This window comes from Zootoca vivipara, chromosome Z (genome assembly GCF_963506605.1).
Source record: "Zootoca vivipara chromosome Z, rZooViv1.1, whole genome shotgun sequence".
In the NCBI taxonomy this organism is placed as follows: domain Eukaryota; kingdom Metazoa; phylum Chordata; class Lepidosauria; order Squamata; family Lacertidae; genus Zootoca; species Zootoca vivipara.
Window position 1 is genome coordinate 48192856 of NC_083294.1, and position 144179 is coordinate 48337034.

The window sequence follows — 144179 nt, forward strand, 5'->3', positions numbered from 1 at the left end:
AGTCTTCTATCTATGCATTCTGACACTCCAACAATGTGTTTTGCTTCAACTTGGCTCATTTTACAAAGGTGCTTATTTCTGGAGTGCACATGCATTTCTACTCAAGAGTAAGCAACTAAGCGAAATAAACCCTTGGAACGCTTATTTGTCTTCTATCTATGCCTTCCGACACTCCAACAATGGGTTTTGCTTCAACTTGGCTCATTTTACAAACGTACTTTTTTCTGGAGTGCACATGCATTTCTACTCAAGAGTAAGCAACGAAGCGAAATAAACCTTTGGAACGCTTATTTTTCTTCTATCAAGGCATTCTGACACACCAACGTGTTTTGCTTCAATTTGGCTCATTTTACAAAGGTGCATATTTCTGGTGAACATGCAGTTCTACTCAAGAGTAATCAACTAAGCGAAATAAACCTATAGATCGCTTATTTCTCTTCTATCTATGCATTTTGAAACTCCAACAATGTGTTTTGCTTAAATCTGGCTCATTTTACAAAGGTGCTGAGTTCTGGAGTGAACATGCAGTTCTACTCAAGAGTAAGCAACGAAGCGAAATAAACCTATAGATCGCTTACTTGTCTTCTATCTATGCATTCTGACACTCCAACCCTGTGTTTTGCTTCAATTTGGCTCATTTTACAAAGGTGCTTATTTATGGAGTGCACATGCATTCCTACTCAAGAGTAAGCAGCTAAAAGAAATAAACCGATAGAATGCATATTGTCTTCTTTCTATGCATTCTGACACTCCAACAATGTGTTTTGCTTCAACTTGGCTCATTTCACAAAGGTGCTTATTTCTGAAGTGCACATGCATTTCTACTCGAGTAAGCAACTAAGCGAAATAAACCCTTGGAACGCTTATTTGTCTTCTATCTATGCATTCCGACACTCCAACAATGTGTTTTGCTTCATCTTGGCTCATTTTACAAACGTACTTTTTTCTGGAGTGCACATGCATTTCTACTCAAGAGTAAGCAACTAAGCGAAATAAACCCTTGGAACGCTTATTTTTCTTCTATCAAGGCATTCTGACATACCAACGTGTTTTGCTTCAATTTGGCTCATTTTACAAAGGTGCATATTTCTGGTGAACATGCAGTTCTACTCAAGAGTAAGCAACTAAGCGAAATAAACCTATAGATCGCTTATTTCTCTTCTATCTATGCATTTTGAAACTCCAACAATGTGTTTTGCTTAAATCTGGCTCATTTTACAATGGTGCTTATTTCTGGAGTGCACATGCATTTCTACTCTAGAGTAAGCAACTAAGCGAAATAAACCCTTGGAACGCTTATTTGTCTTCTATCTATGCATTCTGACACTCCAACCCTGTGTTTTGCTTCAATTTGGCTCATTTTACAAAGGTGCTTATTTATGGAGTGCACATGCATTCCTACTCAAGAGTAAGCAGCTAAACGAAATAAACCGATAGAATGCTTATTTGTCTTCTTTCTATGCATTCTGAATTCCAACAATGTGTTTTGCTTCAATTTGGCTCATTTTACAAAGGTGCTTATTTCTGGAGTGCACATGCATTTCTACTCAAGAGTAAGCAACTAAGCGAAATAAACCCTTGGAACGCTTATTTGTCTTCTATCTATGCATTCTGACACTCCAACAATGTGTTTTGCTTCAACTTGGCTCATTTTCCAAAGGTGCTTATTTCTGAAGTGCACTTGCATTTCTACTCAAGAGTAAGCAACTAAGCGAAATAAACCCTTGGAACGCTTATTTGTCTTCTATCTATGCATTTTGACACTCCAAAAATGTGTTTTGCTTCAACTTGGCTCATTTTACAAAGGTGTTTATTTCTGGAGTGCACATGCATTTCTACTCAAGAGTAAGCAACTATGCGAAATAAACCCTTGGAACGCTTATTTGTCTTCTATCTATGCATTTTGACACTCCAACAATGTGTTTTTTTTTAATTTGGCTCATTTCACAAAGTTGCTTATTTCTGGAGTACACATGCATTTCTACTCAAGAGTAAGCAACTAAGCGAAATAAGCCCTTGGAACGCTTATTTGTCTTCTTTCTATGCATTCTGACACTCCAACAATGTGTTTTGCTTCAACTTGGCTCATTTTCCAAAGGTGCTTATTTCTGAAGTGCACATGCATTTCTACTCAAGAGTAAGCAACTAAGCGAAATAAACCCTTGGAACGCTTATTTGTCTTCTATCTATGCATTTTGACATTCCAACAATGTGTTTTGTTTCAATTTGGCTCATTTCACAAAGGTGCTTATTTCTGGAGTGCACATGCATTTCTACTCAAGAGTAAGCAACTAAGCGAAATAAACCCTTGGCACGCTTATTTGTCTTCTATCTATGCATTCTGACACTCCAACAATGTGTTTTGCTTCAACTTGGCACATTTTACAAAGGTGCTTATTTCTGAAGTGCACATGCATTTCTACTCAAGAGTAAGCAACTAAGCGAAATAAACCCTTGGAACGCTTATTTGTCTTCTATCTATGCATTCTGACACTCCAACAATGTGTTTTGCTTCAACTTGGCTCATTTTACAAAGGTGCTTATTTCTGGAGTGCACATGCATTTCTACTCAAGAGTAAGCAACTAAGCGAAATAAACCCTTGGAACGCTTATTTGTCTTCTATCTATGCATTCTGACACTCCAACAATGTGTTTTATTTCAATTTGGCTCATTTCACAAAGTTGCTTATTTCTGGAGGACACATGCATTTCTACTCAAGAGTAAGCAACTAAGCGAAATAAACCCTTGGAACGCTTATCAGTCTTCTATCTATGCATTCTGACACTCCAACAATGTGTTTTGCTTCAACTTGGCTCATTTTACAAAGGTGCTTATTTCTGGAGTGCACATGCATTTCTACTCAAGAGTAAGCAACTAAGCGAAATAAACCCTTGGAACGCTTATTTGTCTTCTATCTATGCCTTCCGACACTCCAACAATGGGTTTTGCTTCAACTTGGCTCATTTTACAAACGTACTTTTTTCTGGAGTGCACATGCATTTCTACTCAAGAGTAAGCAACGAAGCGAAATAAACCTTTGGAACGCTTATTTTTCTTCTATCAAGGCATTCTGACACACCAACGTGTTTTGCTTCAATTTGGCTCATTTTACAAAGGTGCATATTTCTGGTGAACATGCAGTTCTACTCAAGAGTAAGCAACTAAGCGAAATAAACCTATAGATCGCTTATTTCTCTTCTATCTATGCATTTTGAAACTCCAACAATGTGTTTTGCTTAAATCTGGCTCATTTTACAAAGGTGCTGAGTTCTGGAGTGAACATGCAGTTCTACTCAAGAGTAAGCAACGAAGCGAAATAAACCTATAGATCGCTTACTTGTCTTCTATCTATGCATTCTGACACTCCAACCCTGTGTTTTGCTTCAATTTGGCTCATTTTACAAAGGTGCTTATTTATGGAGTGCACATGCATTCCTACTCAAGAGTAAGCAGCTAAAAGAAATAAACCGATAGAATGCATATTGTCTTCTTTCTATGCATTCTGACACTCCAACAATGTGTTTTGCTTCAACTTGGCTCATTTCACAAAGGTGCTTATTTCTGAAGTGCACATGCATTTCTACTCGAGTAAGCAACTAAGCGAAATAAACCCTTGGAACGCTTATTTGTCTTCTATCTATGCATTCCGACACTCCAACAATGTGTTTTGCTTCATCTTGGCTCATTTTACAAACGTACTTTTTTCTGGAGTGCACATGCATTTCTACTCAAGAGTAAGCAACTAAGCGAAATAAACCCTTGGAACGCTTATTTTTCTTCTATCAAGGCATTCTGACATACCAACGTGTTTTGCTTCAATTTGGCTCATTTTACAAAGGTGCATATTTCTGGTGAACATGCAGTTCTACTCAAGAGTAAGCAACTAAGCGAAATAAACCTATAGATCGCTTATTTCTCTTCTATCTATGCATTTTGAAACTCCAACAATGTGTTTTGCTTAAATCTGGCTCATTTTACAATGGTGCTTATTTCTGGAGTGCACATGCATTTCTACTCTAGAGTAAGCAACTAAGCGAAATAAACCCTTGGAACGCTTATTTGTCTTCTATCTATGCATTCTGACACTCCAACCCTGTGTTTTGCTTCAATTTGGCTCATTTTACAAAGGTGCTTATTTATGGAGTGCACATGCATTCCTACTCAAGAGTAAGCAGCTAAACGAAATAAACCGATAGAATGCTTATTTGTCTTCTTTCTATGCATTCTGAATTCCAACAATGTGTTTTGCTTCAATTTGGCTCATTTTACAAAGGTGCTTATTTCTGGAGTGCACATGCATTTCTACTCAAGAGTAAGCAACTAAGCGAAATAAACCCTTGGAACGCTTATTTGTCTTCTATCTATGCATTCTGACACTCCAACAATGTGTTTTGCTTCAACTTGGCTCATTTTCCAAAGGTGCTTATTTCTGAAGTGCACTTGCATTTCTACTCAAGAGTAAGCAACTAAGCGAAATAAACCCTTGGAACGCTTATTTGTCTTCTATCTATGCATTTTGACACTCCAAAAATGTGTTTTGCTTCAACTTGGCTCATTTTACAAAGGTGTTTATTTCTGGAGTGCACATGCATTTCTACTCAAGAGTAAGCAACTATGCGAAATAAACCCTTGGAACGCTTATTTGTCTTCTATCTATGCATTTTGACACTCCAACAATGTGTTTTTTTTTAATTTGGCTCATTTCACAAAGTTGCTTATTTCTGGAGTACACATGCATTTCTACTCAAGAGTAAGCAACTAAGCGAAATAAGCCCTTGGAACGCTTATTTGTCTTCTTTCTATGCATTCTGACACTCCAACAATGTGTTTTGCTTCAACTTGGCTCATTTTCCAAAGGTGCTTATTTCTGAAGTGCACATGCATTTCTACTCAAGAGTAAGCAACTAAGCGAAATAAACCCTTGGAACGCTTATTTGTCTTCTATCTATGCATTTTGACATTCCAACAATGTGTTTTGCTTCAACTTGGCTCATTTTACAAAGGTGCTTATTTCTGGAGTGCACATGCATTTCTACTCAAGAGTAAGCAACTAAGCGAAATAAACCCTTGGAACGCTTATTTGTCTTCTATCTATTTTTTTTTTTTAAAAAAATATTTTTATTAATTTTCCAATTAAAACCAATTATATCACATTTCAATATTTCAAATTATACACATATATATATCAATCAAACCGAATGTTATGCCAAATCATCTAAATAATTTATTTTTGGGTTCCCATGCTTCAAGAAATTGGGAATTCCTCGCAACTGTCCACTGCCGTCTTATATCTAAAGTTCAAATCGTCCTCCAAGCTCATAATATTCCAAATCTTCCCCTTACAGTCACCTAGATGTTTTCCACTTTCATCCGATTGTTCCAGCTGCTGAGATAAATGTCAAACGAAGTTTCACAGATGTTCTTTCTCCTGTGTGAGTTAATCAGTCCAGCCTCCCCATAAATCTTCTTAGTGGAGCTCCCTGTTGCGACGGAGTAGCAGCGCCATCTTAAAAGGCTCAAATCACTTTCATTTTCTCTCATAACCATGAAGATTTACGATTTATTTATCTTTATAGAATTTACAGCTTTTTCAGGCAGGAGACCCAAACATCCAACCATGAACTCTTGGTAAATTAATGGATCTCCTTGCCCTATAGCTGAACTTAGCTTCAGGTCGCTGCTCCAATTTAAAGTGCGTCACAGCTCATAAATCCTCCGAACGCGTCCAGAACTCCTTCCGTCTGACTAGGGGGGGGCTTTTCTCATCGGCAACTTCACATCTTTAAGAAATATGCTCAGTAACAACAGCTATAGAGTTCAACTCACACAGTCTTTTGCTTCTCTTTCACTCCAAACAAGCCAGGACATCGCGTCCGGGAAGATACGAGGCAACAATATGAAGAAAAAATAAAAACTTGCTTCCCTTATCGCTCCGTCCCCATCAATCCTTCTTCCAGATGCCGTACATTCTTTGACTCCTCTCGCTCAGCAGCATAAAATTCTCAGCAGTAAACAGCGCTTCTTCCCCTCCTTCTGAAGTATGTCCATAGATTTAAGCCTAATTATCTTCTTTAACCATGGAAATCCCCGCCATGCAGATTAGCGTCCGGGAGTCCTGGCCGTCGTAAGTGCTCAGCCCAAGCTCCCCCCACTCCAAAAACAGTCGGAGTGGGTCTGGGGGCATCGCGGGCCAGCGGCCCCTCTCCGTAACCCCCGGAGAGGGTAGGGGGTTGCCATTTACTCCCCTAGCAACCGCCAAATTCCTTACGAAGGTCAGAGAGATGGAAAACAGGTCCGCCATTCCTGCAGGCGGAAACCGGAACCTCTATTTGTCTTCTATCTATGCATTCTGACACTCCAACAATGTGTTTTGCTTCAACTTGGCTCATTTTACAAAGGTGCTTATTTCTGGAGTGCACATGCATTTCTACTCAAGAGTAAGCAACTAAGCGAAATAAACCCTTGGAACGCTTATTTGTCTTCTATCTATGCATTCTGACACTCCAACAATGTGTTTTGCTTCAACTTGGCTCATTTTAAAAAGGTGCTTATTTCTGGAGTGCACATGCATTTCTACTCAAGAGTAAGCAACTATGCGAAATAAACCCTTGGAACGCTTATTTGTCTTCTTTCTATGCATTCTGACACTCCAACAATGTGTTTTGCTTCAACTTGGCTCATTTTCCAAAGGTGCTTATTTCTGAAGTGCACATGCATTTCTACTCAAGAGTAAGCAACTAAGCGAAATAAACCCTTGGAACGCTTATTTGTCTTCAATCTATGCATTCTGACACTCCAACCCTGTGTTTTGCTTCAATTTGGCTCATTTTACAAAGGTGCTTATTTATGGAGTGCACATGCATTCCTACTCAAGAGTAAGCAGCTAAAAGAAATAAACCGATAGAATGCTTATTTGTCTTCTTTCTATGCATTCTGACACTCCAACAATGTGTTTTGCTTCAACTTGGCTCATTTTCCAAAGGTGCTTATTTCTGAAGTGCACATGCATTTCTATTCAAGAGTAAGCAACTAAGCGAAATAAACCCTTGGAACGCTTATTTGTCTTCTATCTATGCATTTTGACATTCCAACAATGTGTTTTGTTTCAATTTGGCTCATTTCACAAAGGTGCTTATTTCTGGAGTGCACATGCATTTCTACTCAAGAGTAAGCAACTAAGCGAAAGAAACCCTTGGAACGCTTATTTGTCTTCTATCTATGCATTCTGACACTCCAACAATGTGTTTTGCTTCAACTTGGCTCATTTTACAAAGGTGCTTATTTCTGAAGTGCACATGCATTTCTACTCAAGAGTAAGCAACTAAGCGAAATAAACCCTTGGAACGCTTATTTGTCTTCTATCAATGCATTTTGACACTCCAACAATGTGTTTTGTTTCAATTTGGCTCATTTCACAAAGTTGCTTATTTCTGGAGTACACATGCATTTCTACTCAAGAGTAAGCAACTAAGCGAAATAAACCCTTGGAAAGCTTATTTGTCTTCTATCTATGCATTCTGACACTCCAACAATGTGTTTTGCTTCAACTTGGCTCATTTTCCAAAGGTGCTTATTTCTGAAGTGCACATGCATTTCTACTCAAGAGTAAGCAACTAAGCGAAATAAACCCTTGGAACGCTTATTTGTCTTCTATCTATGCATTTTGACAGTCCAACAATGTGTTTTGTTTCAATTTGGCTCATTTTACAAAGGTGCTTATTTCTGAAGTGCACATGCATTTCTACTCAAGAGTAAGCAACTAAGCGAAATAAACCCTTGGAACGCTTATTTGTCTTCTATCTATGCATTTTGACACTCCAACAATGTGTTTTGTTTCAATTTGGCTCATTTCACAAAGTTGCTTATTTCTGGAGTACACATGCATTTCTACTCAAGAGTAAGCAACTAAGCGAAATAAACCCTTGGAAAGCTTATTTGTCTTCTATCTATGCATTCTGACACTCCAACAATGTGTTTTGCTTCAACTTGGCTCATTTTACAAGGGTGCTTATTTCTGAAGTGCACATGCATTTCTACTCAAGAGTAAGCAACTTAGCGAAATAAACCCTTGGAACGCTTATTTGTCTTCTATCTATGCATTTTGACATTCCAACAATGTGTTTTGTTTCAATTTGGCTCATTTCACAAAGGTGCTTATTTCTGGTGAACATGCAGTTCTACTCAAGAGTAAGCAACTAAGCGAAATAAACCTATAGATCGCTTATTTCTCTTCTATCTATGCATTTTGAAACTCCAACAATGTGTTTTGCTTAAATCTGGCTCATTTTACAAAGGTGCTGATTTCTGGAGTGAACATGCAGTTCTACTCAAGAGTAGGCAACTAAGCGAAATAAAGCCATGGAACGCTTATTTGCCATCTATCTATGCATTTTGACACTCCAACAATGTGTTTTGTTTCAATTTGGCTCATTTCACAACGTTGCTTATTTCTGGAGTACACATGCATTTCTACTCAAGAGTAAGCAACTAAGCGAAATAAACCCTTGGAACGCTTATTTGTCTTCTATCTATGCATTTTGACACTCCAACAATGTGTTTTATTTCAATTTGGCTCATTTCACAAAGTTGCTTATTTCTGGAGTACACATGCATTTCTACTCAAGAGTAAGCAACTAAGCGAAATAAACCCTTGGAACGCTTATTTGTCTTCTATCTATGCATTTTGACACTCCAACAATGTGTTTTATTTCAATTTGGCTCATTTCACAAAGTTGCTTATTTCTGGAGTACACATGCATTTCTACTCAAGAGTAAGCAACTAAGCGAAATAAACCCTTGGAACGCTTATTTGTCTTCTATCTATGCATTTTGACACTCCAACAATGTGTTTTATTTCAATTTGGCTCATTTCACAAAGTTGCTTATTTCTGGAGGACACATGCATTTCTACTCAAGAGTAAGCAACTAAGCGAAATAAACCCTTGGAACGCTTATCAGTCTTCTATCTATGCATTCTGACACTCCAACAATGTGTTTTGCTTCAACTTGGCTCATTTTACAAAGGTGCTTATTTCTGGAGTGCACATGCATTTCTACTCAAGAGTAAGCAACTAAGCGAAATAAACCCTTGGAACGCTTATTTGTCTTCTATCTATGCCTTCCGACACTCCAACAATGGGTTTTGCTTCAACTTGGCTCATTTTACAAACGTACTTTTTTCTGGAGTGCACATGCATTTCTACTCAAGAGTAAGCAACGAAGCGAAATAAACCTTTGGAACGCTTATTTTTCTTCTATCAAGGCATTCTGACACACCAACGTGTTTTGCTTCAATTTGGCTCATTTTACAAAGGTGCATATTTCTGGTGAACATGCAGTTCTACTCAAGAGTAATCAACTAAGCGAAATAAACCTATAGATCGCTTATTTCTCTTCTATCTATGCATTTTGAAACTCCAACAATGTGTTTTGCTTAAATCTGGCTCATTTTACAAAGGTGCTGAGTTCTGGAGTGAACATGCAGTTCTACTCAAGAGTAAGCAACGAAGCGAAATAAACCTATAGATCGCTTACTTGTCTTCTATCTATGCATTCTGACACTCCAACCCTGTGTTTTGCTTCAATTTGGCTCATTTTACAAAGGTGCTTATTTATGGAGTGCACATGCATTCCTACTCAAGAGTAAGCAGCTAAAAGAAATAAACCGATAGAATGCATATTGTCTTCTTTCTATGCATTCTGACACTCCAACAATGTGTTTTGCTTCAACTTGGCTCATTTCACAAAGGTGCTTATTTCTGAAGTGCACATGCATTTCTACTCGAGTAAGCAACTAAGCGAAATAAACCCTTGGAACGCTTATTTGTCTTCTATCTATGCATTCCGACACTCCAACAATGTGTTTTGCTTCATCTTGGCTCATTTTACAAACGTACTTTTTTCTGGAGTGCACATGCATTTCTACTCAAGAGTAAGCAACTAAGCGAAATAAACCCTTGGAACGCTTATTTTTCTTCTATCAAGGCATTCTGACATACCAACGTGTTTTGCTTCAATTTGGCTCATTTTACAAAGGTGCATATTTCTGGTGAACATGCAGTTCTACTCAAGAGTAAGCAACTAAGCGAAATAAACCTATAGATCGCTTATTTCTCTTCTATCTATGCATTTTGAAACTCCAACAATGTGTTTTGCTTAAATCTGGCTCATTTTACAATGGTGCTTATTTCTGGAGTGCACATGCATTTCTACTCTAGAGTAAGCAACTAAGCGAAATAAACCCTTGGAACGCTTATTTGTCTTCTATCTATGCATTCTGACACTCCAACCCTGTGTTTTGCTTCAATTTGGCTCATTTTACAAAGGTGCTTATTTATGGAGTGCACATGCATTCCTACTCAAGAGTAAGCAGCTAAACGAAATAAACCGATAGAATGCTTATTTGTCTTCTTTCTATGCATTCTGAATTCCAACAATGTGTTTTGCTTCAATTTGGCTCATTTTACAAAGGTGCTTATTTCTGGAGTGCACATGCATTTCTACTCAAGAGTAAGCAACTAAGCGAAATAAACCCTTGGAACGCTTATTTGTCTTCTATCTATGCATTCTGACACTCCAACAATGTGTTTTGCTTCAACTTGGCTCATTTTCCAAAGGTGCTTATTTCTGAAGTGCACTTGCATTTCTACTCAAGAGTAAGCAACTAAGCGAAATAAACCCTTGGAACGCTTATTTGTCTTCTATCTATGCATTTTGACACTCCAAAAATGTGTTTTGCTTCAACTTGGCTCATTTTACAAAGGTGTTTATTTCTGGAGTGCACATGCATTTCTACTCAAGAGTAAGCAACTATGCGAAATAAACCCTTGGAACGCTTATTTGTCTTCTATCTATGCATTTTGACACTCCAACAATGTGTTTTTTTTTAATTTGGCTCATTTCACAAAGTTGCTTATTTCTGGAGTACACATGCATTTCTACTCAAGAGTAAGCAACTAAGCGAAATAAGCCCTTGGAACGCTTATTTGTCTTCTTTCTATGCATTCTGACACTCCAACAATGTGTTTTGCTTCAACTTGGCTCATTTTCCAAAGGTGCTTATTTCTGAAGTGCACATGCATTTCTACTCAAGAGTAAGCAACTAAGCGAAATAAACCCTTGGAACGCTTATTTGTCTTCTATCTATGCATTTTGACATTCCAACAATGTGTTTTGTTTCAATTTGGCTCATTTCACAAAGGTGCTTATTTCTGGAGTGCACATGCATTTCTACTCAAGAGTAAGCAACTAAGCGAAATAAACCCTTGGCACGCTTATTTGTCTTCTATCTATGCATTCTGACACTCCAACAATGTGTTTTGCTTCAACTTGGCACATTTTACAAAGGTGCTTATTTCTGAAGTGCACATGCATTTCTACTCAAGAGTAAGCAACTAAGCGAAATAAACCCTTGGAACGCTTATTTGTCTTCTATTTATGCATTCTGACACTCCAACAATGTGTTTTGCTTCAACTTGGCTCATTTTACAAAGGTGCTTATTTCTGGAGTGCACATGCATTTCTACTCAAGAGTAAGCAACTAAGCGAAATAAACCCTTGGCACGCTTATTTGTCTTCTATCTATGCATTCTGACACTCCAACAATGTGTTTTATTTCAATTTGGCTCATTTCACAAAGTTGCTTATTTCTGGAGGACACATGCATTTCTACTCAAGAGTAAGCAACTAAGCGAAATAAACCCTTGGAACGCTTATCAGTCTTCTATCTATGCATTCTGACACTCCAACAATGTGTTTTGCTTCAACTTGGCTCATTTTACAAAGGTGCTTATTTCTGGAGTGCACATGCATTTCTACTCAAGAGTAAGCAACTAAGCGAAATAAACCCTTGGAACGCTTATTTGTCTTCTATCTATGCCTTCCGACACTCCAACAATGGGTTTTGCTTCAACTTGGCTCATTTTACAAACGTACTTTTTTCTGGAGTGCACATGCATTTCTACTCAAGAGTAAGCAACGAAGCGAAATAAACCTTTGGAACGCTTATTTTTCTTCTATCAAGGCATTCTGACACACCAACGTGTTTTGCTTCAATTTGGCTCATTTTACAAAGGTGCATATTTCTGGTGAACATGCAGTTCTACTCAAGAGTAAGCAACTAAGCGAAATAAACCTATAGATCGCTTATTTCTCTTCTATCTATGCATTTTGAAACTCCAACAATGTGTTTTGCTTAAATCTGGCTCATTTTACAAAGGTGCTGAGTTCTGGAGTGAACATGCAGTTCTACTCAAGAGTAAGCAACGAAGCGAAATAAACCTATAGATCGCTTACTTGTCTTCTATCTATGCATTCTGACACTCCAACCCTGTGTTTTGCTTCAATTTGGCTCATTTTACAAAGGTGCTTATTTATGGAGTGCACATGCATTCCTACTCAAGAGTAAGCAGCTAAAAGAAATAAACCGATAGAATGCATATTGTCTTCTTTCTATGCATTCTGACACTCCAACAATGTGTTTTGCTTCAACTTGGCTCATTTCACAAAGGTGCTTATTTCTGAAGTGCACATGCATTTCTACTCGAGTAAGCAACTAAGCGAAATAAACCCTTGGAACGCTTATTTGTCTTCTATCTATGCATTCCGACACTCCAACAATGTGTTTTGCTTCATCTTGGCTCATTTTACAAACGTACTTTTTTCTGGAGTGCACATGCATTTCTACTCAAGAGTAAGCAACTAAGCGAAATAAACCCTTGGAACGCTTATTTTTCTTCTATCAAGGCATTCTGACATACCAACGTGTTTTGCTTCAATTTGGCTCATTTTACAAAGGTGCATATTTCTGGTGAACATGCAGTTCTACTCAAGAGTAAGCAACTAAGCGAAATAAACCTATAGATCGCTTATTTCTCTTCTATCTATGCATTTTGAAACTCCAACAATGTGTTTTGCTTAAATCTGGCTCATTTTACAATGGTGCTTATTTCTGGAGTGCACATGCATTTCTACTCTAGAGTAAGCAACTAAGCGAAATAAACCCTTGGAACGCTTATTTGTCTTCTATCTATGCATTCTGACACTCCAACCCTGTGTTTTGCTTCAATTTGGCTCATTTTACAAAGGTGCTTATTTATGGAGTGCACATGCATTCCTACTCAAGAGTAAGCAGCTAAACGAAATAAACCGATAGAATGCTTATTTGTCTTCTTTCTATGCATTCTGAATTCCAACAATGTGTTTTGCTTCAATTTGGCTCATTTTACAAAGGTGCTTATTTCTGGAGTGCACATGCATTTCTACTCAAGAGTAAGCAACTAAGCGAAATAAACCCTTGGAACGCTTATTTGTCTTCTATCTATGCATTCTGACACTCCAACAATGTGTTTTGCTCCAACTTGGCTCATTTTCCAAAGGTGTTTATTTCTGAAGTGCACTTGCATTTCTACTCAAGAGTAAGCAACTAAGCGAAATAAACCCTTGGAACGCTTATTTGTCTTCTATCTATGCATTTTGACACTCCAAAAATGTGTTTTGCTTCAACTTGGCTCATTTTACAAAGGTGTTTATTTCTGGAGTGCACATGCATTTCTACTCAAGAGTAAGCAACTATGCGAAATAAACCCTTGGAACGCTTATTTGTCTTCTATCTATGCATTTTGACACTCCAACAATGTGTTTTTTTTTAATTTGGCTCATTTCACAAAGTTGCTTATTTCTGGAGTACACATGCATTTCTACTCAAGAGTAAGCAACTAAGCGAAATAAGCCCTTGGAACGCTTATTTGTCTTCTTTCTATGCATTCTGACACTCCAACAATGTGTTTTGCTTCAACTTGGCTCATTTTCCAAAGGTGCTTATTTCTGAAGTGCACATGCATTTCTACTCAAGAGTAAGCAACTAAGCGAAATAAACCCTTGGAACGCTTATTTGTCTTCTATCTATGCATTTTGACATTCCAACAATGTGTTTTGTTTCAATTTGGCTCATTTCACAAAGGTGCTTATTTCTGGAGTGCACATGCATTTCTACTCAAGAGTAAGCAACTAAGCGAAATAAACCCTTGGCACGCTTATTTGTCTTCTATCTATGCATTCTGACACTCCAACAATGTGTTTTGCTTCAACTTGGCACATTTTACAAAGGTGCTTATTTCTGAAGTGCACATGCATTTCTACTCAAGAGTAAGCAACTAAGCGAAATAAACCCTTGGAACGCTTATTTGTCTTCTATCTATGCATTCTGACACTCCAACAATGTGTTTTGCTTCAACTTGGCTCATTTTACAAAGGTGCTTATTTCTGGAGTGCACATGCATTTCTACTCAAGAGTAAGCAACTAAGCGAAATAAACCCTTGGAACGCTTATTTGTCTTCTATCTATTTTTTTTTTAAAAAAAATATTTTTATTAATTTTCCAATTAAAACCAATTATATCACATTTCAATATTTCAAATTATACACATATATATATCAATCAAACCGAATGTTATGCCAAATCATCTAAATAATTTATTTTTGGGTTCCCATGCTTCAAGAAATTGGGAATTCCTCGCAACTGTCCACTGCCGTCTTATATCTAAAGTTCAAATCGTCCTCCAAGCTCATAATATTCCAAATCTTCCCCTTACAGTCACCTAGATGTTTTCCACTTTCATCCGATTGTTCCAGCTGCTGAGATAAATGTCAAACGAAGTTTCACAGATGTTCTTTCTCCTGTGTGAGTTAATCAGTCCAGCCTCCCCATAAATCTTCTTAGTGGAGCTCCCTGTTGCGACGGAGTAGCAGCGCCATCTTAAAAGGCTCAAATCACTTTCATTTTCTCTCATAACCATGAAGATTTACGATTTATTTATCTTTATAGAATTTACAGCTTTTTCAGGCAGGAGACCCAAACATCCAACCATGAACTCTTGGTAAATTAATGGATCTCCTTGCCCTATAGCTGAACTTAGCTTCAGGTCGCTGCTCCAATTTAAAGTGCGTCACAGCTCATAAATCCTCCGAACGCGTCCAGAACTCCTTCCGTCTGACTAGGGGGGGGCTTTTCTCATCGGCAACTTCACATCTTTAAGAAATATGCTCAGTAACAACAGCTATAGAGTTCAACTCACACAGTCTTTTGCTTCTCTTTCACTCCAAACAAGCCAGGACATCGCGTCCGGGAAGATACGAGGCAACAATATGAAGAAAAAATAAAAACTTGCTTCCCTTATCGCTCCGTCCCCATCAATCCTTCTTCCAGATGCCGTACATTCTTTGACTCCTCTCGCTCAGCAGCATAAAATTCTCAGCAGTAAACAGCGCTTCTTCCCCTCCTTCTGAAGTATGTCCATAGATTTAAGCCTAATTATCTTCTTTAACCATGGAAATCCCCGCCATGCAGATTAGCGTCCGGGAGTCCTGGCCGTCGTAAGTGCTCAGCCCAAGCTCCCCCCACTCCAAAAACAGTCGGAGTGGGTCTGGGGGCATCGCGGGCCAGCGGCCCGTCTCCGTAACCCCCGGAGAGGGTAGGGGGTTGCCATTTACTCCCCTAGCAACCGCCAAATTCCTTACGAAGGTCAGAGAGATGGAAAACAGGTCCGCCATTCCTGCAGGCGGAAACCGGAACCTCTATTTGTCTTCTATCTATGCATTCTGACACTCCAACAATGTGTTTTGCTTCAACTTGGCTCATTTTACAAAGGTGCTTATTTCTGGAGTGCACATGCATTTCTACTCAAGAGTAAGCAACTAAGCGAAATAAACCCTTGGAACGCTTATTTGTCTTCTATCTATGCATTCTGACACTCCAACAATGTGTTTTGCTTCAACTTGGCTCATTTTAAAAAGGTGCTTATTTCTGGAGTGCACATGCATTTCTACTCAAGAGTAAGCAACTATGCGAAATAAACCCTTGGAACGCTTATTTGTCTTCTTTCTATGCATTCTGACACTCCAACAATGTGTTTTGCTTCAACTTGGCTCATTTTCCAAAGGTGCTTATTTCTGAAGTGCACATGCATTTCTACTCAAGAGTAAGCAACTAAGCGAAATAAACCCTTGGAACGCTTATTTGTCTTCAATCTATGCATTCTGACACTCCAACCCTGTGTTTTGCTTCAATTTGGCTCATTTTACAAAGGTGCTTATTTATGGAGTGCACATGCATTCCTACTCAAGAGTAAGCAGCTAAAAGAAATAAACCGATAGAATGCTTATTTGTCTTCTTTCTATGCATTCTGACACTCCAACAATGTGTTTTGCTTCAACTTGGCTCATTTTCCAAAGGTGCTTATTTCTGAAGTGCACATGCATTTCTATTCAAGAGTAAGCAACTAAGCGAAATAAACCCTTGGAACGCTTATTTGTCTTCTATCAATGCATTTTGACACTCCAACAATGTGTTTTGTTTCAATTTGGCTCATTTCACAAAGTTGCTTATTTCTGGAGTACACATGCATTTCTACTCAAGAGTAAGCAACTAAGCGAAATAAACCCTTGGAAAGCTTATTTGTCTTCTATCTATGCATTCTGACACTCCAACAATGTGTTTTGCTTCATCTTGGCTCATTTTACAAAGGTGCTTATTTCTGGAGTGCACATGCATTTCTACTCAAGAGTAAGCAACTATGCGAAATAAACCCTTGGAACGCTTATTTGTCTTCTTTCTATGCATTCTGACACTCCAACAATGTGTTTTGCTCATTGCTTGGCTCATTTTCCAAAGGTGCTTATTTCTGAAGTGCACATGCATTTCTACTCAAGAGTAAGCAACTAAGCGAAATAAACCCTTGGAACGCTTATTTGTCTTCTATCTATGCATTCCGACACTCCAACAATGTGTTTTGCTTCAACTTGGCTCATTTTACAAAGGTGCTTATTTCTGGAGTGCACATGCATTTCTACTCAAGAGTAAGCAACTAAGCGAAATAAACCCTTGGAACGCTTATTTGTCTTCTATCTATGCATTCTGAAACTCCAACAATGTGTTTTGTTTCAATTTGGCTCATTTTACAAACGTACTTTTTTCTGGAGTGCACATGCATTTCTACTCAAGAGTAAGCAACGAAGCGAAATAAACCCTTGGAACGCTTATTTGTCTTCTATCTATGCATTCTGACACTCCAACAATGTGTTTTGCTTCAACTTGGCTCATTTTACAAACGTACTTTTTTCTGGAGTGCACATGCATTTCTACTCAAGAGTAAGCAACGAAGCGAAATAAACCCTTGGAACGCTTATTTTTCTTCTATCAAGGCATTCTGACACACCAACGTGTTTTGCTTCAATTTGGCTCATTTTACAAAGGTGCATATTTCTGGTGAACATGCAGTTCTACTCAAGAGTAAGCAACTAAGCGAAATAAACCTATAGATCGCTTATTTCTCTTCTATCTATGCATTTTGAAACTCCAACAATGTGTTTTGCTTAAATCTGGCTCATTTTACAAAGGTGCTGATTTCTGGAGTGAACATGCAGTTCTACTCAAGAGTAAGCAACGAAGCGAAATAAACCTATAGATCGCTTACTTGTCTTCTATCTATGCATTCTGACACTCCAACCCTGTGTTTTGCTTCAATTTGGCTCATTTTACAAAGGTGCTTATTTATGGAGTGCACATGCATTCCTACTCAAGAGTAAGCAGCTAAAAGAAATAAACCGATAGAATGCTTATTTGTCTTCTTTCTATGCATTCTGACACTCCAACAATGTGTTTTGCTTCAACTTGGCTCATTTTCCAAAGGTGCTTATTTCTGAAGTGCACATGCATTTCTACTCAAGAGTAAGCAACTAAGCGAAATAAACCCTTGGAACGCTTATTTGTCTTCTATCTATGCATTTTGACACTCCAACAATGTGTTTTGTTTCAATTTGGCTCATTTCACAAAGGTGCTTATTTCTGGAGTGCACATGCATTTCTACTCAAGAGTAAGCAACTAAGCGAAATAAACCCTTGGAACGCTTATTTCTCTTCTATCTATGCATTTTGAAACTCCAACAATGTGTTTTGCTTAAATCTGGCTCATTTTACAAAGGTGCTGATTTCTGGAGTGAACATGCAGTTCTACTCAAGAGTAAGCAACTAAGCGAAATAAAGCCATGGAACGCTTATTTGCCATCTATCTATGCATTTTGACACTCCAACAATGTGTTTTGTTTCAATTTGGCTCATTTCACAACGTTGCTTATTTCTGGAGTACACATGCATTTCTACTCAAGAGTAAGCAACTAAGCGAAATAAACCCTTGGAACGCTTATTTGTCTTCTATCTATGCATTTTGACACTCCAACAATGTGTTTTATTTCAATTTGGCTCATTTCACAAAGTTGCTTATTTCTGGAGTACACATGCATTTCTACTCAAGAGTAAGCAACTAAGCGAAATAAACCCTTGGAACGCTTATTTGTCTTCTATCTATGCATTTTGACACTCCAACAATGTGTTTTATTTCAATTTGGCTCATTTCACAAAGTTGCTTATTTCTGGAGTACACATGCATTTCTACTCAAGAGTAAGCAACTAAGCGAAATAAACCCTTGGAACGCTTATTTTTCTTCTATCTATGCATTTTGACACTCCAACAATGTGTTTTATTTCAATTTGGCTCATTTCACAAAGTTGCTTATTTCTGGAGTACACATGCATTTCTACTCAAGAGTAAGCAACTAAGCGAAATAAACCCTTGGAACGCTTATTTGTCTTCTATCTATGCATTCTGACACTCCAACAATGTGTTTTGCTTCAACTTGGCTCATTTTACAAAGGTGCTTATTTCTGGAGTGCACATGCATTTCTACTCAAGAGTAAGCAACTAAGCGAAATAAACCCTTGGAACGCTTATTTGTCTTCTATCTATGCCTTCCGACACTCCAACAATGGGTTTTGCTTCAACTTGGCTCATTTTACAAACGTACTTTTTTCTGGAGTGCACATGCATTTCTACTCAAGAGTAAGCAACGAAGCGAAATAAACCCTTGGAACGCTTATTTTTCTTCTATCAAGGCATTCTGACACACCAACGTGTTTTGCTTCAATTTGGCTCATTTTACAAAGGTGCATATTTCTGGTGAACATGCAGTTCTACTCAAGAGTAAGCAACTAAGCGAAATAAACCTATAGATCGCTTATTTCTCTTCTATCTATGCATTTTGAAACTCCAACAATGTGTTTTGCTTAAATCTGGCTCATTTTACAAAGGTGCTGATTTCTGGAGTGAACATGCAGTTCTACTCAAGAGTAAGCAACGAAGCGAAATAAACCTATAGATCGCTTACTTGTCTTCTATCTATGCATTCTGACACTCCAACCCTGTGTTTTGCTTCAATTTGGCTCATTTTACAAAGGTGCTTATTTATGGAGTGCACATGCATTCCTACTCAAGAGTAAGCAGCTAAAAGAAATAAACCGATAGAATGCTTATTTGTCTTCTTTCTATGCATTCTGACACTCCAACAATGTGTTTTGCTTCAACTTGGCTCATTTCACAAAGGTGCTTATTTCTGAAGTGCACATGCATTTCTACTCGAGTAAGCAACTAAGCGAAATAAACCCTTGGAACGCTTATTTGTCTTCTATCTATGCATTCTGACACTCCAACAATGTGTTTTGCTTCATCTTGGCTCATTTTACAAAGGTGCATATTTATGGTGAACATGCAGTTCTACTCAAGAGTAAGCAACTAAGCGAAATAAACCCTTGGAACGCTTATTTTTCTTCTATCAAGGCATTCTGACACACCAAGGTGTTTTGCTTCAATTTGGCTCATTTTACAAAGGTGCATATTTCTGGTGAACATGCAGTTCTACTCAAGAGTAAGCAACTAAGCGAAATAAACCTATAGATCGCTTATTTCTCTTCTATCTATGCATTTTGAAACTCCAACAATGTGTTTTGCTTAAATCTGGCTCATTTTACAATGGTGCTTATTTCTGGAGTGCACATGCATTTCTACTCTAGAGTAAGCAACTAAGCGAAATAAACCCTTGGAACGCTTATTTGTCTTCTATCTATGCATTCTGACACTCCAACCCTGTGTTTTGCTTCAATTTGGCTCATTTTACAAAGGTGCTTATTTATGGAGTGCACATGCATTCCTACTCAAGAGTAAGCAGCTAAACGAAATAAACCGATAGAATGCTTATTTGTCTTCTTTCTATGCATTCTGAATTCCAACAATGTGTTTTGCTTCAATTTGGCTCATTTTACAAAGGTGCTTATTTCTGGAGTGCACATGCATTTCTACTCAAGAGTAAGCAACTAAGCGAAATAAACCCTTGGAACGCTTATTTGTCTTCTATCTATGCATTCTGACACTCCAACAATGTGTTTTGCTTCAATTTGGCTCATTTTACAAAGGTGCTTATTTCTGGAGTGCACATGCATTTCTACTCAAGAGTAAGCAACTATGCGAAATAAACCCTTGGAACGCTTATTTGTCTTCTATCTATGCATTTTGACACTCCAACAATGTGTTTTGCTTCAACTTGGCTCATTTTACAAAGTTGCTTATTTCTGGAGTGCACATGCATTTCTACTCAAGAGTAAGCAACTATGCGAAATAAACCCTTGGAACGCTTATTTGTCTTCTATCTATACATTCCGACACTCCAAAAATGTGTTTTGCTTCAACTTGGCTCATTTTAGAAAGGTGTTTATTTCTGGAGTGCACATGCATTTCTACTCAAGAGTAAGCAACTATGCGAAATAAACCCTTGGAAAGCTTATTTGTCTTCTATCTATGCATTCTGACACTCCAACAATGTGTTTTGCTTCAACTTGGCTCATTTTCCAAAGGTGCTTATTTCTGGAGTGCACATGCATTTCTACTCAAGAGTAAGCAACTAAGCGAAATAAACCCTTGGAACGCTTATTTGTCTTCTATCTATGCATTCTGACACTCCAACAATGTGTTTTGTTTCAATTTGGCTCATTTCACAAAGTTGCTTATTTCTGGAGTACACATGCATTTCTACTCAGGATTAAGCAACTAAGCGAAATAAACCCTTGGAACGCTTATTTGTCTTCTATCTATGCATTCCGACACTCCAACAATGTGTTTTGCTTCAACTTGGCTCATTTTACAAAGGTGTTTATTTCTGGAGTGCACATGCATTTCTACTCAAGAGTAAGCAACTATGCGAAATAAACCCTTGGAACGCTTATTTGTCTTCTATCTATACATTCCGACACTCCAACAATGTGTTTTGCTTCAACTTGGCTCATTTTACAAAGGTGTTTATTTCTGGAGTGCACATGCATTTCTACTCAAGAGTAAGCAACTATGCGAAATAAACCCTTGGAACGCTTATTTGTCTTCTTTCTATGCATTCTGACACTCCAACAATGTGTTTTGCTTCAACTTGGCTCATTTTCCAAAGGTGCTTATTTCTGAAGTGCACATGCATTTCTACTCAAGAGTAAGCAACTAAGCGAAATAAACCCTTGGAACGCTTATTTGTCTTCTATCTATGCATTTTGACATTCCAACAATGTGTTTTGTTTCAATTTGGCTCATTTCACAAAGGTGCTTATTTCTGGAGTGCACATGCATTTCTACTCAAGAGTAAGCAACTAAGCGAAATAAACCCTTGGAAAGCTTATTTGTCTTCTATCTATGCATTCTGACACTCCAACAATGTGTTTTGCTTCAACTTGGCTCATTTTACAAAGGTGCTTATTTCTGGAGTGCACATGCATTTCTACTCAAGAGTAAGCAACTAAGCGAAATAAACCCTTGGAACGCTTATTTGTCTTCTATCTATGCATTCTGACACTCCAACAATGTGTTTTGCTTCAACTTGGCTCATTTTACAAAGGTGCTTATTTCTGAAGTGCACATGCATTTCTACTCAAGAGTAAGCAACTATGCGAAATAAACCCTTGGAACGCTTATTTGTCTTCTATCTATGCATTTTGACACTCCAACAATGTGTTTTGTTTCAATTTGGCTCATTTCACAAAGTTGCTTATTTCTGGAGTACACATGCATTTCTACTCAGGAGTAAGCAACTAAGCGAAATAAACCCTTGGAACGCTTATTTGTCTTCTATCTATGCATTCCGACACTCCAACAATGTGTTTTGCTTCAACTTGGCTCATTTTACAAAGGTGTTTATTTCTGGAGTGCACATGCATTTCTACTCAAGAGTAAGCAACTATGCGAAATAAACCCTTGGAACGCTTATTTGTCTTCTATCTATACATTCCGACACTCCAACAATGTGTTTTGCTTCAACTTGGCTCATTTTACAAAGGTGTTTATTTCTGGAGTGCACATGCATTTCTACTCAAGAGTAAGCAACTATGCGAAATAAACCCTTGGAACGCTTATTTGTCTTCTATCTATACATTCCGACACTCCAACAATGTGTTTTGCTTCAACTTGGCTCATTTTACAAAGGTGTTTATTTCTGGAGTGCACATGCATTTCTACTCAAGAGTAAGCAACTATGCGAAATAAACCCTTGGAACGCTTATTTGTCTTCTTTCTATGCATTCTGACACTCCAACAATGTGTTTTGCTTCAACTTGGCTCATTTTCCAAAGGTGCTTATTTCTGAAGTGCACATGCATTTCTACTCAAGAGTAAGCAACTAAGCGAAATAAACCCTTGGAACGCTTATTTGTCTTCTATCTATGCATTTTGACACTCCAACAATGTGTTTTGTTTAAATTTGGCTCATTTCACAAAGTTGCTTATTTCTGGAGTACACATGCATTTCTACTCAAGAGTAAGCAACTAAGCGAAATAAACCCTTGGAACGCTTATTTGTCTTCTATCTATGCATTCTGACACTCCAACAATGTGTTTTGCTTCAACTTGGCTCATTTTACAAAGGTGCTTATTTATGGAGTGCACATGCATTCCTACTCAAGAGTAAGCAACTAAGCGAAATAAACCCTTGGAACGCTTATTTGTCTTCTATCAATGCATTTTGACACTCCAACAATGTGTTTTGTTTCAATTTGGCTCATTTCACAAAGTTGCTTATTTCTGGAGTACACATGCATTTCTACTCAAGAGTAAGCAACTAAGCGAAATAAACCCTTGGAAAGCTTATTTGTCTTCTATCTATGCATTCTGACACTCCAACAATGTGTTTTGTTTCAATTTGGCTCATTTCACAAAGTTGCTTATTTCTGGAGTACACATGCATTTCTACTCAAGAGTAAGCAACTAAGCGAAATAAACCCTTGGAAAGCTTATTTGTCTTCTATCTATGCATTCTGACACTCCAACAATGTGTTTTGTTTCAATTTGGCTCATTTCACAAAGTTGCTTATTTCTGGAGTACACATGCATTTCTACTCAAAAGTAAGCAACTAAGCGAAATAAACCCTTGGAAAGCTTATTTGTCTTCTATCTGTGCATTCTGACACTCCAACAATGTGTTTTGCTTCAACTTGGCTCATTTTACAAAGGTGCTTATTTCTGGAGTGCACATGCATTTCTACTCAAGAGTAAGCAACTATGCGAAATAAACCCTTGGAACGCTTATTTGTCTTCTTTCTATGCATTCTGACACTCCAACAATGTGTTTTGCTCATTGCTTGGCTCATTTTCCAAAGGTGCTTATTTCTGAAGTGCACATGCATTTCTACTCAAGAGTAAGCAACTAAGCGAAATAAACCCTTGGAACGCTTATTTGTCTTCTATCTATGCATTCCGACACTCCAACAATGTGTTTTGCTTCAACTTGGCTCATTTTACAAAGGTGCTTATTTCTGGAGTGCACATGCATTTCTACTCAAGAGTAAGCAACTAAGCGAAATAAACCCTTGGAACGCTTATTTGTCTTCTATCTATGCATTCTGAAACTCCAACAATGTGTTTTGTTTCAATTTGGCTCATTTTACAAACGTACTTTTTTCTGGAGTGCACATGCATTTCTACTCAAGAGTAAGCAACGAAGCGAAATAAACCCTTGGAACGCTTATTTGTCTTCTATCTATGCATTCTGACACTCCAACAATGTGTTTTGCTTCAACTTGGCTCATTTTACAAACGTACTTTTGTCTGGAGTGCACATGCATTTCTACTCAAGAGTAAGCAACGAAGCGAAATAAACCCTTGGAACGCTTATTTTTCTTCTATCAAGGCATTCTGACACACCAACGTGTTTTGCTTCAATTTGGCTCATTTTACAAAGGTGCATATTTCTGGTGAACATGCAGTTCTACTCAAGAGTAAGCAACTAAGCGAAATAAACCTATAGATCGCTTATTTCTCTTCTATCTATGCATTTTGAAACTCCAACAATGTGTTTTGCTTAAATCTGGCTCATTTTACAAAGGTGCTGATTTCTGGAGTGAACATGCAGTTCTACTCAAGAGTAAGCAACGAAGCGAAATAAACCTATAGATCGCTTACTTGTCTTCTATCTATGCATTCTGACACTCCAACCCTGTGTTTTGCTTCAATTTGGCTCATTTTACAAAGGTGCTTATTTATGGAGTGCACATGCATTCCTACTCAAGAGTAAGCAGCTAAAAGAAATAAACCGATAGAATGCTTATTTGTCTTCTTTCTATGCATTCTGACACTCCAACAATGTGTTTTGCTTCAACTTGGCTCATTTTCCAAAGGTGCTTATTTCTGAAGTGCACATGCATTTCTACTCAAGAGTAAGCAACTAAGCGAAATAAACCCTTGGAACGCTTATTTGTCTTCTATCTATGCATTTTGACACTCCAACAATGTGTTTTGTTTCAATTTGGCTCATTTCACAAAGGTGCTTATTTCTGGAGTGCACATGCATTTCTACTCAAGAGTAAGCAACTAAGCGAAATAAACCCTTGGAACGCTTATTTGTCTTCTATCTATGCATTCTGACACTCCAACAATGTGTTTTGCTTCAACTTGGCTCATTTTACAAGGGTGCTTATTTCTGAAGTGCACATGCATTTCTACTCAAGAGTAAGCAACTTAGCGAAATAAACCCTTGGAACGCTTATTTGTCTTCTATCTATGCATTTTGACATTCCAACAATGTGTTTTGTTTCAATTTGGCTCATTTCACAAAGGTGCTTATTTCTGGTGAACATGCAGTTCTACTCAAGAGTAAGCAACTAAGCGAAATAAACCTATAGATCGCTTATTTCTCTTCTATCTATGCATTTTGAAACTCCAACAATGTGTTTTGCTTAAATCTGGCTCATTTTACAAAGGTGCTGATTTCTGGAGTGAACATGCAGTTCTACTCAAGAGTAAGCAACTAAGCGAAATAAAGCCATGGAACGCTTATTTGCCATCTATCTATGCATTTTGACACTCCAACAATGTGTTTTGTTTCAATTTGGCTCATTTCACAACGTTGCTTATTTCTGGAGTACACATGCATTTCTACTCAAGAGTAAGCAACTAAGCGAAATAAACCCTTGGAACGCTTATTTGTCTTCTATCTATGCATTTTGACACTCCAACAATGTGTTTTATTTCAATTTGGCTCATTTCACAAAGTTGCTTATTTCTGGAGTACACATGCATTTCTACTCAAGAGTAAGCAACTAAGCGAAATAAACCCTTGGAACGCTTATTTGTCTTCTATCTATGCATTTTGACACTCCAACAATGTGTTTTATTTCAATTTGGCTCATTTCACAAAGTTGCTTATTTCTGGAGTACACATGCATTTCTACTCAAGAGTAAGCAACTAAGCGAAATAAACCCTTGGAACGCTTATTTGTCTTCTATCTATGCATTTTGACACTCCAACAATGTGTTTTATTTCAATTTGGCTCATTTCACAAAGTTGCTTATTTCTGGAGTACACATGCATTTCTACTCAAGAGTAAGCAACTAAGCGAAATAAACCCTTGGAACGCTTATTTGTCTTCTATCTATGCATTCTGACACTCCAACAATGTGTTTTGCTTCAACTTGGCTCATTTTACAAAGGTGCTTATTTCTGGAGTGCACATGCATTTCTACTCAAGAGTAAGCAACTAAGCGAAATAAACCCTTGGAACGCTTATTTGTCTTCTATCTATGCCTTCCGACACTCCAACAATGGGTTTTGCTTCAACTTGGCTCATTTTACAAACGTACTTTTTTCTGGAGTGCACATGCATTTCTACTCAAGAGTAAGCAACGAAGCGAAATAAACCCTTGGAACGCTTATTTTTCTTCTATCAAGGCATTCTGACACACCAACGTGTTTTGCTTCAATTTGGCTCATTTTACAAAGGTGCATATTTCTGGTGAACATGCAGTTCTACTCAAGAGTAAGCAACTAAGCGAAATAAACCTATAGATCGCTTATTTCTCTTCTATCTATGCATTTTGAAACTCCAACAATGTGTTTTGCTTAAATCTGGCTCATTTTACAAAGGTGCTGATTTCTGGAGTGAACATGCAGTTCTACTCAAGAGTAAGCAACGAAGCGAAATAAACCTATAGATCGCTTACTTGTCTTCTATCTATGCATTCTGACACTCCAACCCTGTGTTTTGCTTCAATTTGGCTCATTTTACAAAGGTGCTTATTTATGGAGTGCACATGCATTCCTACTCAAGAGTAAGCAGCTAAAAGAAATAATCCGATAGAATGCTTATTTGTCTTCTTTCTATGCATTCTGACACTCCAACAATGTGTTTTGCTTTAACTTGGCTCATTTCACAAAGGTGCTTATTTCTGAAGTGCACATGCATTTCTACTCGAGTAAGCAACTAAGCGAAATAAACCCTTGGAACGCTTATTTGTCTTCTATCTATGCATTCTGACACTCCAACAATGTGTTTTGCTTCATCTTGGCTCATTTTACAAACGTACTTTTTTCTGGAGTGCACATGCATTTCTACTCAAGAGTAAGCAACTAAGCGGAATAAACCCTTGGAACGCTTATTTTTCTTCTATCAAGGCATTCTGACACACCAACGTGTTTTGCTTCAATTTGGCTCATTTTACAAAGGTGCATATTTCTGGTGAACATGCAGTTCTACTCAAGAGTAAGCAACTAAGCGAAATAAACCTATAGATCGCTTATTTCTCTTCTATCTATGCATTTTGAAACTCCAACAATGTGTTTTGCTTAAATCTGGCTCATTTTACAATGGTGCTTATTTCTGGAGTGCACATGCATTTCTACTCTAGAGTAAGCAACTAAGCGAAATAAACCCTTGGAACGCTTATTTGTCTTCTATCTATGCATTCTGACACTCCAACCCTGTGTTTTGCTTCAATTTGGCTCATTTTACAAAGGTGCTTATTTATGGAGTGCACATGCATTCCTACTCAAGAGTAAGCAGCTAAACGAAATAAACCGATAGAATGCTTATTTGTCTTCTTTCTATGCATTCTGAATTCCAACAATGTGTTTTGCTTCAATTTGGCTCATTTTACAAAGGTGCTTATTTCTGGAGTGCACATGCATTTCTACTCAAGAGTAAGCAACTAAGCGAAATAAACCCTTGGAACGCTTATTTGTCTTCTATCTATGCATTTTGACATTCCAACAATGTGTTTTGTTTCAATTTGGCTCACTTCACAAAGGTGCTTATTTCTGGAGTGCACATGCATTTCTACTCAAGAGTAAGCAACTAAGCGAAATAAACCCTTGGAACGCTTATTTGTCTTCTATCTATGCATTCCGACACTCCAAAAATGTGTTTTGCTTCAACTTGGCTCATTTTAGAAAGGTGTTTATTTCTGGAGTGCACATGCATTTCTACTCAAGAGTAAGCAACTATGCGAAATAAACCCTTGGAAAGCTTATTTGTCTTCTTTCTATGCATTCTGACACTCCAACAATGTGTTTTGCTTCAACTTGGCTCATTTTCCAAAGGTGCTTATTTCTGGAGTGCACATGCATTTCTACTCAAGAGTAAGCAACTAAGCGAAATAAACCCTTGGAACGCTTATTTGTCTTCAATCTATGCATTCTGACACTCCAACAATGTGTTTTGTTTCAATTTGGCTCATTTCACAAAGTTGCTTATTTCTGGAGTACACATGCATTTCTACTCAGGAGTAAGCAACTAAGCGAAATAAACCCTTGGAACGCTTATTTGTCTTCTATCTATGCATTCCGACACTCCAACAATGTGTTTTGCTTCAACTTGGCTCATTTTACAAAGGTGTTTATTTCTGGAGTGCACATGCATTTCTACTCAAGAGTAAGCAACTATGCGAAATAAACCCTTGGAACGCTTATTTGTCTTCTTTCTATGCATTCTGACACTCCAACAATGTGTTTTGCTTCAACTTGGCTCATTTTCCAAAGGTGCTTATTTCTGAAGTGCACATGCATTTCTACTCAAGAGTAAGCAACTAAGCGAAATAAACCCTTGGAACGCTTATTTGTCTTCTATCTATGCATTTTGACATTCCAACAATGTGTTTTGTTTCAATTTGGCTCATTTCACAAAGGTGCTTATTTCTGGAGTGCACATGCATTTCTACTCAAGTGTAAGCAACTAAGCGAAATAAACCCTTGGCACGCTTATTTGTCTTCTATCTATGCATTCTGACACTCCAACAATGTGTTTTGCTTCAACTTGGCTCATTTTACAAAGGTGCTTATTTCTGGAGTGCACATGCATTTCTACTCAAGAGTAAGCAACTATGCGAAATAAACCCTTGGAACGCTTATTTGTCTTCTTTCTATGCATTCTGACACTCCAACAATGTGTTTTGCTTCAACTTGGCTCATTTTCCAAAGGTGCTTATTTCTGAAGTGCACATGCATTTCTACTCAAGAGTAAGCAACTAAGCGAAATAAACCCTTGGAACGCTTATTTGTCTTCTATCTATGCATTTTGACACTCCAACAATGTGTTTTGTTTCAATTTGGCTCATTTCACAAAGGTGCTTATTTCTGGAGTGCACATGCATTTCTACTCAAGAGTAAGCAACTAAGCGAAATAAACCTATAGATCGCTTATTTCTCTTCTATCTATGCATTTTGAAACTCCAACAATGTGTTTTGCTTAAATCTGGCTCATTTTACAAAGGTGCTGATTTCTGGAGTGAACATGCAGTTCTACTCAAGAGTAAGCAACGAAGCGAAATAAACCTATAGATCGCTTACTTGTCTTCTATCTATGCATTCTGACACTCCAACCCTGTGTTTTGCTTCAATTTGGCTCATTTTACAAAGGTGCTTATTTATGGAGTGCACATGCATTCCTACTCAAGAGTAAGCAGCTAAAAGAAATAAACCGATAGAATGCTTATTTGTCTTCTTTCTATGCATTCTGACACTCCAACAATGTGTTTTGCTTCAACTTGGCTCATTTTCCAAAGGTGCTTATTTCTGAAGTGCACATGCATTTCTACTCAAGAGTAAGCAACTAAGCGAAATAAACCCTTGGAACGCTTATTTGTCTTCTATCTATGCATTTTGACATTCCAACAATGTGTTTTGTTTCAATTTGGCTCATTTCACAAAGGTGCTTATTTCTGGAGTGCACATGCATTTCTACTCAAGAGTAAGCAACTAAGCGAAATAAACCCTTGGCACACTTATTTGTCTTCTATCTATGCATTCTGACACTCCAACAATGTGTTTTGCTTCAACTTGGCTCATTTTACAAAGGTGCTTATTTCTGAAGTGCACATGCATTTCTACTCAAGAGTAAGCAACTAAGCGAAATAAACCCTTGGAATGCTTATTTGTCTTCTATCTATGCATTTTGACACTCCAACAATGTGTTTTGTTTCAATTTGGCTCATTTCACAAAGTTGCTTATTTCTGGAGTACACATGCATTTCTACTCAAGAGTAAGCAACTAAGCGAAATAAACCCTTGGAAAGCTTATTTGTCTTCTATCTATGCATTCTGACACTCCAACAATGTGTTTTGCTTCAACTTGGCTCATTTTACAAAGGTGCTTATTTCTGGAGTGCACATGCATTTCTACTCAAGAGTAAGCAACTAAGCGAAAAACCACTTCCGTGCCTTTGCCGGAGGTGGAGTTGTGGGCAGCCCGACGAGTCCATTGCGTGGGGGCTGCAGTGTCAGCCCCCACGCAATGGAAGTACCCGCCTGCGTCACCCGCGCCCTTGTCCAATAGGGACGAGGGGGCGGGGCCGCGGGGTTTAAACCCCACTGCGCGGCCGGAGCTCGCTCTCTCCCTCTTATTTCGCCACGTTCAGTAGCCAGGCGTCATTCCCGATCGGAGAAAGGTGAACGCCATCATCGCGATAGAGGGCTGCTTCACTTCGTTTTAAGGTGGGATGCTGTATAACCCGGCCATTCAAGGATAACACTCTGCGGGCCACGACTGAGTTCAAAAGCCTCCTGGATTTGTTCAAGGCTTTGGGGCACCGGCCATCACGCCAACAGCGCCTGTCACAGTGGCCGGAGTGGACTACTTCAGAGTAACGACGCTACGCAGCTCTGCATTTTATTCTTTTATTGGTGCTGCGTATTTACAGTGCTCAAGTCATTGCTATTTACACGGAGCGATGTTGTCAGTCGGTTTCAGAACCTCCTAATGGCTTTTGGCGCGTCTTTCTCCAACACAAAAGCTTTGGCAGACCCATCCTCTTGCCCCTCCTCTTCCTGCGTAATTCTGGAGTTGGAGGGATGGGTCTTCCCCCCTTGCTTGCCCCTTCCTGTCCCACCTGGGACCCTGGCTCCTCTACCTTGCCTGAGCCTCGGACACGACTTCCTGCTTCCCCACTGGAATCGGAACTCTCCCTGCTTTCCCCTTTGCTCGGGGACGGGCTTGAACTCAGGAGGGGAGGGACTTCGCGATATCCCCTGTCCCTCACATCCACCCCCCTCCCAAGCTCTCCTTCACCCCTCCCCAGGCCCCCCCCATGTGTCGGTGACGACTGGAAGCCTAAGAACTCAGTGCTCTCCGAGCCCGTTGGTGTGAATACCTCCCCCCAGTCCTGCGAGCCCCCCCCTTCCGCCTGGGCGGACGGGAATCCCAAAAAGTCCGTGGCGTCAGAGCTGGTGGGGGTAAAAACGTTCTGCCAATCTGCTCCTTCCTCTGACTGGGTGGATCTCGGTGACACCCATACCTCATCCTCTGGTTCCTCAAACTCCGCTTCCCAGCGCCATGGTGAGCTGCTCTCCCGTGCCTCCTCCTCCTCCCCCTCCCTTTCCATGTGCCAGGGCTTGGGTCTGTGGGGAAAGAGGGCGTGAAATTCTTCCACCAAGAATTCCTCCTGTATCTGAGTGGCTGGGACCCATTCATTCTGGGACGGTGGAGCATCCTCCCATGCCATGAGGTACTCCAGTCCCCCCACCCCCCACCTTGAATCCAGGATGGCCGTGGCCTCATTGAGTTGCTCCCTGCCTTCCCTCTCCCCCCCTCCCTCGGGGGTTTGTTCGCTGTCTCGGAGCCTGCTGCTTTCCCTGTACGGCGACAGCAGCGATCTATGAAACACTGGATGCACCCTCATGTCCTCTGGCAGTGCCAGCCTGTATGCCACCGGGTTTACCTGTTGCGTGACCGTGAAGGGGCCCAGCCTTTTGGGTGCCAGCTTTTTGCACCTCCCTCTGGTGGGAAGGCCCTCCGAGGACAACCACACCTTGTCCCCCACCCTGATGACCTCCCCTTGTCGCCTGTGGCGATCTGCCCCCTTTTTGTACGCTTCCTTGGCCCTCTCCAAGTGTTCTCTGAGCTGCTGGTGCACCGTCTCCAGTTCCTCTGCCCAATCCTCAGCCTGTGGGCCCTCCTCCTCCTCCTCCTCCCTCTCCCTCTCTGGGAAAGATCTGAGGTCGCGCCCGTAATTGGCCTTAAAGGGCGACACCCCTGTGGAGACGTGCACTGCATTGTTGTAGGCAAATTCTGCTAGTGGCAAGCGATCCACCCAGTCCGTTTGCCGCTGGCTGACGTAGCATCTCAGGTACTGCTGCAGAATGGCGTTGACCCTCTCCGCTTGTCCGTTGGTCTGCGGGTGTCTAGCCGTCGACAAGCTGACCTCCACCTGCAGGAGGTTCATGAGCCGCCGCCAGAACCTGGAAACAAATTGGCGGCCACGATCCGAAATAACCCTTAAAGGTAATCCATGCAGTCTGAAAATGTGATCAACAAACAGTTTGGCTGTCTCTTCTGCCGAGACTGCCCTGGCACACGGTATAAAGTGACACATTTTGGACATAAGGTCCACCACCACCAACACTGCAGTCTTACCCCTGGACGAAGGCAGATCTGTGATGAAGTCCATGGACACCACTTCCCACGGCCTGTGTGGTGTGGCTAAGGGCTCCAGCAACCCTGGTGGCGCTGCTCTGACCACCTTCGCCCGCTGGCAGGTGGTACAGCCCCTTACATAGTCTCGAACATCTTCCCGCACCCCTGGCCACCAGAAGTGTCTCATGACTAGGTGAGCGGTTTTGTCCCTTCCAAAATGCCCCGCTGTAGGGTTGTCGTGCATCTGCTTGAGGACCGTACGTCGAAGCTGGGTGGTGGGTAGGTACAGCGCACCCTTGTAGAAAAGCAGCCCTCTGCGTTCTGCAAAGTCTTTTGCCTGCTCCCTCCCCCCTCTCAGTTCTCTGAAGATGCGGTTGGCAAATTCATCCGCTGCCGTCAGTGCTGTGAGTTCTGCCTCGCTCACCACAGCTGCTCCGCAGGACCATGCCGACGGGGGGAAAATGTGCCTTGGGGCTGGTGGCGCCTCCTCCTCCATGTACTCTGGCTTGCGGGAGAGGGCATCCGCCCTGACATTCTGCTCCCCCGGGATGTAGTGGATGGAGAAGTTGAAGTTCGAGAAGAACTCTGCCCACCGTATCTGCCGCTGGTTGAGCACCCTGGCAGTTCTCCAGAACTCCAGGTTCTTGTGGTCTGTGCACACCTGGATGGGGTGCTTCGCGCCCACCAGGAAGTGTCGCCAGTGCTGGAACGCAGCGTAGATCGCAAGAAGTTCCCTATCAAACACTGTGTAGTTGCGTTCAGGCTGTGTCAGCTTCCTGGAGAAGAAGGCACAGGGTCTCCACTCCCTGTTGGCGTCCAGTTGCAACAAAATTGCGCCCACAGCTTTTTCAGAAGCATCTGTCTCAATGCGTAGGGGCGCGTCCTGCACCACATGGAACAGGTTTTGGTCTGAGGCGAACACTCTCTTGAGGCTTTCGAACGCTGCTTGCGCCTCTGGTGTCCACTTGAACTTCTGCTTGCCTCTCAGGCAGTCCGTGATGGGAGCCGTAACGCGAGAGAAGTTCTTGATGAACTTCCTGTAGAAGTTAGCGAAGCCTAGTAGGCGTTGGGCATCTTTGCGCGTCCTGGGGCTGTGCCAGTCCAGGATGGCCTGCACCTTGTCCTTGTCCATCGCCAGCCCCTTGTCTGACAGCTTGTAGCCCAGGAAGTCCACCTCTTTGGTGTGAAACTTGCACTTCTCCAGCTTCACATACAGGTGGTGCTCCTTCAGGCGTTGCAACACCTCTCTGACATCTTTCACATGCTGCACTGGGTCATTCGAGTAGATAAGGATGTCATCTAGGAAGACCAAGCATTTCCTGAAGAGGAGGGACCCCAGGACGTGGTGCATGAAGGCCTGGAAGCATGCTGAGCCCCCTTGCAAACCGAAGGGCATCACCAGATATTCAAAAGAGCCCAGAGGCGTGAACATCGTGGTTTTCCATTCATCTCCTTCCCGGATCCTGATCAAGTTGTACGCCCCCCTTAGGTCCAGCTTGGTGAAAATCTTGCCCCTGCGTGCCGCTGTCAGGAGATCATCCACTCTGGGCATGGGGAAAGCCACGGGCTCTGTCACCGAATTCAGCCGTCTAAAGTCCACCACAAGACGGCGCTGTTGCGTGTCTTTCTTGTCCACCCAGAAGACCGGGCTGCCCCCTGCTGCCTTGCTTTCCCTTATGAACCCCCGCTTGAGGTTCTTGTCGATGAAAGCGCGCAGATCCTCCAGCTCCTGGTCTGACATGGCGTACAGCTTGGCTGGGGGTATCGTCGCCCCTGGCACCAGGTTGATCTGGCAGTCAAAAGGCCTGTGCGGGGGTAGGTGGTCGGACTCCGCTTCGCTGAAGACCTCCTGCAGGTCCCAGTACTGCTTGGGTATTGCCTCACCCCCTTTGATATGCATGGTGGCCACCGTGGCTATCGGAGGCCCCTCCCCTGGTTGGTGCTGCATGCAATGTTCCAGACAAAAGTCTGACCCAAACGTGATGCACCTCTGGTGCCAACTGATGGAGGGGTCGTGGCGCGCCAGCCAGCTCATGCCCAAGACGATGGGGGGGTCTGAGATGGTGGTGACGTTGAACGCCAGTGTCTCTGAGTGCCTTCCCACCGTCATTCTCATGGGGGGGGTTTGATGTGTGATGGCCCCTCCCAGCAGCTCCCTGCCGTCAATGGTTGCTACGTGCAGAGGAAAATCCAACTGCAAAAGCTGGATTTGGTGCTCTTCTGCAAAGCTTCTCGAGAAGAAGTTGGCGGACGCCCCACTGTCAATTAAGGCGAGGACCGTCAGGGGATAGCCATTTGGGAGCGTTAGCGTCACTTCTAGAACCACTCCTGCTCTGGGAGGGGTGGGCTGGCTCTGCACCTCTCTGTGCGGGTGGGCGGGCTGGGGCTGTTGTCTGCTGACTGTGCCTGGCTGCTGCCCCTTGTCTCCTGCAGCCAGGCTTTCCCGTTTCCCTGCTGTGGTGCTGCGTCAGTGGGGGAGGGCACCACCGTTCCCGCCTTTCCTTGCCACTCCCTGCGATGTGGGCAGTCTCTGACGAGATGCTGGGGTGAGTTGCAGAGAAAGCAATTCCCGCCCCTTCCCTCCTTGCGTCTTGGCGCCGCTGGGGTTTGAAAAGCCCGCGCGCGCGCGCTATCAATCTGCATGGGCTCCTGGTCCTGGCTGGCTCCAGGCGTGGCCTGAAAGGGTTGTTGAGGGAGTGGCTTCTCCTGCGACCGTGGGAACCAAGCCCGCTTTGCGCGCGTCGCTTGCTTGTCGTTCCACCGGGATTCCTGCCTCACCCCCACCGCCAGAGCTGCTTTGCTCAGCTGATCCATAGTACTGGGCTTTGGACCTCTCGAGAGTTCATCCTTCACCTCCTCGCTCAAACCCAAGTAAAACGCAGCTTGCATGGGAGGCGAATCCAAAACCCACCCCAGTCTGTGCACCAGCATGGTGAATTTCGCCCAATATGCGCGAACTGTCATATTTCCTTGGCGTAAATTATGCAGTTCCTCCTTAGTCTGGTCCAAATGACTATCGGACGAATACATCGTCCTCAAACCTTCTAGAAATTGTTGGACATTTTTCATGCAAGGATTCTTGGTTGCGATTAATGGTCTTAGCCACTCCCTGGCTGCTCCGGTGAGATGTTCCACAATAAACGCTACTCTGTGCTCATCATCGGGGAACTCATTCTGGTGCAGCTCAAGAGCATACACGATCTCAGTCTCAAAGCCCTGAAACTCCTTCGGGTCTCCATTGAACTTGCTTACAAGGGTCCCTGCTCTCCTTCCTGGCAGCACTTGGACTTGGGGAGCCCCTCCCGCCTTGTTTTTCTCTGCATCCAGCTTGTTTTGGAGGTCTACCGCCACCGCCCTTAAATGCTGCTCTTTTTCCTGGAGCTCTCTCACCTGTTCCGCAAGTTGTAGCCGGTCGTCCTGGACCTTCTTAGTCTCCTCTTTAGCTGCCTTCAATTCTCCCTGCGCCTGCAGCGACAGCTGTTGCAGTTCTAGCTGGGCTTGCTCAGCGATCTGCCGCCACTTCTCCGCCTCGGACACGCTCATCCCGGCAACTCCGAAGTAGCCCAAAAATGATTAGGAGGTTGCTGTCACAGTGGCCGGAGTGGACTACTTCAGAGTAACGACGCTACGCAGCTCTGCATTTTATTCTTTTATTGGTGCTGCGTATTTACAGTGCTCAAGTCATTGCTATTTACACGGAGCGATGTTGTCAGTCGGTTTCAGAACCTCCTAATGGCTTTTGGCGCGTCTTTCTCCAACACAAAAGCTTTGGCAGACCCATCCTCTTGCCCCTCCTCTTCCTGCGTAATTCTGGAGTTGGAGGGATGGGTCTTCCCCCCTTGCTTGCCCCTTCCTGTCCCACCTGGGACCCTGGCTCCTCTACCTTGCCTGAGCCTCGGACACGACTTCCTGCTTCCCCACTGGAATCGGAACTCTCCCTGCTTTCCCCTTTGCTCGGGGACGGGCTTGAACTCAGGAGGGGAGGGACTTCGCGATATCCCCTGTCCCTCACAGCGCCTTTCCAGCAAAGAGGACCACAGTAACGTCATCCGCGGGAAGCTCTCCCTCATAACGTCAAGATCTTTGAATATATGTTTCCTCAAATCGACCGCGTTGCGATAAGCCAGGTCGTTTTCACCGAGTTGCACAATCAGGACATCTGGGGGACCAAGTGAAGCAGCCCGAGCCTGGATGATCGGCAGCAACTCGATCCAGCGCATACCCCTTCTGGATATCCAGGAAACCTCCACATTTTCTGGGAGGCCGAGCCCGCATCCCAGACCAACTTCGATTGCTCTTCTCTGGGCCCAGTGCACTATGCTGTGCCCCGCTATCCAAACCCGGATGAAATGGTAACCTGAAACGTAAAGATGAAAAGTCGGATCAGCACTGCCAGCAGAGTCACCAGAGTCAACCTACGTACGAATGTACCTTTTGTAAGCATTCGACTTCCATCTCCCCATCTCCTGGATCCTTTCCGATGACAAGCCTAGGTGCATAGCGGAAGTGGCAGCGCCAATTCTAAAGGAGTGGGCAGAAAATTCGGTGGGGTTGTACCCGCAAGCCGCAATGGCTTTGCGAAGTACCCTGGTAAACTGTTGACGAGTGAGCCGAGCACCCTCATGGTGAATGAGTAACGGGCCAGGACCCGGCGGACGGAGATAAAGATACCGTCTAGTGTCCTTCACTGGACAAGGACCAGAGGCGGCTGTTGCCGGGAGGCGAAGGCTAGCGCCTCTCCCCCTCTGGTCCGTTTTTGAGAACTGTTAATTAGGGTTGTGCTGAAATTAATATCTAGGTGATCATAACATGTGAGCGGATTGGCGGCGAGCCTGGGGGGGCTCGAGTGGCGGTTAGGCGTTGGAAATTTGCATAACAATAAGATGGAGGAGGGGCAGATTGCGTCATCACCTGCCCAAATTTGGAGAAGTAATTCCGTTAAAGGATTCCGGGGGCGAGGCTTGGTCCAGAGCCTGGAGTCGCCAGGGCCGTAAGGCACGCCCCGTACGGTGGCCACAGAAGGAGTTCCGGTTGATCGGCATCGCCGGGTTCCTTACTGGTGGTTAACTTCTCACGGACTTCAACACACGGGTTGGAGTCGGATTTAGTCTGATAGGTTCCAACGCCTAAGCCAATTCCGCTCAACATGCATATTTAATAAAGTTGTGGCCTGAACCACCCAATTAACCTTTAAATTCTGTGTCACGTGTCATTATTACACTGATCGGAGGGCATTGCTACACAAAACCACTTCCGTGCCTTTGCCGGAGGTGGACTTGTGGGCAGCCCGACGAGTCCATTGCGTGGGGGCTGCAGTGTCAGCCCCCATGCAATGGAAGTACCCGCCTGCGTCACCCGCGCCCTTGTCCAATAGGGACGAGGGGGCGGGGCCGCGGGGTTTAAACCCCACTGCGCGGCCGGAGCTCGCTCTCTCCCTCTTATTTCGCCAGCGCGAGCAGAAGCACCCGCCCACCCGCCCCTTAAAAAGAGAATAGGGGGCGCTGCTACGGACCTAGTCGGTTGCCTGGTTAGTCAGTGGACCGGGTAGGACTTTTCCCATACTGGGCTAGCCATGATGGGTTTTTCGCCTACCTCGTAGCATGTCGTCACAACTTAGTTTAGGCGGTTAGGCGTTGGAAATTTGCATAACAATAAGATGGAGGAGGGGCAGATTGCGTCATCACCTGCCCAAATTTGGAGAAGTAATTCCGTTAAAGGATTCCGGGGGCGAGGCTTGGTCCAGAGCCTGGAGTCGCCAGGGCCGTAAGGCACGCCCCGTACGGTGGCCACAGAAGGAGTTCCGGTTGATCGGCATCGCCGGGTTCCTTACTGGTGGTTAACTTCTCACGGACTTCAACACACGGGTTGGAGTCGGATTTAGTCTGATAGGTTCCAACGCCTAAGCCAATTCCGCTCAACATGCATATTTAATAAAGTTGTGGCCTGAACCACCCAATTAACCTTTAAATTCTGTGTCACGTGTCATTATTACACTGATCGGAGGGCATTGCTACACAATAAACCCTTGGAACGCTTATTTGTCTTCTATCTATGCATTCTGACACTCCAACAATGTGTTTTGTTTCAATTTGGCTCATTTCACAAAGGTGCTTATTTCTGGTGAACATGCAGTTCTACTCAAGAGTAAGCAACTTAGCGAAATAAACCCTTGGAACGCTTATTTGTCTTCTATCTATGCATTTTGACATTCCAACAATGTGTTTTGTTTCAATTTGGCTCATTTCACAAAGGTGCTTATTTCTGGTGAACATGCAGTTCTACTCAAGAGTAAGCAACTAAGCGAAATAAACCTATAGATCGCTTATTTCTCTTCTATCTATGCATTTTGAAACTCCAACAATGTGTTTTGCTTAAATCTGGCTCATTTTACAAGGGTGCTTATTTCTGAAGTGCACATGCATTTCTACTCAAGAGTAAGCAACTTAGCGAAATAAACCCTTGGAACGCTTATTTGTCTTCTATCTATGCATTTTGACATTCCAACAATGTGTTTTGTTTCAATTTGGCTCATTTCACAAAGGTGCTTATTTCTGGTGAACATGCAGTTCTACTCAAGAGTAAGCAACTAAGCGAAATAAACCTATAGATCGCTTATTTCTCTTCTATCTATGCATTTTGAAACTCCAACAATGTGTTTTGCTTAAATCTGGCTCATTTTACAAAGGTGCTGATTTCTGGAGTGAACATGCAGTTCTACTCAAGAGTAAGCAACTAAGCGAAATAAAGCCATGGAACGCTTATTTGCCATCTATCTATGCATTTTGACACTCCAACAATGTGTTTTGTTTCAATTTGGCTCATTTCACAACGTTGCTTATTTCTGGAGTACACATGCATTTCTACTCAAGAGTAAGCAACTAAGCGAAATAAACCCTTGGAACGCTTATTTGTCTTCTATCTATGCATTTTGACACTCCAACAATGTGTTTTATTTCAATTTGGCTCATTTCACAAAGTTGCTTATTTCTGGAGTACACATGCATTTCTACTCAAGAGTAAGCAACTAAGCGAAATAAACCCTTGGAACGCTTATTTGTCTTCTATCTATGCATTTTGACACTCCAACAATGTGTTTTATTTCAATTTGGCTCATTTCACAAAGTTGCTTATTTCTGGAGTACACATGCATTTCTACTCAAGAGTAAGCAACTAAGCGAAATAAACCTTTGGAACGCTTATTTGTCTTCTATCTATGCATTTTGACACTCCAACAATGTGTTTTATTTCAATTTGGCTCATTTCACAAAGTTGCTTATTTCTGGAGTGCACATGCATTTCTACTCAAGAGTAAGCAACTATGCGAAATAAACCCTTGGAACGCTTATTTGTCTTCTATCTATGCATTTTGACATTCCAACAATGTGTTTTGTTTCAATTTGGCTCATTTCACAAAGGTGCTTATTTCTGGAGTGCACATGCATTTCTACTCAAGAGTAAGCAACTAAGCGAAATAAACCCTTGGCACGCTTATTTGTCTTCTATCTATGCATTCTGACACTCCAACAATGTGTTTTGCTTCAACTTGGCTCATTTTACAAAGGTGCTTATTTCTGAAGTGCACATGCATTTCTACTCAAGAGTAAGCAACTAAGCGAAATAAACCCTTGGAACGCTTATTTGTCTTCTATCTACGCATTTTGACACTCCAACAATGTGTTTTGTTTAAATTTGGCTCATTTCACAAAGTTGCTTATTTCTGGAGTACACATGCATTTCTACTCAAGAGTAAGCAACTAAGCGAAATAAACCCTTGGAACGCTTATTTGTCTTCTATCTATGCATTCTGACACTCCAACAATGTGTTTTGCTTCAACTTGGCTCATTTTACAAAGGTGCTTATTTCTGGAGTGCACATGCATTTCTACTCAAGAGTAAGCAACTAAGCGAAATAAACCTTTGGAACGCTTATTTGTCTTCTATCTATGCATTCTGACACTCCAACAATGTGTTTTGCTTCAACTTGGCTCATTTTACAAAGGTGCTTATTTCTGGAGTGCACATGCATTTCTACTCAAGAGTAAGCAACTATGCGAAATAAACCCTTGGAACGCTTATTTGTCTTCTTTCTATGCATTCTGACACTCCAACAATGTGTTTTGCTTCAACTTGGCTCATTTTCCAAAGGTGCTTATTTCTGAAGTGCACATGCATTTCTACTCAAGAGTAAGCAACTAAGCGAAATAAACCCTTGGAACGCTTATTTGTCTTCTATCTATGCATTCCGACACTCCAACAATGTGTTTTGCTTCAACTTGGCTCATTTTACAAAGGTGCTTATTTCTGGAGTGCACATGCATTTCTACTCAAGAGTAAGCAACTAAGCGAAATAAACCCTTGGAACGCTTATTTGTCTTCTATCTATGCATTCTGACACTCCAACCCTGTGTTTTGCTTCAATTTGGCTCATTTTACAAAGGTGCTTATTTATGGAGTGCACATGCATTCCTACTCAAGAGTAAGCAGCTAAACGAAATAAACCGATAGAATGCTTATTTGTCTTCTTTCTATGCATTCTGAATTCCAACAATGTGTTTTGCTTCAATTTGGCTCATTTTACAAAGGTGCTTATTTCTGGAGTGCACATGCATTTCTACTCAAGAGTAAGCAACTAAGCGAAATAAACCCTTGGAACGCTTATTTGTCTTCTATCTATGCATTCTGACACTCCAACAATGTGTTTTGCTTCAACTTGGCTCATTTTCCAAAGGTGCTTATTTCTGAAGTGCACATGCATTTCTACTCAAGAGTAAGCAACTAAGCGAAATAAACCCTTGGAACGCTTATTTGTCTTCTATCTATGCATTTTGACATTCCAACAATGTGTTTTGTTTCAATTTGGCTCACTTCACAAAGGTGCTTATTTCTGGAGTGCACATGCATTTCTACTCAAGAGTAAGCAACTAAGCGAAATAAACCCTTGGAACGCTTATTTGTCTTCTATCTATGCATTTTGACACTCCAAAAATGTGTTTTGCTTCAACTTGGCTCATTTTACAAAGGTGTTTATTTCTGGAGTGCACATGCATTTCTACTCAAGAGTAAGCAACTATGCGAAATAAACCCTTGGAACGCTTATTTGTCTTCTATCTATGCATTTTGACACTCCAACAATGTGTTTTGTTTCAATTTGGCTCATTTCACAAAGTTGCTTATTTCTGGAGTACACATGCATTTCTACTCAAGAGTAAGCAACTAAGCGAAATAAGCCCTTGGAACGCTTATTTGTCTACTATCTATGCATTCCGACACTCCAACAATGTGTTTTGCTTCAACTTGGCTCATTTTACAAAGGTGTTTATTTCTGAAGTGCACATGCATTTCTAATCAAGAGTAAGCAACTATGCGAAATAAACCCTTGGAACGCTTATTTGTCTTCTTTCTATGCATTCTGACACTCCAACAATGTGTTTTGCTTCAACTTGGCTCATTTTCCAAAGGTGCTTATTTCTGAAGTGCACATGCATTTCTACTCAAGAGTAAGCAACTAAGCGAAATAAACCCTTGGAACGCTTATTTGTCTTCTATCTATGCATTCTGACACTCCAACAATGTGTTTTGCTTCAACTTGGCTCATTTTACAAAGGTGCTTATTTCTGGAGTGCACATGCATTTCTACTCAAGAGTAAGCAACTATGCGAAATAAACCCTTGGAACGCTTATTTGTCTTCTTTCTATGCATTCTGACACTCCAACAATGTGTTTTGCTTCAACTTGGCTCATTTTCCAAAGGTGCTTATTTCTGAAGTGCACATGCATTTCTACTCAAGAGTAAGCAACTAAGCGAAATAAACCCTTGGAACGCTTATTTGTCTTCTATCTATGCATTCCGACACTCCAACAATGTGTTTTGCTTCAACTTGGCTCATTTTACAAAGGTGCTTATTTCTGGAGTGCACATGCATTTCTACTCAAGAGTAAGCAACTAAGCGAAATAAACCCTTGGAACGCTTATTTGTCTTCTATCTATGCATTCTGACACTCCAACCCTGTGTTTTGCTTCAATTTGGCTCATTTTACAAAGGTGCTTATTTATGGAGTGCACATGCATTCCTACTCAAGAGTAAGCAGCTAAACGAAATAAACCGATAGAATGCTTATTTGTCTTCTTTCTATGCATTCTGAATTCCAACAATGTGTTTTGCTTCAATTTGGCTCATTTTACAAAGGTGCTTATTTCTGGAGTGCACATGCATTTCTACTCAAGAGTAAGCAACTAAGCGAAATAAACCCTTGGAACGCTTATTTGTCTTCTATCTATGCATTCTGACACTCCAACAATGTGTTTTGCTTCAACTTGGCTCATTTTCCAAAGGTGCTTATTTCTGAAGTGCACATGCATTTCTACTCAAGAGTAAGCAACTAAGCGAAATAAACCCTTGGAACGCTTATTTGTCTTCTATCTATGCATTTTGACACTCCAAAAATGTGTTTTGCTTCAACTTGGCTCATTTTACAAAGGTGTTTATTTCTGGAGTGCACATGCATTTCTACTCAAGAGTAAGCAACTATGCGAAATAAACCCTTGGAACGCTTATTTGTCTTCTATCTATGCATTTTGACACTCCAACAATGTGTTTTGTTTCAATTTGGCTCATTTCACAAAGTTGCTTATTTCTGGAGTACACATGCATTTCTACTCAAGAGTAAGCAACTAAGCGAAATAAGCCCTTGGAACGCTTATTTGTCTACTATCTATGCATTCCGACACTCCAACAATGTGTTTTGCTTCAACTTGGCTCATTTTACAAAGGTGTTTATTTCTGAAGTGCACATGCATTTCTAATCAAGAGTAAGCAACTATGCGAAATAAACCCTTGGAACGCTTATTTGTCTTCTTTCTATGCATTCTGACACTCCAACAATGTGTTTTGCTTCAACTTGGCTCATTTTCCAAAGGTGCTTATTTCTGAAGTGCACATGCATTTCTACTCAAGAGTAAGCAACTAAGCGAAATAAACCCTTGGAACGCTTATTTGTCTTCTATCTATGCATTCTGACACTCCAACAATGTGTTTTGCTTCAACTTGGCTCATTTTACAAAGGTGCTTATTTCTGGAGTGCACATGCATTTCTACTCAAGAGTAAGCAACTATGCGAAATAAACCCTTGGAACGCTTATTTGTCTTCTTTCTATGCATTCTGACACTCCAACAATGTGTTTTGCTTCAACTTGGCTCATTTTCCAAAGGTGCTTATTTCTGAAGTGCACATGCATTTCTACTCAAGAGTAAGCAACTAAGCGAAATAAACCCTTGGAACGCTTATTTGTCTTCTATCTATGCATTCCGACACTCCAACAATGTGTTTTGCTTCAACTTGGCTCATTTTACAAAGGTGCTTATTTCTGGAGTGCACATGCATTTCTACTCAAGAGTAAGCAACTAAGCGAAATAAACCCTTGGAACGCTTATTTGTCTTCTATCTATGCATTCTGACACTCCAACCCTGTGTTTTGCTTCAATTTGGCTCATTTTACAAAGGTGCTTATTTATGGAGTGCACATGCATTCCTACTCAAGAGTAAGCAGCTAAACGAAATAAACCGATAGAATGCTTATTTGTCTTCTTTCTATGCATTCTGAATTCCAACAATGTGTTTTGCTTCAATTTGGCTCATTTTACAAAGGTGCTTATTTCTGGAGTGCACATGCATTTCTACTCAAGAGTAAGCAACTAAGCGAAATAAACCCTTGGAACGCTTATTTGTCTTCTATCTATGCATTCTGACACTCCAACAATGTGTTTTGCTTCAACTTGGCTCATTTTCCAAAGGTGCTTATTTCTGAAGTGCACATGCATTTCTACTCAAGAGTAAGCAACTAAGCGAAATAAACCCTTGGAACGCTTATTTGTCTTCTATCTATGCATTTTGACATTCCAACAATGTGTTTTGTTTCAATTTGGCTCACTTCACAAAGGTGCTTATTTCTGGAGTGCACATGCATTTCTACTCAAGAGTAAGCAACTAAGCGAAATAAACCCTTGGAACGCTTATTTGTCTTCTATCTATGCATTTTGACACTCCAAAAATGTGTTTTGCTTCAACTTGGCTCATTTTACAAAGGTGTTTATTTCTGGAGTGCACATGCATTTCTACTCAAGAGTAAGCAACTATGCGAAATAAACCCTTGGAACGCTTATTTGTCTTCTTTCTATGCATTCTGACACTCCAACAATGTGTTTTGCTTCAACTTGGCTCATTTTCCAAAGGTGCTTATTTCTGAAGTGCACATGCATTTCTACTCAAGAGTAAGCAACTAAGCGAAATAAACCCTTGGAACGCTTATTTGTCTTCTATCTATGCATTCCGACACTCCAACAATGTGTTTTGCTTCAACTTGGCTCATTTTACAAAGGTGCTTATTTCTGGAGTGCACATGCATTTCTACTCAAGAGTAAGCAACTAAGCGAAATAAACCCTTGGAACGCTTATTTGTCTTCTATCTATGCATTCTGACACTCCAACCCTGTGTTTTGCTTCAATTTGGCTCATTTTACAAAGGTGCTTATTTATGGAGTGCACATGCATTCCTACTCAAGAGTAAGCAGCTAAACGAAATAAACCGATAGAATGCTTATTTGTCTTCTTTCTATGCATTCTGAATTCCAACAATGTGTTTTGCTTCAATTTGGCTCATTTTACAAAGGTGCTTATTTCTGGAGTGCACATGCATTTCTACTCAAGAGTAAGCAACTAAGCGAAATAAACCCTTGGAACGCTTATTTGTCTTCTATCTATGCATTCTGACACTCCAACAATGTGTTTTGCTTCAACTTGGCTCATTTTCCAAAGGTGCTTATTTCTGAAGTGCACATGCATTTCTACTCAAGAGTAAGCAACTAAGCGAAATAAACCCTTGGAACGCTTATTTGTCTTCTATCTATGCATTTTGACATTCCAACAATGTGTTTTGTTTCAATTTGGCTCACTTCACAAAGGTGCTTATTTCTGGAGTGCACATGCATTTCTACTCAAGAGTAAGCAACTAAGCGAAATAAACCCTTGGAACGCTTATTTGTCTTCTATCTATGCATTTTGACACTCCAAAAATGTGTTTTGCTTCAACTTGGCTCATTTTACAAAGGTGTTTATTTCTGGAGTGCACATGCATTTCTACTCAAGAGTAAGCAACTATGCGAAATAAACCCTTGGAACGCTTATTTGTCTTCTATCTATGCATTTTGACACTCCAACAATGTGTTTTGTTTCAATTTGGCTCATTTCACAAAGTTGCTTATTTCTGGAGTACACATGCATTTCTACTCAAGAGTAAGCAACTAAGCGAAATAAGCCCTTGGAACGCTTATTTGTCTACTATCTATGCATTCCGACACTCCAACAATGTGTTTTGCTTCAACTTGGCTCATTTTACAAAGGTGTTTATTTCTGAAGTGCACATGCATTTCTACTCAAGAGTAAGCAACTATGCGAAATAAACCCTTGGAACGCTTATTTGTCTTCTTTCTATGCATTCTGACACTCCAACAATGTGTTTTGCTTCAACTTGGCTCATTTTCCAAAGGTGCTTATTTCTGAAGTGCACATGCATTTCTACTCAAGAGTAAGCAACTAAGCGAAATAAACCCTTGGAACGCTTATTTGTCTTCTATCTATGCATTTTGACATTCCAACAATGTGTTTTGTTTCAATTTGGCTCATTTCACAAAGGTGCTTATTTCTGGAGTGCACATGCATTTCTACTCAAGAGTAAGCAACTAAGCGAAAAAAACCCTTGGCACGCTTATTTGTCTTCTATCTATGCATTCTGACACTCCAACAATGTGTTTTGCTTCAACTTGGCTCATTTTACAAAGGTGCTTATTTCTGAAGTGCACATGCATTTCTACTCAAGAGTAAGCAACTAAGCGAAATAAACCCTTGGATCGCTTATTTGTCTTCTATCTATGCATTTTGACACTCCAACAATGTGTTTTGTTTCAATTTGGCTCATTTCACAAAGTTGCTTATTTCTGGAGTACACATGAATTTCTACTCAAGAGTAAGCAACTAAGCGAAATAAACCCTTGGAACGCTTATTTGTCTTCTATCTATGCATTCCGACACTCCAACAATGTGTTTTGCTTCAACTTGGCTCATTTTACAAAGGTGCTTATTTCTGGAGTGCACATGCATTTCTACTCAAGAGTAAGCAACTATGCGAAATAAACCCTTGGAACGCTTATTTGTCTTCTATCTATGCATTTTGACACTCCAACAATGTGTTTTGTTTCAACTTGGCTCATTTTACAAAGGTGTTTATTTCTGGAGTGCACATGCATTTCTACTCAAGAGTAAGCAACTATGCGAAATAAACCCTTGGAACGCTTATTTGTCTACTATCTATGCATTCCGACACTCCAACAATGTGTTTTGTTTCAATTTGGCTCATTTCACAAAGGTGTTTATTTCTGGAGTACACATGCATTTCTACTCAAGAGTAAGCAACTATGCGAAATAAACCCTTGGAACGCTTATTTGTCTACTATCTATGCATTCCGACACTCCAACAATGTGTTTTGCTTCAACTTGGCTCATTTTACAAAGGTGTTTATTTCTGAAGTGCACATGCATTTCTACTCAAGAGTAAGCAACTATGCGAAATAAACCCTTGGAACGCTTATTTGTCTTCTTTCTATGCATTCTGACACTCCAACAATGTGTTTTGTTTCAATTTGGCTCACTTCACAAAGGTGCTTATTTCTGGAGTGCACATGCATTTCTACTCAAGAGTAAGCAACTAAGCGAAATAAACCCTTGGAACGCTTATTTGTCTTCTATCTATGCATTTTGACACTCCAAAAATGTGTTTTGCTTCAACTTGGCTCATTTTACAAAGGTGTTTATTTCTGGAGTGCACATGCATTTCTACTCAAGAGTAAGCAACTAAGCGAAATAAACCCTTGGAACGCTTATTTGTCTTCTATCTATGCATTTTGACACTCCAACAATGTGTTTTGTTTCAATTTGGCTCATTTCACAAAGTTGCTTATTTCTGGAGTACACATGCATTTCTACTCAAGAGTAAGCAACTAAGCGAAATAAGCCCTTGGAACGCTTATTTGTCTACTATCTATGCATTCCGACACTCCAACAATGTGTTTTGCTTCAACTTGGCTCATTTTACAAAGGTGTTTATTTCTGAAGTGCACATGCATTTCTACTCAAGAGTAAGCAACTATGCGAAATAAACCCTTGGAACGCTTATTTGTCTTCTTTCTATGCATTCTGACACTCCAACAATGTGTTTTGCTTCAACTTGGCTCATTTTCCAAAGGTGCTTATTTCTGAAGTGCACATGCATTTCTACTCAAGAGTAAGCAACTAAGCGAAATAAACCCTTGGAACGCTTATTTGTCTTCTATCTATGCATTTTGACATTCCAACAATGTGTTTTGTTTCAATTTGGCTCATTTCACAAAGGTGCTTATTTCTGGAGTGCACATGCATTTCTACTCAAGAGTAAGCAACTAAGCGAAATAAACCCTTGGCACGCTTATTTGTCTTCTATCTATGCATTCTGACACTCCAACAATGTGTTTTGCTTCAACTTGGCTCATTTTACAAAGGTGCTTATTTCTGAAGTGCACATGCATTTCTACTCAAGAGTAAGCAACTAAGCGAAATAAACCCTTGGATCGCTTATTTGTCTTCTATCTATGCATTTTGACACTCCAACAATGTGTTTTGTTTCAATTTGGCTCATTTCACAAAGTTGCTTATTTCTGGAGTACACATGAATTTCTACTCAAGAGTAAGCAACTAAGCGAAATAAACCCTTGGAACGCTTATTTGTCTTCTATCTATGCATTCCGACACTCCAACAATGTGTTTTGCTTCAACTTGGCTCATTTTACAAAGGTGCTTATTTCTGGAGTGCACATGCATTTCTACTCAAGAGTAAGCAACTAAGCGAAATAAACCCTTGGCACGCTTATTTGTCTTCTATCTATGCATTCTGACACTCCAACAATGTGTTTTGCTTCAACTTGGCTCATTTTACAAATGCTTATTTCTGAAGTGCACATGCATTTCTACTCAAGAGTAAGCAACTAAGCGAAATAAACCCTTGGAACGCTTATTTGTCTTCTATCTATGCATTTTGACACTCCAACAATGTGTTTTGTTTCAATTTGGCTCATTTCACAAAGTTGCTTATTTCTGGAGTACACATGCATTTCTACTCAAGAGTAAGCAACTAAGCGAAATAAACCCTTGGAACGCTTATTTGTCTTCTATCTATGCATTCCGACACTCCAACAATGTGTTTTGCTTCAACTTGGCTCATTTTACAAAGGTGCTTATTTCTGGAGTGCACATGCATTTCTACTCAAGAGTAAGCAACTATGCGAAATAAACCCTTGGAACGCTTATTTGTCTTCTATCTATGCATTTTGACACTCCAACAATGTGTTTTGTTTCAATTTGGCTCATTTCACAAAGTTGCTTATTTCTGGAGTACACATGCATTTCTACTCAAGAGTAAGCAACTAAGCGAAATAAGCCCTTGGAACGCTTATTTGTCTACTATCTATGCATTCCGACACTCCAACAATGTGTTTTGCTTCAACTTGGCTCATTTTACAAAGGTGTTTATTTCTGAAGTGCACATGCATTTCTACTCAAGAGTAAGCAACTATGCGAAATAAACCCTTGGAACGCTTATTTGTCTTCTTTCTATGCATTCTGACACTCCAACAATGTGTTTTGTTTCAATTTGGCTCACTTCACAAAGGTGCTTATTTCTGGAGTGCACATGCATTTCTACTCAAGAGTAAGCAACTAAGCGAAATAAACCCTTGGAACGCTTATTTGTCTTCTATCTATGCATTTTGACACTCCAAAAATGTGTTTTGCTTCAACTTGGCTCATTTTACAAAGGTGTTTATTTCTGGAGTGCACATGCATTTCTACTCAAGAGTAAGCAACTATGCGAAATAAACCCTTGGAACGCTTATTTGTCTTCTATCTATGCATTTTGACACTCCAACAATGTGTTTTGTTTCAATTTGGCTCATTTCACAAAGTTGCTTATTTCTGGAGTACACATGCATTTCTACTCAAGAGTAAGCAACTAAGCGAAATAAGCCCTTGGAACGCTTATTTGTCTACTATCTATGCATTCCGACACTCCAACAATGTGTTTTGCTTCAACTTGGCTCATTTTACAAAGGTGTTTATTTCTGAAGTGCACATGCATTTCTACTCAAGAGTAAGCAACTATGCGAAATAAACCCTTGGAACGCTTATTTGTCTTCTTTCTATGCATTCTGACACTCCAACAATGTGTTTTGCTTCAACTTGGCTCATTTTCCAAAGGTGCTTATTTCTGAAGTGCACATGCATTTCTACTCAAGAGTAAGCAACTAAGCGAAATAAACCCTTGGAACGCTTATTTGTCTTCTATCTATGCATTTTGACATTCCAACAATGTGTTTTGTTTCAATTTGGCTCATTTCACAAAGGTGCTTATTTCTGGAGTGCACATGCATTTCTACTCAAGAGTAAGCAACTAAGCGAAATAAACCCTTGGCACGCTTATTTGTCTTCTATCTATGCATTCTGACACTCCAACAATGTGTTTTGCTTCAACTTGGCTCATTTTACAAAGGTGCTTATTTCTGAAGTGCACATGCATTTCTACTCAAGAGTAAGCAACTAAGCGAAATAAACCCTTGGAACGCTTATTTGTCTTCTATCTATGCATTTTGACACTCCAAAAATGTGTTTTGCTTCAACTTGGCTCATTTTACAAAGGTGTTTATTTCTGGAGTGCACATGCATTTCTACTCAAGAGTAAGCAACTATGCGAAATAAACCCTTGGAACGCTTATTTGTCTTCTATCTATGCATTTTGACACTCCAACAATGTGTTTTGTTTCAATTTGGCTCATTTCACAAAGTTGCTTATTTCTGGAGTACACATGCATTTCTACTCAAGAGTAAGCAACTAAGCGAAATAAGCCCTTGGAACGCTTATTTGTCTACTATCTATGCATTCCGACACTCCAACAATGTGTTTTGCTTCAACTTGGCTCATTTTACAAAGGTGTTTATTTCTGAAGTGCACATGCATTTCTACTCAAGAGTAAGCAACTATGCGAAATAAACCCTTGGAACGCTTATTTGTCTTCTTTCTATGCATTCTGACACTCCAACAATGTGTTTTGCTTCAACTTGGCTCATTTTCCAAAGGTGCTTATTTCTGAAGTGCACATGCATTTCTACTCAAGAGTAAGCAACTAAGCGAAATAAACCCTTGGAACGCTTATTTGTCTTCTATCTATGCATTTTGACATTCCAACAATGTGTTTTGTTTCAATTTGGCTCATTTCACAAAGGTGCTTATTTCTGGAGTGCACATGCATTTCTACTCAAGAGTAAGCAACTAAGCGAAATAAACCCTTGGCACGCTTATTTGTCTTCTATCTATGCATTCTGACACTCCAACAATGTGTTTTGCTTCAACTTGGCTCATTTTACAAAGGTGCTTATTTCTGAAGTGCACATGCATTTCTACTCAAGAGTAAGCAACTAAGCGAAATAAACCCTTGGATCGCTTATTTGTCTTCTATCTATGCATTTTGACACTCCAACAATGTGTTTTGTTTCAATTTGGCTCATTTCACAAAGTTGCTTATTTCTGGAGTACACATGAATTTCTACTCAAGAGTAAGCAACTAAGCGAAATAAACCCTTGGAACGCTTATTTGTCTTCTATCTATGCATTCCGACACTCCAACAATGTGTTTTGCTTCAACTTGGCTCATTTTACAAAGGTGCTTATTTCTGGAGTGCACATGCATTTCTACTCAAGAGTAAGCAACTAAGCGAAATAAACCCTTGGCACGCTTATTTGTCTTCTATCTATGCATTCTGACACTCCAACAATGTGTTTTGCTTCAACTTGGCTCATTTTACAAATGCTTATTTCTGAAGTGCACATGCATTTCTACTCAAGAGTAAGCAACTAAGCGAAATAAACCCTTGGAACGCTTATTTGTCTTCTATCTATGCATTTTGACACTCCAAAAATGTGTTTTGCTTCAACTTGGCTCATTTTACAAAGGTGTTTATTTCTGGAGTGCACATGCATTTCTACTCAAGAGTAAGCAACTATGCGAAATAAACCCTTGGAACGCTTATTTGTCTTCTATCTATGCATTTTGACACTCCAACAATGTGTTTTGTTTCAATTTGGCTCATTTCACAAAGTTGCTTATTTCTGGAGTACACATGCATTTCTACTCAAGAGTAAGCAACTAAGCGAAATAAGCCCTTGGAACGCTTATTTGTCTACTATCTATGCATTCCGACACTCCAACAATGTGTTTTGCTTCAACTTGGCTCATTTTACAAAGGTGTTTATTTCTGAAGTGCACATGCATTTCTACTCAAGAGTAAGCAACTATGCGAAATAAACCCTTGGAACGCTTATTTGTCTTCTTTCTATGCATTCTGACACTCCAACAATGTGTTTTGTTTCAATTTGGCTCACTTCACAAAGGTGCTTATTTCTGGAGTGCACATGCATTTCTACTCAAGAGTAAGCAACTAAGCGAAATAAACCCTTGGAACGCTTATTTGTCTTCTATCTATGCATTTTGACACTCCAAAAATGTGTTTTGCTTCAACTTGGCTCATTTTACAAAGGTGTTTATTTCTGGAGTGCACATGCATTTCTACTCAAGAGTAAGCAACTATGCGAAATAAACCCTTGGAACGCTTATTTGTCTTCTATCTATGCATTTTGACACTCCAACAATGTGTTTTGTTTCAATTTGGCTCATTTCACAAAGTTGCTTATTTCTGGAGTACACATGCATTTCTACTCAAGAGTAAGCAACTAAGCGAAATAAGCCCTTGGAACGCTTATTTGTCTACTATCTATGCATTCCGACACTCCAACAATGTGTTTTGCTTCAACTTGGCTCATTTTACAAAGGTGTTTATTTCTGAAGTGCACATGCATTTCTACTCAAGAGTAAGCAACTATGCGAAATAAACCCTTGGAACGCTTATTTGTCTTCTTTCTATGCATTCTGACACTCCAACAATGTGTTTTGCTTCAACTTGGCTCATTTTCCAAAGGTGCTTATTTCTGAAGTGCACATGCATTTCTACTCAAGAGTAAGCAACTAAGCGAAATAAACCCTTGGAACGCTTATTTGTCTTCTATCTATGCATTTTGACATTCCAACAATGTGTTTTGTTTCAATTTGGCTCATTTCACAAAGGTGCTTATTTCTGGAGTGCACATGCATTTCTACTCAAGAGTAAGCAACTAAGCGAAATAAACCCTTGGCACGCTTATTTGTCTTCTATCTATGCATTCTGACACTCCAACAATGTGTTTTGCTTCAACTTGGCTCATTTTACAAAGGTGCTTATTTCTGAAGTGCACATGCATTTCTACTCAAGAGTAAGCAACTAAGCGAAATAAACCCTTGGATCGCTTATTTGTCTTCTATCTATGCATTTTGACACTCCAACAATGTGTTTTGTTTCAATTTGGCTCATTTCACAAAGTTGCTTATTTCTGGAGTACACATGAATTTCTACTCAAGAGTAAGCAACTAAGCGAAATAAACCCTTGGAACGCTTATTTGTCTTCTATCTATGCATTCCGACACTCCAACAATGTGTTTTGCTTCAACTTGGCTCATTTTACAAAGGTGCTTATTTCTGGAGTGCACATGCATTTCTACTCAAGAGTAAGCAACTAAGCGAAATAAACCCTTGGCACGCTTATTTGTCTTCTATCTATGCATTCTGACACTCCAACAATGTGTTTTGCTTCAACTTGGCTCATTTTACAAATGCTTATTTCTGAAGTGCACATGCATTTCTACTCAAGAGTAAGCAACTAAGCGAAATAAACCCTTGGAACGCTTATTTGTCTTCTATCTATGCATTTTGACACTCCAAAAATGTGTTTTGCTTCAACTTGGCTCATTTTACAAAGGTGTTTATTTCTGGAGTGCACATGCATTTCTACTCAAGAGTAAGCAACTATGCGAAATAAACCCTTGGAACGCTTATTTGTCTTCTATCTATGCATTCTGACACTCCAACAATGTGTTTTGCTTCATCTTGGCTCATTTTACAAACGTACTTTTTTCTGGAGTGCACATGCATTTCTACTCAAGAGTAAGCAACTAAGCGAAATAAACCCTTGGAACGCTTATTTTTCTTCTATCAAGGCATTCTGACACACCAACGTGTTTTGCTTCAATTTGGCTCATTTTACAAAGGTGCATATTTCTGGTGAACATGCAGTTCTACTCAAGAGTAAGCAACTAAGCGAAATAAACCTATAGATCGCTTATTTCTCTTCTATCTATGCATTTTGAAACTCCAACAATGTGTTTTGCTTAAATCTGGCTCATTTTACAATGGTGCTTATTTCTGGAGTGCACATGCATTTCTACTCTAGAGTAAGCAACTAAGCGAAATAAACCCTTGGAACGCTTATTTGTCTTCTATCTATGCATTCTGACACTCCAACCCTGTGTTTTGCTTCAATTTGGCTCATTTTACAAAGGTGCTTATTAATGGAGTGCACATGCATTCCTACTCAAGAGTAAGCAGCTAAACGAAATAAACCGATAGAATGCTTATTTGTCTTCTTTCTATGCATTCTGAATTCCAACAATGTGTTTTGCTTCAATTTGGCTCATTTTACAAAGGTGCTTATTTCTGGAGTGCACATGCATTTCTACTCAAGAGTAAGCAACTAAGCGAAATAAACCCTTGGAACGCTTATTTGTCTTCTATCTATGCATTTTGACATTCCAACAATGTGTTTTGTTTCAATTTGGCTCACTTCACAAAGGTGCTTATTTCTGGAGTGCACATGCATTTCTACTCAAGAGTAAGCAACTAAGCGAAATAAACCCTTGGAACGCTTATTTGTCTTCTATCTATGCATTCCGACACTCCAAAAATGTGTTTTGCTTCAACTTGGCTCATTTTAGAAAGGTGTTTATTTCTGGAGTGCACATGCATTTCTACTCAAGAGTAAGCAACTATGCGAAATAAACCCTTGGAAAGCTTATTTGTCTTCTTTCTATGCATTCTGACACTCCAACAATGTGTTTTGCTTCAACTTGGCTCATTTTCCAAAGGTGCTTATTTCTGGAGTGCACATGCATTTCTACTCAAGAGTAAGCAACTAAGCGAAATAAACCCTTGGAACGCTTATTTGTCTTCAATCTATGCATTCTGACACTCCAACAATGTGTTTTGTTTCAATTTGGCTCATTTCACAAAGTTGCTTATTTCTGGAGTACACATGCATTTCTACTCAGGAGTAAGCAACTAAGCGAAATAAACCCTTGGAACGCTTATTTGTCTTCTATCTATGCATTCCGACACTCCAACAATGTGTTTTGCTTCAACTTGGCTCATTTTACAAAGGTGTTTATTTCTGGAGTGCACATGCATTTCTACTCAAGAGTAAGCAACTATGCGAAATAAACCCTTGGAACGCTTATTTTTCTTCTTTCTATGCATTCTGACACTCCAACAATGTGTTTTGCTTCAACTTGGCTCATTTTCCAAAGGTGCTTATTTCTGAAGTGCACATGCATTTCTACTCAAGAGTAAGCAACTAAGCGAAATAAACCCTTGGAACGCTTATTTGTCTTCTATCTATGCATTTTGACATTCCAACAATGTGTTTTGTTTCAATTTGGCTCATTTCACAAAGGTGCTTATTTCTGGAGTGCACATGCATTTCTACTCAAGTGTAAGCAACTAAGCGAAATAAACCCTTGGCACGCTTATTTGTCTTCTATCTATGCATTCTGACACTCCAACAATGTGTTTTGCTTCAACTTGGCTCATTTTACAAAGGTGCTTATTTCTGGAGTGCACATGCATTTCTACTCAAGAGTAAGCAACTATGCGAAATAAACCCTTGGAACGCTTATTTGTCTTCTTTCTATGCATTCTGACACTCCAACAATGTGTTTTGCTTCAACTTGGCTCATTTTCCAAAGGTGCTTATTTCTGAAGTGCACATGCATTTCTACTCAAGAGTAAGCAACTAAGCGAAATAAACCCTTGGAACGCTTATTTGTCTTCTATCTATGCATTTTGACACTCCAACAATGTGTTTTGTTTCAATTTGGCTCATTTCACAAAGGTGCTTATTTCTGGAGTGCACATGCATTTCTACTCAAGAGTAAGCAACTAAGCGAAATAAACCTATAGATCGCTTATTTCTCTTCTATCTATGCATTTTGAAACTCCAACAATGTGTTTTGCTTAAATCTGGCTCATTTTACAAAGGTGCTGATTTCTGGAGTGAACATGCAGTTCTACTCAAGAGTAAGCAACGAAGCGAAATAAACCTATAGATCGCTTACTTGTCTTCTATCTATGCATTCTGACACTCCAACCCTGTGTTTTGCTTCAATTTGGCTCATTTTACAAAGGTGCTTATTTATGGAGTGCACATGCATTCCTACTCAAGAGTAAGCAGCTAAAAGAAATAAACCGATAGAATGCTTATTTGTCTTCTTTCTATGCATTCTGACACTCCAACAATGTGTTTTGCTTCAACTTGGCTCATTTTCCAAAGGTGCTTATTTCTGAAGTGCACATGCATTTCTACTCAAGAGTAAGCAACTAAGCGAAATAAACCCTTGGAACGCTTATTTGTCTTCTATCTATGCATTTTGACATTCCAACAATGTGTTTTGTTTCAATTTGGCTCATTTCACAAAGGTGCTTATTTCTGGAGTGCACATGCATTTCTACTCAAGAGTAAGCAACTAAGCGAAATAAACCCTTGGCACACTTATTTGTCTTCTATCTATGCATTCTGACACTCCAACAATGTGTTTTGCTTCAACTTGGCTCATTTTACAAAGGTGCTTATTTCTGAAGTGCACATGCATTTCTACTCAAGAGTAAGCAACTAAGCGAAATAAACCCTTGGAATGCTTATTTGTCTTCTATCTATGCATTTTGACACTCCAACAATGTGTTTTGTTTCAATTTGGCTCATTTCACAAAGTTGCTTATTTCTGGAGTACACATGCATTTCTACTCAAGAGTAAGCAACTAAGCGAAATAAACCCTTGGAAAGCTTATTTGTCTTCTATCTATGCATTCTGACACTCCAACAATGTGTTTTGCTTCAACTTGGCTCATTTTACAAAGGTGCTTATTTCTGGAGTGCACATGCATTTCTACTCAAGAGTAAGCAACTAAGCGAAAAACCACTTCCGTGCCTTTGCCGGAGGTGGAGTTGTGGGCAGCCCGACGAGTCCATTGCGTGGGGGCTGCAGTGTCAGCCCCCACGCAATGGAAGTACCCGCCTGCGTCACCCGCGCCCTTGTCCAATAGGGACGAGGGGGCGGGGCCGCGGGGTTTAAACCCCACTGCGCGGCCGGAGCTCGCTCTCTCCCTCTTATTTCGCCACGTTCAGTAGCCAGGCGTCATTCCCGATCGGAGAAAGGTGAACGCCATCATCGCGATAGAGGGCTGCTTCACTTCGTTTTAAGGTGGGATGCTGTATAACCCGGCCATTCAAGGATAACACTCTGCGGGCCACGACTGAGTTCAAAAGCCTCCTGGATTTGTTCAAGGCTTTGGGGCACCGGCCATCACGCCAACAGCGCCTTTCCAGCAAAGAGGACCACAGTAACGTCATCCGCGGGAAGCTCTCCCTCATAACGTCAAGATCTTTGAATATATGTTTCCTCAAATCGACCGCGTTGCGATAAGCCAGGTCGTTTTCACCGAGTTGCACAATCAGGACATCTGGGGGACCAAGTGAAGCAGCCCGAGCCTGGATGATCGGCAGCAACTCGATCCAGCGCATACCCCTTCTGGATATCCAGGAAACCTCCACATTTTCTGGGAGGCCGAGCCCGCATCCCAGACCAACTTCGATTGCTCTTCTCTGGGCCCAGTGCACTATGCTGTGCCCCGCTATCCAAACCCGGATGAAATGGTAACCTGAAACGTAAAGATGAAAAGTCGGATCAGCACTGCCAGCAGAGTCACCAGAGTCAACCTACGTACGAATGTACCTTTTGTAAGCATTCGACTTCCATCTCCCCATCTCCTGGATCCTTTCCGATGACAAGCCTAGGTGCATAGCGGAAGTGGCAGCGCCAATTCTAAAGGAGTGGGCAGAAAATTCGGTGGGGTTGTACCCGCAAGCCGCAATGGCTTTGCGAAGTACCCTGGTAAACTGTTGACGAGTGAGCCGAGCACCCTCATGGTGAATGAGTAACGGGCCAGGACCCGGCGGACGGAGATAAAGATACCGTCTAGTGTCCTTCACTGGACAAGGACCAGAGGCGGCTGTTGCCGGGAGGCGAAGGCTAGCGCCTCTCCCCCTCTGGTCCGTTTTTGAGAACTGTTAATTAGGGTTGTGCTGAAATTAATATCTAGGTGATCATAACATGTGAGCGGATTGGCGGCGAGCCTGGGGGGGCTCGAGTGGCGGTTAGGCGTTGGAAATTTGCATAACAATAAGATGGAGGAGGGGCAGATTGCGTCATCACCTGCCCAAATTTGGAGAAGTAATTCCGTTAAAGGATTCCGGGGGCGAGGCTTGGTCCAGAGCCTGGAGTCGCCAGGGCCGTAAGGCACGCCCCGTACGGTGGCCACAGAAGGAGTTCCGGTTGATCGGCATCGCCGGGTTCCTTACTGGTGGTTAACTTCTCACGGACTTCAACACACGGGTTGGAGTCGGATTTAGTCTGATAGGTTCCAACGCCTAAGCCAATTCCGCTCAACATGCATATTTAATAAAGTTGTGGCCTGAACCACCCAATTAACCTTTAAATTCTGTGTCACGTGTCATTATTACACTGATCGGAGGGCATTGCTACACAAAACCACTTCCGTGCCTTTGCCGGAGGTGGACTTGTGGGCAGCCCGACGAGTCCATTGCGTGGGGGCTGCAGTGTCAGCCCCCATGCAATGGAAGTACCCGCCTGCGTCACCCGCGCCCTTGTCCAATAGGGACGAGGGGGCGGGGCCGCGGGGTTTAAACCCCACTGCGCGGCCGGAGCTCGCTCTCTCCCTCTTATTTCGCCAGCGCGAGCAGAAGCACCCGCCCACCCGCCCCTTAAAAAGAGAATAGGGGGCGCTGCTACGGACCTAGTCGGTTGCCTGGTTAGTCAGTGGACCGGGTAGGACTTTTCCCATACTGGGCTAGCCATGATGGGTTTTTCGCCTACCTCGTAGCATGTCGTCACAACTTAGTTTAGGCGGTTAGGCGTTGGAAATTTGCATAACAATAAGATGGAGGAGGGGCAGATTGCGTCATCACCTGCCCAAATTTGGAGAAGTAATTCCGTTAAAGGATTCCGGGGGCGAGGCTTGGTCCAGAGCCTGGAGTCGCCAGGGCCGTAAGGCACGCCCCGTACGGTGGCCACAGAAGGAGTTCCGGTTGATCGGCATCGCCGGGTTCCTTACTGGTGGTTAACTTCTCACGGACTTCAACACACGGGTTGGAGTCGGATTTAGTCTGATAGGTTCCAACGCCTAAGCCAATTCCGCTCAACATGCATATTTAATAAAGTTGTGGCCTGAACCACCCAATTAACCTTTAAATTCTGTGTCACGTGTCATTATTACACTGATCGGAGGGCATTGCTACACAATAAACCCTTGGAACGCTTATTTGTCTTCTATCTATGCATTCTGACACTCCAACAATGTGTTTTGTTTCAATTTGGCTCATTTCACAAAGGTGCTTATTTCTGGTGAACATGCAGTTCTACTCAAGAGTAAGCAACTTAGCGAAATAAACCCTTGGAACGCTTATTTGTCTTCTATCTATGCATTTTGACATTCCAACAATGTGTTTTGTTTCAATTTGGCTCATTTCACAAAGGTGCTTATTTCTGGTGAACATGCAGTTCTACTCAAGAGTAAGCAACTAAGCGAAATAAACCTATAGATCGCTTATTTCTCTTCTATCTATGCATTTTGAAACTCCAACAATGTGTTTTGCTTAAATCTGGCTCATTTTACAAGGGTGCTTATTTCTGAAGTGCACATGCATTTCTACTCAAGAGTAAGCAACTTAGCGAAATAAACCCTTGGAACGCTTATTTGTCTTCTATCTATGCATTTTGACATTCCAACAATGTGTTTTGTTTCAATTTGGCTCATTTCACAAAGGTGCTTATTTCTGGTGAACATGCAGTTCTACTCAAGAGTAAGCAACTAAGCGAAATAAACCTATAGATCGCTTATTTCTCTTCTATCTATGCATTTTGAAACTCCAACAATGTGTTTTGCTTAAATCTGGCTCATTTTACAAAGGTGCTGATTTCTGGAGTGAACATGCAGTTCTACTCAAGAGTAAGCAACTAAGCGAAATAAAGCCATGGAACGCTTATTTGCCATCTATCTATGCATTTTGACACTCCAACAATGTGTTTTGTTTCAATTTGGCTCATTTCACAACGTTGCTTATTTCTGGAGTACACATGCATTTCTACTCAAGAGTAAGCAACTAAGCGAAATAAACCCTTGGAACGCTTATTTGTCTTCTATCTATGCATTTTGACACTCCAACAATGTGTTTTATTTCAATTTGGCTCATTTCACAAAGTTGCTTATTTCTGGAGTACACATGCATTTCTACTCAAGAGTAAGCAACTAAGCGAAATAAACCCTTGGAACGCTTATTTGTCTTCTATCTATGCATTTTGACACTCCAACAATGTGTTTTATTTCAATTTGGCTCATTTCACAAAGTTGCTTATTTCTGGAGTACACATGCATTTCTACTCAAGAGTAAGCAACTAAGCGAAATAAACCTTTGGAACGCTTATTTGTCTTCTATCTATGCATTTTGACACTCCAACAATGTGTTTTATTTCAATTTGGCTCATTTCACAAAGTTGCTTATTTCTGGAGTGCACATGCATTTCTACTCAAGAGTAAGCAACTATGCGAAATAAACCCTTGGAACGCTTATTTGTCTTCTATCTATGCATTTTGACATTCCAACAATGTGTTTTGTTTCAATTTGGCTCATTTCACAAAGGTGCTTATTTCTGGAGTGCACATGCATTTCTACTCAAGAGTAAGCAACTAAGCGAAATAAACCCTTGGCACGCTTATTTGTCTTCTATCTATGCATTCTGACACTCCAACAATGTGTTTTGCTTCAACTTGGCTCATTTTACAAAGGTGCTTATTTCTGAAGTGCACATGCATTTCTACTCAAGAGTAAGCAACTAAGCGAAATAAACCCTTGGAACGCTTATTTGTCTTCTATCTACGCATTTTGACACTCCAACAATGTGTTTTGTTTAAATTTGGCTCATTTCACAAAGTTGCTTATTTCTGGAGTACACATGCATTTCTACTCAAGAGTAAGCAACTAAGCGAAATAAACCCTTGGAACGCTTATTTGTCTTCTATCTATGCATTCTGACACTCCAACAATGTGTTTTGCTTCAACTTGGCTCATTTTACAAAGGTGCTTATTTCTGGAGTGCACATGCATTTCTACTCAAGAGTAAGCAACTAAGCGAAATAAACCTTTGGAACGCTTATTTGTCTTCTATCTATGCATTCTGACACTCCAACAATGTGTTTTGCTTCAACTTGGCTCATTTTACAAAGGTGCTTATTTCTGGAGTGCACATGCATTTCTACTCAAGAGTAAGCAACTATGCGAAATAAACCCTTGGAACGCTTATTTGTCTTCTTTCTATGCATTCTGACACTCCAACAATGTGTTTTGCTTCAACTTGGCTCATTTTCCAAAGGTGCTTATTTCTGAAGTGCACATGCATTTCTACTCAAGAGTAAGCAACTAAGCGAAATAAACCCTTGGAACGCTTATTTGTCTTCTATCTATGCATTCCGACACTCCAACAATGTGTTTTGCTTCAACTTGGCTCATTTTACAAAGGTGCTTATTTCTGGAGTGCACATGCATTTCTACTCAAGAGTAAGCAACTAAGCGAAATAAACCCTTGGAACGCTTATTTGTCTTCTATCTATGCATTCTGACACTCCAACCCTGTGTTTTGCTTCAATTTGGCTCATTTTACAAAGGTGCTTATTTATGGAGTGCACATGCATTCCTACTCAAGAGTAAGCAGCTAAACGAAATAAACCGATAGAATGCTTATTTGTCTTCTTTCTATGCATTCTGAATTCCAACAATGTGTTTTGCTTCAATTTGGCTCATTTTACAAAGGTGCTTATTTCTGGAGTGCACATGCATTTCTACTCAAGAGTAAGCAACTAAGCGAAATAAACCCTTGGAACGCTTATTTGTCTTCTATCTATGCATTCTGACACTCCAACAATGTGTTTTGCTTCAACTTGGCTCATTTTCCAAAGGTGCTTATTTCTGAAGTGCACATGCATTTCTACTCAAGAGTAAGCAACTAAGCGAAATAAACCCTTGGAACGCTTATTTGTCTTCTATCTATGCATTTTGACATTCCAACAATGTGTTTTGTTTCAATTTGGCTCACTTCACAAAGGTGCTTATTTCTGGAGTGCACATGCATTTCTACTCAAGAGTAAGCAACTAAGCGAAATAAACCCTTGGAACGCTTATTTGTCTTCTATCTATGCATTTTGACACTCCAAAAATGTGTTTTGCTTCAACTTGGCTCATTTTACAAAGGTGTTTATTTCTGGAGTGCACATGCATTTCTACTCAAGAGTAAGCAACTATGCGAAATAAACCCTTGGAACGCTTATTTGTCTTCTATCTATGCATTTTGACACTCCAACAATGTGTTTTGTTTCAATTTGGCTCATTTCACAAAGTTGCTTATTTCTGGAGTACACATGCATTTCTACTCAAGAGTAAGCAACTAAGCGAAATAAGCCCTTGGAACGCTTATTTGTCTACTATCTATGCATTCCGACACTCCAACAATGTGTTTTGCTTCAACTTGGCTCATTTTACAAAGGTGTTTATTTCTGAAGTGCACATGCATTTCTAATCAAGAGTAAGCAACTATGCGAAATAAACCCTTGGAACGCTTATTTGTCTTCTTTCTATGCATTCTGACACTCCAACAATGTGTTTTGCTTCAACTTGGCTCATTTTCCAAAGGTGCTTATTTCTGAAGTGCACATGCATTTCTACTCAAGAGTAAGCAACTAAGCGAAATAAACCCTTGGAACGCTTATTTGTCTTCTATCTATGCATTCTGACACTCCAACAATGTGTTTTGCTTCAACTTGGCTCATTTTACAAAGGTGCTTATTTCTGGAGTGCACATGCATTTCTACTCAAGAGTAAGCAACTATGCGAAATAAACCCTTGGAACGCTTATTTGTCTTCTTTCTATGCATTCTGACACTCCAACAATGTGTTTTGCTTCAACTTGGCTCATTTTCCAAAGGTGCTTATTTCTGAAGTGCACATGCATTTCTACTCAAGAGTAAGCAACTAAGCGAAATAAACCCTTGGAACGCTTATTTGTCTTCTATCTATGCATTCCGACACTCCAACAATGTGTTTTGCTTCAACTTGGCTCATTTTACAAAGGTGCTTATTTCTGGAGTGCACATGCATTTCTACTCAAGAGTAAGCAACTAAGCGAAATAAACCCTTGGAACGCTTATTTGTCTTCTATCTATGCATTCTGACACTCCAACCCTGTGTTTTGCTTCAATTTGGCTCATTTTACAAAGGTGCTTATTTATGGAGTGCACATGCATTCCTACTCAAGAGTAAGCAGCTAAACGAAATAAACCGATAGAATGCTTATTTGTCTTCTTTCTATGCATTCTGAATTCCAACAATGTGTTTTGCTTCAATTTGGCTCATTTTACAAAGGTGCTTATTTCTGGAGTGCACATGCATTTCTACTCAAGAGTAAGCAACTAAGCGAAATAAACCCTTGGAACGCTTATTTGTCTTCTATCTATGCATTCTGACACTCCAACAATGTGTTTTGCTTCAACTTGGCTCATTTTCCAAAGGTGCTTATTTCTGAAGTGCACATGCATTTCTACTCAAGAGTAAGCAACTAAGCGAAATAAACCCTTGGAACGCTTATTTGTCTTCTATCTATGCATTTTGACACTCCAAAAATGTGTTTTGCTTCAACTTGGCTCATTTTACAAAGGTGTTTATTTCTGGAGTGCACATGCATTTCTACTCAAGAGTAAGCAACTATGCGAAATAAACCCTTGGAACGCTTATTTGTCTTCTATCTATGCATTTTGACACTCCAACAATGTGTTTTGTTTCAATTTGGCTCATTTCACAAAGTTGCTTATTTCTGGAGTACACATGCATTTCTACTCAAGAGTAAGCAACTAAGCGAAATAAGCCCTTGGAACGCTTATTTGTCTACTATCTATGCATTCCGACACTCCAACAATGTGTTTTGCTTCAACTTGGCTCATTTTACAAAGGTGTTTATTTCTGAAGTGCACATGCATTTCTAATCAAGAGTAAGCAACTATGCGAAATAAACCCTTGGAACGCTTATTTGTCTTCTTTCTATGCATTCTGACACTCCAACAATGTGTTTTGCTTCAACTTGGCTCATTTTCCAAAGGTGCTTATTTCTGAAGTGCACATGCATTTCTACTCAAGAGTAAGCAACTAAGCGAAATAAACCCTTGGAACGCTTATTTGTCTTCTATCTATGCATTCTGACACTCCAACAATGTGTTTTGCTTCAACTTGGCTCATTTTACAAAGGTGCTTATTTCTGGAGTGCACATGCATTTCTACTCAAGAGTAAGCAACTATGCGAAATAAACCCTTGGAACGCTTATTTGTCTTCTTTCTATGCATTCTGACACTCCAACAATGTGTTTTGCTTCAACTTGGCTCATTTTCCAAAGGTGCTTATTTCTGAAGTGCACATGCATTTCTACTCAAGAGTAAGCAACTAAGCGAAATAAACCCTTGGAACGCTTATTTGTCTTCTATCTATGCATTCCGACACTCCAACAATGTGTTTTGCTTCAACTTGGCTCATTTTACAAAGGTGCTTATTTCTGGAGTGCACATGCATTTCTACTCAAGAGTAAGCAACTAAGCGAAATAAACCCTTGGAACGCTTATTTGTCTTCTATCTATGCATTCTGACACTCCAACCCTGTGTTTTGCTTCAATTTGGCTCATTTTACAAAGGTGCTTATTTATGGAGTGCACATGCATTCCTACTCAAGAGTAAGCAGCTAAACGAAATAAACCGATAGAATGCTTATTTGTCTTCTTTCTATGCATTCTGAATTCCAACAATGTGTTTTGCTTCAATTTGGCTCATTTTACAAAGGTGCTTATTTCTGGAGTGCACATGCATTTCTACTCAAGAGTAAGCAACTAAGCGAAATAAACCCTTGGAACGCTTATTTGTCTTCTATCTATGCATTCTGACACTCCAACAATGTGTTTTGCTTCAACTTGGCTCATTTTCCAAAGGTGCTTATTTCTGAAGTGCACATGCATTTCTACTCAAGAGTAAGCAACTAAGCGAAATAAACCCTTGGAACGCTTATTTGTCTTCTATCTATGCATTTTGACATTCCAACAATGTGTTTTGTTTCAATTTGGCTCACTTCACAAAGGTGCTTATTTCTGGAGTGCACATGCATTTCTACTCAAGAGTAAGCAACTAAGCGAAATAAACCCTTGGAACGCTTATTTGTCTTCTATCTATGCATTTTGACACTCCAAAAATGTGTTTTGCTTCAACTTGGCTCATTTTACAAAGGTGTTTATTTCTGGAGTGCACATGCATTTCTACTCAAGAGTAAGCAACTATGCGAAATAAACCCTTGGAACGCTTATTTGTCTTCTTTCTATGCATTCTGACACTCCAACAATGTGTTTTGCTTCAACTTGGCTCATTTTCCAAAGGTGCTTATTTCTGAAGTGCACATGCATTTCTACTCAAGAGTAAGCAACTAAGCGAAATAAACCCTTGGAACGCTTATTTGTCTTCTATCTATGCATTCCGACACTCCAACAATGTGTTTTGCTTCAACTTGGCTCATTTTACAAAGGTGCTTATTTCTGGAGTGCACATGCATTTCTACTCAAGAGTAAGCAACTAAGCGAAATAAACCCTTGGAACGCTTATTTGTCTTCTATCTATGCATTCTGACACTCCAACCCTGTGTTTTGCTTCAATTTGGCTCATTTTACAAAGGTGCTTATTTATGGAGTGCACATGCATTCCTACTCAAGAGTAAGCAGCTAAACGAAATAAACCGATAGAATGCTTATTTGTCTTCTTTCTATGCATTCTGAATTCCAACAATGTGTTTTGCTTCAATTTGGCTCATTTTACAAAGGTGCTTATTTCTGGAGTGCACATGCATTTCTACTCAAGAGTAAGCAACTAAGCGAAATAAACCCTTGGAACGCTTATTTGTCTTCTATCTATGCATTCTGACACTCCAACAATGTGTTTTGCTTCAACTTGGCTCATTTTCCAAAGGTGCTTATTTCTGAAGTGCACATGCATTTCTACTCAAGAGTAAGCAACTAAGCGAAATAAACCCTTGGAACGCTTATTTGTCTTCTATCTATGCATTTTGACATTCCAACAATGTGTTTTGTTTCAATTTGGCTCACTTCACAAAGGTGCTTATTTCTGGAGTGCACATGCATTTCTACTCAAGAGTAAGCAACTAAGCGAAATAAACCCTTGGAACGCTTATTTGTCTTCTATCTATGCATTTTGACACTCCAAAAATGTGTTTTGCTTCAACTTGGCTCATTTTACAAAGGTGTTTATTTCTGGAGTGCACATGCATTTCTACTCAAGAGTAAGCAACTATGCGAAATAAACCCTTGGAACGCTTATTTGTCTTCTATCTATGCATTTTGACACTCCAACAATGTGTTTTGTTTCAATTTGGCTCATTTCACAAAGTTGCTTATTTCTGGAGTACACATGCATTTCTACTCAAGAGTAAGCAACTAAGCGAAATAAGCCCTTGGAACGCTTATTTGTCTACTATCTATGCATTCCGACACTCCAACAATGTGTTTTGCTTCAACTTGGCTCATTTTACAAAGGTGTTTATTTCTGAAGTGCACATGCATTTCTACTCAAGAGTAAGCAACTATGCGAAATAAACCCTTGGAACGCTTATTTGTCTTCTTTCTATGCATTCTGACACTCCAACAATGTGTTTTGCTTCAACTTGGCTCATTTTCCAAAGGTGCTTATTTCTGAAGTGCACATGCATTTCTACTCAAGAGTAAGCAACTAAGCGAAATAAACCCTTGGAACGCTTATTTGTCTTCTATCTATGCATTTTGACATTCCAACAATGTGTTTTGTTTCAATTTGGCTCATTTCACAAAGGTGCTTATTTCTGGAGTGCACATGCATTTCTACTCAAGAGTAAGCAACTAAGCGAAAAAAACCCTTGGCACGCTTATTTGTCTTCTATCTATGCATTCTGACACTCCAACAATGTGTTTTGCTTCAACTTGGCTCATTTTACAAAGGTGCTTATTTCTGAAGTGCACATGCATTTCTACTCAAGAGTAAGCAACTAAGCGAAATAAACCCTTGGATCGCTTATTTGTCTTCTATCTATGCATTTTGACACTCCAACAATGTGTTTTGTTTCAATTTGGCTCATTTCACAAAGTTGCTTATTTCTGGAGTACACATGAATTTCTACTCAAGAGTAAGCAACTAAGCGAAATAAACCCTTGGAACGCTTATTTGTCTTCTATCTATGCATTCCGACACTCCAACAATGTGTTTTGCTTCAACTTGGCTCATTTTACAAAGGTGCTTATTTCTGGAGTGCACATGCATTTCTACTCAAGAGTAAGCAACTATGCGAAATAAACCCTTGGAACGCTTATTTGTCTTCTATCTATGCATTTTGACACTCCAACAATGTGTTTTGTTTCAACTTGGCTCATTTTACAAAGGTGTTTATTTCTGGAGTGCACATGCATTTCTACTCAAGAGTAAGCAACTATGCGAAATAAACCCTTGGAACGCTTATTTGTCTACTATCTATGCATTCCGACACTCCAACAATGTGTTTTGTTTCAATTTGGCTCATTTCACAAAGGTGTTTATTTCTGGAGTACACATGCATTTCTACTCAAGAGTAAGCAACTATGCGAAATAAACCCTTGGAACGCTTATTTGTCTACTATCTATGCATTCCGACACTCCAACAATGTGTTTTGCTTCAACTTGGCTCATTTTACAAAGGTGTTTATTTCTGAAGTGCACATGCATTTCTACTCAAGAGTAAGCAACTATGCGAAATAAACCCTTGGAACGCTTATTTGTCTTCTTTCTATGCATTCTGACACTCCAACAATGTGTTTTGTTTCAATTTGGCTCACTTCACAAAGGTGCTTATTTCTGGAGTGCACATGCATTTCTACTCAAGAGTAAGCAACTAAGCGAAATAAACCCTTGGAACGCTTATTTGTCTTCTATCTATGCATTTTGACACTCCAAAAATGTGTTTTGCTTCAACTTGGCTCATTTTACAAAGGTGTTTATTTCTGGAGTGCACATGCATTTCTACTCAAGAGTAAGCAACTAAGCGAAATAAACCCTTGGAACGCTTATTTGTCTTCTATCTATGCATTTTGACACTCCAACAATGTGTTTTGTTTCAATTTGGCTCATTTCACAAAGTTGCTTATTTCTGGAGTACACATGCATTTCTACTCAAGAGTAAGCAACTAAGCGAAATAAGCCCTTGGAACGCTTATTTGTCTACTATCTATGCATTCCGACACTCCAACAATGTGTTTTGCTTCAACTTGGCTCATTTTACAAAGGTGTTTATTTCTGAAGTGCACATGCATTTCTACTCAAGAGTAAGCAACTATGCGAAATAAACCCTTGGAACGCTTATTTGTCTTCTTTCTATGCATTCTGACACTCCAACAATGTGTTTTGCTTCAACTTGGCTCATTTTCCAAAGGTGCTTATTTCTGAAGTGCACATGCATTTCTACTCAAGAGTAAGCAACTAAGCGAAATAAACCCTTGGAACGCTTATTTGTCTTCTATCTATGCATTTTGACATTCCAACAATGTGTTTTGTTTCAATTTGGCTCATTTCACAAAGGTGCTTATTTCTGGAGTGCACATGCATTTCTACTCAAGAGTAAGCAACTAAGCGAAATAAACCCTTGGCACGCTTATTTGTCTTCTATCTATGCATTCTGACACTCCAACAATGTGTTTTGCTTCAACTTGGCTCATTTTACAAAGGTGCTTATTTCTGAAGTGCACATGCATTTCTACTCAAGAGTAAGCAACTAAGCGAAATAAACCCTTGGATCGCTTATTTGTCTTATATCTATGAATTTTGACACTCCAACAATGTGTTTTGTTTCAATTTGGCTCATTTCACAAAGTTGCTTATTTCTGGAGTACACATGAATTTCTACTCAAGAGTAAGCAACTAAGCGAAATAAACCCTTGGAACGCTTATTTGTCTTCTATCTATGCATTCCGACACTCCAACAATGTGTTTTGCTTCAACTTGGCTCATTTTACAAAGGTGCTTATTTCTGGAGTGCACATGCATTTCTACTCAAGAGTAAGCAACTAAGCGAAATAAACCCTTGGCACGCTTATTTGTCTTCTATCTATGCATTCTGACACTCCAACAATGTGTTTTGCTTCAACTTGGCTCATTTTACAAATGCTTATTTCTGAAGTGCACATGCATTTCTACTCAAGAGTAAGCAACTAAGCGAAATAAACCCTTGGAACGCTTATTTGTCTTCTATCTATGCATTTTGACACTCCAACAATGTGTTTTGTTTCAATTTGGCTCATTTCACAAAGTTGCTTATTTCTGGAGTACACATGCATTTCTACTCAAGAGTAAGCAACTAAGCGAAATAAACCCTTGGAACGCTTATTTGTCTTCTATCTATGCATTCCGACACTCCAACAATGTGTTTTGCTTCAACTTGGCTCATTTTACAAAGGTGCTTATTTCTGGAGTGCACATGCATTTCTACTCAAGAGTAAGCAACTATGCGAAATAAACCCTTGGAACGCTTATTTGTCTTCTATCTATGCATTTTGACACTCCAACAATGTGTTTTGTTTCAATTTGGCTCATTTCACAAAGTTGCTTATTTCTGGAGTACACATGCATTTCTACTCAAGAGTAAGCAACTAAGCGAAATAAGCCCTTGGAACGCTTATTTGTCTACTATCTATGCATTCCGACACTCCAACAATGTGTTTTGCTTCAACTTGGCTCATTTTACAAAGGTGTTTATTTCTGAAGTGCACATGCATTTCTACTCAAGAGTAAGCAACTATGCGAAATAAACCCTTGGAACGCTTATTTGTCTTCTTTCTATGCATTCTGACACTCCAACAATGTGTTTTGTTTCAATTTGGCTCACTTCACAAAGGTGCTTATTTCTGGAGTGCACATGCATTTCTACTCAAGAGTAAGCAACTAAGCGAAATAAACCCTTGGAACGCTTATTTGTCTTCTATCTATGCATTTTGACACTCCAAAAATGTGTTTTGCTTCAACTTGGCTCATTTTACAAAGGTGTTTATTTCTGGAGTGCACATGCATTTCTACTCAAGAGTAAGCAACTATGCGAAATAAACCCTTGGAACGCTTATTTGTCTTCTATCTATGCATTTTGACACTCCAACAATGTGTTTTGTTTCAATTTGGCTCATTTCACAAAGTTGCTTATTTCTGGAGTACACATGCATTTCTACTCAAGAGTAAGCAACTAAGCGAAATAAGCCCTTGGAACGCTTATTTGTCTACTATCTATGCATTCCGACACTCCAACAATGTGTTTTGCTTCAACTTGGCTCATTTTACAAAGGTGTTTATTTCTGAAGTGCACATGCATTTCTACTCAAGAGTAAGCAACTATGCGAAATAAACCCTTGGAACGCTTATTTGTCTTCTTTCTATGCATTCTGACACTCCAACAATGTGTTTTGCTTCAACTTGGCTCATTTTCCAAAGGTGCTTATTTCTGAAGTGCACATGCATTTCTACTCAAGAGTAAGCAACTAAGCGAAATAAACCCTTGGAACGCTTATTTGTCTTCTATCTATGCATTTTGACATTCCAACAATGTGTTTTGTTTCAATTTGGCTCATTTCACAAAGGTGCTTATTTCTGGAGTGCACATGCATTTCTACTCAAGAGTAAGCAACTAAGCGAAATAAACCCTTGGCACGCTTATTTGTCTTCTATCTATGCATTCTGACACTCCAACAATGTGTTTTGCTTCAACTTGGCTCATTTTACAAAGGTGCTTATTTCTGAAGTGCACATGCATTTCTACTCAAGAGTAAGCAACTAAGCGAAATAAACCCTTGGAACGCTTATTTGTCTTCTATCTATGCATTTTGACACTCCAAAAATGTGTTTTGCTTCAACTTGGCTCATTTTACAAAGGTGTTTATTTCTGGAGTGCACATGCATTTCTACTCAAGAGTAAGCAACTATGCGAAATAAACCCTTGGAACGCTTATTTGTCTTCTATCTATGCATTTTGACACTCCAACAATGTGTTTTGTTTCAATTTGGCTCATTTCACAAAGTTGCTTATTTCTGGAGTACACATGCATTTCTACTCAAGAGTAAGCAACTAAGCGAAATAAGCCCTTGGAACGCTTATTTGTCTACTATCTATGCATTCCGACACTCCAACAATGTGTTTTGCTTCAACTTGGCTCATTTTACAAAGGTGTTTATTTCTGAAGTGCACATGCATTTCTACTCAAGAGTAAGCAACTATGCGAAATAAACCCTTGGAACGCTTATTTGTCTTCTTTCTATGCATTCTGACACTCCAACAATGTGTTTTGTTTCAATTTGGCTCACTTCACAAAGGTGCTTATTTCTGGAGTGCACATGCATTTCTACTCAAGAGTAAGCAACTAAGCGAAATAAACCCTTGGAACGCTTATTTGTCTTCTATCTATGCATTTTGACACTCCAAAAATGTGTTTTGCTTCAACTTGGCTCATTTTACAAAGGTGTTTATTTCTGGAGTGCACATGCATTTCTACTCAAGAGTAAGCAACTATGCGAAATAAACCCTTGGAACGCTTATTTGTCTTCTATCTATGCATTTTGACACTCCAACAATGTGTTTTGTTTCAATTTGGCTCATTTCACAAAGTTGCTTATTTCTGGAGTACACATGCATTTCTACTCAAGAGTAAGCAACTAAGCGAAATAAGCCCTTGGAACGCTTATTTGTCTACTATCTATGCATTCCGACACTCCAACAATGTGTTTTGCTTCAACTTGGCTCATTTTACAAAGGTGTTTATTTCTGAAGTGCACATGCATTTCTACTCAAGAGTAAGCAACTATGCGAAATAAACCCTTGGAACGCTTATTTGTCTTCTTTCTATGCATTCTGACACTCCAACAATGTGTTTTGCTTCAACTTGGCTCATTTTCCAAAGGTGCTTATTTCTGAAGTGCACATGCATTTCTACTCAAGAGTAAGCAACTAAGCGAAATAAACCCTTGGCACGCTTATTTGTCTTCTATCTATGCATTTTGACACTCCAAAAATGTGTTTTGCTTCAACTTGGCTCATTTTACAAAGGTGTTTATTTCTGGAGTGCACATGCATTTCTACTCAAGAGTAAGCAACTATGCGAAATAAACCCTTGGAACGCTTATTTGTCTTCTATCTATGCATTTTGACACTCCAACAATGTGTTTTGTTTCAATTTGGCTCACTTCACAAAGGTGCTTATTTCTGGAGTGCACATGCATTTCTACTCAAGAGTAAGCAACTAAGCGAAATAAACCCTTGGAACGCTTATTTGTCTTCTATCTATGCATTTTGACACTCCAAAAATGTGTTTTGCTTCAACTTGGCTCATTTTACAAAGGTGTTTATTTCTGGAGTGCACATGCATTTCTACTCAAGAGTAAGCAACTATGCGAAATAAACCCTTGGAACGCTTATTTGTCTTCTATCTATGCATTTTGACACTCCAACAATGTGTTTTGTTTCAATTTGGCTCATTTCACAAAGTTGCTTATTTCTGGAGTACACATGCATTTCTACTCAAGAGTAAGCAACTAAGCGAAATAAGCCCTTGGAACGCTTATTTGTCTACTATCTATGCATTCCGACACTCCAACAATGTGTTTTGCTTCAACTTGGCTCATTTTACAAAGGTGTTTATTTCTGAAGTGCACATGCATTTCTACTCAAGAGTAAGCAACTATGCGAAATAAACCCTTGGAACGCTTATTTGTCTTCTTTCTATGCATTCTGACACTCCAACAATGTGTTTTGCTTCAACTTGGCTCATTTTCCAAAGGTGCTTATTTCTGAAGTGCACATGCATTTCTACTCAAGAGTAAGCAACTAAGCGAAATAAACCCTTGGAACGCTTATTTGTCTTCTATCTATGCATTTTGACATTCCAACAATGTGTTTTGTTTCAATTTGGCTCATTTCACAAAGGTGCTTATTTCTGGAGTGCACATGCATTTCTACTCAAGAGTAAGCAACTAAGCGAAATAAACCCTTGGCACGCTTATTTGTCTTCTATCTATGCATTCTGACACTCCAACAATGTGTTTTGCTTCAACTTGGCTCATTTTACAAAGGTGCTTATTTCTGAAGTGCACATGCATTTCTACTCAAGAGTAAGCAACTAAGCGAAATAAACCCTTGGATCGCTTATTTGTCTTCTATCTATGCATTTTGACACTCCAACAATGTGTTTTGTTTCAATTTGGCTCATTTCACAAAGTTGCTTATTTCTGGAGTACACATGAATTTCTACTCAAGAGTAAGCAACTAAGCGAAATAAACCCTTGGAACGCTTATTTGTCTTCTATCTATGCATTCCGACACTCCAACAATGTGTTTTGCTTCAACTTGGCTCATTTTACAAAGGTGCTTATTTCTGGAGTGCACATGCATTTCTACTCAAGAGTAAGCAACTAAGCGAAATAAACCCTTGGCACGCTTATTTGTCTTCTATCTATGCATTCTGACACTCCAACAATGTGTTTTGCTTCAACTTGGCTCATTTTACAAATGCTTATTTCTGAAGTGCACATGCATTTCTACTCAAGAGTAAGCAACTAAGCGAAATAAACCCTTGGAACGCTTATTTGTCTTCTATCTATGCATTTTGACACTCCAAAAATGTGTTTTGCTTCAACTTGGCTCATTTTACAAAGGTGTTTATTTCTGGAGTGCACATGCATTTCTACTCAAGAGTAAGCAACTATGCGAAATAAACCCTTGGAACGCTTATTTGTCTTCTATCTATGCATTTTGACACTCCAACAATGTGTTTTGTTTCAATTTGGCTCATTTCACAAAGTTGCTTATTTCTGGAGTACACATGCATTTCTACTCAAGAGTAAGCAACTAAGCGAAATAAGCCCTTGGAACGCTTATTTGTCTACTATCTATGCATTCCGACACTCCAACAATGTGTTTTGCTTCAACTTGGCTCATTTTACAAAGGTGTTTATTTCTGAAGTGCACATGCATTTCTACTCAAGAGTAAGCAACTATGCGAAATAAACCCTTGGAACGCTTATTTGTCTTCTTTCTATGCATTCTGACACTCCAACAATGTGTTTTGTTTCAATTTGGCTCACTTCACAAAGGTGCTTATTTCTGGAGTGCACATGCATTTCTACTCAAGAGTAAGCAACTAAGCGAAATAAACCCTTGGAACGCTTATTTGTCTTCTATCTATGCATTTTGACACTCCAAAAATGTGTTTTGCTTCAACTTGGCTCATTTTACAAAGGTGTTTATTTCTGGAGTGCACATGCATTTCTACTCAAGAGTAAGCAACTATGCGAAATAAACCCTTGGAACGCTTATTTGTCTTCTATCTATGCATTTTGACACTCCAACAATGTGTTTTGTTTCAATTTGGCTCATTTCACAAAGTTGCTTATTTCTGGAGTACACATGCATTTCTACTCAAGAGTAAGCAACTAAGCGAAATAAGCCCTTGGAACGCTTATTTGTCTACTATCTATGCATTCCGACACTCCAACAATGTGTTTTGCTTCAACTTGGCTCATTTTACAAAGGTGTTTATTTCTGAAGTGCACATGCATTTCTACTCAAGAGTAAGCAACTATGCGAAATAAACCCTTGGAACGCTTATTTGTCTTCTTTCTATGCATTCTGACACTCCAACAATGTGTTTTGCTTCAACTTGGCTCATTTTCCAAAGGTGCTTATTTCTGAAGTGCACATGCATTTCTACTCAAGAGTAAGCAACTAAGCGAAATAAACCCTTGGAACGCTTATTTGTCTTCTATCTATGCATTTTGACATTCCAACAATGTGTTTTGTTTCAATTTGGCTCATTTCACAAAGGTGCTTATTTCTGGAGTGCACATGCATTTCTACTCAAGAGTAAGCAACTAAGCGAAATAAACCCTTGGCACGCTTATTTGTCTTCTATCTATGCATTCTGACACTCCAACAATGTGTTTTGCTTCAACTTGGCTCATTTTACAAAGGTGCTTATTTCTGAAGTGCACATGCATTTCTACTCAAGAGTAAGCAACTAAGCGAAATAAACCCTTGGATCGCTTATTTGTCTTCTATCTATGCATTTTGACACTCCAACAATGTGTTTTGTTTCAATTTGGCTCATTTCACAAAGTTGCTTATTTCTGGAGTACACATGAATTTCTACTCAAGAGTAAGCAACTAAGCGAAATAAACCCTTGGAACGCTTATTTGTCTTCTATCTATGCATTCCGACACTCCAACAATGTGTTTTGCTTCAACTTGGCTCATTTTACAAAGGTGCTTATTTCTGGAGTGCACATGCATTTCTACTCAAGAGTAAGCAACTAAGCGAAATAAACCCTTGGCACGCTTATTTGTCTTCTATCTATGCATTCTGACACTCCAACAATGTGTTTTGCTTCAACTTGGCTCATTTTACAAATGCTTATTTCTGAAGTGCACATGCATTTCTACTCAAGAGTAAGCAACTAAGCGAAATAAACCCTTGGAACGCTTATTTGTCTTCTATCTATGCATTTTGACACTCCAAAAATGTGTTTTGCTTCAACTTGGCTCATTTTACAAAGGTGTTTATTTCTGGAGTGCACATGCATTTCTACTCAAGAGTAAGCAACTATGCGAAATAAACCCTTGGAACGCTTATTTGTCTTCTATCTATGCATTTTGACACTCCAACAATGTGTTTTGTTTCAATTTGGCTCATTTCACAAAGTTGCTTATTTCTGGAGTACACATGCATTTCTACTCAAGAGTAAGCAACTAAGCGAAATAAGCCCTTGGAACGCTTATTTGTCTACTATCTATGCATTCCGACACTCCAACAATGTGTTTTGCTTCAACTTGGCTCATTTTACAAAGGTGTTTATTTCTGAAGTGCACATGCATTTCTACTCAAGAGTAAGCAACTATGCGAAATAAACCCTTGGAACGCTTATTTGTCTTCTTTCTATGCATTCTGACACTCCAACAATGTGTTTTGTTTCAATTTGGCTCACTTCACAAAGGTGCTTATTTCTGGAGTGCACATGCATTTCTACTCAAGAGTAAGCAACTAAGCGAAATAAACCCTTGGAACGCTTATTTGTCTTCTATCTATGCATTTTGACACTCCAAAAATGTGTTTTGCTTCAACTTGGCTCATTTTACAAAGGTGTTTATTTCTGGAGTGCACATGCATTTCTACTCAAGAGTAAGCAACTATGCGAAATAAACCCTTGGAACGCTTATTTGTCTTCTATCTATGCATTTTGACACTCCAACAATGTGTTTTGTTTCAATTTGGCTCATTTCACAAAGTTGCTTATTTCTGGAGTACACATGCATTTCTACTCAAGAGTAAGCAACTAAGCGAAATAAGCCCTTGGAACGCTTATTTGTCTACTATCTATGCATTCCGACACTCCAACAATGTGTTTTGCTTCAACTTGGCTCATTTTACAAAGGTGTTTATTTCTGAAGTGCACATGCATTTCTACTCAAGAGTAAGCAACTATGCGAAATAAACCCTTGGAACGCTTATTTGTCTTCTTTCTATGCATTCTGACACTCCAACAATGTGTTTTGCTTCAACTTGGCTCATTTTCCAAAGGTGCTTATTTCTGAAGTGCACATGCATTTCTACTCAAGAGTAAGCAACTAAGCGAAATAAACCCTTGGAACGCTTATTTGTCTTCTATCTATGCATTTTGACATTCCAACAATGTGTTTTGTTTCAATTTGGCTCATTTCACAAAGGTGCTTATTTCTGGAGTGCACATGCATTTCTACTCAAGAGTAAGCAACTAAGCGAAATAAACCCTTGGCACGCTTATTTGTCTTCTATCTATGCATTCTGACACTCCAACAATGTGTTTTGCTTCAACTTGGCTCATTTTACAAAGGTGCTTATTTCTGAAGTGCACATGCATTTCTACTCAAGAGTAAGCAACTAAGCGAAATAAACCCTTGGATCGCTTATTTGTCTTCTATCTATGCATTTTGACACTCCAACAATGTGTTTTGTTTCAATTTGGCTCATTTCACAAAGTTGCTTATTTCTGGAGTACACATGAATTTCTACTCAAGAGTAAGCAACTAAGCGAAATAAACCCTTGGAACGCTTATTTGTCTTCTATCTATGCATTCCGACACTCCAACAATGTGTTTTGCTTCAACTTGGCTCATTTTACAAAGGTGCTTATTTCTGGAGTGCACATGCATTTCTACTCAAGAGTAAGCAACTAAGCGAAATAAACCCTTGGCACGCTTATTTGTCTTCTATCTATGCATTCTGACACTCCAACAATGTGTTTTGCTTCAACTTGGCTCATTTTACAAATGCTTATTTCTGAAGTGCACATGCATTTCTACTCAAGAGTAAGCAACTAAGCGAAATAAACCCTTGGAACGCTTATTTGTCTTCTATCTATGCATTTTGACACTCCAACAATGTGTTTTGTTTCAATTTGGCTCATTTCACAAAGTTGCTTATTTCTGGAGTACACATGCATTTCTACTCAAGAGTAAGCAACTAAGCGAAATAAACCCTTGGAACGCTTATTTGTCTTCTATCTATGCATTCCGACACTCCAACAATGTGTTTTGCTTCAACTTGGCTCATTTTACAAAGGTGCTTATTTCTGGAGTGCACATGCATTTCTACTCAAGAGTAAGCAACTATGCGAAATAAACCCTTGGAACGCTTATTTGTCTTCTATCTATGCATTTTGACACTCCAACAATGTGTTTTGTTTCAATTTGGCTCATTTCACAAAGTTGCTTATTTCTGGAGTACACATGCATTTCTACTCAAGAGTAAGCAACTAAGCGAAATAAGCCCTTGGAACGCTTATTTGTCTACTATCTATGCATTCTGACACTCCAACAATGTGTTTTGCTTCAACTTGGCTCATTTTACAAATGCTTATTTCTGAAGTGCACATGCATTTCTACTCAAGAGTAAGCAACTAAGCGAAATAAACCCTTGGAACGCTTATTTGTCTTCTATCTATGCATTTTGACATTCCAACAATGTGTTTTGTTTCAATTTGGCTCACTTCACAAAGGTGCTTATTTCTGGAGTGCACATGCATTTCTACTCAAGAGTAAGCAACTAAGCGAAATAAACCCTTGGAACGCTTATTTGTCTTCTATCTATGCATTTTGACACTCCAAAAATGTGTTTTGCTTCAACTTGGCTCATTTTACAAAGGTGTTTATTTCTGGAGTGCACATGCATTTCTACTCAAGAGTAAGCAACTATGCGAAATAAACCCTTGGAACGCTTATTTGTCTTCTATCTATGCATTTTGACACTCCAACAATGTGTTTTGTTTCAATTTGGCTCATTTCACAAAGTTGCTTATTTCTGGAGTACACATGCATTTCTACTCAAGAGTAAGCAACTAAGCGAAATAAGCCCTTGGAACGCTTATTTGTCTACTATCTATGCATTCCGACACTCCAACAATGTGTTTTGCTTCAACTTGGCTCATTTTACAAAGGTGTTTATTTCTGAAGTGCACATGCATTTCTACTCAAGAGTAAGCAACTATGCGAAATAAACCCTTGGAACGCTTATTTGTCTTCTTTCTATGCATTCTGACACTCCAACAATGTGTTTTGTTTCAATTTGGCTCACTTCACAAAGGTGCTTATTTCTGGAGTGCACATGCATTTCTACTCAAGAGTAAGCAACTAAGCGAAATAAACCCTTGGAACGCTTATTTGTCTTCTATCTATGCATTTTGACACTCCAAAAATGTGTTTTGCTTCAACTTGGCTCATTTTACAAAGGTGTTTATTTCTGGAGTGCACATGCATTTCTACTCAAGAGTAAGCAACTATGCGAAATAAACCCTTGGAACGCTTATTTGTCTTCTATCTATGCATTTTGACACTCCAACAATGTGTTTTGTTTCAATTTGGCTCATTTCACAAAGTTGCTTATTTCTGGAGTACACATGCATTTCTACTCAAGAGTAAGCAACTAAGCGAAATAAGCCCTTGGAACGCTTATTTGTCTACTATCTATGCATTCCGACACTCCAACAATGTGTTTTGCTTCAACTTGGCTCATTTTACAAAGGTGTTTATTTCTGAAGTGCACATGCATTTCTACTCAAGAGTAAGCAACTATGCGAAATAAACCCTTGGAACGCTTATTTGTCTTCTTTCTATGCATTCTGACACTCCAACAATGTGTTTTGCTTCAACTTGGCTCATTTTCCAAAGGTGCTTATTTCTGAAGTGCACATGCATTTCTACTCAAGAGTAAGCAACTAAGCGAAATAAACCCTTGGAACGCTTATTTGTCTTCTATCTATGCATTTTGACATTCCAACAATGTGTTTTGTTTCAATTTGGCTCATTTCACAAAGGTGCTTATTTCTGGAGTGCACATGCATTTCTACTCAAGAGTAAGCAACTAAGCGAAATAAACCCTTGGCACGCTTATTTGTCTTCTATCTATGCATTCTGACACTCCAACAATGTGTTTTGCTTCAACTTGGCTCATTTTACAAAGGTGCTTATTTCTGAAGTGCACATGCATTTCTACTCAAGAGTAAGCAACTAAGCGAAATAAACCCTTGGATCGCTTATTTGTCTTCTATCTATGCATTTTGACACTCCAACAATGTGTTTTGTTTCAATTTGGCTCATTTCACAAAGTTGCTTATTTCTGGAGTACACATGAATTTCTACTCAAGAGTAAGCAACTAAGCGAAATAAACCCTTGGAACGCTTATTTGTCTTCTATCTATGCATTCCGACACTCCAACAATGTGTTTTGCTTCAACTTGGCTCATTTTACAAAGGTGCTTATTTCTGGAGTGCACATGCATTTCTACTCAAGAGTAAGCAACTAAGCGAAATAAACCCTTGGCACGCTTATTTGTCTTCTATCTATGCATTCTGACACTCCAACAATGTGTTTTGCTTCAACTTGGCTCATTTTACAAATGCTTATTTCTGAAGTGCACATGCATTTCTACTCAAGAGTAAGCAACTAAGCGAAATAAACCCTTGGAACGCTTATTTGTCTTCTATCTATGCATTTTGACACTCCAAAAATGTGTTTTGCTTCAACTTGGCTCATTTTACAAAGGTGTTTATTTCTGGAGTGCACATGCATTTCTACTCAAGAGTAAGCAACTATGCGAAATAAACCCTTGGAACGCTTATTTGTCTTCTATCTATGCATTTTGACACTCCAACAATGTGTTTTGTTTCAATTTGGCTCATTTCACAAAGTTGCTTATTTCTGGAGTACACATGCATTTCTACTCAAGAGTAAGCAACTAAGCGAAATAAGCCCTTGGAACGCTTATTTGTCTACTATCTATGCATTCCGACACTCCAACAATGTGTTTTGCTTCAACTTGGCTCATTTTACAAAGGTGTTTATTTCTGAAGTGCACATGCATTTCTACTCAAGAGTAAGCAACTATGCGAAATAAACCCTTGGAACGCTTATTTGTCTTCTTTCTATGCATTCTGACACTCCAACAATGTGTTTTGTTTCAATTTGGCTCACTTCACAAAGGTGCTTATTTCTGGAGTGCACATGCATTTCTACTCAAGAGTAAGCAACTAAGCGAAATAAACCCTTGGAACGCTTATTTGTCTTCTATCTATGCATTTTGACACTCCAAAAATGTGTTTTGCTTCAACTTGGCTCATTTTACAAAGGTGTTTATTTCTGGAGTGCACATGCATTTCTACTCAAGAGTAAGCAACTATGCGAAATAAACCCTTGGAACGCTTATTTGTCTTCTATCTATGCATTTTGACACTCCAACAATGTGTTTTGTTTCAATTTGGCTCATTTCACAAAGTTGCTTATTTCTGGAGTACACATGCATTTCTACTCAAGAGTAAGCAACTAAGCGAAATAAGCCCTTGGAACGCTTATTTGTCTACTATCTATGCATTCCGACACTCCAACAATGTGTTTTGCTTCAACTTGGCTCATTTTACAAAGGTGTTTATTTCTGAAGTGCACATGCATTTCTACTCAAGAGTAAGCAACTATGCGAAATAAACCCTTGGAACGCTTATTTGTCTTCTTTCTATGCATTCTGACACTCCAACAATGTGTTTTGCTTCAACTTGGCTCATTTTCCAAAGGTGCTTATTTCTGAAGTGCACATGCATTTCTACTCAAGAGTAAGCAACTAAGCGAAATAAACCCTTGGAACGCTTATTTGTCTTCTATCTATGCATTTTGACATTCCAACAATGTGTTTTGTTTCAATTTGGCTCATTTCACAAAGGTGCTTATTTCTGGAGTGCACATGCATTTCTACTCAAGAGTAAGCAACTAAGCGAAATAAACCCTTGGCACGCTTATTTGTCTTCTATCTATGCATTCTGACACTCCAACAATGTGTTTTGCTTCAACTTGGCTCATTTTACAAAGGTGCTTATTTCTGAAGTGCACATGCATTTCTACTCAAGAGTAAGCAACTAAGCGAAATAAACCCTTGGATCGCTTATTTGTCTTCTATCTATGCATTTTGACACTCCAACAATGTGTTTTGTTTCAATTTGGCTCATTTCACAAAGTTGCTTATTTCTGGAGTACACATGAATTTCTACTCAAGAGTAAGCAACTAAGCGAAATAAACCCTTGGAACGCTTATTTGTCTTCTATCTATGCATTCCGACACTCCAACAATGTGTTTTGCTTCAACTTGGCTCATTTTACAAAGGTGCTTATTTCTGGAGTGCACATGCATTTCTACTCAAGAGTAAGCAACTAAGCGAAATAAACCCTTGGCACGCTTATTTGTCTTCTATCTATGCATTCTGACACTCCAACAATGTGTTTTGCTTCAACTTGGCTCATTTTACAAATGCTTATTTCTGAAGTGCACATGCATTTCTACTCAAGAGTAAGCAACTAAGCGAAATAAACCCTTGGAACGCTTATTTGTCTTCTATCTATGCATTTTGACACTCCAACAATGTGTTTTGTTTCAATTTGGCTCATTTCACAAAGTTGCTTATTTCTGGAGTACACATGCATTTCTACTCAAGAGTAAGCAACTAAGCGAAATAAACCCTTGGAACGCTTATTTGTCTTCTATCTATGCATTCCGACACTCCAACAATGTGTTTTGCTTCAACTTGGCTCATTTTACAAAGGTGCTTATTTCTGGAGTGCACATGCATTTCTACTCAAGAGTAAGCAACTATGCGAAATAAACCCTTGGAACGCTTATTTGTCTTCTATCTATGCATTTTGACACTCCAACAATGTGTTTTGTTTCAATTTGGCTCATTTCACAAAGTTGCTTATTTCTGGAGTACACATGCATTTCTACTCAAGAGTAAGCAACTAAGCGAAATAAGCCCTTGGAACGCTTATTTGTCTACTATCTATGCATTCCGACACTCCAACAATGTGTTTTGCTTCAACTTGGCTCATTTTACAAAGGTGTTTATTTCTGGAGTGCACATGCATTTCTACTCAAGAGTAAGCAACTATGCGAAATAAACCCTTGGAACGCTTATTTGTCTTCTTTCTATGCATTCTAACACTCCAACAATGTGTTTTGCTTCAACTTGGCTCATTTTCCAAAGGTGCTTATTTCTGAAGTGCACATGCATTTCTACTCAAGAGTAAGCAACTAAGCGAAATAAACCCTTGGAACGCTTATTTGTCTTCTATCTATGCATTTTGACATTCCAACAATGTGTTTTGTTTCAATTTGGCTCATTTCACAAAGGTGCTTATTTCTGGAGTGCACATGCATTTCTACTCAAGAGTAAGCAACTAAGCGAAATAAACCCTTGGCACGCTTATTTGTCTTCTATCTATGCATTCTGACACTCCAACAATGTGTTTTGCTTCAACTTGGCTCATTTTACAAAGGTGCTTATTTCTGAAGTGCACATGCATTTCTACTCAAGAGTAAGCAACTAAGCGAAATAAACCCTTGGAACGCTTATTTGTCTTCTATCTATGCATTTTGACACTCCAACAATGTGTTTTGTTTCAATTTGGCTCATTTCACAAAGTTGCTTATTTCTGGAGTACACATGCATTTCTACTCAAGAGTAAGCAACTAAGCGAAATAAACCCTTGGAACGCTTATTTGTCTTCTATCTATGCATTCTGACACTCCAACAATGTGTTTTGCTTCAACTTGGCTCATTTTACAAAGGTGCTTATTTCTGGAGTGCACATGCATTTCTACTCAAGAGTAAGCAACTAAGCGAAATAAACCCTTGGAACGCTTATTTGTCTTCTATCTATGCATTCTGACACTCCAACAATGTGTTTTGCTTCAACTTGGCTCATTTTACAAAGGTGCTTATTTCTGGAGTGCACATGCATTTCTACTCAAGAGTAAGCAACTATGCGAAATAAACCCTTGGAACGCTTATTTCTCTTCTATCTATGCATTTTGACACTCCAACAATGTGTTTTGTTTCAATTTGGCTCATTTCACAAAGTTGCTTATTTCTGGAGTACACATGCATTTCTACTCAGGAGTAAGCAACTAAGCGAAATAAACCCTTGGAACGCTTATTTGTCTTCTATCTATGCATTCCGACACTCCAACAATGTGTTTTGCTTCAACTTGGCTCATTTTACAAAGGTGTTTATTTCTGGAGTGCACATGCATTTCTACTCAAGAGTAAGCAACTATGCGAAATAAACCCTTGGAACGCTTATTTGTCTTCTATCTATACATTCCGACACTCCAACAATGTGTTTTGCTTCAACTTGGCTCATTTTACAAAGGTGTTTATTTCTGGAGTGCACATGCATTTCTACTCAAGAGTAAGCAACTAAGCGAAATAAACCCTTGGAACGCTTATTTGTCTTCTATCTATGCATTCTGACACTAGAACCCTATGTTTTGCTTCAATTTGGCTCATTTTACAAAGGTGCTTATTTCTGAAGTGCACATGCATTTCTACTCAAGAGTAAGCAACTAAGCGAAATAAACCCTTGGAACGCTTATTTGTCTTCTATCTATGCATTCCGACACTCCAACAATGTGTTTTGCTTCAACTTGGCTCATTTTTACAAAGGTGCTTATTTCTGGAGTGCACATGCATTTCTACTCAAGAGTAAGCAACTATGCGAAATAAACCCTTGGAACGCTTATTTGTCTTCTTTCTATGCATTCTGACACTCCAACAATGTGTTTTGCTTCAACTTGGCTCATTTTCCAAAGGTGCTTATTTCTGAAGTGCACATGCATTTCTACTCAAGAGTAAGCAACTAAGCGAAATAAACCCTTGGAACGCTTATTTGTCTCCTATCTATGCATTCTGACACTCCAACAATGTGTTTTGCTTCAACTTGGCTCATTTTACAAAGGTGCTTATTTCTGGAGTGCACATGCATTTCTACTCAAGAGTAAGCAACTAAGCGAAATAAACCCTTGGAACGCTTATTTGTCTTCTATCTATGCATTCTGACACTCCAACCCTGTGTTTTGCTTCAATTTGGCTCATTTTACAAAGGTGCTTATTTATGGAGTGCACATGCATTCCTACTCAAGAGTAAGCAGCTAAACGAAATAAACCGATAGAATGCTTATTTGTCTTCTTTCTATGCATTCTGAATTCCAACAATGTGTTTTGCTTCAATTTGGCTCATTTTACAAAGGTGCTTATTTCTGGAGTGCACATGCATTTCTACTCAAGAGTAAGCAACTAAGCGAAATAAACCCTTGGCACGCTTATTTGTCTTCTATCTATGCATTCTGACACTCCAACAATGTGTTTTGCTTCAACTTGGCTCATTTTACAAAGGTGCTTATTTCTGAAGTGCACATGCATTTCTACTCAAGAGTAAGCAACTAAGCGAAATAAACCCTTGGAACGCTTATTTGTCTTCTATCTATGCATTTTGACACTCCAACAATGTGTTTTGTTTCAATTTGGCTCATTTCACAAAGTTGCTTATTTCTGGAGTACACATGCATTTCTACTCAAGAGTAAGCAACTAAGCGAAATAAACCCTTGGAACGCTTATTTGTCTTCTATCTATGCATTCCGACACTCCAACAATGTGTTTTGCTTCAACTTGGCTCATTTTACAAAGGTGCTTATTTCTGGAGTGCACATGCATTTCTACTCAAGAGTAAGCAACTAAGCGAAATAAACCCTTGGCACGCTTATTTGTCTTCTATCTATGCATTCTGACACTCCAACAATGTGTTTTGCTTCAACTTGGCTCATTTTACAAAGGTGCTTATTTCTGAAGTGCACATGCATTTCTACTCAAGAGTAAGCAACTAAGCGAAACAAACCCTTGGAACGCTTATTTGTCTTCTATCTATGCATTTTGACACTCCAACAATGTGTTTTGTTTCAATTTGGCTCATTTCACAAAGTTGCTTATTTCTGGAGTACACATGCATTTCTACTCAAGAGTAAGCAACTAAGCGAAATAAACCCTTGGAACGCTTATTTGTCTTCTATCTATGCATTCCGACACTCCAACAATGTGTTTTGCTTCAACTTGGCTCATTTTACAAAGGTGCTTATTTCTGGAGTGCACATGCATTTCTACTCAAGAGTAAGCAACTAAGCGAAATAAACCCTTGGAACGCTTATTTGTCTTCTATCTATGCATTCTGACACTCCAACAATGTGTTTTGCTTCAACTTGGCTCATTTTACAAAGGTGCTTATTTCTGGAGTGCACATGCATTTCTACTCAAGAGTAAGCAACGAAGCGAAATAAACCCTTGGCACGCTTATTTGTCTTCTATCTATGCATTCTGACACTCCAACAATGTGTTTTGCTTCAACTTGGCTCATTTTACAAAGGTGCTTATTTCTGAAGTGCACATGCATTTCTACTCAAGAGTAAGCAACTAAGCGAAATAAACCCTTGGAACGCTTATTTGTCTTCTATCTATGCATTCCGACACTCCAACAATGTGTTTTGCTTCAACTTGGCTCATTTTACAAAGGTGTTTATTTCTGGAGTGCACATGCATTTCTACTCAAGAGTAAGCAACTATGCGAAATAAACCCTTGGAACGCTTATTTGTCTTCTATCTATACATTCCGACACTCCAACAATGTGTTTTGCTTCAACTTGGCTCATTTTACAAAGGTGTTTATTTCTGGAGTGCACATGCATTTCTACTCAAGAGTAAGCAACTATGCGAAATAAACCCTTGGAACGCTTATTTGTCTTCTTTCTATGCATTCTGACACTCCAACAATGTGTTTTGCTTCATCTTGGCTCATTTTACAAAGGTGCTTATTTCTGGAGTGAACATGCACTTCTACTCAAGAGTAAGCAACTAAGCGAAATAAACCCTTGGCACGCTTATTTGTCTTCTATGTATGCATTCTGACACTCCAACAATGTGTTTTGCTTCAACTTGGCTCATTTTACAAAGGTGCTTATTTCTGAAGTGCACATGCATTTCTACTCAAGAGTAAGCAACTAAGCGAAATAAACCCTTGGAACGCTTATTTGTCTTCTATCTATGCATTTTGACACTCCAACAATGTGTTTTGTTTCAATTTGGCTCATTTCACAAAGTTGCTTATTTCTGGAGTACACATGCATTTCTACTCAAGAGTAAGCAACTAAGCGAAATAAACCCTTGGAACGCTTATTTGTCTTCTATCTATGCATTCCGACACTCCAACAATGTGTTTTGCTTCAACTTGGCTCATTTTACAAAGGTGCTTATTTCTGGAGTGCACATGCATTTCTACTCAAGAGTAAGCAACTATGCGAAATAAACCCTTGGAACGCTTATTTGTCTTCTATCTATGCATTTTGACACTCCAACAATGTGTTTTGTTTCAATTTGGCTCATTTCACAAAGTTGCTTATTTCTGGAGTACACATGCATTTCTACTCAAGAGTAAGCAACTAAGCGAAATAAGCCCTTGGAACGCTTATTTGTCTACTATCTATGCATTCCGACACTCCAACAATGTGTTTTGCTTCAACTTGGCTCATTTTACAAAGGTGTTTATTTCTGGAGTGCACATGCATTTCTACTCAAGAGTAAGCAACTATGCGAAATAAACCCTTGGAACGCTTATTTGTCTTCTTTCTATGCATTCTAACACTCCAACAATGTGTTTTGCTTCAACTTGGCTCATTTTCCAAAGGTGCTTATTTCTGAAGTGCACATGCATTTCTACTCAAGAGTAAGCAACTAAGCGAAATAAACCCTTGGAACGCTTATTTGTCTTCTATCTATGCATTTTGACATTCCAACAATGTGTTTTGTTTCAATTTGGCTCATTTCACAAAGGTGCTTATTTCTGGAGTGCACATGCATTTCTACTCAAGAGTAAGCAACTAAGCGAAATAAACCCTTGGCACGCTTATTTGTCTTCTATCTATGCATTCTGACACTCCAACAATGTGTTTTGCTTCAACTTGGCTCATTTTACAAAGGTGCTTATTTCTGAAGTGCACATGCATTTCTACTCAAGAGTAAGCAACTAAGCGAAATAAACCCTTGGAACGCTTATTTGTCTTCTATCTATGCATTTTGACACTCCAACAATGTGTTTTGTTTCAATTTGGCTCATTTCACAAAGTTGCTTATTTCTGGAGTACACATGCATTTCTACTCAAGAGTAAGCAACTAAGCGAAATAAACCCTTGGAACGCTTATTTGTCTTCTATCTATGCATTCTGACACTCCAACAATGTGTTTTGCTTCAACTTGGCTCATTTTACAAAGGTGCTTATTTCTGGAGTGCACATGCATTTCTACTCAAGAGTAAGCAACTAAGCGAAATAAACCCTTGGAACGCTTATTTGTCTTCTATCTATGCATTCTGACACTCCAACAATGTGTTTTGCTTCAACTTGGCTCATTTTACAAAGGTGCTTATTTCTGGAGTGCACATGCATTTCTACTCAAGAGTAAGCAACTATGCGAAATAAACCCTTGGAACGCTTATTTCTCTTCTATCTATGCATTTTGACACTCCAACAATGTGTTTTGTTTCAATTTGGCTCATTTCACAAAGTTGCTTATTTCTGGAGTACACATGCATTTCTACTCAGGAGTAAGCAACTAAGCGAAATAAACCCTTGGAACGCTTATTTGTCTTCTATCTATGCATTCCGACACTCCAACAATGTGTTTTGCTTCAACTTGGCTCATTTTACAAAGGTGTTTATTTCTGGAGTGCACATGCATTTCTACTCAAGAGTAAGCAACTATGCGAAATAAACCCTTGGAACGCTTATTTGTCTTCTATCTATACATTCCGACACTCCAACAATGTGTTTTGCTTCAACTTGGCTCATTTTACAAAGGTGTTTATTTCTGGAGTGCACATGCATTTCTACTCAAGAGTAAGCAACTAAGCGAAATAAACCCTTGGAACGCTTATTTGTCTTCTATCTATGCATTCTGACACTAGAACCCTATGTTTTGCTTCAATTTGGCTCATTTTACAAAGGTGCTTATTTCTGAAGTGCACATGCATTTCTACTCAAGAGTAAGCAACTAAGCGAAATAAACCCTTGGAACGCTTATTTGTCTTCTATCTATGCATTCCGACACTCCAACAATGTGTTTTGCTTCAACTTGGCTCATTTTTACAAAGGTGCTTATTTCTGGAGTGCACATGCATTTCTACTCAAGAGTAAGCAACTATGCGAAATAAACCCTTGGAACGCTTATTTGTCTTCTTTCTATGCATTCTGACACTCCAACAATGTGTTTTGCTTCAACTTGGCTCATTTTCCAAAGGTGCTTATTTCTGAAGTGCACATGCATTTCTACTCAAGAGTAAGCAACTAAGCGAAATAAACCCTTGGAACGCTTATTTGTCTCCTATCTATGCATTCTGACACTCCAACAATGTGTTTTGCTTCAACTTGGCTCATTTTACAAAGGTGCTTATTTCTGGAGTGCACATGCATTTCTACTCAAGAGTAAGCAACTAAGCGAAATAAACCCTTGGAACGCTTATTTGTCTTCTATCTATGCATTCTGACACTCCAACCCTGTGTTTTGCTTCAATTTGGCTCATTTTACAAAGGTGCTTATTTATGGAGTGCACATGCATTCCTACTCAAGAGTAAGCAGCTAAACGAAATAAACCGATAGAATGCTTATTTGTCTTCTTTCTATGCATTCTGAATTCCAACAATGTGTTTTGCTTCAATTTGGCTCATTTTACAAAGGTGCTTATTTCTGGAGTGCACATGCATTTCTACTCAAGAGTAAGCAACTAAGCGAAATAAACCCTTGGCACGCTTATTTGTCTTCTATCTATGCATTCTGACACTCCAACAATGTGTTTTGCTTCAACTTGGCTCATTTTACAAAGGTGCTTATTTCTGAAGTGCACATGCATTTCTACTCAAGAGTAAGCAACTAAGCGAAATAAACCCTTGGAACGCTTATTTGTCTTCTATCTATGCATTTTGACACTCCAACAATGTGTTTTGTTTCAATTTGGCTCATTTCACAAAGTTGCTTATTTCTGGAGTACACATGCATTTCTACTCAAGAGTAAGCAACTAAGCGAAATAAACCCTTGGAACGCTTATTTGTCTTCTATCTATGCATTCCGACACTCCAACAATGTGTTTTGCTTCAACTTGGCTCATTTTACAAAGGTGCTTATTTCTGGAGTGCACATGCATTTCTACTCAAGAGTAAGCAACTAAGCGAAATAAACCCTTGGCACGCTTATTTGTCTTCTATCTATGCATTCTGACACTCCAACAATGTGTTTTGCTTCAACTTGGCTCATTTTACAAAGGTGCTTATTTCTGAAGTGCACATGCATTTCTACTCAAGAGTAAGCAACTAAGCGAAACAAACCCTTGGAACGCTTATTTGTCTTCTATCTATGCATTTTGACACTCCAACAATGTGTTTTGTTTCAATTTGGCTCATTTCACAAAGTTGCTTATTTCTGGAGTACACATGCATTTCTACTCAAGAGTAAGCAACTAAGCGAAATAAACCCTTGGAACGCTTATTTGTCTTCTATCTATGCATTCCGACACTCCAACAATGTGTTTTGCTTCAACTTGGCTCATTTTACAAAGGTGCTTATTTCTGGAGTGCACATGCATTTCTACTCAAGAGTAAGCAACTAAGCGAAATATACCCTTGGAACGCTTATTTGTCTTCTATCTATGCATTCTGACACTCCAACAATGTGTTTTGCTTCAACTTGGCTCATTTTACAAAGGTGCTTATTTCTGGAGTGCACATGCATTTCTACTCAAGAGTAAGCAACGAAGCGAAATAAACCCTTGGCACGCTTATTTGTCTTCTATCTATGCATTCTGACACTCCAACAATGTGTTTTGCTTCAACTTGGCTCATTTTACAAAGGTGCTTATTTCTGAAGTGCACATGCATTTCTACTCAAGAGTAAGCAACTAAGCGAAATAAACCCTTGGAACGCTTATTTGTCTTCTATCTATGCATTCCGACACTCCAACAATGTGTTTTGCTTCAACTTGGCTCATTTTACAAAGGTGTTTATTTCTGGAGTGCACATGCATTTCTACTCAAGAGTAAGCAACTATGCGAAATAAACCCTTGGAACGCTTATTTGTCTTCTATCTATACATTCCGACACTCCAACAATGTGTTTTGCTTCAACTTGGCTCATTTTACAAAGGTGTTTATTTCTGGAGTGCACATGCATTTCTACTCAAGAGTAAGCAACTATGCGAAATAAACCCTTGGAACGCTTATTTGTCTTCTTTCTATGCATTCTGACACTCCAACAATGTGTTTTGCTTCATCTTGGCTCATTTTACAAAGGTGCTTATTTCTGGAGTGAACATGCACTTCTACTCAAGAGTAAGCAACTAAGCGAAATAAACCCTTGGCACGCTTATTTGTCTTCTATGTATGCATTCTGACACTCCAACAATGTGTTTTGCTTCAACTTGGCTCATTTTACAAAGGTGCTTATTTCTGAAGTGCACATGCATTTCTACTCAAGAGTAAGCAACTAAGCGAAATAAACCCTTGGAACGCTTATTTGTCTTCTATCTATGCATTTTGACACTCCAACAATGTTTTTTGTTTCAATTTGGCTCATTTCACAAAGTTGCTTATTTCTGGAGTACACATGCATTTCTACTCAAGAGTAAGCAACTAAGCGAAATAAACCCTTGGAACGCTTATTTGTCTTAGAATCATAGAATCATAGAATCATAGAGTTGGAAGAGACCACAAGGGCCATCCAGTCCAACCCCCTGCCAAGCAGGAAACACCATCAAAGCATTCCTGACAGATGGCTGTCAAGCCTCTGCTTAAAGACCTCCAAAGAAGGAGACTCCACCACACTCCTTGGCAGCAAATTCCACTGCCGAACAGCTCTTACTGTCAGGAAGTTCTTCCTAATGTTTAGGTGGAATTTTCTTTCTTGTAGTTTGAATCCGTTGCTCCGTGTCCGCTTCTCTGGAGCAGCAGAAAACAACCTTTCTCCCTCCTTTATATGACATCCTTTTATATATTTGAACATGGTTATCATATCACCCCTTAACCTTCTCTTCTCCAGGCTAAACATACCCAGCTCCCTAAGCCGTTCCTCATAAGGCATCATTTCCAGGCCTTTGACCATTTTGGTTGCCCTCTTCTGGACACGTTCCAGCTCATCAGTATCCTTCTTGAACTGTGGTGCCCAGAACTGGACACAATACTCCAGGTGAGGTCTGACCAGAGCAGAATACAGTGGTACTATTACTTCCCTTGATCTAGATGCTATACTCCTATTGATGCAGCCCAGAATTGCATTGGCTTTTTTAGCTGCTGCATCACACTGCTGACTCATGTCAAGTTTGTGGTCAACCAAAACTCCTAGATCCTTTTCACATGTACTGCTCTCAAGCCAGGTGTCTCCCATCCTGTATTTGTGCCTTTCATTTTTTTTGCCCAAGTGTAGTACTTTACATTTCTCCTTGTTAAAATTCATCTTGTTTGCTTTGGCCCAGTTGTCTAATCTGTTAAGGTCATTCTGAAGTGTGATCCTGTCCTCTGGGGTGTTAGCCACCCCTCCCAACTTGGTGTCATCTGCAAACTTGCTCAGGATTCCCTCAAGCCCATCATCCAAGTCATTGATAAAGATGTTGAACAAGACTGGGCCCAAGACAGAACCCTGTGGCACCCCACTAGTCACTACTCTCCAGGATGAGGAGGAGCCATTGATGAGCACCCTTTGGGTTCGGTCAGTAAGCCAGCTACAAATCCACTGAATGGTAGCATTGTCTAGCCCACATTTTACCAGCTTCTTTACAAGAATATCATGGGGCACCTTGTCAAAGGCCTTGCTGAAATCAAGATAGGCTACATCCACAGCGTTCCCTTCATCTACCAGGCTTGTAATTCTGTCAAAAAATGAGATCAGATTAGTCTGACATGACTTATTTTTCAGGAACCCATGCTGACTTTTAGTGATCACAGAGTTTCTTTCTAGGTGCTCACAGACTGTTTGCTTAATGATCTGCTCTAGAATCTTTCCTGGTATTGATGTCAGGCTGACTGGGCGGTAATTGTTTGGGTCCTCTCTTTTCCCCTTTTTGAAAATAGGGACAACATTTGCCCTCCTCCAGTCTGCTGGAACTTCGCCTGTTCTCCAGGAATTTTCAAAGATTATTGCCAGTGGTTCTGAAATCACCTCTGCCAGTTCTTTTAATACTCTTGGATGTAGTTCATCTGGCCCTGGAGACTTGAATACATCTAAACTAGCCAAGTATTCTTGTACTACTTCCTTACTTATTCTGGGCTGTGTTTCCCCATCTGTGTGTCTTCTATCTATGCATTCCGACACTCCAACAATGTGTTTTGCTTCAACTTGGCTCATTTTACAAAGGTGCTTATTTCTGGAGTGCACATGCATTTCTACTCAAGAGTAAGCAACTAAGCGAAATAAACCCTTGGAACGCTTATTTGTCTTCTATCTATGCATTTTGACACTCCAACAATGTGTTTTGTTTCAATTTGGCTCATTTCACAAAGTTGCTTATTTCTGGAGTACACATGAATTTCTACTCAAGAGTAAGCAACTAAGCGAAATAAACCCTTGGAACGCTTATTTGTCTTCTATCTATGCATTCCGACACTCCAACAATGTGTTTTGCTTCAACTTGGCTCATTTTACAAAAGTGCCTATTTCTGGAGTGCACATGCATTTCTACTCAAGAGTAAGCAACTAAGCGAAATAAACCCTTGGCACGCTTATTTGTCTTCTATCTATGCATTCTGACACTCCAACAATGTGTTTTGCTTCAACTTGGCTCATTTTACAAATGCTTATTTCTGAAGTGCACATGCATTTCTACTCAAGAGTAAGCAACTAAGCGAAATAAACCCTTGGAACGCTTATTTGTCTTCTATCTATGCATTTTGACACTCCAACAATGTGTTTTGTTTCAATTTGGCTCATTTCACAAAGTTGCTTATTTCTGGAGTACACATGCATTTCTACTCAAGAGTAAGCAACTAAGCGAAATAAACCCTTGGAACGCTTATTTGTCTTCTATCTATGCATTCCGACACTCCAACAATGTGTTTTGCTTCAACTTGGCTCATTTTACAAAGGTGCTTATTTCTGGAGTGCACATGCATTTCTACTCAAGAGTAAGCAACTATGCGAAATAAACCCTTGGAACGCTTATTTGTCTTCTATCTATGCATTTTGACACTCCAACAATGTGTTTTGTTTCAATTTGCCTCATTTCACAAAGTTGCTTATTTCTGGAGTACACATGCATTTCTACTCAGGAGTAAGCAACTAAGCGAAATAAACCCTTGGAACGCTTATTTGTCTTCTATCTATGCATTCCGACACTCCAACAATGTGTTTTGCTTCAACTTGGCTCATTTTACAAAGGTGTTTATTTCTGGAGTGCACATGCATTTCTACTCAAGAGTAAGCAACTATGCGAAATAAACCCTTGGAACGCTTATTTGTCTTCTTTCTATGCATTCTAACACTCCAACAATGTGTTTTGCTTTAACTTGGCTCATTTTCCAAAGGTGCTTATTTCTGAAGTGCACATGCATTTCTACTCAAGAGTAAGCAACTAAGCGAAATAAACCCTTGGAACGCTTATTTGTCTTCTATCTATGCATTTTGACATTCCAACAATGTGTTTTGTTTCAATTTGGCTCATTTCACAAAGGTGCTTATTTCTGGAGTGCACATGCATTTCTACTCAAGAGTAAGCAACTAAGCGAAATAAACCCTTGGCACGCTTATTTGTCTTCTATCTATGCATTCTGACACTCCAACAATGTGTTTTGCTTCAACTTGGCTCATTTTACAAAGGTGCTTATTTCTGAAGTGCACATGCATTTCTACTCAAGAGTAAGCAACTAAGCGAAATAAACCCTTGGAACGCTTATTTGTCTTCTATCTATGCATTTTGACACTCCAACAATGTGTTTTGTTTCAATTTGGCTCATTTCACAAAGTTGCTTATTTCTGAAGTGCACATGCATTTCTACTCAAGAGTAAGCAACTAAGCGAAATAAACCCTTGGAACGCTTCTTTGTCTTCTATCTATGCATTTTGACACTCCAACAATGTGTTTTGTTTCAATTTGGCTCACTTCACAAAGTTGCTTATTTCTGGAGTACACATGCATTTCTACTCAAGAGTAAGCAACTAAGCGAAATAAACCCTTGGAACGCTTATTTGTCTTCTATCTATGCATTCCGACACTCCAACAATGTGTTTTGCTTCAACTTGGCTCATTTTACAAAGGTGCTTATTTCTGGAGTGCACATGCATTTCTACTCAAGAGTAAGCAACTATGCGAAATAAACCCTTGGAACGCTTATTTGTCTTCTATCTATGCATTTTGACACTCCAACAATGTGTTTTGTTTCAATTTGGCTCATTTCACAAAGTTGCTTATTTCTGGAGTACACATGCATTTCTACTCAGGAGTAAGCAACTAAGCGAAATAAACCCTTGGAACGCTTATTTGTCTTCTATCTATGCATTCTGACACTCCAACCCTATGTTTTGCTTCAATTTGGCTCATTTTACAAAGGTGCTTATTTATGGAGTGCACATGCATTTCTACTCAAGAGTAAGCAACTAAGCGAAATAAACCCTTGGAACGCTTATTTGTCTTCTATCTATGCATTCCGACACTCCAACCCTATGTTTTGCTTCAATTTGGCTCATTTTCCAAAGGTGCTTATTTCTGGAGTGCACATGCATTTCTACTCAAGAGTAAGCAACTAAGCGAAATAAACCCTTGGAACGCTTATTTGTCTTCTATCTATGCATTCTGACACTCCAACAATGTGTTTTGCTTCAACTTGGCTCATTTTACAAAGGTGCTTATTTCTGGAGTGCACATGCATTTCTACTCAAGAGTTAGCAACTAAGCGAAATAAACCCTTGGCACGCTTATTTGTCTTCTATCTATGCATTCTGACACTCCAACAATGTGTTTTGTTTCAATTTGGCTCATTTCACAAAGTTGCTTATTTCTGGAGTACACATGCATTTCTACTCAGGAGTAAGCAACTAAGCGAAATAAACCCTTGGAACGCTTATTTGTCTTCTATCTATGCATTCTGACACTCCAACAATGTGTTTTGCTTCAACTTGGCTCATTTTACAAAGGTGTTTATTTCTGGAGTGCACATGCATTTCTACTCAAGAGTAAGCAACTATGCGAAATAAACCCTTGGAACGCTTATTTGTCTTCTATCTATACATTCCGACACTCCAACAATGTGTTTTGCTTCAACTTGGCTCATTTTACAAAGGTGTTTATTTCTGGAGTGCACATGCATTTCTACTCAAGAGTAAGCAACTATGCGAAATAAACCCTTGGAACGCTTATTTGTCTTCTTTCTATGCATTCTGACACTCCAACAATGTGTTTTGCTTCAACTTGGCTCATTTTCCAAAGGTGCTTATTTCTGAAGTGCACATGCATTTCTACTCAGGAGTAAGCAACTAAGCGAAATAAACCCTTGGAACGCTTATTTGTCTTCTATCTATGCATTCTGACACTCCAACAATGTGTTTTGCTTCAACTTGGCTCATTTTACAAAGGTGCTTATTTCTGGAGTGCACATGCATTTCTACTCAAGAGTAAGCAACTAAGCGAAATAAACCCTTTGAACGCTTATTTGTCTTCTATCTATGCATTCTGACACTCCAACCCTGTGTTTTGCTTCAATTTGGCTCATTTTACAAAGGTGCTTATTTATGGAGTGCACATGCATTCCTACTCAAGAGTAAGCAGCTAAACGAAATAAACCGATAGAATGCTTATTTGTCTTCTTTCTATGCATTCTGAATTCCAACAATGTGTTTTGCTTCAATTTGGCTCATTTTACAAAGGTGCTTATTTCTGGAGTGCACATGCATTTCTACTCAAGAGTAAGCAACTAAGCGAAATAAACCCTTGGCACGCTTATTTGTCTTCTATCTATGCATTCTGACACTCCAACAATGTGTTTTGCTTCAACTTGGCTCATTTTACAAAGGTGCTTATTTCTGAAGTGCACATGCATTTCTACTCAAGAGTAAGCAACTAAGCGAAATAAACCCTTGGAACGCTTATTTGTCTTCTATCTATGCATTTTGACACTCCAACAATGTGTTTTGTTTCAATTTGGCTCATTTCACAAAGTTGCTTATTTCTGGAGTACACATGCATTTCTACTCAAGAGTAAGCAACTAAGCGAAATAAACCCTTGGAACGCTTATTTGTCTTCTATCTATGCATTCCGACACTCCAACAATGTGTTTTGCTTCAACTTGGCTCATTTTACAAAGGTGCTTATTTCTGGAGTGCACATGCATTTCTACTCAAGAGTAAGCAACTAAGCGAAATAAACCCTTGGAACGCTTATTTGTCTTCTATCTATGCATTCTGACACTCCAACAATGTGTTTTGCTTCAACTTGGCTCATTTTACAAAGGTGCTTATTTCTGGAGTGCACATGCATTTCTACTCAAGAGTAAGAAACTATGCGAAATAAACCCTTGGAACGCTTATTTGTCTTCTATCTATGCATTTTGACACTCCAACAATGTGTTTTGTTTCAATTTGGCTCATTTCACAAAGTTGCTTATTTCTGGAGTACACATGCATTTCTACTCAGGAGTAAGCAACTAAGCGAAATAAACCCTTGGAACGCTTATTTGTCTTCTATCTATGCATTCCGACACTCCAACAATGTGTTTTGCTTCAACTTGGCTCATTTTACAAAGGTGTTTATTTCTGGAGTGCACATGCATTTCTACTCAAGAGTAAGCAACTATGCGAAATAAACCCTTGGAACGCTTATTTGTCTTCTTTCTATGCATTCTGACACTCCAACAATGTGTTTTGCTTCAACTTGGCTCATTTTCCAAAGGTGCTTATTTCTGAAGTGCACATGCATTTCTACTCAAGAGTAAGCAACTAAGCGAAATAAACCCTTTGAACGCTTACTTGTCTTCTATCTATGCATTTTGACATTCCAACAATGTGTTTTGCTTCAACTTGGCTCATTTTACAAAGGTGCTTATTTCTGGAGTGCACATGCATTTCTACTCAAGAGTAAGCAACTAAGCGAAATAAACCCTTGGAACGCTTATTTGTCTTCTATCTATGCATTCTGACACTCCAACAATGTGTTTTGCTTCATCTTGGCTCATTTTACAAAGGTGCTTATTTCTGGAGTGAACATGCACTTCTACTCAAGAGTAAGCAACTAAGCGAAATAAACCCTTGGCACGCTTATTTGTCTTCTATGTATGCATTCTGACACTCCAACAATGTGTTTTGCTTCAACTTGGCTCATTTTACAAAGGTGCTTATTTCTGAAGTGCACATGCATTTCTACTCAAGAGTAAGCAACTAAGCGAAATAAACCCTTGGCACGCTTATTTATCTTCTATCTATGCATTCTGACACTCCAACAATGTGTTTTGCTTCATCTTGGCTCATTTTACAAAGGTGCTTATTTCTGGAGTGAACATGCACTTCTACTCAAGAGTAAGCAACTAAGCGAAATAAACCCTTGGAACGCTTATTTGTCTTCTATCTATGCATTCCGACACTCCAACAATGTGTTTTGCTTCAACTTGGCTCATTTTACAAAGGTGCTTATTTCTGGAGTGCACATGCATTTCTACTCAAGAGTAAGCAACTAAGCGAAATAAACCCTTGGAACGCTTATTTGTCTTCTATCTATGCATTCTGACACTCCAACAATGTGTTTTGCTTCATCTTGGCTCATTTTACAAAGGTGCTTATTTCTGGAGTGAACATGCACTTCTACTCAAGAGTAAGCAACTAAGCGAAATAAACCCTTGGAACGCTTATTTGTCTTCTATCTATGCATTCCGACACTCCAACAATGTGTTTTGCTTCAACTTGGCTCATTTTACAAAGGTGCTTATTTCTGGAGTGCACATGCATTTCTACTCAAGAGTAAGCAACTAAGCGAAATAAACCCTTGGCACGCTTATTTATCTTCTATCTATGCATTCTGACACTCCAACAATGTGTTTTGCTTCAACTTGGCTCATTTTACAAAGGTGCTTATTTCTGAAGTGCACATGCATTTCTACTCAAGAGTAAGCAACTATGCGAAATAAACCCTTGGAACGCTTATTTGTCTTCTATCTATGCATTTTGACACTCCAACAATGTGTTTTGTTTCAATTTGGCTCATTTCACAAAGTTGCTTATTTCTGGAGTACACATGCATTTCTACTCAGGAGTAAGCAACTAAGCGAAATAAACCCTTGGAACGCTTATTTGTCTTCTATCTATGCATTCTGACACTCCAACCCTATGTTTTGCTTCAATTTGGCTCATTTTACAAAGGTGCTTATTTATGGAGTGCACATGCATTTCTACTCAAGAGTAAGCAACTAAGCGAAATAAACCCTTGGAACGCTTATTTGTCTTCTATCTATGCATTCCGACACTCCAACCCTATGTTTTGCTTCAATTTGGCTCATTTTCCAAAGGTGCTTATTTCTGGAGTGCACATGCATTTCTACTCAAGAGTAAGCAACTAAGCGAAATAAACCCTTGGAACGCTTATTTGTCTTCTATCTATGCATTCTGACACTCCAACAATGTGTTTTGCTTCAACTTGGCTCATTTTACAAAGGTGCTTATTTCTGGAGTGCACATGCATTTCTACTCAAGAGTAAGCAACTAAGCGAAATAAACCCTTGGCACGCTTATTTGTCTTCTATCTATGCATTCTGACACTCCAACAATGTGTTTTGTTTCAATTTGGCTCATTTCACAAAGTTGCTTATTTCTGGAGTACACATGCATTTCTACTCAAGAGTAAGCAACTATGCGAAATAAACCCTTGGAACGCTTATTTGTCTTCTATCTATACATTCCGACACTCCAACAATGTGTTTTGCTTCAACTTGGCTCATTTTACAAAGGTGTTTATTTCTGGAGTGCACATGCATTTCTACTCAAGAGTAAGCAACTATGCGAAATAAACCCTTGGAACGCTTATTTGTCTTCTTTCTATGCATTCTGACACTCCAACAATGTGTTTTGCTTCAACTTGGCTCATTTTCCAAAGGTGCTTATTTCTGAAGTGCACATGCATTTCTACTCAGGAGTAAGCAACTAAGCGAAATAAACCCTTGGAACGCTTATTTGTCTTCTATCTATGCATTCTGACACTCCAACAATGTGTTTTGCTTCAACTTGGCTCATTTTACAAAGGTGTTTATTTCTGGAGTGCACATGCATTTCTACTCAAGAGTAAGCAACTATGCGAAATAAACCCTTGGAACGCTTATTTGTCTTCTATCTATACATTCCGACACTCCAACAATGTGTTTTGCTTCAACTTGGCTCATTTTACAAAGGTGTTTATTTCTGGAGTGCACATGCATTTCTACTCAAGAGTAAGCAACTATGCGAAATAAACCCTTGGAACGCTTATTTGTCTTCTTTCTATGCATTCTGACACTCCAACAATGTGTTTTGCTTCAACTTGGCTCATTTTCCAAAGGTGCTTATTTCTGAAGTGCACATGCATTTCTACTCAGGAGTAAGCAACTAAGCGAAATAAACCCTTGGAACGCTTATTTGTCTTCTATCTATGCATTCTGACACTCCAACAATGTGTTTTGCTTCAACTTGGCTCATTTTACAAAGGTGCTTATTTCTGGAGTGCACATGCATTTCTACTCAAGAGTAAGCAACTAAGCGAAATAAACCCTTTGAACGCTTATTTGTCTTCTATCTATGCATTCTGACACTCCAACCCTGTGTTTTGCTTCAATTTGGCTCATTTTACAAAGGTGCTTATTTATGGAGTGCACATGCATTCCTACTCAAGAGTAAGCAGCTAAACGAAATAAACCGATAGAATGCTTATTTGTCTTCTTTCTATGCATTCTGAATTCCAACAATGTGTTTTGCTTCAATTTGGCTCATTTTACAAAGGTGCTTATTTCTGGAGTGCACATGCATTTCTACTCAAGAGTAAGCAACTAAGCGAAATAAACCCTTGGCACGCTTATTTGTCTTCTATCTATGCATTCTGACACTCCAACAATGTGTTTTGCTTCAACTTGGCTCATTTTACAAAGGTGCTTATTTCTGAAGTGCACATGCATTTCTACTCAAGAGTAAGCAACTAAGCGAAATAAACCCTTGGAACGCTTCTTTGTCTTCTATCTATGCATTTTGACACTCCAACAATGTGTTTTGTTTCAATTTGGCTCATTTCACAAAGTTGCTTATTTCTGGAGTACACATGCATTTCTACTCAAGAGTAAGCAACTAAGCGAAATAAACCCTTGGAACGCTTATTTGTCTTCTATCTATGCATTCCGACACTCCAACAATGTGTTTTGCTTCAACTTGGCTCATTTTACAAAGGTGCTTATTTCTGGAGTGCACATGCATTTCTACTCAAGAGTAAGCAACTAAGCGAAATAAACCCTTGGCACGCTTATTTATCTTCTATCTATGCATTCTGACACTCCAACAATGTGTTTTGCTTCAACTTGGCTCATTTTACAAAGGTGCTTATTTCTGAAGTGCACATGCATTTCTACTCAAGAGTAAGCAACTAAGCGAAATAAACCCTTGGAACGCTTATTTGTCTTCTATCTATGCATTTTGACACTCCAACAATGTGTTTTGCTTCAACTTGGCTCATTTTACAAAGGTGCTTATTTCTGAAGTGCACATGCATTTCTACTCAAGAGTAAGCAACTATGCGAAATAAACCCTTGGAACGCTTATTTGTCTTCTATCTATACATTCCGACACTCCAACAATGTGTTTTGCTTCAACTTGGCTCATTTTACAAAGGTGTTTATTTCTGGAGTGCACATGCATTTCTACTCAAGAGTAAGCAACTATGCGAAATAAACCCTTGGAACGCTTATTTGTCTTCTTTCTATGCATTCTGACACTCCAACAATGTGTTTTGCTTCAACTTGGCTCATTTTCCAAAGGTGCTTATTTCTGAAGTGCACATGCATTTCTACTCAGGAGTAAGCAACTAAGCGAAATAAACCCTTGGAACGCTTATTTGTCTTCTATCTATGCATTCTGACACTCCAACAATGTGTTTTGCTTCAACTTGGCTCATTTTACAAAGGTGTTTATTTCTGGAGTGCACATGCATTTCTACTCAAGAGTAAGCAACTATGCGAAATAAACCCTTGGAACGCTTATTTGTCTTCTATCTATACATTCCGACACTCCAACAATGTGTTTTGCTTCAACTTGGCTCATTTTACAAAGGTGTTTATTTCTGGAGTGCACATGCATTTCTACTCAAGAGTAAGCAACTATGCGAAATAAACCCTTGGAACGCTTATTTGTCTTCTTTCTATGCATTCTGACACTCCAACAATGTGTTTTGCTTCAACTTGGCTCATTTTCCAAAGGTGCTTATTTCTGAAGTGCACATGCATTTCTACTCAGGAGTAAGCAACTAAGCGAAATAAACCCTTGGAACGCTTATTTGTCTTCTATCTATGCATTCTGACACTCCAACAATGTGTTTTGCTTCAACTTGGCTCATTTTACAAAGGTGCTTATTTCTGGAGTGCACATGCATTTCTACTCAAGAGTAAGCAACTAAGCGAAATAAACCCTTTGAACGCTTATTTGTCTTCTATCTATGCATTCTGACACTCCAACCCTGTGTTTTGCTTCAATTTGGCTCATTTTACAAAGGTGCTTATTTATGGAGTGCACATGCATTCCTACTCAAGAGTAAGCAGCTAAACGAAATAAACCGATAGAATGCTTATTTGTCTTCTTTCTATGCATTCTGAATTCCAACAATGTGTTTTGCTTCAATTTGGCTCATTTTACAAAGGTGCTTATTTCTGGAGTGCACATGCATTTCTACTCAAGAGTAAGCAACTAAGCGAAATAAACCCTTGGCACGCTTATTTGTCTTCTATCTATGCATTCTGACACTCCAACAATGTGTTTTGCTTCAACTTGGCTCATTTTACAAAGGTGCTTATTTCTGAAGTGCACATGCATTTCTACTCAAGAGTAAGCAACTAAGCGAAATAAACCCTTGGAACGCTTCTTTGTCTTCTATCTATGCATTTTGACACTCCAACAATGTGTTTTGTTTCAATTTGGCTCATTTCACAAAGTTGCTTATTTCTGGAGTACACATGCATTTCTACTCAAGAGTAAGCAACTAAGCGAAATAAACCCTTGGAACGCTTATTTGTCTTCTATCTATGCATTCCGACACTCCAACAATGTGTTTTGCTTCAACTTGGCTCATTTTACAAAGGTGCTTATTTCTGGAGTGCACATGCATTTCTACTCAAGAGTAAGCAACTAAGCGAAATAAACCCTTGGCACGCTTATTTATCTTCTATCTATGCATTCTGACACTCCAACAATGTGTTTTGCTTCAACTTGGCTCATTTTACAAAGGTGCTTATTTCTGAAGTGCACATGCATTTCTACTCAAGAGTAAGCAACTAAGCGAAATAAACCCTTGGAACGCTTATTTGTCTTCTATCTATGCATTTTGACACTCCAACAATGTGTTTTGCTTCAACTTGGCTCATTTTACAAAGGTGCTTATTTCTGGAGTGCACATGCATTCCTACTCAAGAGTAAGCAACTAAGCGAAATAAACCCTTGGAACGCTTATTTGTCTTCTATCTATGCATTCTGACACTCCAACAATGTGTTTTGCTTCAACTTGGCTCATTTTACAAAGGTGCTTATTTCTGGAGTGCACATGCATTTCTACTCAAGAGTAAGCAACTATGCGAAATAAACCCTTGGCACGCTTATTTGTCTTCTATCTATGCATTCTGACACTCCAACAATGTGTTTTGCTTCAACTTGGCTCATTTTACAAAGGTGCTTATTTCTGAAGTGCACATGCATTTCTACTCAAGAGTAAGCAACTAAGCGAAATAAACCCTTGGAACGCTTATTTGTCTTCTATCTATGCATTCCGACACTCCAACAATGTGTTTTGCTTCAACTTGGCTCATTTTACAAAGGTGCTTATTTCTGGAGTGCACATGCATTTCTACTCAAGAGTAAGCAACTAAGCGAAATAAACCCTTGGAACGCTTATTTGTCTTCTATCTATGCATTTTGACACTCCAACAATGTGTTTTGCTTCAACTTGGCTCATTTTACAAAGGTGCTTATTTCTGGAGTGCACATGCATTTCTACTCAAGAGTAAGCAACTAAGCGAAATAAACCCTTGGAACGCTTATTTGTCTTCTATCTATGCATTCTGACACTCCAACAATGTGTTTTGCTTCAACTTGGCTCATTTTACAAAGGTGCTTATTTCTGGAGTGCACATGCATTTCTACTCAAGAGTAAGCAACTATGCGAAATAAACCCTTGGCACGCTTATTTGTCTTCTATCTATGCATTCTGACACTCCAACAATGTGTTTTGCTTCAACTTGGCTCATTTTACAAAGGTGCTTATTTCTGAAGTGCACATGCATTTCTACTCAAGAGTAAGCAACTAAGCGAAATAAACCCTTGGAACGCTTATTTGTCTTCTATCTATGCATTTTGACACTCCAACAATGTGTTTTGTTTCAATTTGGCTCATTTCACAAAGTTGCTTATTTCTGGAGTACACATGCATTTCTACTCAAGAGTAAGCAACTAAGCGAAATAAACCCTTGGAACGCTTATTTGTCTTCTATCTATGCATTCCGACACTCCAACAATGTGTTTTGCTTCAACTTGGCTCATTTTACAAAGGTGCTTATTTCTGGAGTGCACATGCATTTCTACTCAAGAGTAAGCAACTAAGCGAAATAAACCCTTGGAACGCTTATTTGTCTTCTATCTATGCATTCTGACACTCCAACAATGTGTTTTGCTTCAACTTGGCTCATTTTACAAAGGTGCTTATTTCTGGAGTGCACATGCTTTCTACTCAAGAGTAAGAAACTATGCGAAATAAACCCTTGGAACGCTTATTTGTCTTCTATCTATGCATTTTGACACTCCAACAATGTGTTTTGTTTCAATTTGGCTCATTTCACAAAGTTGCTTATTTCTGGAGTACACATGCATTTCTACTCAGGAGTAAGCAACTAAGCGAAATAAACCCTTGGAACGCTTATTTGTCTTCTATCTATGCATTCCGACACTCCAACAATGTGTTTTGCTTCAACTTGGCTCATTTTACAAAGGTGTTTATTTCTGGAGTGCACATGCATTTCTACTCAAGAGTAAGCAACTATGCGAAATAAACCCTTGGAACGCTTATTTGTCTTCTTTCTATGCATTCTGACACTCCAACAATGTGTTTTGCTTCAACTTGGCTCATTTTCCAAAGGTGCTTATTTCTGAAGTGCACATGCATTTCTACTCAAGAGTAAGCAACTAAGCGAAATAAACCCTTTGAACGCTTACTTGTCTTCTATCTATGCATTTTGACATTCCAACAATGTGTTTTGCTTCAACTTGGCTCATTTTACAAAGGTGCTTATTTCTGGAGTGCACATGCATTTCTACTCAAGAGTAAGCAACTAAGCGAAATAAACCCTTGGAACGCTTATTTGTCTTCTATCTATGCATTCTGACACTCCAACAATGTGTTTTGCTTCATCTTGGCTCATTTTACAAAGGTGCTTATTTCTGGAGTGAACATGCACTTCTACTCAAGAGTAAGCAACTAAGCGAAATAAACCCTTGGCACGCTTATTTGTCTTCTATGTATGCATTCTGACACTCCAACAATGTGTTTTGCTTCAACTTGGCTCATTTTACAAAGGTGCTTATTTCTGAAGTGCACATGCATTTCTACTCAAGAGTAAGCAACTAAGCGAAATAAACCCTTGGAACGCTTCTTTGTCTTCTATCTATGCATTTTGACACTCCAACAATGTGTTTTGTTTCAATTTGGCTCATTTCACAAAGTTGCTTATTTCTGGAGTACACATGCATTTCTACTCAAGAGTAAGCAACTAAGCGAAATAAACCCTTGGAACGCTTATTTGTCTTCTATCTATGCATTCCGACACTCCAACAATGTGTTTTGCTTCAACTTGGCTCATTTTACAAAGGTGCTTATTTCTGGAGTGCACATGCATTTCTACTCAAGAGTAAGCAACTAAGCGAAATAAACCCTTGGAACGCTTATTTGTCTTCTATCTATGCATTCTGACACTCCAACAATGTGTTTTGCTTCAACTTGGCTCATTTTACAAAGGTGCTTATTTCTGGAGTGCACATGCATTTCTACTCAAGAGTAAGCAACTATGCGAAATAAACCCTTGGAACGCTTATTTGTCTTCTATCTATGCATTTTGACACTCCAACAATGTGTTTTGTTTCAATTTGGCTCATTTCACGAAGTTGCTTATTGCTGGAGTACACATGCATTTCTACTCAGGAGTAAGCAACTAAGCGAAATAAACCCTTGGAACGCTTATTTGTCTTCTATCTATGCATTCCGACACTCCAACAATGTGTTTTGCTTCAACTTGGCTCATTTTACAAAGGTGTTTATTTCTGGAGTGCACATGCATTTCTACTCAAGAGTAAGCAACTATGCGAAATAAACCCTTGGAACGCTTATTTGTCTTCTTTCTATGCATTCTGACACTCCAACAATGTGTTTTGCTTCAACTTGGCTCATTTTCCAAAGGTGCTTATTTCTGAAGTGCACATGCATTTCTACTCAAGAGTAAGCAACTAAGCGAAATAAACCCTTGGAACGCTTACTTGTCTTCTATCTATGCATTTTGACATTCCAACAATGTGTTTTGTTTCAATTTGGCTCATTTCACAAAGGTGCTTATTTCTGGAGTGCACATGCATTTCTACTCAAGAGTAAGCAACTAAGCGAAATAAACCCTTGGAACGCTTATTTGTCTTCTATCTATGCATTCCGACACTCCAACAATGTGTTTTGCTTCAACTTGGCTCATTTTCCAAAGGTGCTTATTTCTGAAGTGCACATGCATTTCTACTCAAGAGTAAGCAACTAAGCGAAATAAACCCTTGGAACGCTTATTTGTCTTCTATCTATGCATTCTGACACTCCAACAATGTGTTTTGCTTCATCTTGGCTCATTTTACAAAGGTGCTTATTTCTGGAGTGAACATGCACTTCTACTCAAGAGTAAGCAACTAAGCGAAATAAACCCTTGGCACGCTCATTTGTCTTCTATGTATGCATTCTGACACTCCAACAATGTGTTTTGCTTCAACTTGGCTCATTTTACAAAGGTGCTTATTTCTGAAGTGCACATGCATTTCTACTCAAGAGTAAGCAACTAAGCGAAATAAACCCTTGGCACGCTTATTTGTCTTCTATCTATGCATTTTGACACTCCAACAATGTGTTTTGTTTCAATTTGGCTCATTTCACAAAGTTGCTTATTTCTGGAGTACACATGCATTTCTACTCAAGAGTAAGCAACTAAGCGAAATAAACCCTTGGAACGCTTATTTGTCTTCTATCTATGCATTCCGACACTCCAACAATGTGTTTTGCTTCAACTTGGCTCATTTTACAAAGGTGCTTATTTCTGGAGTGCACATGCATTTCTACTCAAGAGTAAGCAACTAAGCGAAATAAACCCTTGGAACGCTTATTTGTCTTCTATCTATGCATTTTGACACTCCAACAATGTGTTTTGCTTCAACTTGGCTCATTTTACAAAGGTGCTTATTTCTGGAGTGCACATGCATTTCTACTCAGGAGTAAGCAACTAAGCGAAATAAACCCTTGGAACGCTTATTTGTCTTCTATCTATGCATTCCGACACTCCAACAATGTGTTTTGCTTCAACTTGGCTCATTTTACAAAGGTGTTTATTTCTGGAGTGCACATGCATTTCTACTCAAGAGTAAGCAACTATGCGAAATAAACCCTTGGAACGCTTATTTGTCTTCTTTCTATGCATTCTGACACTCCAACAATGTGTTTTGCTTCAACTTGGCTCATTTTCCAAAGGTGCTTATTTCTGAAGTGCACATGCATTTCTACTCAAGAGTAAGCAACTAAGCGAAATAAACCCTTGGAACGCTTACTTGTCTTCTATCTATGCATTTTGACATTCCAACAATGTGTTTTGTTTCAATTTGGCTCATTTCACAAAGGTGCTTATTTCTGGAGTGCACATGCATTTCTACTCAAGAGTAAGCAACTAAGCGAAATAAACCCTTGGAACGCTTATTTGTCTTCTATCTATGCATTCCGACTCTCCAACAATGTGGCTTGCTTCAATTTGGCTCAATTTACAAAGGTGTTTATTTCTGGAGTGCACATGCATTTCTACTCAAGAGTAAGCAACTATGCGAAATAAACCCTTGGAACGCTTATTTGTCTTCTATCTATGCATTCCGACACTCCATCAATGTGTTTTGCTTCAATTTGGCTCATTTTACAAAGGTGCTTATTTCTGGAGTGTACATGCATTTCTACTCAAGAGTAAGCAACTAAGCGAAATAAACCCTTGGAACGCTTATTTGTCTTCTATCTATGCATTCTGACACTCCAACAATGTGTTTTGCTTCAACTTGGCTCATTTTCCAAAGGTGCTTATTTCTTCAGTGCACATGCATTTCTACTCAAGAGTAAGCAACTAAGCGAAATAAACCCTTGGAACGCTTATTTGTCTTCTATCTATGCATTTTGACATTCCAACAATGTGTTTTGTTTCAATTTGGCTCACTTCACAAAGGTGCTTATTTCTGGAGTGCACATGCATTTCTACTCAAGAGTAAGCAACTAAGCGAAATAAACCCTTGGAACGCTTATTTGTCTTCTATCTATGCATTTTGACACTCCAAAAATGTGTTTTGCTTCAACTTGGCTCATTTTCCAAAGGTGTTTATTTCTGGAGTGCACATGCATTTCTACTCAAGAGTAAGCAACTATGCGAAATAAACCCTTGGAACGCTTATTTGTCTTCTATCTATGCATTTTGACACTCCAACAATGTGTTTTGTTTCAATTTGGCTCATTTCACAAAGTTGCTTATTTCTGGAGTACACATGCATTTCTACTCAAGAGTAAGCAACTATGCGAAATAAGCCCTTGTAACGCTTATTTGTCTTCTATCTATGCATTCTGACACTCCAACAATGTGTTTTGCTTCAACTTGGCTCATTTTCCAAAGGTGCTTATTTCTGAAGTGCACATGCATTTCTACTCAAGAGTAAGCAACTAAGCGAAATAAACCCTTGGAACGCTTATTTGTCTTCTATCTATGCATTTTGACATTCCAACAATGTGTTTTGTTTCAATTTGGCTCATTTCACAAAGGTGCTTATTTCTGGAGTGCACATGCATTTCTACTCAAGAGTAAGCAACTAAGCGAAATAAACCCTTGGCACGCTTATTTGTCTTCTATCTATGCATTCTGACACTCCAACAATGTGTTTTGCTTCAACTTGGCTCATTTTACAAAGGTGCTTATTTCTGAAGTGCACATGCATTTCTACTCAAGAGTAAGCAACTAAGCGAAATAAACCCTTGGAACGCTTATTTGTCTTCTATCTATGCATTTTGACACTCCAACAATGTGTTTTGTTTCAATTTGGCTCATTTCACAAAGTTGCTTATTTCTGGAGTACACATGCATTTCTACTCAAGAGTAAGCAACTAAGCGAAATAAACCCTTGGAACGCTTATTTGTCTTCTATCTATGCATTCCGACACTCCAACAATGTGTTTTGCTTCAACTTGGCTCATTTTACAAAGGTGCTTATTTCTGGAGTGCACATGCATTTCTACTCAAGAGTAAGCAACTAAGCGAAATAAACCCTTGGAACGCTTATTTGTCTTCTATCTATGCATTCCGACACTCCAACAATGTGTTTTGCTTCAACTTGGCTCATTTTACAAAGGTGCTTATTTCTGGAGTGCACATGCATTTCTACTCAAGAGTAAGCAACTAAGCGAAATAAACCCTTGGAACGCTTATTTGTCTTCTATCTATGCATTCTGACACTCCAACAATGTGTTTTGCTTCAACTTGGCTCATTTTACAAAGGTGCTTATTTCTGGAGTGCACATGTATTTCTACTCAAGAGTAAGCAACTATGCGAAATAAACCCTTGGAACGCTTATTTGTCTTCTATCTATGCATTTTGACACTCCAACAATGTGTTTTGTTTCAATTTGGCTCAATTTACAAAGGTGTTTATTTCTGGAGTGCACATGCATTTCTACTCAAGAGTAAGCAACTATGCGAAATAAACCCTTGGAACGCTTATTTGTCTTCTTTCTATGCATTCTGACACTCCAACAATGTGTTTTGCTTCAACTTGGCTCATTTTACAAAGGTGCTTATTTCTGGAGTGCACATGCATTTCTACTCAAGAGTAAGCAACTATGCGAAATAAACCCTTGGAAAGCTTATTTGTCTTCTATCTATGCATTTTGACACTCCAACAATGTGTTTTGTTTCAATTTGGCTCATTTCACAAAGTTGCTTATTTCTGGAGTACACATGCATTTCTACTCAGGAGTAAGCAACTAAGCGAAATAAACCCTTGGAACGCTTATTTGTCTTCTATCTATGCATTTTGACACTCCAACAATGTGTTTTGTTTCAATTTGGCTCATTTCACAAAGTTGCTTATTTCTGGAGTGCACATGCATTTCTACTCAAGAGTAAGCAACTAAGCGAAATAAACCCTTGGAACGCTTATTTGTCTTCTATCTATGCATTTTGACATTCCAACAATGTGTTTTGTTTCAATTTGGCTCATTTCACAAAGGTGCTTATTTCTGGAGTGCACATGCATTTCTACTCAAGAGTAAGCAACTAAGCGAAATAAACCCTTGGAACGCTTATTTGTCTTCTTTCTATGCATTCTGACACTCCAACAATGTGTTTTGCTTCAACTTGGCTCATTTTACAAAGGTGCTTATTTCTGAAGTGCACATGCATTTCTACTCAAGAGTAAGCAACTAAGCGAAATAAACCCTTGGAACGCTTATTTGTCTTCTATCTATGCATTTTGACATTCCAACAATGTGTTTTGCTTCAACTTGGCTCATTTTCCAAAGGTGCTTATTTCTGAAGTGCACATGCATTTCTATTCAAGAGTAAGCAACTAAGCGAAATAAACCCTTGTCACGCTTATTTGTCTTCGATCTATGCATTCTGACACTCCAACAATGTGTTTTGCTTCAACTTGGCTCATTTTCCAAAGGTGCTTATTTCTGAAGTGCACATGCATTTCTATTCAAGAGTAAGCAACTAAGCGAAATAATCCCTTGGAACGCTTATTTGTCTTCTTTCTATGCATTCTGACACTCCAACAATGTGTTTTATTTCAATTTGGCTCATTTCACAAAGTTGCTTATTTCTGGAGTACACATGCATTTCTACTCAAGAGTAAGCAACTAAGCGAAATAAACCCTTGGAACGCTTATTTGTCTTCTTTCTATGCATTCTGACACTACAACAATGTGTTTTGCTTCAACTTGGCTCATTTTACAAAGGTGCTTATTTCTGGAGTGCACATGCATTTCTACTCAAGAGTAAGCAACTATGCGAAATAAACCCTTGGAACGCTTATTTGTCTTCTTTCTATGCATTCAACTTGGCTCATTTTCCAAAGGTGCTTATTTCTGAAGTGCACATGCATTTCTACTCAAGAGTAAGCAACTAAGCGAAATAAACCCTTGGAACGCTTATTTGTCTTCTATCTATGCATTCCGACACTCCAACAATGTGTTTTGCTTCAACTTGGCTCATTTTCCAAAGGTGCTTATTTCTGAAGTGCACATGCATTTCTACTCAAGAGTAAGCAACTAAGCGAAATAAACCCTTGGAACGCTTATTTGTCTTCTATCTATGCATTTTGACATTCCAACAATGTGTTTTGTTTCAATTTGGCTCACTTCACAAAGGTGCTTATTTCTGGAGTGCACATGCATTTCTACTCAAGACTAAGCAACTAAGCGAAATAAACCCTTGGAACGCTTATTTGTCTTCTATCTATGCATTTTGACACTCCAAAAATGTGTTTTGCTTCAACTTGGCTCATTTTACAAAGGTGTTTATTTCTGGAGTGCACATGCATTTCTACTCAAGAGTAAGCAACTATGCGAAATAAACCCTTGGAACGCTTATTTGTCTTCTATCTATGCATTCCGACACTCCAACAATGTGTTTTGCTTCAACTTGGCTCATTTTACAAAGGTGTTTATTTCTGGAGTGCACATGCATTTCTACTCAAGAGTAAGCAACTATGCGAAATAAACCCTTGGAACGCTTATTTGTCTTCTTTCTATGCATTCTGACACTCCAACAATGTGTTTTGCTTCAACTTGGCTCATTTTCCAAAGGTGCTTATTTCTGAAGTGCACATGCATTTCTACTGAAGAGTAAGCAACTAAGCGAAATAAACCCTTGGAACGCTTATTTGTCTTCTATCTATGCATTCCGACACTCCAACAATGTGTTTTGCTTCAACTTGGCTCATTTTACAAAGGTGTTTATTTCTGGAGTGCACATGCATTTCTACTCAAGAGTAAGCAACTATGCGAAATAAACCCTTGGAACGCTTATTTGTCTTCTTTCTATGCATTCTGACACTCCAACAATGTGTTTTGCTTCAACTTGGCTCATTTTCCAAAGGTGCTTATTTCTGAAGTGCACATGCATTTCTACTCAAGAGTAAGCAACTAAGCGAAATAAACCCTTGGAACGCTTATTTGTCTTCTATCTATGCATTTTGACATTCCAACAATGTGTTTTGTTTCAATTTGGCTCATTTCACAAAGTTGCTTATTTCTGGAGTGCACATGCATTTCTACTCAAGAGTAAGCAACTAAGCGAAATAAGCCCTTGGAACGCTTATTTGTCTTCTATCTATGCATTCCGACACTCCAACAATGTGTTTTGCTTCAACTTGGCTCATTTTACAAAGGTGTTTATTTCTGGAGTGCACATGCATTTCTACTCAAGACTAAGCAACTAAGCGAAATAAACCCTTGGAACGCTTATTTGTCTTCTATCTATGCATTTTGACACTCCAAAAATGTGTTTTGCTTCAACTTGGCTCATTTTACAAAGGTGTTTATTTCTGGAGTGCACATGCATTTCTACTCAAGAGTAAGCAACTATGCGAAATAAACCCTTGGAACGCTTATTTGTCTTCTATCTATGCATTTTGACACTCCAACAATGTGTTTTGTTTCAATTTGGCTCATTTCACAAAGTTGCTTATTTCTGGAGTACACATGCATTTCTACTCAAGAGTAAGCAACTAAGCGAAATAAGCCCTTGGAACGCTTATTTGTCTTCTATCTATGCATTCCGACACTCCAACAATGTGTTTTGCTTCAACTTGGCTCATTTTACAAAGGTGTTTATTTCTGGAGTGCACATGTATTTCTACTCAAGAGTAAGCAACTATGCGAAATAAACCCTTGGAACGCTTATTTGTCTTCTATCTATGCATTCCGACACTCCAACAATGTGTTTTGTTTCAATTTGGCTCATTTCACAAAGTTGCTTATTTCTGAAGTGCACGTGCATTTCTACTCAAGAGTAAGCAACTAAGCGAAATAAGCCCTTGGAACGCTTATTTGTCTTCTATCTATGCATTCCGACACTCCAACAATGTGTTTTGCTTCAACTTGGCTCATTTTACAAAGGTGTTTATTTCTGGAGTGCACATGCATTTCTACTCAAGAGTAAGCAACTATGCGAAATAAACCCTTGGAACGCTTATTTGTCTTCTATCTATGCATTCTGACACTCCAACAATGTGTTTTGCTTCAACTTGGCTCATTTTCCAAAGGTGCTTATTTCTGAAGTGCACATGCATTTCTACTCAAGAGTAAGCAACTAAGCGAAATAAACCCTTGGAACGCTTATTTGTCTTCTATCTATGCATTTTGACATTCCAACAATGTGTTTTGTTTCAATTTGGCTCACTTCACAAAGGTGCTTATTTCTGGAGTGCACATACATTTCTACTCAAGAGTAAGCAACTAAGCGAAATAAACCCTTGGAACGCTTATTTGTCTTCTATCTATGCATTTTGACACTCCAAAAATGTGTTTTGCTTCAACTTGGCTCATTTTACAAAGGTGTTTATTTCTGGAGTGCACATGCATTTCTACTCAAGACTAAGCAACTAAGCGAAATAAACCCTTGGAACGCTTATTTGTCTTCTATCTATGCATTTTGACACTCCAAAAATGTGTTTTGCTTCAACTTGGCTCATTTTACAAAGGTGTTTATTTCTGGAGTGCACATGCATTTCTACTCAAGAGTAAGCAACTATGCGAAATAAACCCTTGGAACGCTTATTTGTCTTCTATCTATGCATTTTGACACTCCAACAATGTGTTTTGTTTCAATTTGGCTCATTTCACAAAGTTGCTTATTTCTGGAGTACACATGCATTTCTACTCAAGAGTAAGCAACTAAGCGAAATAAGCCCTTGGAACGCTTATTTGTCTTCTATCTATGCATTCCGACACTCCAACAATGTGTTTTGCTTCAACTTGGCTCATTTTACAAAGGTGTTTATTTCTGGAGTGCACATGCATTTCTACTCAAGAGTAAGCAACTATGCGAAATAAACCCTTGGAACGCTTATTTGTCTTCTATCTATGCATTCCGACACTCCAACAATGTGTTTTGTTTCAATTTGGCTCATTTCACAAAGTTGCTTATTTCTGAAGTGCACGTGCATTTCTACTCAAGAGTAAGCAACTAAGCGAAATAAGCCCTTGGAACGCTTATTTGTCTTCTATCTATGCATTCCGACACTCCAACAATGTGTTTTGCTTCAACTTGGCTCATTTTACAAAGGTGTTTATTTCTGGAGTGCACATGCATTTCTACTCAAGAGTAAGCAACTATGCGAAATAAACCCTTGGAACGCTTATTTGTCTTCTTTCTATGCATTCTGACACTCCAACAATGTGTTTTGCTTCAACTTGGCTCATTTTCCAAAGGTGCTTATTTCTGAAGTGCACATGCATTTCTACTCAAGAGTAAGCAACTAAGCGAAATAAACCCTTGGAACGCTTATTTGTCTTCTATCTATGCATTTTGACATTCCAACAATGTGTTTTGTTTCAATTTGGCTCATTTCACAAAGTTGCTTATTTCTGGAGTGCACATGCATTTCTACTCAAGAGTAAGCAACTAAGCGAAATAAGCCCTTGGAACGCTTATTTGTCTTCTATCTATGCATTCCGACACTCCAACAATGTGTTTTGCTTCAACTTGGCTCATTTTACAAAGGTGTTTATTTCTGGAGTGCACATGCATTTCTACTCAAGAGTAAGCAACTATGCGAAATAAACCCTTGGAACGCTTATTTGTCTTCTATCTATGCATTCTGACACTCCAACAATGTGTTTTGCTTCAACTTGGCTCATTTTCCAAAGGTGCTTATTTCTGAAGTGCACATGCATTTCTACTCAAGAGTAAGCAACTAAGCGAAATAAACCCTTGGAACGCTTATTTGTCTTCTATCTATGCATTTTGACATTCCAACAATGTGTTTTGTTTCAATTTGGCTCATTTCACAAAGGTGCTTATTTCTGGAGTACACATGCATTTCTACTCAAGAGTAAGCAACTAAGCGAAATAAACCCTTGGAACGCTTATTTGTCTTCTATCTATGCATTCTGACACTCCAACAATGTGTTTTGCTTCAACTTGGCTCATTTTACAAAGGTGCTTATTTCTGGAGTGCACATGCATTTCTACTCAAGAGTAAGCAACTAAGCGAAATAAACCCTTGGAACGCTTATTTGTCTTCTATCTATGCATTCTGACACTCCAACAATGTGTTTTGCTTCAACTTGGCTCATTTTACAAAGGTGCTTATTTCTGGAGTGCACATGTATTTCTACTCAAGAGTAAGCAACTATGCGAAATAAACCCTTGGAACGCTTATTTGTCTTCTTTCTATGCATTCAACTTGGCTCATTTTCCAAAGGTGCTTATTTCTGAAGTGCACATGCATTTCTACTCAAGAGTAAGCAACTAAGCGAAATAAACCCTTGGAACGCTTATTTGTCTTCTATCTATGCATTCTGACACTCCAACAATGTGTTTTGCTTCAACTTGGCTCATTTTCCAAAGGTGCTTATTTCTGAAGTGCACATGCATTTCTACTCAAGAGTAAGCAACTAAGCGAAATAAACCCTTGGAACGCTTATTTGTCTTCTATCTATGCATTTTGACATTCCAACAATGTGTTTTGTTTCAATTTGGCTCACTTCACAAAGGTGCTTATTTCTGGAGTGCACATACATTTCTACTCAAGAGTAAGCAACTAAGCGAAATAAACCCTTGGAACGCTTATTTGTCTTCTATCTATGCATTTTGACACTCCAACAATGTGTTTTGTTTCAATTTGGCTCATTTCACAAAGGTGCTTATTTCTGGAGTGCACATGCATTTCTACTCAAGAGTAAGCAACTAAGCGAAATAAACCCTTGGCACGCTTATTTGTCTTCTATCTATGCATTCCGACACTCCAACAATGTGTTTTGCTTCAACTTGGCTCATTTTACAAAGGTGCTTATTTCTGAAGTGCACATGCATTTCTACTCAAGAGTAAGCAACTAAGCGAAATAAACCCTTGGAACGCTTATTTGTCTTCTATCTATGCATTTTGACACTCCAACAATGTGTTTTGTTTCAATTTGGCTCATTTCACAAAGGTGTTTATTTCTGGAGTGCACATGCATTTCTACTCAAGAGTAAGCAACTATGCGAAATAAACCCTTGGAACGCTTATTTGTCTTCTTTCTATGCATTCTGACACTCCAACAATGTGTTTTGCTTCAACTTGGCTCATTTTCCAAAGGTGTTTATTTCTGGAGTGCACATGCATTTCTACTCAAGAGTAAGCAACTATGCGAAATAAACCCTTGGAACGCTTATTTGTCTTCTATCTATGCATTTTGACACTCCAACAATGTGTTTTGTTTCAATTTGGCTCATTTCACAAAGTTGCTTATTTCTGGAGTACACATGCATTTCTACTCAAGAGTAAGCAACTAAGCGAAATAAACCCTTGGAACGCTTATTTGTCTTCTATCTATGCATTTTGACATTCCAACAATGTGTTTTGTTTCAATTTGGCTCATTTCACAAAGTTGCTTATTTCTGGAGTACACATGCATTTCTACTCAAGAGTAAGCAAGTAAGCGAAATAAACCCTTGGAACGCTTATTTGTCTTCTATCTATGCATTTTGACATTCCAACAATGTGTTTTGTTTCAATTTGGCTCATTTCACAAAGGTGCTTATTTCTGGAGTGCACATGCATTTCTACTCAAGAGTAAGCAACTAAGCGAAATAAACCCTTGGCACGCTTATTTGTCTTCTATCTATGCATTCCGACACTCCAACAATGTGTTTTGCTTCAACTTGGCTCATTTTACAAAGGTGCTTATTTCTGGAGTGCACATGCATTTCTACTCAAGAGTAAGCAACTAAGCGAAATAAACCCTTGGAACGCTTATTTGTCTTCTATCTATGCATTCCGACACTCCAACAATGTGTTTTGCTTCAACTTGGCTCATTTTACAAAGGTGTTTATTTCTGGAGTGCACATGCATTTCTACTCAAGAGTAAGCAACTATGCGAAATAAACCCTTGGAACGCTTATTTGTCTTCTATCTATGCATTTTGACACTCCAACAATGTGTTTTGTTTCAATTTGGCTCATTTCACAAAGTTGCTTATTTCTGGAGTACACATGCATTTCTACTCAAGAGTAAGCAAGTAAGCGAAATAATTCCTTGGAACGCTTATTTGTCTTCTATCTATGCATTCCGACACTCCAACAATGTGTTCTGCTTCAACTTGGCTCATTTTACAAAGGTGTTTATTTCTGGAGTGCACATGCATTTCTACTCAAGAGTAAGCAACTATGCGAAATAAACCCTTGGAACGCTTATTTGTCTTCTTTCTATGCATTCTGACACTCCAACAATGTGTTTTGCTTCAACTTGGCTCATTTTCCAAAGGTGCTTATTTCTGAAGTGCACATGCATTTCTACTCAAGAGTAAGCAACTAAGCGAAATAAACCCTTGGAACGCTTATTTGTCTTCTATCTATGCATTTTGACATTCCAACAATGTGTTTTGTTTCAATTTGGCTCATTTCACAAAGGTGCTTATTTCTGGAGTGCACATGCATTTCTACTCAAGAGTAAGCAACTAAGCGAAATAAACCCTTGGAACGCTTATTTGTCTTCTATCTATGCATTCAACTTGGCTCATTTTCCAAAGGTGCTTATTTCTGAAGTGCACATGCATTTCTACTCAAGAGTAAGCAACTATGCGAAATAAACCCTTGGAACGCTTATTTGTCTTCTATCTATACATTCCGACACTCCAACAATGTGTTTTGCTTCAACTTGGCTCATTTTACAAAGGTGTTTATTTCTGGAGTGCACATGCATTTCTACTCAAGAGTAAGCAACTATGCGAAATAAACCCTTGGAACGCTTATTTGTCTTCTTTCTATGCATTCTGACACTCCAACAATGTGTTTTGCTTCAACTTGGCTCATTTTCCAAAGGTGTTTATTTCTGGAGTGCACATGCATTTCTACTCAAGAGTAAGCAACTATGCGAAATAAACCCTTGGAACGCTTATTTGTCTTCTATCTATGCATTTTGACACTCCAACAATGTGTTTTGTTTCAATTTGGCTCATTTCACAAAGTTGCTTATTTCTGGAGTACACATGCATTTCTACTCAAGAGTAAGCAACTAAGCGAAATAAACCCTTGGAACGCTTATTTGTCTTCTATCTATGCATTTTGACATTCCAACAATGTGTTTTGTTTCAATTTGGCTCATTTCACAAAGGTGCTTATTTCTGGAGTGCACATGCATTTCTACTCAAGAGTAAGCAACTAAGCGAAATAAACACTTGGCACGCTTATTTGTCTTCTATCTATGCATTCCGACACTCCAACAATGTGTTTTGCTTCAACTTGGCTCATTTTACAAAGGTGCTTATTTCTGAAGTGCACATGCATTTCTACTCAAGAGTAAGCAACTAAGCGAAATAAACCCTTGGAACGCTTATTTGTCTTCTATCTATGCATTCCGACACTCCAACAATGTGTTTTGTTTCAATTTGGTTCATTTCACAAAGTTGCTTATTTCTGGAGTACACATGCATTTCTACTCAAGAGTAAGCAACTAAGCGAAATAAGCCCTTGGAACGCTTATTTCTCTTCTATCTATGCATTCTGACACTCCAACAATGTGTTTTGCTTCAACTTGGCTCATTTTACAAAGGTGTTTATTTCTGGAGTGCACATGCATTTCTACTCAAGAGTAAGCAACTATGCGAAATAAACCCTTGGAACGCTTATTTGTCTTCTTTCTATGCATTCTGACACTCCAACAATGTGTTTTGCTTCAACTTGGCTCATTTTACAAAGGTGCTTATTTCTGGAGTGCACATGCATTTCTACTCAAGAGTAAGCAACTAAGCGAAATAAACCCTTGGAACGCTTATTTGTCTTCTATCTATGCATTCCGACACTCCAACAATGTGTTTTGCTTCAACTTGGCTCATTTTACAAAGGTGTTTATTTCTGGAGTGCACATGCATTTCTACTCAAGAGTAAGCAACTATGCGAAATAAACCCTTGGAACGCTTATTTGTCTTCTATCTATACATTCCGACACTCCAACAATGTGTTTTGCTTCAACTTGGCTCATTTTCCAAAGGTGCTTATTTCTGAAGTGCACATGCATTTCTACTAAAGAGTAAGCAACTAAGCGAAATAAACCCTTGGAACGCTTATTTGTCTTCTTTCTATGCATTCAACTTGGCTCATTTTCCAAAGGTGCTTATTTCTGAAGTGCACATGCATTTCTACTCAAGAGTAAGCAACTAAGCGAAATAAACCCTTGGAACGCTTATTTGTCTTCTATCTATGCATTCCGACACTCCAACAATGTGTTTTGCTTCAATTTGGCTCATTTTACAAAGGTGCTTATTTCTGGAGTGCACATGCATTTCTACTCAAGAGTAAGCAACTAAGCGAAATAAACCCTTGGAACGCTTATTTGTCTTCTATCTATGCATTCTGACACTCCAACAATGTGTTTTGCTTCAACTTGGCTCATTTTCCAAAGGTGCTTATTTCTGAAGTGCACATGCATTTCTACTCAAGAGTAAGCAACTAAGCGAAATAAACCCTTGGAACGCTTATTTGTCTTCTATCTATGCATTTTGACATTCCAACAATGTGTTTTGTTTCAATTTGGCTCACTTCACAAAGGTGCTTATTTCTGGAGTGCACATGCATTTCTACTCAAGAGTAAGCAACTAAGCGAAATAAACCCTTGGAACGCTTATTTGTCTTCTATCTATGCATTTTGACACTCCAAAAATGTGTTTTGCTTCAACTTGGCTCATTTTACAAAGGTGTTTATTTCTGGAGTGCACATGCATTTCTACTCAAGAGTAAGCAACTATGCGAAATAAACCCTTGGAACGCTTATTTGTCTTCTATCTATGCATTTTGACACTCCAACAATGTGTTTTGTTTCAATTTGGCTCATTTCACAAAGTTGCTTATTTCTGGAGTACACATGCATTTCTACTCAAGAGTAAGCAACTATGCGAAATAAGCCCTTGTAACGCTTATTTGTCTTCTATCTATGCATTCCGACACTCCAACAATGTGTTTTGCTTCAACTTGGCTCATTTTACAAAGGTGTTTATTTCTGGAGTGCACATGCATTTCTACTCAAGAGTAAGCAACTAAGCGAAATAAACCCTTGGAACGCTTATTTGTCTTCTATCTATGCATTTTGACATTCCAACAATGTGTTTTGTTTCAATTTGGCTCATTTCACAAAGGTGCTTATTTCTGGAGTGCACATGCATTTCTACTCAAGAGTAAGCAACTAAGCGAAATAAACCCTTGGAACGCTTATTTGTCTTCTATCTATGCATTCTGACACTCCAACAATGTGTTTTGCTTCAACTTGGCTCATTTTCCAAAGGTGCTTATTTCTGAAGTGCACATGCATTTCTACTCAAGAGTAAGCAACTAAGCGAAATAAACCCTTGGAACGCTTATTTGTCTTCTATCTATGCATTTTGACATTCCAACAATGTGTTTTGTTTCAATTTGGCTCACTTCACAAAGGTGCTTATTTCTGGAGTGCACATGCATTTCTACTCAAGAGTAAGCAACTAAGCGAAATAAACCCTTGGAACGCTTATTTGTCTTCTATCTATGCATTTTGACACTCCAAAAATGTGTTTTGCTTCAACTTGGCTCATTTTACAAAGGTGTTTATTTCTGGAGTGCACATGCATTTCTACTCAAGAGTAAGCAACTATGCGAAATAAACCCTTGGAACGCTTATTTGTCTTCTATCTATGCATTTTGACACTCCAACAATGTGTTTTGTTTCAATTTGGCTCATTTCACAAAGTTGCTTATTTCTGGAGTACACATGCATTTCTACTCAAGAGTAAGCAACTATGCGAAATAAGCCCTTGTAACGCTTATTTGTCTTCTATCTATGCATTCCGACACTCCAACAATGTGTTTTGCTTCAACTTGGCTCATTTTACAAAGGTGTTTATTTCTGGAGTGCACATGCATTTCTACTCAAGAGTAAGCAACTAAGCGAAATAAACCCTTGGAACGCTTATTTGTCTTCTATCTATGCATTTTGACATTCCAACAATGTGTTTTGTTTCAATTTGGCTCATTTCACAAAGGTGCTTATTTCTGGAGTGCACATGCATTTCTACTCAAGAGTAAGCAACTAAGCGAAATAAACCCTTGGAACGCTTATTTGTCTTCTATCTATGCATTCTGACACTCCAACAATGTGTTTTGCTTCAACTTGGCTCATTTTACAAAGGTGTTTATTTCTGGAGTGCACATGCATTTCTACTCAAGAGTAAGCAACTATGCGAAATAAACCCTTGGAACGCTTATTTGTCTTCTATCTATGCATTTTGACACTCCAACAATGTGTTTTGTTTCAATTTGGCTCATTTCACAAAGTTGCTTATTTCTGGAGTACACATGCATTTCTACTCAAGAGTAAGCAACTATGCGAAATAAGCCCTTGTAACGCTTATTTGTCTTCTATCTATGCATTCCGACACTCCAACAATGTGTTTTGCTTCAACTTGGCTCATTTTACAAAGGTGTTTATTTCTGGAGTGCACATGCATTTCTACTCAAGAGTAAGCAACTAAGCGAAATAAACCCTTGGAACGCTTATTTGTCTTCTATCTATGCATTTTGACATTCCAACAATGTGTTTTGTTTCAATTTGGCTCATTTCACAAAGGTGCTTATTTCTGGAGTGCACATGCATTTCTACTCAAGAGTAAGCAACTAAGCGAAATAAACCCTTGGAACGCTTATTTGTCTTCTATCTATGCATTCTGACACTCCAACAATGTGTTTTGCTTCAACTTGGCTCATTTTACAAAGGTGCTTATTTCTGAAGTGCACATGCATTTCTACTCAAGAGTAAGCAACTAAGCGAAATAAACCCTTGGAACGCTTATTTGTCTTCTATCTATGCATTTTGACATTCCAACAATGTGTTTTGTTTCAATTTGGCTCATTTCACAAAGGTGCTTATTTCTGGAGTGCACATGCATTTCTACTCAAGAGTAAGCAACTAAGCGAAATAAACCCTTGGCACGCTTATTTGTCTTCTATCTATGCATTCTGACACTCCAACAATGTGTTTTGCTTCAACTTGGCTCATTTTACAAAGGTGCTTATTTCTGAAGTGCACATGCATTTCTACTCAAGAGTAAGCAACTAAGCGAAATAAACCCTTGGAAAGCTTATTTGTCTTCTATCTATGCATTCTGACACTCCAACAATGTGTTTTGCTTCAACTTGGCTCATTTTACAAAGGTGTTTATTTCTGGAGTGCACATGCATTTCTACTCAAGAGTAAGCAACTATGCGAAATAAACCCTTGGAACGCTTATTTGTCTTCTATCTATGCATTCTGACACTCCAACAATGTGTTTTGCTTCAACTTGGCTCATTTTCCAAAGGTGCTTATTTCTGAAGTGCACATGCATTTCTACTAAAGAGTAAGCAACTAAGCGAAATAAACCCTTGGAACGCTTATTTGTCTTCTTTCTATGCATTCAACTTGGCTCATTTTCCAAAGGTGCTTATTTCTGAAGTGCACATGCATTTCTACTCAAGAGTAAGCAACTAAGCGAAATAAACCCTTGGAACGCTTATTTGTCTTCTATCTATGCATTCCGACACTCCAACAATGTGTTTTGCTTCAATTTGGCTCATTTTACAAAGGTGCTTATTTCTGGAGTGCACATGCATTTCTACTCAAGAGTAAGCAACTAAGCGAAATAAACCCTTGGAACGCTTATTTGTCTTCTATCTATGCATTCTGACACTCCAACAATGTGTTTTGCTTCAACTTGGCTCATTTTCCAAAGGTGCTTATTTCTGAAGTGCACATGCATTTCTACTCAAGAGTAAGCAACTATGCGAAATAAACCCTTGGAAAGCTTATTTGTCTTCTATCTATGCATTCTGACACTCCAACAATGTGTTTTGCTTCAACTTGGCTCATTTTCCAAAGGTGCTTATTTCTGAAGTGCACATGCATTTCTACTCAAGAGTAAGCAACTAAGCGAAATAAACCCTTGGAAAGCTTATTTGTCTTCTATCTATGCATTCTGACACTCCAACAATGTGTTTTGCTTCAACTTGGCTCATTTTACAAAGGTGCTTATTTCTGAAGTGCACATGCATTTCTACTCAAGAGTAAGCAACTAAGCGAAATAAACCCTTGGAACGCTTATTTGTCTTCTATCTATGCATTCCGACACTCCAACAATGTGTTTTGCTTCAATTTGGCTCATTTTACAAAGGTGCTTATTTCTGGAGTGCACATGCATTTCTACTCAAGAGTAAGCAACTAAGCGAAATAAACCCTTGGAACGCTTATTTGTCTTCTATCTATGCATTCTGACACTCCAACAATGTGTTTTGCTTCAACTTGGCTCATTTTCCAAAGGTGCTTATTTCTGAAGTGCACATGCATTTCTACTCAAGAGTAAGCAACTAAGCGAAATAAACCCTTGGAACGCTTATTTGTCTTCTATCTATGCATTTTGACATTCCAACAATGTGTTTTGTTTCAATTTGGCTCACTTCACAAAGGTGCTTATTTCTGGAGTGCACATGCATTTCTACTCAGGAGTAAGCAACTAAGCGAAATAAACCCTTGGAACGCTTATTTGTCTTCTATCTATGCATTTTGACACTCCAAAAATGTGTTTTGCTTCAACTTGGCTCATTTTACAAAGGTGTTTATTTCTGGAGTGCACATGCATTTCTACTCAAGAGTAAGCAACTATGCGAAATAAACCCTTGGAACGCTTATTTGTCTTCTATCTATGCATTTTGACACTCCAACAATGTGTTTTGTTTCAATTTGGCTCATTTCACAAAGTTGCTTATTTCTGGAGTACACATGCATTTCTACTCAAGAGTAAGCAACTATGCGAAATAAGCCCTTGTAACGCTTATTTGTCTTCTATCTATGCATTCCGACACTCCAACAATGTGTTTTGCTTCAACTTGGCTCATTTTACAAAGGTGTTTATTTCTGGAGTGCACATGCATTTCTACTCAAGAGTAAGCAACTATGCGAAATAAACCCTTGGAACGCTTATTTGTCTTCTATCTATGCATTCCGACACTCCATCAATGTGTTTTGCTTCAATTTGGCTCATTTTACAAAGGTGCTTATTTCTGGAGTGTACATGCATTTCTACTCAAGAGTAAGCAACTAAGCGAAATAAACCCTTGGAACGCTTATTTGTCTTCTATCTATGCATTCTGACACTCCAACAATGTGTTTTGCTTCAACTTGGCTCATTTTCCAAAGGTGCTTATTTCTGAAGTGCACATGCATTTCTACTCAAGAGTAAGCAACTAAGCGAAATAAACCCTTGGAACGCTTATTTGTCTTCTATCTATGCATTTTGACATTCCAACAATGTGTTTTGTTTCAATTTGGCTCACTTCACAAAGGTGCTTATTTCTGGAGTGCACATGCATTTCTACTCAAGAGTAAGCAACTAAGCGAAATAAACCCTTGGAACGCTTATTTGTCTTCTATCTATGCATTTTGACACTCCAAAAATGTGTTTTGCTTCAACTTGGCTCATTTTCCAAAGGTGTTTATTTCTGGAGTGCACATGCATTTCTACTCAAGAGTAAGCAACTATGCGAAATAAACCCTTGGAACGCTTATTTGTCTTCTATCTATGCATTTTGACACTCCAACAATGTGTTTTGTTTCAATTTGGCTCATTTCACAAAGTTGCTTATTTCTGGAGTACACATGCATTTCTACTCAAGAGTAAGCAACTATGCGAAATAAGCCCTTGTAACGCTTATTTGTCTTCTATCTATGCATTCTGACACTCCAACAATGTGTTTTGCTTCAACTTGGCTCATTTTCCAAAGGTGCTTATTTCTGAAGTGCACATGCATTTCTACTCAAGAGTAAGCAACTAAGCGAAATAAACCCTTGGAACGCTTATTTGTCTTCTATCTATGCATTTTGACATTCCAACAATGTGTTTTGTTTCAATTTGGCTCATTTCACAAAGGTGCTTATTTCTGGAGTGCACATGCATTTCTACTCAAGAGTAAGCAACTAAGCGAAATAAACCCTTGGCACGCTTATTTGTCTTCTATCTATGCATTCTGACACTCCAACAATGTGTTTTGCTTCAACTTGGCTCATTTTACAAAGGTGCTTATTTCTGAAGTGCACATGCATTTCTACTCAAGAGTAAGCAACTAAGCGAAATAAACCCTTGGAACGCTTATTTGTCTTCTATCTATGCATTTTGACACTCCAACAATGTGTTTTGTTTCAATTTGGCTCATTTCACAAAGTTGCTTATTTCTGGAGTACACATGCATTTCTACTCAAGAGTAAGCAACTAAGCGAAATAAACCCTTGGAACGCTTATTTGTCTTCTATCTATGCATTCCGACACTCCAACAATGTGTTTTGCTTCAACTTGGCTCATTTTACAAAGGTGCTTATTTCTGGAGTGCACATGCATTTCTACTCAAGAGTAAGCAACTAAGCGAAATAAACCCTTGGAACGCTTATTTGTCTTCTATCTATGCATTCCGACACTCCAACAATGTGTTTTGCTTCAACTTGGCTCATTTTACAAAGGTGCTTATTTCTGGAGTGCACATGCATTTCTACTCAAGAGTAAGCAACTAAGCGAAATAAACCCTTGGAACGCTTATTTGTCTTCTATCTATGCATTCTGACACTCCAACAATGTGTTTTGCTTCAACTTGGCTCATTTTACAAAGGTGCTTATTTCTGGAGTGCACATGTATTTCTACTCAAGAGTAAGCAACTATGCGAAATAAACCCTTGGAACGCTTATTTGTCTTCTATCTATGCATTTTGACACTCCAACAATGTGTTTTGTTTCAATTTGGCTCAATTTACAAAGGTGTTTATTTCTGGAGTGCACATGCATTTCTACTCAAGAGTAAGCAACTATGCGAAATAAACCCTTGGAACGCTTATTTGTCTTCTTTCTATGCATTCTGACACTCCAACAATGTGTTTTGCTTCAACTTGGCTCATTTTACAAAGGTGCTTATTTCTGGAGTGCACATGCATTTCTACTCAAGAGTAAGCAACTATGCGAAATAAACCCTTGGAACGCTTATTTGTCTTCTATCTATGCATTTTGACACTCCAACAATGTGTTTTGTTTCAATTTGGCTCATTTCACAAAGTTGCTTATTTCTGGAGTACACATGCATTTCTACTCAGGAGTAAGCAACTAAGCGAAATAAACCCTTGGAACGCTTATTTGTCTTCTATCTATGCATTTTGACACTCCAACAATGTGTTTTGTTTCAATTTGGCTCATTTCACAAAGTTGCTTATTTCTGGAGTGCACATGCATTTCTACTCAAGAGTAAGCAACTAAGCGAAATAAACCCTTGGAACGCTTATTTGTCTTCTATCTATGCATTTTGACATTCCAACAATGTGTTTTGTTTCAATTTGGCTCATTTCACAAAGGTGCTTATTTCTGGAGTGCACATGCATTTCTACTCAAGAGTAAGCAACTAAGCGAAATAAACCCTTGGAACGCTTATTTGTCTTCTTTCTATGCATTCTGACACTCCAACAATGTGTTTTGCTTCAACTTGGCTCATTTTACAAAGGTGCATATTTCTGAAGTGCACATGCATTTCTACTCAAGAGTAAGCAACTAAGCGAAATAAACCCTTGGAACGCTTATTTGTCTTCTATCTATGCATTTTGACATTCCAACAATGTGTTTTGCTTCAACTTGGCTCATTTTCCAAAGGTGCTTATTTCTGAAGTGCACATGCATTTCTATTCAAGAGTAAGCAACTAAGCGAAATAAACCCTTGTCACGCTTATTTGTCTTCGATCTATGCATTCTGACACTCCAACAATGTGTTTTGCTTCAACTTGGCTCATTTTCCAAAGGTGCTTATTTCTGAAGTGCATATGCATTTCTATTCAAGAGTAAGCAACTAAGCGAAATAATCCCTTGGAACGCTTATTTGTCTTCTATCTATGCATTCTGACACTCCAACAATGTGTTTTATTTCAATTTGGCTCATTTCACAAAGTTGCTTATTTCTGGAGTACACATGCATTTCTACTCAAGAGTAAGCAACTAAGCGAAATAAACCCTTGGAACGCTTATTTGTCTTCTTTCTATGCATTCTGACACTCCAACAATGTGTTTTGCTTCAACTTGGCTCATTTTACAAAGGTGCTTATTTCTGGAGTGCACATGCATTTCTACTCAAGAGTAAGCAACTATGCGAAATAAACCCTTGGAACGCTTATTTGTCTTCTTTCTATGCATTCAACTTGGCTCATTTTCCAAAGGTGCTTATTTCTGAAGTGCACATGCATTTCTACTCAAGAGTAAGCAACTAAGCGAAATAAACCCTTGGAACGCTTATTTGTCTTCTATCTATGCATTCCGACACTCCAACAATGTGTTTTGCTTCAACTTGGCTCATTTTCCAAAGGTGCTTATTTCTGAAGTGCACATGCATTTCTACTCAAGAGTAAGCAACTAAGCGAAATAAACCCTTGGAACGCTTATTTGTCTTCTATCTATGCATTTTGACATTCCAACAATGTGTTTTGTTTCAATTTGGCTCACTTCACAAAGGTGCTTATTTCTGGAGTGCACATGCATTTCTACTCAAGACTAAGCAACTAAGCGAAATAAACCCTTGGAACGCTTATTTGTCTTCTATCTATGCATTTTGACACTCCAAAAATGTGTTTTGCTTCAACTTGGCTCATTTTACAAAGGTGTTTATTTCTGGAGTGCACATGCATTTCTACTCAAGAGTAAGCAACTATGCGAAATAAACCCTTGGAACGCTTATTTGTCTTCTATCTATGCATTCCGACACTCCAACAATGTGTTTTGCTTCAACTTGGCTCATTTTACAAAGGTGTTTATTTCTGGAGTGCACATGCATTTCTACTCAAGAGTAAGCAACTATGCGAAATAAACCCTTGGAACGCTTATTTGTCTTCTTTCTATGCATTCTGACACTCCAACAATGTGTTTTGCTTCAACTTGGCTCATTTTCCAAAGGTGCTTATTTCTGAAGTGCACATGCATTTCTACTGAAGAGTAAGCAACTAAGCGAAATAAACCCTTGGAACGCTTATTTGTCTTCTATCTATGCATTCCGACACTCCAACAATGTGTTTTGCTTCAACTTGGCTCATTTTACAAAGGTGTTTATTTCTGGAGTGCACATGCATTTCTACTCAAGAGTAAGCAACTATGCGAAATAAACCCTTGGAACGCTTATTTGTCTTCTTTCTATGCATTCTGACACTCCAACAATGTGTTTTGCTTCAACTTGGCTCATTTTCCAAAGGTGCTTATTTCTGAAGTGCACATGCATTTCTACTCAAGAGTAAGCAACTAAGCGAAATAAACCCTTGGAACGCTTATTTGTCTTCTATCTATGCATTCCGACACTCCAACAATGTGTTTTGCTTCAACTTGGCTCATTTTACAAAGGTGTTTATTTCTGGAGTGCACATGCATTTCTACTCAAGACTAAGCAACTAAGCGAAATAAACCCTTGGAACGCTTATTTGTCTTCTATCTATGCATTTTGACACTCCAACAATGTGTTTTGTTTCAATTTGGCTCATTTCACAAAGTTGCTTATTTCTGGAGTACACATGCATTTCTACTCAAGAGTAAGCAACTAAGCGAAATAAGCCCTTGGAACGCTTATTTGTCTTCTATCTATGCATTCCGACACTCCAACAATGTGTTTTGCTTCAACTTGGCTCATTTTACAAAGGTGTTTATTTCTGGAGTGCACATGCATTTCTACTCAAGAGTAAGCAACTATGCGAAATAAACCCTTGGAACGCTTATTTGTCTTCTATCTATGCATTCCGACACTCCAACAATGTGTTTTGTTTCAATTTGGCTCATTTCACAAAGTTGCTTATTTCTGAAGTGCACGTGCATTTCTACTCAAGAGTAAGCAACTAAGCGAAATAAGCCCTTGGAACGCTTATTTGTCTTCTATCTATGCATTCCGACACTCCAACAATGTGTTTTGCTTCAACTTGGCTCATTTTACAAAGGTGTTTATTTCTGGAGTGCACATGCATTTCTACTCAAGAGTAAGCAACTATGCGAAATAAACCCTTGGAACGCTTATTTGTCTTCTTTCTATGCATTCTGACACTCCAACAATGTGTTTTGCTTCAACTTGGCTCATTTTCCAAAGGTGCTTATTTCTGAAGTGCACATGCATTTCTACTCAAGAGTAAGCAACTAAGCGAAATAAACCCTTGGAACGCTTATTTGTCTTCTATCTATGCATTTTGACATTCCAACAATGTGTTTTGTTTCAATTTGGCTCATTTCACAAAGTTGCTTATTTCTGGAGTGCACATGCATTTCTACTCAAGAGTAAGCAACTAAGCGAAATAAGCCCTTGGAACGCTTATTTGTCTTCTATCTATGCATTCCGACACTCCAACAATGTGTTTTGCTTCAACTTGGCTCATTTTACAAAGGTGTTTATTTCTGGAGTGCACATGCATTTCTACTCAAGAGTAAGCAACTATGCGAAATAAACCCTTGGAACGCTTATTTGTCTTCTATCTATGCATTCTGACACTCCAACAATTTGTTTTGCTTCAACTTGGCTCATTTTCCAAAGGTGCTTATTTCTGAAGTGCACATGCATTTCTACTCAAGAGTAAGCAACTAAGCGAAATAAACCCTTGGAACGCTTATTTGTCTTCTATCTATGCATTTTGACATTCCAACAATGTGTTTTGTTTCAATTTGGCTCATTTCACAAAGGTGCTTATTTCTGGAGTACACATGCATTTCTACTCAAGAGTAAGCAACTAAGCGAAATAAACCCTTGGAACGCTTATTTGTCTTCTATCTATGCATTCTGACACTCCAACAATGTGTTTTGCTTCAACTTGGCTCATTTTACAAAGGTGCTTATTTCTGGAGTGCACATGCATTTCTACTCAAGAGTAAGCAACTAAGCGAAATAAACCCTTGGAACGCTTATTTGTCTTCTATCTATGCATTCTGACACTCCAACAATGTGTTTTGCTTCAACTTGGCTCATTTTACAAAGGTGCTTATTTCTGGAGTGCACATGCATTTCTACTCAAGAGTAAGCAACTATGCGAAATAAACCCTTGGAACGCTTATTTGTCTTCTTTCTATGCATTCAACTTGGCTCATTTTCCAAAGGTGCTTATTTCTGAAGTGCACATGCATTTCTACTCAAGAGTAAGCAACTAAGCGAAATAAACCCTTGGAACGCTTATTTGTCTTCTATCTATGCATTCTGACACTCCAACAATGTGTTTTGCTTCAACTTGGCTCATTTTCCAAAGGTGCTTATTTCTGAAGTGCACATGCATTTCTACTCAAGAGTAAGCAACTAAGCGAAATAAACCCTTGGAACGCTTATTTGTCTTCTATCTATGCATTTTGACATTCCAACAATGTGTTTTGTTTCAATTTGGCTCACTTCACAAAGGTGCTTATTTCTGGAGTGCACATACATTTCTACTCAAGAGTAAGCAACTAAGCGAAATAAACCCTTGGAACGCTTATTTGTCTTCTATCTATGCATTTTGACACTCCAACAATGTGTTTTGTTTCAATTTGGCTCATTTCACAAAGGTGCTTATTTCTGGAGTGCACATGCATTTCTACTCAAGAGTAAGCAACTAAGCGAAATAAACCCTTGGCACGCTTATTTGTCTTCTATCTATGCATTCCGACACTCCAACAATGTGTTTTGCTTCAACTTGGCTCATTTTACAAAGGTGCTTATTTCTGAAGTGCACATGCATTTCTACTCAAGAGTAAGCAACTAAGCGAAATAAACCCTTGGAACGCTTATTTGTCTTCTATCTATGCATTTTGACACTCCAACAATGTGTTTTGTTTCAATTTGGCTCATTTCACAAAGTTGCTTATTTCTGGAGTACACATGCATTTCTACTCAAGAGTAAGCAACTAAGCGAAATAAACCCTTGGAACGCTTATTTGTCTTCTATCTATGCATTTTGACATTCCAACAATGTGTTTTGTTTCAATTTGGCTCATTTCACAAAGGTGCTTATTTCTGGAGTGCACATGCATTTCTACTCAAGAGTAAGCAACTAAGCGAAATAAACCCTTGGCACGCTTATTTGTCTTCTATCTATGCATTCCGACACTCCAACAATGTGTTTTGCTTCAACTTGGCTCATTTTACAAAGGTGCTTATTTCTGGAGTGCACATGCATTTCTACTCAAGAGTAAGCAACTAAGCGAAATAAACCCTTGGAACGCTTATTTGTCTTCTATCTATGCATTCCGACACTCCAACAATGTGTTTTGCTTCAACTTGGCTCATTTTACAAAGGTGTTTATTTCTGGAGTGCACATGCATTTCTACTCAAGAGTAAGCAACTATGCGAAATAAACCCTTGGAACGCTTATTTGTCTTCTATCTATGCATTTTGACACTCCAACAATGTGTTTTGTTTCAATTTGGCTCATTTCACAAAGTTGCTTATTTCTGGAGTACACATGCATTTCTACTCAAGAGTAAGCAAGTAAGCGAAATAAACCCTTGGAACGCTTATTTGTCTTCTATCTATGCATTTTGACATTCCAACAATGTGTTTTGTTTCAATTTGGCTCATTTCACAAAGGTGCTTATTTCTGGAGTGCACATGCATTTCTACTCAAGAGTAAGCAACTAAGCGAAATAAACCCTTGGCACGCTTATTTGTCTTCTATCTATGCATTCCGACACTCCAACAATGTGTTTTGCTTCAACTTGGCTCATTTTACAAAGGTGCTTATTTCTGGAGTGCACATGCATTTCTACTCAAGAGTAAGCAACTAAGCGAAATAAACCCTTGGCACGCTTATTTGTCTTCTATCTATGCATTCCGACACTCCAACAATGTGTTTTGCTTCAACTTGGCTCATTTTACAAAGGTGTTTATTTCTGGAGTGCACATGCATTTCTACTCAAGACTAAGCAACTAAGCGAAATAAACCCTTGGAACGCTTATTTGTCTTCTATCTATGCATTTTGACACTCCAACAATGTGTTTTGTTTCAATTTGGCTCATTTCACAAAGTTGCTTATTTCTGGAGTACACATGCATTTCTACTCAAGAGTAAGCAACTAAGCGAAATAAGCCCTTGGAACGCTTATTTGTCTTCTATCTATGCATTCCGACACTCCAACAATGTGTTTTGCTTCAACTTGGCTCATTTTACAAAGGTGTTTATTTCTGGAGTGCACATGCATTTCTACTCAAGAGTAAGCAACTATGCGAAATAAACCCTTGGAACGCTTATTTGTCTTCTATCTATGCATTCCGACACTCCAACAATGTGTTTTGTTTCAATTTGGCTCATTTCACAAAGTTGCTTATTTCTGAAGTGCACGTGCATTTCTACTCAAGAGTAAGCAACTAAGCGAAATAAGCCCTTGGAACGCTTATTTGTCTTCTATCTATGCATTCCGACACTCCAACAATGTGTTTTGCTTCAACTTGGCTCATTTTACAAAGGTGTTTATTTCTGGAGTGCACATGCATTTCTACTCAAGAGTAAGCAACTATGCGAAATAAACCCTTGGAACGCTTATTTGTCTTCTTTCTATGCATTCTGACACTCCAACAATGTGTTTTGCTTCAACTTGGCTCATTTTCCAAAGGTGCTTATTTCTGAAGTGCACATGCATTTCTACTCAAGAGTAAGCAACTAAGCGAAATAAACCCTTGGAACGCTTATTTGTCTTCTATCTATGCATTTTGACATTCCAACAATGTGTTTTGTTTCAATTTGGCTCATTTCACAAAGTTGCTTATTTCTGGAGTGCACATGCATTTCTACTCAAGAGTAAGCAACTAAGCGAAATAAGCCCTTGGAACGCTTATTTGTCTTCTATCTATGCATTCCGACACTCCAACAATGTGTTTTGCTTCAACTTGGCTCATTTTACAAAGGTGTTTATTTCTGGAGTGCACATGCATTTCTACTCAAGAGTAAGCAACTATGCGAAATAAACCCTTGGAACGCTTATTTGTCTTCTATCTATGCATTCTGACACTCCAACAATTTGTTTTGCTTCAACTTGGCTCATTTTCCAAAGGTGCTTATTTCTGAAGTGCACATGCATTTCTACTCAAGAGTAAGCAACTAAGCGAAATAAACCCTTGGAACGCTTATTTGTCTTCTATCTATGCATTTTGACATTCCAACAATGTGTTTTGTTTCAATTTGGCTCATTTCACAAAGGTGCTTATTTCTGGAGTACACATGCATTTCTACTCAAGAGTAAGCAACTAAGCGAAATAAACCCTTGGAACGCTTATTTGTCTTCTATCTATGCATTCTGACACTCCAACAATGTGTTTTGCTTCAACTTGGCTCATTTTACAAAGGTGCTTATTTCTGGAGTGCACATGCATTTCTACTCAAGAGTAAGCAACTAAGCGAAATAAACCCTTGGAACGCTTATTTGTCTTCTATCTATGCATTCTGACACTCCAACAATGTGTTTTGCTTCAACTTGGCTCATTTTACAAAGGTGCTTATTTCTGGAGTGCACATGCATTTCTACTCAAGAGTAAGCAACTATGCGAAATAAACCCTTGGAACGCTTATTTGTCTTCTTTCTATGCATTCAACTTGGCTCATTTTCCAAAGGTGCTTATTTCTGAAGTGCACATGCATTTCTACTCAAGAGTAAGCAACTAAGCGAAATAAACCCTTGGAACGCTTATTTGTCTTCTATCTATGCATTCTGACACTCCAACAATGTGTTTTGCTTCAACTTGGCTCATTTTCCAAAGGTGCTTATTTCTGAAGTGCACATGCATTTCTACTCAAGAGTAAGCAACTAAGCGAAATAAACCCTTGGAACGCTTATTTGTCTTCTATCTATGCATTTTGACATTCCAACAATGTGTTTTGTTTCAATTTGGCTCACTTCACAAAGGTGCTTATTTCTGGAGTGCACATACATTTCTACTCAAGAGTAAGCAACTAAGCGAAATAAACCCTTGGAACGCTTATTTGTCTTCTATCTATGCATTTTGACACTCCAACAATGTGTTTTGTTTCAATTTGGCTCATTTCACAAAGGTGCTTATTTCTGGAGTGCACATGCATTTCTACTCAAGAGTAAGCAACTAAGCGAAATAAACCCTTGGCACGCTTATTTGTCTTCTATCTATGCATTCCGACACTCCAACAATGTGTTTTGCTTCAACTTGGCTCATTTTACAAAGGTGCTTATTTCTGAAGTGCACATGCATTTCTACTCAAGAGTAAGCAACTAAGCGAAATAAACCCTTGGAACGCTTATTTGTCTTCTATCTATGCATTTTGACACTCCAACAATGTGTTTTGTTTCAATTTGGCTCATTTCACAAAGTTGCTTATTTCTGGAGTACACATGCATTTCTACTCAAGAGTAAGCAACTAAGCGAAATAAACCCTTGGAACGCTTATTTGTCTTCTATCTATGCATTTTGACATTCCAACAATGTGTTTTGTTTCAATTTGGCTCATTTCACAAAGGTGCTTATTTCTGGAGTGCACATGCATTTCTACTCAAGAGTAAGCAACTAAGCGAAATAAACCCTTGGCACGCTTATTTGTCTTCTATCTATGCATTCCGACACTCCAACAATGTGTTTTGCTTCAACTTGGCTCATTTTACAAAGGTGCTTATTTCTGGAGTGCACATGCATTTCTACTCAAGAGTAAGCAACTAAGCGAAATAAACCCTTGGAACGCTTATTTGTCTTCTATCTATGCATTCCGACACTCCAACAATGTGTTTTGCTTCAACTTGGCTCATTTTACAAAGGTGTTTATTTCTGGAGTGCACATGCATTTCTACTCAAGAGTAAGCAACTATGCGAAATAAACCCTTGGAACGCTTATTTGTCTTCTATCTATGCATTTTGACACTCCAACAATGTGTTTTGTTTCAATTTGGCTCATTTCACAAAGTTGCTTATTTCTGGAGTACACATGCATTTCTACTCAAGAGTAAGCAAGTAAGCGAAATAAACCCTTGGAACGCTTATTTGTCTTCTATCTATGCATTTTGACATTCCAACAATGTGTTTTGTTTCAATTTGGCTCATTTCACAAAGGTGCTTATTTCTGGAGTGCACATGCATTTCTACTCAAGAGTAAGCAACTAAGCGAAATAAACCCTTGGCACGCTTATTTGTCTTCTATCTATGCATTCCGACACTCCAACAATGTGTTTTGCTTCAACTTGGCTCATTTTACAAAGGTGCTTATTTCTGGAGTGCACATGCATTTCTACTCAAGAGTAAGCAACTAAGCGAAATAAACCCTTGGAACGCTTATTTGTCTTCTATCTATGCATTCCGACACTCCAACAATGTGTTTTGCTTCAACTTGGCTCATTTTACAAAGGTGTTTATTTCTGGAGTGCACATGCATTTCTACTCAAGAGTAAGCAACTATGCGAAATAAACCCTTGGAACGCTTATTTGTCTTCTATCTATGCATTTTGACATTCCAACAATGTGTTTTGTTTCAATTTGGCTCATTTCACAAAGTTGCTTATTTCTGGAGTACACATGCATTTCTACTCAAGAGTAAGCAAGTAAGCGAAATAATTCCTTGGAACGCTTATTTGTCTTCTATCTATGCATTCCGACACTCCAACAATGTGTTCTGCTTCAACTTGGCTCATTTTACAAAGGTGTTTATTTCTGGAGTGCACATGCATTTCTACTCAAGAGTAAGCAACTATGCGAAATAAACCCTTGGAACGCTTATTTGTCTTCTTTCTATGCATTCTGACACTCCAACAATGTGTTTTGCTTCAACTTGGCTCATTTTCCAAAGGTGCTTATTTCTGAAGTGCACATGCATTTCTACTCAAGAGTAAGCAACTAAGCGAAATAAACCCTTGGAACGCTTATTTGTCTTCTATCTATGCATTCCGACACTCCAACAATGTGTTTTGCTTCAACTTGGCTCATTTTCCAAAGGTGCTTATTTCTGAAGTGCACATGCATTTCTACTCAAGAGTAAGCAACTAAGCGAAATAAACCCTTGGAACGCTTATTTGTCTTCTATCTATGCATTTTGACATTCCAACAATGTGTTTTGTTTCAATTTGGCTCACTTCACAAAGGTGCTTATTTCTGGAGTGCACATGCATTTCTACTCAAGACTAAGCAACTAAGCGAAATAAACCCTTGGAACGCTTATTTGTCTTCTATCTATGCATTTTGACACTCCAAAAATGTGTTTTGCTTCAACTTGGCTCATTTTACAAAGGTGTTTATTTCTGGAGTGCACATGCATTTCTACTCAAGAGTAAGCAACTATGCGAAATAAACCCTTGGAACGCTTATTTGTCTTCTATCTATGCATTCCGACACTCCAACAATGTGTTTTGCTTCAACTTGGCTCATTTTACAAAGGTGTTTATTTCTGGAGTGCACATGCATTTCTACTCAAGAGTAAGCAACTATGCGAAATAAACCCTTGGAACGCTTATTTGTCTTCTTTCTATGCATTCTGACACTCCAACAATGTGTTTTGCTTCAACTTGGCTCATTTTCCAAAGGTGCTTATTTCTGAAGTGCACATGCATTTCTACTGAAGAGTAAGCAACTAAGCGAAATAAACCCTTGGAACGCTTATTTGTCTTCTATCTATGCATTCCGACACTCCAACAATGTGTTTTGCTTCAACTTGGCTCATTTTACAAAGGTGTTTATTTCTGGAGTGCACATGCATTTCTACTCAAGAGTAAGCAACTATGCGAAATAAACCCTTGGAACGCTTATTTGTCTTCTTTCTATGCATTCTGACACTCCAACAATGTGTTTTGCTTCAACTTGGCTCATTTTCCAAAGGTGCTTATTTCTGAAGTGCACATGCATTTCTACTCAAGAGTAAGCAACTAAGCGAAATAAACCCTTGGAACGCTTATTTGTCTTCTATCTATGCATTCCGACACTCCAACAATGTGTTTTGCTTCAACTTGGCTCATTTTACAAAGGTGTTTATTTCTGGAGTGCACATGCATTTCTACTCAAGACTAAGCAACTAAGCGAAATAAACCCTTGGAACGCTTATTTGTCTTCTATCTATGCATTTTGACACTCCAACAATGTGTTTTGTTTCAATTTGGCTCATTTCACAAAGTTGCTTATTTCTGGAGTACACATGCATTTCTACTCAAGAGTAAGCAACTAAGCGAAATAAGCCCTTGGAACGCTTATTTGTCTTCTATCTATGCATTCCGACACTCCAACAATGTGTTTTGCTTCAACTTGGCTCATTTTACAAAGGTGTTTATTTCTGGAGTGCACATGCATTTCTACTCAAGAGTAAGCAACTATGCGAAATAAACCCTTGGAACGCTTATTTGTCTTCTATCTATGCATTCCGACACTCCAACAATGTGTTTTGTTTCAATTTGGCTCATTTCACAAAGTTGCTTATTTCTGAAGTGCACGTGCATTTCTACTCAAGAGTAAGCAACTAAGCGAAATAAGCCCTTGGAACGCTTATTTGTCTTCTATCTATGCATTCCGACACTCCAACAATGTGTTTTGCTTCAACTTGGCTCATTTTACAAAGGTGTTTATTTCTGGAGTGCACATGCATTTCTACTCAAGAGTAAGCAACTATGCGAAATAAACCCTTGGAACGCTTATTTGTCTTCTTTCTATGCATTCTGACACTCCAACAATGTGTTTTGCTTCAACTTGGCTCATTTTCCAAAGGTGCTTATTTCTGAAGTGCACATGCATTTCTACTCAAGAGTAAGCAACTAAGCGAAATAAACCCTTGGAACGCTTATTTGTCTTCTATCTATGCATTTTGACATTCCAACAATGTGTTTTGTTTCAATTTGGCTCATTTCACAAAGTTGCTTATTTCTGGAGTGCACATGCATTTCTACTCAAGAGTAAGCAACTAAGCGAAATAAGCCCTTGGAACGCTTATTTGTCTTCTATCTATGCATTCCGACACTCCAACAATGTGTTTTGCTTCAACTTGGCTCATTTTACAAAGGTGTTTATTTCTGGAGTGCACATGCATTTCTACTCAAGAGTAAGCAACTATGCGAAATAAACCCTTGGAACGCTTATTTGTCTTCTATCTATGCATTCTGACACTCCAACAATTTGTTTTGCTTCAACTTGGCTCATTTTCCAAAGGTGCTTATTTCTGAAGTGCACATGCATTTCTACTCAAGAGTAAGCAACTAAGCGAAATAAACCCTTGGAACGCTTATTTGTCTTCTATCTATGCATTTTGACATTCCAACAATGTGTTTTGTTTCAATTTGGCTCATTTCACAAAGGTGCTTATTTCTGGAGTACACATGCATTTCTACTCAAGAGTAAGCAACTAAGCGAAATAAACCCTTGGAACGCTTATTTGTCTTCTATCTATGCATTCTGACACTCCAACAATGTGTTTTGCTTCAACTTGGCTCATTTTACAAAGGTGCTTATTTCTGGAGTGCACATGCATTTCTACTCAAGAGTAAGCAACTAAGCGAAATAAACCCTTGGAACGCTTATTTGTCTTCTATCTATGCATTCTGACACTCCAACAATGTGTTTTGCTTCAACTTGGCTCATTTTACAAAGGTGCTTATTTCTGGAGTGCACATGCATTTCTACTCAAGAGTAAGCAACTATGCGAAATAAACCCTTGGAACGCTTATTTGTCTTCTTTCTATGCATTCAACTTGGCTCATTTTCCAAAGGTGCTTATTTCTGAAGTGCACATGCATTTCTACTCAAGAGTAAGCAACTAAGCGAAATAAACCCTTGGAACGCTTATTTGTCTTCTATCTATGCATTCTGACACTCCAACAATGTGTTTTGCTTCAACTTGGCTCATTTTCCAAAGGTGCTTATTTCTGAAGTGCACATGCATTTCTACTCAAGAGTAAGCAACTAAGCGAAATAAACCCTTGGAACGCTTATTTGTCTTCTATCTATGCATTTTGACATTCCAACAATGTGTTTTGTTTCAATTTGGCTCACTTCACAAAGGTGCTTATTTCTGGAGTGCACATACATTTCTACTCAAGAGTAAGCAACTAAGCGAAATAAACCCTTGGAACGCTTATTTGTCTTCTATCTATGCATTTTGACACTCCAACAATGTGTTTTGTTTCAATTTGGCTCATTTCACAAAGGTGCTTATTTCTGGAGTGCACATGCATTTCTACTCAAGAGTAAGCAACTAAGCGAAATAAACCCTTGGCACGCTTATTTGTCTTCTATCTATGCATTCCGACACTCCAACAATGTGTTTTGCTTCAACTTGGCTCATTTTACAAAGGTGCTTATTTCTGAAGTGCACATGCATTTCTACTCAAGAGTAAGCAACTAAGCGAAATAAACCCTTGGAACGCTTATTTGTCTTCTATCTATGCATTTTGACACTCCAACAATGTGTTTTGTTTCAATTTGGCTCATTTCACAAAGTTGCTTATTTCTGGAGTACACATGCATTTCTACTCAAGAGTAAGCAACTAAGCGAAATAAACCCTTGGAACGCTTATTTGTCTTCTATCTATGCATTTTGACATTCCAACAATGTGTTTTGTTTCAATTTGGCTCATTTCACAAAGGTGCTTATTTCTGGAGTGCACATGCATTTCTACTCAAGAGTAAGCAACTAAGCGAAATAAACCCTTGGCACGCTTATTTGTCTTCTATCTATGCATTCCGACACTCCAACAATGTGTTTTGCTTCAACTTGGCTCATTTTACAAAGGTGCTTATTTCTGGAGTGCACATGCATTTCTACTCAAGAGTAAGCAACTAAGCGAAATAAACCCTTGGAACGCTTATTTGTCTTCTATCTATGCATTCCGACACTCCAACAATGTGTTTTGCTTCAACTTGGCTCATTTTACAAAGGTGTTTATTTCTGGAGTGCACATGCATTTCTACTCAAGAGTAAGCAACTATGCGAAATAAACCCTTGGAACGCTTATTTGTCTTCTATCTATGCATTTTGACACTCCAACAATGTGTTTTGTTTCAATTTGGCTCATTTCACAAAGTTGCTTATTTCTGGAGTACACATGCATTTCTACTCAAGAGTAAGCAAGTAAGCGAAATAAACCCTTGGAACGCTTATTTGTCTTCTATCTATGCATTTTGACATTCCAACAATGTGTTTTGTTTCAATTTGGCTCATTTCACAAAGGTGCTTATTTCTGGAGTGCACATGCATTTCTACTCAAGAGTAAGCAACTAAGCGAAATAAACCCTTGGCACGCTTATTTGTCTTCTATCTATGCATTCCGACACTCCAACAATGTGTTTTGCTTCAACTTGGCTCATTTTACAAAGGTGCTTATTTCTGGAGTGCACATGCATTTCTACTCAAGAGTAAGCAACTAAGCGAAATAAACCCTTGGCACGCTTATTTGTCTTCTATCTATGCATTCCGACACTCCAACAATGTGTTTTGCTTCAACTTGGCTCATTTTACAAAGGTGTTTATTTCTGGAGTGCACATGCATTTCTACTCAAGACTAAGCAACTAAGCGAAATAAACCCTTGGAACGCTTATTTGTCTTCTATCTATGCATTTTGACACTCCAACAATGTGTTTTGTTTCAATTTGGCTCATTTCACAAAGTTGCTTATTTCTGGAGTACACATGCATTTCTACTCAAGAGTAAGCAACTAAGCGAAATAAGCCCTTGGAACGCTTATTTGTCTTCTATCTATGCATTCCGACACTCCAACAATGTGTTTTGCTTCAACTTGGCTCATTTTACAAAGGTGTTTATTTCTGGAGTGCACATGCATTTCTACTCAAGAGTAAGCAACTATGCGAAATAAACCCTTGGAACGCTTATTTGTCTTCTATCTATGCATTCCGACACTCCAACAATGTGTTTTGTTTCAATTTGGCTCATTTCACAAAGTTGCTTATTTCTGAAGTGCACGTGCATTTCTACTCAAGAGTAAGCAACTAAGCGAAATAAGCCCTTGGAACGCTTATTTGTCTTCTATCTATGCATTCCGACACTCCAACAATGTGTTTTGCTTCAACTTGGCTCATTTTACAAAGGTGTTTATTTCTGGAGTGCACATGCATTTCTACTCAAGAGTAAGCAACTATGCGAAATAAACCCTTGGAACGCTTATTTGTCTTCTTTCTATGCATTCTGACACTCCAACAATGTGTTTTGCTTCAACTTGGCTCATTTTCCAAAGGTGCTTATTTCTGAAGTGCACATGCATTTCTACTCAAGAGTAAGCAACTAAGCGAAATAAACCCTTGGAACGCTTATTTGTCTTCTATCTATGCATTTTGACATTCCAACAATGTGTTTTGTTTCAATTTGGCTCATTTCACAAAGTTGCTTATTTCTGGAGTGCACATGCATTTCTACTCAAGAGTAAGCAACTAAGCGAAATAAGCCCTTGGAACGCTTATTTGTCTTCTATCTATGCATTCCGACACTCCAACAATGTGTTTTGCTTCAACTTGGCTCATTTTACAAAGGTGTTTATTTCTGGAGTGCACATGCATTTCTACTCAAGAGTAAGCAACTATGCGAAATAAACCCTTGGAACGCTTATTTGTCTTCTATCTATGCATTCTGACACTCCAACAATTTGTTTTGCTTCAACTTGGCTCATTTTCCAAAGGTGCTTATTTCTGAAGTGCACATGCATTTCTACTCAAGAGTAAGCAACTAAGCGAAATAAACCCTTGGAACGCTTATTTGTCTTCTATCTATGCATTTTGACATTCCAACAATGTGTTTTGTTTCAATTTGGCTCATTTCACAAAGGTGCTTATTTCTGGAGTACACATGCATTTCTACTCAAGAGTAAGCAACTAAGCGAAATAAACCCTTGGAACGCTTATTTGTCTTCTATCTATGCATTCTGACACTCCAACAATGTGTTTTGCTTCAACTTGGCTCATTTTACAAAGGTGCTTATTTCTGGAGTGCACATGCATTTCTACTCAAGAGTAAGCAACTAAGCGAAATAAACCCTTGGAACGCTTATTTGTCTTCTATCTATGCATTCTGACACTCCAACAATGTGTTTTGCTTCAACTTGGCTCATTTTACAAAGGTGCTTATTTCTGGAGTGCACATGCATTTCTACTCAAGAGTAAGCAACTATGCGAAATAAACCCTTGGAACGCTTATTTGTCTTCTTTCTATGCATTCAACTTGGCTCATTTTCCAAAGGTGCTTATTTCTGAAGTGCACATGCATTTCTACTCAAGAGTAAGCAACTAAGCGAAATAAACCCTTGGAACGCTTATTTGTCTTCTATCTATGCATTCTGACACTCCAACAATGTGTTTTGCTTCAACTTGGCTCATTTTCCAAAGGTGCTTATTTCTGAAGTGCACATGCATTTCTACTCAAGAGTAAGCAACTAAGCGAAATAAACCCTTGGAACGCTTATTTGTCTTCTATCTATGCATTTTGACATTCCAACAATGTGTTTTGTTTCAATTTGGCTCACTTCACAAAGGTGCTTATTTCTGGAGTGCACATACATTTCTACTCAAGAGTAAGCAACTAAGCGAAATAAACCCTTGGAACGCTTATTTGTCTTCTATCTATGCATTTTGACACTCCAACAATGTGTTTTGTTTCAATTTGGCTCATTTCACAAAGGTGCTTATTTCTGGAGTGCACATGCATTTCTACTCAAGAGTAAGCAACTAAGCGAAATAAACCCTTGGCACGCTTATTTGTCTTCTATCTATGCATTCCGACACTCCAACAATGTGTTTTGCTTCAACTTGGCTCATTTTACAAAGGTGCTTATTTCTGAAGTGCACATGCATTTCTACTCAAGAGTAAGCAACTAAGCGAAATAAACCCTTGGAACGCTTATTTGTCTTCTATCTATGCATTTTGACACTCCAACAATGTGTTTTGTTTCAATTTGGCTCATTTCACAAAGTTGCTTATTTCTGGAGTACACATGCATTTCTACTCAAGAGTAAGCAACTAAGCGAAATAAACCCTTGGAACGCTTATTTGTCTTCTATCTATGCATTTTGACATTCCAACAATGTGTTTTGTTTCAATTTGGCTCATTTCACAAAGGTGCTTATTTCTGGAGTGCACATGCATTTCTACTCAAGAGTAAGCAACTAAGCGAAATAAACCCTTGGCACGCTTATTTGTCTTCTATCTATGCATTCCGACACTCCAACAATGTGTTTTGCTTCAACTTGGCTCATTTTACAAAGGTGCTTATTTCTGGAGTGCACATGCATTTCTACTCAAGAGTAAGCAACTAAGCGAAATAAACCCTTGGAACGCTTATTTGTCTTCTATCTATGCATTCCGACACTCCAACAATGTGTTTTGCTTCAACTTGGCTCATTTTACAAAGGTGTTTATTTCTGGAGTGCACATGCATTTCTACTCAAGAGTAAGCAACTATGCGAAATAAACCCTTGGAACGCTTATTTGTCTTCTATCTATGCATTTTGACACTCCAACAATGTGTTTTGTTTCAATTTGGCTCATTTCACAAAGTTGCTTATTTCTGGAGTACACATGCATTTCTACTCAAGAGTAAGCAAGTAAGCGAAATAAACCCTTGGAACGCTTATTTGTCTTCTATCTATGCATTTTGACATTCCAACAATGTGTTTTGTTTCAATTTGGCTCATTTCACAAAGGTGCTTATTTCTGGAGTGCACATGCATTTCTACTCAAGAGTAAGCAACTAAGCGAAATAAACCCTTGGCACGCTTATTTGTCTTCTATCTATGCATTCCGACACTCCAACAATGTGTTTTGCTTCAACTTGGCTCATTTTACAAAGGTGCTTATTTCTGGAGTGCACATGCATTTCTACTCAAGAGTAAGCAACTAAGCGAAATAAACCCTTGGAACGCTTATTTGTCTTCTATCTATGCATTCCGACACTCCAACAATGTGTTTTGCTTCAACTTGGCTCATTTTACAAAGGTGTTTATTTCTGGAGTGCACATGCATTTCTACTCAAGAGTAAGCAACTATGCGAAATAAACCCTTGGAACGCTTATTTGTCTTCTATCTATGCATTTTGACATTCCAACAATGTGTTTTGTTTCAATTTGGCTCATTTCACAAAGTTGCTTATTTCTGGAGTACACATGCATTTCTACTCAAGAGTAAGCAAGTAAGCGAAATAATTCCTTGGAACGCTTATTTGTCTTCTATCTATGCATTCCGACACTCCAACAATGTGTTCTGCTTCAACTTGGCTCATTTTACAAAGGTGTTTATTTCTGGAGTGCACATGCATTTCTACTCAAGAGTAAGCAACTATGCGAAATAAACCCTTGGAACGCTTATTTGTCTTCTTTCTATGCATTCTGACACTCCAACAATGTGTTTTGCTTCAACTTGGCTCATTTTCCAAAGGTGCTTATTTCTGAAGTGCACATGCATTTCTACTCAAGAGTAAGCAACTAAGCGAAATAAACCCTTGGAACGCTTATTTGTCTTCTATCTATGCATTTTGACATTCCAACAATGTGTTTTGTTTCAATTTGGCTCATT